Source organism: Ictalurus punctatus, chromosome 13 (genome assembly GCF_001660625.3).
Source record: "Ictalurus punctatus breed USDA103 chromosome 13, Coco_2.0, whole genome shotgun sequence".
Taxonomy (NCBI): domain Eukaryota; kingdom Metazoa; phylum Chordata; class Actinopteri; order Siluriformes; family Ictaluridae; genus Ictalurus; species Ictalurus punctatus.
In genome coordinates, this window is record NC_030428.2 from 3,903,713 (window position 1) to 4,047,891 (window position 144,179).

General features: G+C 39.6%; 3 protein-coding genes and 2 long non-coding RNA genes across 6 annotated transcripts; all 5 read left to right on the plus strand.

Moving 5' to 3' along the window:
- Positions 1 to 2,715: 2,715 nt before the first annotated feature.
- On the plus strand, positions 2,716 to 39,835 carry LOC128634608 (NACHT, LRR and PYD domains-containing protein 3). Of its 2 annotated transcripts, none has more exons than XM_053685301.1 (12): positions 2,716 to 2,785; positions 2,945 to 3,066; positions 3,527 to 3,637; positions 4,048 to 4,102; positions 4,340 to 4,544; positions 28,546 to 30,319; positions 31,445 to 31,618; positions 32,834 to 33,007; positions 34,812 to 34,985; positions 36,783 to 36,956; positions 37,191 to 37,364; positions 37,487 to 39,835. In XM_053685301.1, the coding sequence occupies exons 2-12, from the start codon at positions 3,014 to 3,016 to the stop codon at positions 37,521 to 37,523; spliced, it is 3,105 nt and encodes a 1,034-aa protein (XP_053541276.1). In that variant the 5' UTR covers positions 2,716 to 2,785; positions 2,945 to 3,013; the 3' UTR covers positions 37,524 to 39,835. The 2 variants fall into 2 exon arrangements, with proteins under 2 accessions (XP_053541276.1, XP_053541275.1); XM_053685300.1 differs by lacking the exons at positions 2,716 to 2,785; positions 2,945 to 3,066; positions 3,527 to 3,637; positions 4,048 to 4,102; positions 4,340 to 4,544 and adding exons at positions 26,393 to 26,498; positions 26,652 to 26,773; positions 27,234 to 27,350; positions 27,760 to 27,814; positions 28,053 to 28,257.
- Positions 39,836 to 50,015: 10,180 nt separating this feature from the next.
- On the plus strand, positions 50,016 to 61,834 carry LOC108261167 (NACHT, LRR and PYD domains-containing protein 3-like). Its single transcript, XM_053685307.1, has 10 exons — positions 50,016 to 50,085; positions 50,245 to 50,366; positions 50,827 to 50,937; positions 51,348 to 51,402; positions 51,639 to 51,843; positions 52,132 to 53,905; positions 54,891 to 55,064; positions 58,932 to 59,105; positions 59,363 to 59,539; positions 59,671 to 61,834. The coding sequence occupies exons 2-10, from the start codon at positions 50,314 to 50,316 to the stop codon at positions 59,705 to 59,707; spliced, it is 2,760 nt and encodes a 919-aa protein (XP_053541282.1). The 5' UTR covers positions 50,016 to 50,085; positions 50,245 to 50,313; the 3' UTR covers positions 59,708 to 61,834.
- An 11,700-nt stretch (positions 61,835 to 73,534) lies between these two features.
- Positions 73,535 to 106,225, plus strand: LOC108273695 (uncharacterized). The gene is made up of 16 exons (XM_053685170.1): positions 73,535 to 73,797; positions 75,465 to 75,581; positions 75,990 to 76,044; positions 76,194 to 76,398; positions 76,687 to 78,466; positions 83,814 to 83,987; positions 84,190 to 84,363; positions 84,620 to 84,788; positions 96,948 to 97,078; positions 97,489 to 97,543; positions 97,777 to 97,981; positions 98,270 to 100,043; positions 101,114 to 101,287; positions 103,165 to 103,338; positions 103,566 to 103,742; positions 103,879 to 106,225. Exons 1-16 carry the CDS (start codon positions 73,745 to 73,747, stop codon positions 103,913 to 103,915), a joined length of 5,454 nt encoding a protein of 1,817 aa, XP_053541145.1. The 5' UTR covers positions 73,535 to 73,744; the 3' UTR covers positions 103,916 to 106,225.
- A 9,116-nt stretch (positions 106,226 to 115,341) lies between these two features.
- On the plus strand, positions 115,342 to 116,466 carry LOC128634620 (uncharacterized). The gene is made up of 3 exons (XR_008397780.1): positions 115,342 to 115,427; positions 115,885 to 116,001; positions 116,411 to 116,466. It is a non-coding gene; the product is annotated as an uncharacterized LOC128634620 (long non-coding RNA).
- A 13,545-nt stretch (positions 116,467 to 130,011) lies between these two features.
- On the plus strand, positions 130,012 to 131,892 carry LOC128634619 (uncharacterized). Its single transcript, XR_008397779.1, has 3 exons — positions 130,012 to 130,249; positions 130,470 to 130,646; positions 130,803 to 131,892. It is a non-coding gene; the product is annotated as an uncharacterized LOC128634619 (long non-coding RNA).
- Positions 131,893 to 144,179: the final 12,287 nt, after the last annotated feature.

Below are 144,179 nucleotides of genomic sequence, written 5' to 3' on the forward strand. Positions count from 1 at the left end.
GCTGATATGATTGGATAATTGGTTGATGTGATTGGATAAATGGCTGATGTGATTGGATATTCAGCGCATGTGGCCGAAGTACACAGCGCAATGGCAATGCTCACACATTTTTTGTTAGGGATTAACATTATAAACTGCACATATCCCTTGATCTGCACAGAGGGATTATTATTATGTTTTTGCCAACTGGATATTTGTCCTCGAGGACAATCCTCTTTCATTCTCATGTAAACTAATCCCACACTGCTGATTTTACTTTCTTTATCAGTGGAGGATGGAGACCATCAGATGATGATATCAGCCTCACCTCTCTCTAACATTTACCCCACTGTCTGTGTGTGTGTGTGTGTGTGTGTGTGTGTGTGTGTGTGTGTGTGTGTGTGTGCGTGTGTGTGTGTGTGTGTGTGTGTGTGTGGAGCAAGTTGATCAGGTGAGATTCTCCGTCCAGTTACTTTTTTTCAATGCAGTAGATGAATAAATGTACACCGTATTATAGCCGTCAATTTTCATACCGCGATCATCACCAGTATATGGCTGTAACCCTACAGATCCAATCTAAAGAGGAAGTTTGATCAGTACAAACCAAACAAGCTAGGTGTGACAGTGTCCTTATTTTCTCTCACGTGTGTCCTTCAGTGCAGAGAGGGCTGTGTCATATGGTGATACATATCATAGGACCAGAAAATAGAATAATGAATCATGTCTATTGCCAGATATTTTCCTATATCCTCTATATCGCCAATGTCACATGTTGTATTCATATTGTTCCCATGGTGACAGTGTTCTGTATTTCTTCTTATTATTTGTGAAGTTCTGTTCAATGTCACTTTCAAATAAAAGGAGAAAAGAAAAAGTGCCTTTCACTGGTGAGGGGTCACTGAGGAAGCAGCACCCTTCGAGCAAAGGAGTCATTCGGTTGTGACTCGGACATATGAATTATCATCGTTGATTCAATATTATTTAGCTCTGAATATTCACCCTCAACCAAAATGATGATTCTGATGGAATTTGAACATTGAATCAATGTCACCATGCTATCTGGGAGGTTTCTGTGCAAGGCATCAGAAATGCAAATGCAAAGGGAATTAGAATTTTGGCAGGCTCCTTAGACGAGCCAGAGGAAGTGAAATAGCAAACGGGGGTAATTGCTATTGCTATTGCTATTTAAATATGGCAGGATCATAACTCATAAGACATGGGAAATGCAATTACAAATGGACTTTGTGTTTCCATGTGAAATTTGGTAGACACTGTACATTTGTGTAAACGGTAATACACAATTTGTATTTTCAATTGAATTGTCACAATTTATGCGTCCACAAATAGGTAACACAACTGCAAATACAGTTTGAAATTGCTTTTGAGAATTGAAAAGTGGATAGCGGAAGTGGAAAGAAGCATATTTCTGTCAATTAGAAAAAATAAGGCAGATAGAACACCAATTAAAGCCTTTTGATTCATAACCAAGTAATCACAGATCCAGCTTTCATTGGCCAGAAAATAGTCTCTTTTTTATAATAAATTATATTCCTCAGCCTTTTCTATGGATGACACTGACTCCTCCTTTAACCATATCACAGATCTTATTCCCTGTATAGATGAAGAGTTCACAGGGTTGTGAGATTCTCTTGATGAAAATTCAAATACTTCAATCTCCTTAGCAGAAGGGACATCACCCCGATTTATCATCAGATGTGGGGTTAAACAGGGCTGCCAAATTTCTCAATTTCTCTTTGTAATGTTTACAGAAATGCTTTCTATTTTTATTACAAATTCAAACATAGCTACACTAAAGGTACTTGGGCAACCAGTAATCACCAGCCAGTTAGCAGATGATACAACCATCTTCATGAAGCAGCTAACGGAAGTTCCCAAGATATTATACACAATTCATATTTTCTCAAAAGCCTCCGTTCTAAAGCTAAATTTGAATAAGTGTGAGCTAAAGCCAGTTCAGCAAAGATACTAAACAGAGGCTTACAGCATCCCTATAAAATCACAGATAAATACTCGGGCATGTAAATATCCAAAGATTCAATTGAAAGTGAAAATATGAATGTGTGGAAAGTAGTAGATGAATAAAGTAAACATTGCTCATGGTTATTAAGAGATATTAGCTTATTGGGTAGAATATTTTATCTATCCTGCATACTCACAGTAGAGCTATTAATAAAGATAAATCAGGTTGATTTTGATTATATCTGGATCAGAAAAATTCATTACATTAAAAGAGCAGAGATGACCAAAGAATTTAAAGATGGAGGCCTACAAGCCATCGATTTTAACTGTATAAATGGGACCTTGAAAATTAAATGGTTAAAACCTTTCCTAAACAACAACATCAACTTCTGGTTCCATATTCCCAGAGAAATATTTAAGAAATTGGGAGGGATCAAATTTTTACTTGGATAAGATTTCAATATTCAAAGTTTCCTGTTTAAATTATCCCACTTTCACCAGCAGGTCATGTTATATTGGAAACAGCTGCACCTCCAGGATTATTTTCTATGCTGTAATTACAAGACTAAAAGATTGGAGATGCCCACTTTGAAGATAAAACCTTTCATAGCATGTGAAAATGCACTGTTATATTTTTACTGTTTTACTGCAGAATCACATAAAATCCACCATTAAATATTGTTCAATTACACACACACACACCAAGGCCCTTCCTGCTCTGCAGAATAAACAAGATAAACCAGTTAGACGGTGTCAGTAAAAGTAAAACTAGACAGCTCCATTTTTTGTCGATGGGAAAATAAACCATTTCAGGAGTAAAAACACAGTGAGTATCTAAATCTAAAGCTATAATATATAAACACACTGAATGTACACCAGATGCAGAAGAGTGTTGTGGGTTTGTACTGAAGTTTGAATGTACACAGGTTGTTTTATGACTTGATACAGTGACTATTTTCTGTAAGTGAACTCTCTGCTGATACAGGGTTTGATTTAACACACCGATGTTGGAGTGAAGTAAACGTGTGTCCTGCTGTAATCTGAAGAAGGAGACATGACCTCCAACATGAGTGTGTCTGGAGAACAGGACTTAAAGAAAGACAAGAGGTGAGTTACTTTTCCATTCACCAGCAATAAATACACACCGTCTCATGGGAACAGATCTGTATCTCTAAACACTCACTAGTTTATAGAGGAACTAAACTTTGGTTTAAGGTGTTTAATAGCAGTGAATATATCACTGATCTGATCTAAGAACAGTTTAGAGAAATCATTCACTGAGAGAAGAGTAAAAAGGACTGTGTAATGTGGAGGAGAAGAGCAGTGTAGCTTTGAGTCAGTGAACTCTACAGGCTTTAAGACCCAGCTGAGTCAGTTATCTGTGATTGGGACTCCTGACATCAGTGTAATTCCTGAGGTATGAGGCGTGTCTCCTGTTTGAATAAGTGTGCAGACTGTAGCTGAATTAAAAAGATGGAATTATTGGTGTTTAATGAGGTACACATTGTGTAACAGTGCTGAGACAGCAGAGTATTAATTATTGCTGATATCTCTGTTGTAATTACAGAATGATTGAGGGAAAGAGATCAGACTCACCAGAACCCAGCTGTGTGTCCTTGAAGAGTGACCGGTCAATGGGACATCCATATAACTTCAGAGACAGTTCTCCTGATGTGAGGTCAGTACAGTGAGGTGTTTTACAGCAGTGTTCCACCTGATCAAACTCACTGGTCTCATTATGAAGCCCTTCATGATCTTTATCAGGTGTTGAAGCAGTAAAACACTAAAGTGTGCAGTGCTGCAGCTCTCGGACTGTCAGGGAGGGAAAACTGCTTTAGGAGTTCAGTTCAGCCTGCAGTCCCTGAGCTGGAGGGTCTGTGGTGCTACACAACAACATTTACACCTGGGACATTAATGACTAGATCACTATTTTATTCATAAACATGTTAGTGTCAGTGAGGAAACCCTGAAATCAGTGTATTGTGTTAAGAGGATAGTGTTAAATATCTGTCTCTGTATGTATTAGTGTGTTGTGCAGCTATGAATACAAATAGTCTATATTACATCATGTGTTTAATTTGTTCACAGACCACAAAAGAAGAAATCAAACATCAGCAGAAATCAGCTGGACTCCATATTCAAGGTGTGTGTGTCTTTTTAATGTGTGTAACTTGTGTGTGAGTAGGTTGAAGGTTTTTTTATTTAAGATAATGACAGTTCACAGGTTTATCGATGTGCAGCAGCATTATGGGTAATCAAACAGAATTTTAGTTGTAACTGTGGCAATAGAAAGAGACCTTTCTTCTTTTCATAAAATAAATGCATCTCTCAGTGTGTAACATTATAATATTTAGATGTGTTCCTGTGTGTTTCTAACCAGGAGCTGGAACACAAAGTCATCACTCTGATAAAGAATGAGCTGAAGAGGTTTAGGAAGCTCCTGAGTCCAGATTACCCAGCATGCACTGAGAGGGAGATGGAGGATGAGGAAGATCTGCACAGTGTCAGAGAGGGAGCGCTGAAGATCACACTGCACGTCCTGAAGAACATGAACCACACAGATCTCGCTAACACACTGCACAACAGTAAGAGCTCTGAGTTATGGCGTTATTCCATCAGGTTCACTTTAAAGAGAGAAAATAGTTTTAGATATGAACACCTTTAGTTTGAAGTTTGAGTTTAATATCATGTACATCTGGTGCTTTTCTGTTCTGTTCGTGGTCCAGTTTGTGATTACTCTGTAAAGTGGTCCTGTTCCTTCAATAATATTTAGTCCATGAATCAGGAATGAACAGCAGCATTTGAAAGAACTTTACATTTTATATTGTGCTCAGTGATTTTGCATTAAAACATGTTATTGCTTTGTTTATTAGAGTCTGTGGCCCCTGTGTGTCAGACAGAGCTGAAATCCAACCTGAGAGAGAAGTTTAAAAGAATTAATGAAGGAATATCAGAGCATGGAAGCTCAGCACTTCTGAATGAGATCTATACAGAGCTCTACATCACAGAGGGTTGGAGTGGAGACGTCAATAACGAACATGAGGTAAGACAGATTGAGGCAGCGTCCAGGAGACCAGCAACACAGGAGACACCCATCAAATGTAACGAGCTCTTTAAAGACAAGTCCATCAGAAGAGTGCTGACTAAAGGAGTTGCTGGAATTGGAAAAACAGTCTCTGTGCAGAAGTTCATTCTGGACTGGGCTGAAGGAAAAGCAAATCAGGACGTCACCTTCATGTTTCCACTTCCCTTTCGAGAGCTGAATCTGATGAAGCAGAGAAATCTCAGTCTGATGGAGCTTCTTTACTACTTTTTCCCAGAAATGAGAAAACTAGAATTACTAGACTCCTACACAGTGGTGTTGATCTTTGATGGTCTGGATGAGTGTCGACTTCCTCTAAATTTCCAGAAGAATGAGAGATTGTGTGATGTGACAGGGTCAGCCTCGGTGGATGTGCTGCTGACAAACCTCATTAAGGGGAATCTGCTTCCCTCTGCTCTCCTCTGGATAACCTCTCGACCAGGAGCAGCCAATCAGATCCCTCCTGAGTGTGTAGACCAGGTAACAGAGGTACGAGGCTTCAGTGATCCTCAGAAAGAGGAGTACTTCAGGAAGAGGATCAGTGATCAGAGTCTGGCCGATAATATCATCACACGCATGAAGTCTTCAAGAAGCCTCTACATCATGTGCCACATCCCAGTCTTCTGCTGGATCTCAGCCACTGTTCTAGAGAGAATGTTGGGTGAAGCAGAGAGTGGAGAGGTCCCCAAGACTCTGACTCAAATGTTCACACACTTCCTGATCTTTCAGATCAAACACAAGGACCAAAAGTACCATCAGAAATGTGACCCTGATCCTCAGCAGACCAGAGAGAGTATCCTGGCACTGGGGAAACTGGCTTTCCAACAGCTGGAGAAAGGAAACCTGATCTTTTATGAGGAAGACCTGAGAGATTGTGGCATTGATGTTGGAGAAGTGGCAGTGTACTCAGGAGTGTGTACCCAAATCTTCAAAGAGGAGTTTGGGCTTCACCTGGGGAAGGTGTTCAGCTTTGTACATCTGAGTGTTCAGGAGTTTCTGGCTGCTTTATACACATTTCTCTGCTTTATTTTTAGAAAGACAAATGTGTTAGTGGAGCAACACACTGGCCGTTTCCATTTCTTCAGCAAGTCAACCATGTCTGATTTCCTCAGGAGTGCAGTGGACAAGGCCTTACAGAGTGAGAATGGACACCTGGACCTGTTCCTCCGCTTCCTTCTGGGTCTCTCACTGGAGTCCAATCAGGCTCTCTTACGAGGCTTAATGCCCCAGACAGGAAGCAGCTCTCACAGCAAACAGGAAACAGTCAGGTACATCAAGAAGAAGATCAGGGAGAATCCATCTCCAGAGAAATCCATCAATCTGTTCCACTGTCTGAATGAACTGAATGATCATTCTCTAGTGCAGGAAGTACAGACTTACCTGAACAGAGAAGAGAACTTTTGTCTCTGGGGTACCAGACTCTCTCCTGCTCAGTGGTCAGCTCTGGTGTTTGTCTTACTGAACTCAGATCAGGAGCTGGATGAGTTTGAGTTGATGAAATATGACCCATCAGAGGAATGTCTTCTGAAGCTGCTGCCAGTGGTCAAAGCCTCCAGAAAGGCTGAGTGAGTATTTTTATTTATAAATGTATTACTGCATGGTTTGTTATTTTAATGTAACACTGAACTGCACTGTTTGGATTAATGCTTGTTAATAGTTACTCTAATCATCTTTAAACAAACCTCTGGTACTGTTACAGAAGATTGTTTCACTTTTTACACTAACACATTACGTCTGCACTGAGATCTGGGCCATATGGACAAAACCTTATATCACCATTTATTACCTTTTCTCTAAAACTGATGAAAATGATCTGTACAAAATAACAGCATGTATTCATGACTGCTTTTTGATCATTTTGTGAACTAAACACCAGTGAAAGGCACTTTTTCTTTTCCCCTTTTACTTGAAAGACACATTGAACAGAACTTCACAATTGAGAACAAGAAAAACAACACTGTCACCATGGGAACAATATGAATACAACATGTGACATAGTGTGTGTGTGTGTGAGAGTTAAAGATAAAGAAAGAATAAGTTAATATTACCTGTCTTACATTTTATTGTCTGTTTCTGTTCTGTTTCACCAACGAAATATTTCCAAACAAAGCCACAGCACGTCCTGCTCCTTTTTGTTCAAACGGGAGATTTCTTATTTATTTTATTTATTTTTTAGTTGGAGACCTTTTAAAATGTACTTTCATTAAAAAATGGTTTCAAGTTTCAATTATAATAAAGCATTTGTTCAAACAAAAAAACCTTCTGTTTTCAGTCCTTTAAAGACCATTGTAACTGATAATAATTTATTATTATCAGTTACAACGATCCTTAAATGAATGAAAACAGAAGGGATTTTTGTTTGAACAAATGCTTTATTATAATAAAGCATTTTTTCATAATAATAATAATAATACTGATGTGGTGTCCTGATTTCTGTGTTAGAGAGAAACACACTTACATTTCTGTTACATGGTAAACTTTAGCTGGATTATGGCTGTGTTTGAGGTCAGAGTTCTGATATTTCATCATTTCTTTTCCAGGCTCTGGGGGTGTAATCTGACAGAGGAAAGCTGTAGAGTTCTGTCCTCAGTTCTCAGCTCAAACTCCTCCAGACTGAGAGAACTGAACCTGAGTAACAATAACCTGCAGGATTCAGGAGTGAAGCTGCTCTCTGCTGGACTGGAGAATCCACACTGTACACTGGAGACACTGAGGTACACACACACCAAAACAGTAATAATAATAATAATTACCAAATGTTAATATGTAAGTGAGTGATTTTCTCTGTGTGTTTTGTTGTTTGATGAATATTAATGACACAGACAGCAGCAGGTTTATTAGACTGCGGTCACTTTAAGACCTAATGCACAGACCTAATGTACTGTATTGACACACCTCAGATTTTTCCTCAACTGTTTACGTTCACTTAAATCATCACTGACTTTGTTTGCATGAATACTCGGCCATTCCTGCGTTTTGACATGATGTGTGTGTATTTATTTCACCATCCAAGCATAATAAGCCTCTAAAGAGAACTCAGTTCAGTACTCGCATGATGAGGCGGCTGTCTGTGTGTGCGTTTCAGGTGTGGCCGGGAGACATCGATTCATTTCTTATCTTAATTTTATGCTGACATCCCACCGTGTAAAAACATATGCAGAAATATATAAATATATAAAAGACAAATATATGCAGCTCACTATAATTTTGATCAGCTTCTTCAAAGAGGTAATTAAGTGAATACATTCATCATTTGAGAATATTTGAGAGGTATTTGAGAATTCCCTTCACATACTCATTTATACAAATAGTAGTTACGGTTCTAATGTAATCTCCTTTTCCATCTTTCCAGTCATTATTCTGCTGGCAGATGATCAGAGATGAGTGGATAGTGCCTCTCCTCCCTATAAGCTTTGTTGCCATTTATGATTTTATTAAATATATTGTTTTTGTGTTTTAAATAGCGCTGCAACAACTAATCGATAAAATCGATAATAATCGATTATGGAAATCGTTGTCAATGAATCGTTTCGATTAGTTGGTCTGCGCGCGGTACATTTACTCATTATGTTACTTCTGTTCCGAAAACACGGTTCGGAGAGTAAATACTAAAGTTGTGTCCCAAATGACGTACTATACACTTACACTATGCAGTATGTACTCTACCGTCGAGTGCAGTGTTTCCGCGGACCCCTAGTGGTCAGTGGTGTAATTGCAGGAGGTCGGTAGGAAAGTTTTAAAAATGTTTTAATAATATTATATAATTTTTTGTTCAGTGTATCAAAATATATTCAAATGAGATGTTTTTAAAATTAATCAATTTGCTTATTCGTGTGCATTCACAGATATCACGTTAGCTGAGCTGACTGAGTTCATTGATGGATTTATTTTAAATTTATTTACAAATGAAATGATAATTTGCAAAAACCTGTGAGTGGTAGACAAGTTCAAGTGTCGCAGTGATGGATAAAATAAACAAAAGATAATTCAGAGAGTCAAATTAAATGTCACACCAACAATAATATGTAATTGAACCTGGTGTTTGTACCAATCCCTGGGGAATGACAGGTTCAACCAATTAACCAGGGATTGCTAGGACTGTAGAATTCAGTGCTTTTTGTACATTCATAACATGTAACTCACTTTTTTTTCCAGCGGTTAGACATTAATGGCTGTGTGGTGAGTTATTTTGAGGGGACAGCAAATTTACACTGTTACACAAGCTGTACACTCACTACTTTACATTGTAGCAAAGTGTCATTTCTTCAGTGTTGTCACATGAAAAGATATAATCAAATATTTACAAAAATGTGAGGGGTGTATTCACTTTTGTGAGATACTGTATATATGTGTATGTATGTACATGTATAAAATATTAGGGCTGCCACTAACAATTATCTTCATAATCCATTATATGGCTGAATATTTTTCCAATTAATCGGATGGGGGGCAAACTTTCAGGTTAGTAAAAAACTAATGTTTTCCATTTGAGACGATTTTACCTTTCTAAAATTCATACACTATACCAGTGGTTCTCAGCCTGTTGTGCATTTTGGACCCCTAGCATATTTCAAACAATCCACAAGGACCCCCTCACTCCACAAGAATTATAGGATATATATTAAACAGTCATTTCTATATATGTTACTTTATTTTATTCATATTTAATATTAATAATAACTTAATTTAATTTGAATGAATAATATATATTTTGGTGTGTGTCTGTGTGTATTTGGTTCTTTTCAGTCTTATGTTTGGACAAACAGTTGTGTAAACTTTTAGTCTTAAGTTTTTATTTGTAATACTCAGTTTGTGGATTTTATTTTAAATAAATGAAAAAATGGCACTGAAAGTTTGCCCCCATACGATTAATCGATTAGTAACAATATGTAAATAAATAAATAATCGGCCAACAAATAGATTATGAAAATAATCGTTAGTTTCAGTCCTAGTTTTAAACTGCGACTGGTTTCAGTTTAATATGTTGTTGTAGGCTCATTTATTGAGTCTGTTTACATTGAACCTGTAACAGGATATAATAATATTGGGCTTGTTTTTGAAGCTGCAGTTGCTTATTTGTCTCGTGAGACTTGGCAACACTGAGGTATTCGTGTGCTGTATATTAGCTCCAATACTCGACAGCGGAGCTGGAGGTGGATACGGTTTTCTTGAAGAAGAGGAGAGTTGCTCTCTCTCATAGCTAGCAGAAAATAAGTGCAGTTTACCACACTGACCATAGCAAAACAAACAAACAGCTGATTCAAGTTAGCTAGCTACCTATTGAGCTACTGAAATGTCTGACCTGTTTAACAGGAAAAAAGCATCTCTGTCTTCAATCCCTTCAAGATCTCTGAGTTTTCGCCACCTCTCAAAAGCCACGCCCATATTTATTCTCGTTTTAGCACGGGCTCTGTCGCTTTCCCTTTTTGACTGCAGGCTCTCCACAGTTCCAGGTTTCTTGGCTTTGACAACAGTTGGTTCCCCAGATGTCAGTGTAACCATGCCAAAACTCATTTGAAGGAGGTGACTTCACCGGCTACCTCCCACCTCACGGAGAGAGAGAGAGGTCGACTGTAAAGCCCGCCTAACGAGAAAAGTGATAGATTAGTTAGCACAAAGAGAGACCAATCGGAATGCGCGCTGTGTCACTCTTATCACATCTGCCACTTGCTTTCTCGGTTTACTGTCGTGGAAATTTAGACAAACACCAGTAGACTCGTCCTCTCAGATGAAATAGTTTTATTACAGAGAGATGAATACCGGAAGAAGAATGAGCGCACTGGTCCAGTGTTGATGCTATTTCCACAAGCTCCAGCTCAGTCCAGAATTCCTCCGTAAGTGCCTGATGAATGTGAAAGTGGAGGACAGTGAGGTGTTGGTGGAGAAACACTGGGTTGAGGGTCAGAATAAAGAGCAGATAAAGCAGCTATGCACATACATAAAGAGCTAGCTCTTGTGCTGAGTGGCCACGCCCATTTAACTCTGATCCAACACCTCATCAACCTTTTCTCTCAACATCCTGTAAATGTTGCATAACATTACATTTTAATTTGCACATTAAAGAGTTCTTGTGTAAATGCTCCTACACACTGTTTATGAAGAAATTAATTCGTATCCAGTGTGATAAATGAGGCCCAGTGTTTTATATGAGTAAAACATTCAAGTGTGTATTTTATATGGTGTGGATTAGCATTGTTTCTGCTGTTGAGCTTTGTTTTTCTCTCTCTCTGTGTGTGTGTGTGTGTGTGTGTGTGTGTGTGTGTGTGTGTGTGTGTGTGTGTGTGTGTGTGTGTGTGATGTGGTTTGTATGTGTGTGAAAGTTAGATTAAGCTCCAAAGAACCATGAACTCCAACAGTTTTAGCGTCTCTGTGAAACTCAGCTTTGTGTTAATGCTGAAATATCTAAATCACTTCTCACATCAGAACAAAGTACATTTATTTCTACAGCATGTAGATCAGTGTACATTACACACACATTTACTTTAATAACATGCCAATACTAGTTTATTGTTTATACACAGGCTGTTCTTTTTATATTTTTATCCTGACATTAGAACCTTGTATTCAGGTAAACACTTTATTTCCCACCTGATGGTAACACCTCATTTCACAATCAGATAAATAAATCTAACACTTCATCATTTCTCTTCCAGTCTGTGGGAGTGTAATCTGACAGAGGAAAGCTGTAGAGTTCTGTCCTCAGTTCTCAGCTCAAACTCCTCCAGACTGAGAAAACTGGACCTGAGTGACAATAACCTGCAGGATTCAGGAGTGAAGCTGCTCTCTGCTGGACTGGAGAATCCACACTGTACACTGGAGACACTGAGGTACACACACAGACGTACACGCACAGACACACGCACAGACACACACAGAGCAGAGTTTTAATAAACACAGCTACATCCAGTTTCCATCTGTGGTGATTGTAATTGTAGTGATGTGATATATTGTCATTGTTGTGTGTGTGAGATGGAGAGTAAATGTTCTGTATATAAAGATTTTGTGCAGTTGATGTTTTCAGAGCTAAAACTGAGTGTGTTAAGTATGAGAAGGTTTTCTTTCTTGCAGGATGATTAAATGCAGTATTACAGATGAAGGTTGTGCTGCTCTGGCTTCAGCTCTGAGGTCAAACTCCTCATCACACCTGAGAGAACTGAATCTGAAGGGTAATAATCCAGGAGAATCAGGAGTGAAGCTGCTCTCTGATCTACTGAAGGATCCACACTGTAAACTGGAGACATTATAGTGAGTTACTGACTTACTGTCTCTTTACTCTACTCTACTGTATTATACTGAATAGTGTGTGTGTGTGTGTGTGTGTGTGTTGGTGGTCATGCTGATGTGTGTTTTATACTGATGCTCTTCTGTCTTTCAGCATTAAGAAGCATAAACTCACCAGGACTGGTGTATGACAGTAGTCTCACCTCAAACTCTTCTCCAGGATAAAGCAGTTTTGGTGAAGAGTTAGAACCCGTCCCACATTTCCAGCAGTTTGGGAGCTGAATCATTAAACGTAAAGGGACAGAGCAGATACAAAGTCAAGAACAGGCAGAAGGTCATACACAGGAGAAATCAACACACATAACGCAATATCTGCTGTAACAAAAAAGTACTTAACCTCCATTTATACCAGTTCCCGAAGGCACTCGGAGACTGTGGTCATTCACCGTAGGACCAATTGCCCTGACTTGGTAGCAATACTACCCCCGGCACTTTAGTGTATTGTAAGAATCATTTTCATGGTTGTCGTAAGATTCTGGATGACTGGTCCTCCACTGTGTTTGAGATTGTGGCCTACATTGATGAAGTGGGAACGCTGTATAAGATCAGACCACATGGAGAAGATGGCCCCATTAAAACTGTCCATTGCTCAGAACTTAAGCCTGTTCTTACTTGGCAATAATATGCCAGGTAAACCAATGGGTCAGGTTTACTGGCTCCTTCCAGCCCCAGGAGTGAGTAGATCCAGAAGGACCTAGAATTGGAGATTATTCACAAGTGGCCATAGTCCATACGAGAACGGGTGTAAGGAACTCTGAGGGTCAAGTCCACGTTGAATATATATATATATATATATATATATATATATATATATATATATATATATATATATATATATATATATATATATATATATATATATATAACACACACACACTTTCTCACCAAGCTGCTTGGCAATGGTCCAAGCCCATTCCAGACTTGTGTAGGTCTACAATCTTGTCCCTGACATACTTGGAGAGCTCTTTGGTCTTGGCCATGGTGGAGAGTTTGGAATCTGACTGATTGATTGCTTCTGTGGACAGGTGTCTTTTATACAGGTAACAAACTGAGATTAGGAGCACTCCCTTTAAGAGTGTGCTCCTAATCTCAGCTCGTTACCTGTATAAAAGACACCTGGGAGCCAGAAATCTTTCAGATTGAGAGGGGCCAAATACTTATTTCCCTCATTAAAATGCAAATCAATTCATAACATTTTTGACATGCGTTTTTCTGGATTTTCTTGTTGTTATTCTGTATCTTACTGTTCAAATATACCTACCATTAAAATTATAGACTGATCATTTCTTTGTCAGTGGGCAAACGTACAAAATCAGCAGGGGATCAAATACTTTTTTCCCCTCACTGTATATACAGAAAGGAGGAAGAGTTAGATCATTGCTTGACTTAACTAGGAACAGAGAGCTTATTGTGTACTCAGATATGATGTACACGCTATTACACAGAGAGAGAGAGAGAGAGAGAGGAAAAGAGGAAACAGGACAGGTGTAAGTGATGGAGATAATGACGAATGAATTAAGGATAATTAAAGAAAAACAAACCCAAAACTATTTGTCCAATTTCAGATTTATTTCACCTTATTATAAAATTTATTTGTTTATGTAACATGTTATGTTTTCCCATAATGACGTTGGCTTCATCTATCATACCTACATATTTTATTCAGGCAGTAGACAGGAGTCAAAGTGGGGGCTGTTAGGGGGGGAAGGGACACAGTTTTGAGAACATGCTCAGCAATTGTAGTGTAGCCCCTTCTTTATTCTTTACAATTATTTTCAGTAAAGAAACTAAGTCTTCGTAATATGCATCTACTGCGATTCCTCCACGGAAGTAAAGGATCACAACAATATCTCCAGGTAACATGAAGACATAACAACATAAATCTGTCAGAAGGGCCCCACATAATCTAGGTTCACCTCTGGGCACATCTGATCCCAATTACACTTACACACACACACCTGTATGTAGAGACTTTCTACCGCCTGCTCTTTGTGAAGTATATGCTCAATTCCATCCTGCCTTTGACGTTACCAAACAGTGCCTGTTTTCTACTAGTTCTGACATTGACTTCGTTTATTGATCAACTGACCTGTGCCTGTTTCATGTTTTTGCCGCTGCCTTGCATTTTGGATTTGTTGCAAACTTTTATTAAAGCCTTACCTGCATTTGCATCAGTCTCGGCTCTCATTACCTGACATCATGTTTGTCAGAAGTAAATTAAATGATTAGCCTAATATCTGTGACACTCTTGCAAGCAACCGTTCCAGATGGTTCACATGTAAATGTATAAAAAAAAAAAATTAAAATTAGAAAAAATGTATTACCCATAACTCCTTATGCATCAGAAGATCGGTTTTTTGTTTGTTTGTTTGTTTTTACAGGAAATTGTGCTTCCTGTAAAAGAAGTAATGAGCTATACACTGGAGACACCAAGAGATGACTGGCCAGTGGTTTCCCATGCACATACATAACATCAGAATGAAGAATTTTTTCTTTACAGTGGAAAGACACTTCAACAGTGCTGGATATAACTATAATGACATCTGTATGTGCATCACCAGATGTTGTCATGGGGCAACTAAGTAAGAACATTTAATGAGAAAGAGCTCATCTACAACCTCGGACTTTACAGTGGTGCTTGACAGTGTGTGAACCATGTAGGTTTTCACCCAAGTCCTTAAAGTAGATAAAGAGAGCCAAATTAAACAAATGAGACAAAAATATAATACTTGGCAATTTATTGAGCAAAATGATCCAATATTACATATCTGTGAGTAGCAAAAGTATGTGAAACTTTGTTTTTAGTATCTGGTGTGACCCTTGTGCAGCAATAACTGCAACTAAATGTTTATGTTAAGTGTTGAGTCCTGTACATCGGCTTGGAGGAATTTTTGTTCATCCCATGATGCACTTCCACAAGCATGTGTTAAGATAAGACTTCGATAGAACCTTGTTCTTTAAATACAATCGGGTGCTCACTCACCTGTCATCCCATTTATTAAAAACACCTGACTCTAATTTCACCTTCAAATTAAACTGCTAATCCTAGAGGTTCACATACTTTTGCCACTCACAAATATGTAATATTGGATCATTTTCCTCAATAAATAAATTACAAAGTAAACTAAACAATGTAAATTAAACCCTATCTTTTGCTGTACTGAATACCCTGCAGTGTTCTGCAGAGACTTGGCTATTGGTTCTAGATCAGTACACAACATTTGTGCATGTATAAAATGGGCCAGACAGATTGCAAAACACAGATTCTTAGATATATTGTCGGTGCAAAACAGATTCATTCTTTTTCTGGCAATTACTTCGTTATGGGCTAGATCACGTATCTTTCAATAAGCACCACCGTGTTTACCACGAGCTATAGACACATTTAGATCCAGACAGTCATCAGCTCGCATGTTAGAATTGCTTTGCATATAGGCCTGGACAATAATTCAATATCAATATATCTCGCAATATAAATTTTTTCAATAATGGTGATATGGTTTTTAAACACATTTCCGACATACATTAAAACATTAGTTACTGACTGACGTTCATGGCACAGGCGTCAGTTCGTTGTATTCAAGCCAAGCAGAAAGAGCAGAACACAATTGGCTACGTGCGTGATGACGTACACCACAGGCATGCAGCCAATGCTCGGCACTGTTAGGCTAAGCTCCAACGCGGCAAGTTTTAGCTACAAAATGAGTACCCCCGATCACAATACAAATGCGACTGAGTGAGCTTCCACAAGTGAAGAGAAAGCAGACGAAATAGTTGATAAGAGAGGAAAGACTAATTCAGTGGTATGGAAGTGGTTTGGCTATCTAAGCTCTGATACCCTTCAGGTTTCAGTGCGCTGCAAAATGTGCCGGAGAGTGGTGCCAACTAACAGCGGGAACACATCAAATCTGTTCCCCCATCTGAAGCAGTTCCACCCGATAGAATATTCTGAGAGTCAGAAGATGTGGCAGCATAAAGGTTTAAGCCAACCTGTCTCTGAAATATCACCGCCACCCCCATCCCCATCACCAGCTGTGTCAAAAGAGAAACCGATGCAGCAAACACGGATCGCTGTATTCATGCCTTATGACAAGCCGTCTAAACGATATAAAGACATTACTAAGGCTGTCACAAACTTTTTGGCTAAGGACATGATGCCGTTTAGTATGGTAGAAAATGTGGGCTTCAGGAAATGATGTCAGTCATCGACCCCAGATACGAGCTCCCTGGCCGGAAATATTTTTCCCGCACAGCTATACCTACACTTTCCGGTGAAGTTAGGGAAAGGGTGGAGGAGCAACTGCAGTCAGTGTCACATTTTGCGACCACAGCTGACCTGTGGTCAAGCCGAACCTCGGAACCATACTTGAGCCCGACGGTCCACTTTATTGACCAAGATTGGAAGCTTGTCAGCTTATGCCTCCAGACGGTTTACTTTCCCGAGGATCACACGGGCAGAGCAATTGCAGCCGGACTTACGGACGCGCTTGCCTCCTGGGGGCTCAGCGAGGACCACCAGGTCTGCATCACCATAGATAGCAGGACCAATATCATCTGTTCAACTCAGGGGCTTTGATGGAGAAGGCTACAATGCTTCGGGGGCCGACTGAACTCCGCTATTGGTAAGTTATACACAGTTAATATACATTTGAGTAATGTGTTAAGTTATTTTGCTTATGGTATCAGGATATATTATTACAATCATTGCAGTAACAAATAGGCAATATGCTTAACACAAAATAGGCCTAACCTAAATGTAGCTTATCAGTGCTTGTATGTTTTTGATAGCTATTTTTATATTCTTTATATTTGTTTATAGTATGTTTATATTCACACAATTTTATGCTTGCTATGTGGTTGTTGCATGCCTTGTCATAAGAAGTTCATTGAGCATGTGTTATAATGTGCATTTGATTTGATAAATAAAACACGTGTTGAGGTGCTCTGTGTTGTGTAGGCTATGACTATGGATACCAAACCCAGACACTAGATATTACTTAGTACTTAGTTGGCTTATAATTTTGATTAGGTGATTTCATTCCCCCAATTTAAGTGACTGAATAGGCTATTCATTTATTCTTTAGTCAAGACATACATATTTGTATGGATTTATACATAAAGCAGTTCTATCAATTAAATTCAAAGGTGTTTTACTGGCATGGAAACAGATGTTTACTTTGCCAAATCAGGTGTGAAATAAAAACAACAAAATGTACGTAAGCAGAAGAATTGTGATTTTGATCTAATAACATAAATAAATCAAATTTTGTAGTTAAAATACAAATGAGAACTATATATTGCAATATTTTTTTTCTCTCTCTGTCTACAGAGAAAGTTCACCAAGACAAGCGAGTGGACAGAGCAGTTGGGGTCTGTAAAAAGGTGGTGGTTGCCTTCTCCTACTCCTGAAAGAAGAAACAGGACCTTGCAGCTGCTCAGGAAGAGTATCACTTGCCACAGCACAAGCTCATCAGTGAAACCCCAACAAGATGGGGCTCCCGTCAACAAATGGTAAGGCGGGTTCTGGAGCAGAAAAGGGCCATTACAGAGGTCCTCTCAAAAGACAAGAAGACCAGGTCGCTGGTTCCTACTTGGCAAGATGTGGATGTTTTAGAGTCTATAGATGCAGCTCTAAGCCCGCTCTTCGAATTCACGGATGCCTTGTCCGGTGAATCCTATGTCTGTGTGTCATTCCTAAAACCAGTGATGCATCTCTTCAACACCTCCATCTTGAAGGAAGCAGAGGATGACACAGACCTCACCAGGACCATAAAGACAACAGTGATGGGATACCTGAATGAAAAGTATGATGACCCTGCCATGGATGATCTACTTGACATGGCATGCCTCGTTGACCCAAGATTCAAGCTTCAGTACACTCAGGAGGAGAAGAGAGAATACATCAAAGAGAAAGCTGTGTTGGAGATGCTGAAGGGAGAGAGAGCTGTTGTGGTAAGGGAAGAGGAGTCCAGAGAAGAAGCCATGGGAGATGCTTCTGCAGCAGTGACACTAGCCAAGAAAACAAAGCAGTTGCTGGCTAGCTTTTTTTCAAACAGGTCCACCAGTACCAACACAGAAGACTTGAATGTACAGCAGGCAGTTGAGAGGGAGCTCAGCAACTACCTTCTGTCTCCAGATGCTGACAATGACTCAAATCCTCTGGATTGGTGGAAAGTCTCTCATAAGAACTTCCCCAGAGTAGGACAACTGGCAAAACATTACTTGTGTATTCAAGCCACAAGCTCCCCCTCTGAGAGGGTTTTTAGTACAGGTGGCAACATTGTCACATGTAAAAGGGCATCTTTGAAGCCAGATAATGTAGACCAGCTTGTATTTCTTGCCAGAAACCTCTAGAGCCTGTCATAGGGCGTCATCAACCCCAAACAATGTCCCTGCCCCAGCGACATGTGTTCTTGTTATTGCTCACACTTTTTCTGTTTTCTTCAGCAACTCTGAGCATTTTTCATATTTTTTATCCTGGCTGAAGCACTTTTATTTCAATCTATAAGAATAAAATAATCAGCCTATGTTGTTTAAAGTTAAAGATATTAATATTGACAAAGGTGAGAGTTTTATGTTTATTTGACGGTGATTTCACATTTCTTGTTTGTATGACGGTTAAATACAAATAAAAGGTGAACATTAATTTATTTGTGCCGTTTTTATTTCTAAATTATTATATAGTTTTATCAGAGGAGGTTTCATAGACTTGGCAAATTCATTTTACAGAAGTTTGAAGGTACAGACATCCATTGTGGGCGTCCTTGGCAGTTTTTCTGAGGATTTATATTGTTCATATCGATATCGGAGTTATATCGTATCAACTGAAATTAAGAAATATATCGTGATATACATTTTGGTCATATCGTTCAGCCATATTTGCATAATGTTTTCAATCTGGTTTGCGAACACGTACACATCGTCATCGTTGTCAGGTGACAAGACAGTGTTAACATCAGAGGGTAGACTAGGGCCTCTCAAGGTAATGTTGATTAAACCCCCATCACCGGCCAGCAGTCTGGAAAACGACACTATTTCAGACATGATATCATGCAGAAATATAGTGTACGCAGCCAGGTCTGGAGCAGTTATTACACACATATTTATACAACACCGTATCTATTCAATCTGAGTCTTGGTACCACCATATAACCGCCGACATCTCCACCCTCTCTTACAATAGATTCAGTAGACGATTCGGATAACCCAAAATTTTGCTCTGAAGGATTAAATGATCGATACGATTCGCTGTCCGACCCCCACCCCACCTGTTGTGAATTTGAATCATGGTCTAACGACGAAGTTGGAACTGATTCTGCTTGATCGTCAGCCATTGATCTAGCCATGTTTAATAATTCCAACAAAGTATCAGTGGTAGACTCAGATCTATTCTGATTCTCCATTGTCCGAATTAAATAGCGTAATGTCTCTGTGTTACCGTGCTGTTCAAAGGAACAAAAACCGTCGTGGTCGCGTTTTCTAGATTTAATTACTGCTCCCTGATTACAAACTGTTTCACCACAACGCTTTGACATTTTTAAAAGATTTTTTATTTATTTAAACAAAACTAGTAAAAAAAAATCACACACAGTAAATGTAATAAGTTAAATAGTCAAATGTTTTTTTTAAAAAAAAAAAAAGAGTTAAAAGAGTGTTTATTTTTCGCTGTTGTTCCATTTTAATGTGTTAATACATTGATGATTCAAGTGAGTATAACGCTGATCAGTCATCTATTAGGATGGTCTGAATCCTGCACTCTGGGATCGATTGCTTTAGTCTCCGCCCACATGCCTGGAGGAAAAGCGGTAATTTTCCACTCGAGTAAAGCTCTCGTGGAAGTAACATCGACCGTCATGTTTGTGACTTATTTCTCCTCTATATAGGTATGGTGTGCATGTTTTACCCATCTGTTTTATCTGTGTTAACTTGCTGACATTTTGAGACGTACTTATATTTTGTTTCTGATAGTTTTTGAGTAGAGATAAGTAAGTTTTGTCGTGTGTGTGCGCGCACGTGCGCGTCCTCGCCTTGAACGGAAAACCAGAAAAGCGCTAGCTTGTGTTTAGCCGTAATTTGGACATGAAAGTCGTATTTTTATGTGTACTTTTATTTAAATAATGTTTAATGCACTTTAGGTTCACTGTTTGTTTGTGTGTATTGTTGTATTTTTGACAATTGATTCGAGCAAAGCTCTCGTGGAAGTAACCCGACCGTCATGTTTGTGACTTATTTCTCCTCTATATAGATAGGGGGACAACATAAACAGATAGGAATCAGTAATTATTACAAGTAAACACACAGATGTATAAAAAACGTATTGTACAACTCACCCGAGTTTTGTGTTTTTAACTAATGGTACAATCTGCTGTAACAACTCCGTCGTCAGATATTGGTCACGGCCAACGCGGGGAATCTCCCCAGCAAGGAGCATCTGGGTAGCTATAATATGTTTATGCATGATGGGGTGTTGTTGTAAAGTATCCGTTACAGATTGATTATAAAAACGCTGTTTCTTCTCAAGGCTGTCCAGACGCTCTCTGAATACAGCAAAACTCTTCAACCCCCGCAACATGCCCCTCGATGGTCTTGAACCCGGATCGTATCAGTTATAAGGCTAGATAAGGCTCTGTTGTTGTCTATAATAGCCGGCGACTCGCGACCGTAAGCTTCTTGATTTGAAGGTAGAGCCTCAGAGTCGTCCTCTCCCGCAGTCAGACATTCGCTGGCAAGCGTTTCTCAGGAGCCGGGGAAAATGCACTATCGTCCCACGATTCCAACAATTCACGATCCCAGCTCAAAACGGAGTCTATAGCGTGCGGATCAGCGGCAGCACGTTCACTCTCAACTGACTCTGGAAAAAGAAAAACATGAATTAGGAAATCAGTACGAATTAGGATGATAAAACACTTTCCTTTTTTTTTTTTTTTTTTTAAACACATGCTATATACCGTCTGTCGACCCTGGGGAAGATCTTGATGGCTTAGGCGTTGTAGATGTCACTAAACCTCTGTCTCTCAAATATTTGTCAGTCGGAGCATGGACCTGAGCGACCGTAACTGTTTTACGCTTGTTCTTTCTAGGCTTTGTTGACACAAGCTGTTCAGTAGAACCCACAGCACGATTTTTGAACACGGGTGTGTCGATCTTGTTTACAAGATTTGATAATCCATGAGCAGTAAACAAACAAACACAAAAAAACATAAAACCACATTTAAATATAACCGTCAAATATCTAATTATTACAAGGCTTACTGAGCACGGGGTTATCCGACCTGACTCGCGGAGCTGCACCGCCTGAGTTCGATCCTTTGTGTAAAATAAAAAGTATAGGCTAATCATTCTACACATACACAACACATCATACATAGGCACAAATACTTATAAAATACGATGTCCGGAATAGACACAATGTCAGCATCACCTGTAGCGTTAGATATCTGTTTAACCATTACAGCAGACCCATAAATTTGTTTATAAATAAACATTCTTAATAATGCATAATAATAATAATACACTTACTGTTACGATACACAGCCATCTTCTCTTTGAAGTATTGCTCAAAATAAAAACAAAACTTTAGCGGTGAGCTAAAATGAGAACCCACCAGTTCATCTAAATTACTCAGAGCAAACACTGGTACACAGCCGACATCTTAGAAACTTCTGCGTAACTGACTCCGCTTTTAAACACAGTGCTTACCTATTTGTGGGGATTTCGTAAAGCCATTAACACCCCAACACGCTAACTCATTATCATAAACAAACTGATAGGATTACACCATGACCCCTGGTCATAAAATAAGTGTCTCCCCCACAAAACTCCTGGTCAGGAAAAACGCAGAGTCATAAATTAGATGCACATACAAAACAGAATTGTAGAGTCATAAATTAGATGCACATAGCCTACAGAAACTGTCTGCAGGTGAAACACGTGTATGGGCATAGGTTTAGAGAGTGAGAGAGAGGTGTGTCTGAAACACGTGTGTATGGGCGGGGTTTAGAGAGAGAGGTGATTCGGTTTTAATATCATTACTGTGTTACCCCAGCGCATGGAAGACATCTCGCGAAAAGTTATCTTGTAGTTTAAACGATACGGCGATTCTTTTAGCCAACACTTTGACATTTTTACCTCATAAGGATCTTTGTTTAGAAGTCATGTAATATGCGCGATTCTTTTTAAACAGCTCTTTTAATAACTTTTACCTCCTAAAGTTTTATGTTTGAAAGACACGTAATACACACGATTCTTTTAAACAGATTCTTAAAAAAAAGCTTTTTATTCAAAGGCAAACCGGGTCCCCTGAAAACGTAATCAACATTTGTTTTCATTTATTTTTCAAACAAATTTTCTACTCATATATGTACACATTCAAACATCATGCTTTTTCTAACAGTGTTTACACAAATGAAATACCCCCACACAGCAACACAAACGCATACCCAATATTAACCATTGACAGGCTTTTTCAGATGTATTTTGACCCCCCCCCCAAAACCGGACTCCTTAACATAAATACCTTTGTTGCGGACAACCCCCCACCGCCCCCTCCACACACCTCCACCACAGCCCAGACACACAGGGGCCAGATTGACCCACTGATGCCGTCGATACCCCCACCACTGGTCATAAATTAGGTTACCTACCAAAATGGCAGTCATGGAAGCACAAAGGGCCATAAATCAGCACAGACTACTTTGATTGACAATTTGACAGAAAGTGTATGATATAACAACTTCCACTGAAGTTGACAGCTGGAGAAGGCAACTTGCAATATACAGTGGTCATATTGACTAGAATGCAATCGTGTAGAAAGGACCATTGGCTAGCGAGCACAAGGTCTCCTATGTAGGTAGTCACCATAGTCTGAAAGTAGGTTTACTTCCCAGACTCAGGTCTCCATCAGCCTCCTGCTGAGGTGTTGGAAATGTGGAAAGGAACACCCACCAGCCTAGTGCAAACAGACTTCCTGTCTGTGGAGCAATGGCAGCGCTTGAATTGTTTGCCTCAATGTGGTTGTTAGTCACTGGATGAACAACTTCATCAACTTGGTGCATCAACTTCAGGCAGAGAATGCTAAACTTAGATGAATGGTAACAGGGTTTTTCGTCAAGATCCTACCTTGAGTTTCCTAGAACACTCTGGGGTGCAGCAGCCTTGTGCACAGTCTTGTAGTATTAATATTAAGAGTTTTCTGTTGATTCTAATACTGTCTCTGTCAAGCCTGCTGATGAGTTAGCTGAGGTTAAAGAAAGCCTCCGTACGAAGCAAGCTCATTTAGAGCTTGGAGTTTCCTGTCCCCCAAACTATAATAGGATCACCTGTGCCCCCAAGTGTTGAGACTTGTAGCTCATGGTACCATTTCCAGCCAGACAAAGACGAATATGTTTACATATTCGAGTATAATGAGTCTTTATTTTATTAATCACATATACATTACAGCACAGTGACATTATTTTCTTCGCAAAACCCAGCATGTCAGGAAGCTGGGGTCAGAGCATAGGGTCAGCCATGATGCAGTTCCCCTGGAGCAGAGAGGATTAAGGGTCTGGAGCAGTGCTGCGGCTTGAACCCACGACCTTCCGATCAGTAACCCAGAGCCTTAACCACCAAGATATGATGTTATAACGATTTAATTTGGCTTGTGAAATCGACAGAAAAAAGAGACAATATACAGACAGGGGAATAGGTGTTATTCTGCAGGTTTATAGGTAAAAATTCCCAAAGCTGAATATCAAAACTTTAGCTAGCACTTTAGTAGAGGTCTAAAACCAAGCCCAGGGCCACAACACAAAACTCAATAGCAGATAAAAATCTAAAATCATTTTAAAAGATAAAATAATCAAACATACTTACAGGTTCTGATTCAGAAGCACAAGATTGTCAGAGCAAAGTGGGAATCGTCCCACTTTTCAGGAGTAGCCTTGGTGTGTAGCCTGCTGTGTACTCGCCCAGGGTCAGGAAGCTGTCCTCAGTAAAATGGGCCATGCACAAGCAAACGTTTAGGTTTTACTGCTCAGGAACAGAGTGATAAATAATCAGTAACCACCGATTCCTAATTTAGTCCAAATACTTTATATTTGTTTGAATGCAAACCAAAGTTTTTTCTATATTTTTACATTTGGACTTTTTGTAGCAGAAAACAATACACTGTATGTCATTTGTTATTTATCTTTATATTCTTGTTGAAACATGTCAGTAACATGGACGTAGGAGCCATTATACATTGGGGGACATGTCCCCCACATTTCAAAATCTAGGTTTTGTCCCCCACTTTTTCCTCATATCAAGTTTTTTTTACATTGCCTGCATTCTCTGAGCATTTCTGAGTTGGAGTCTCCAAATTAAACAATTCCACAGCTTTTAGAAACACAGTTCAATAAATAAAATGAACTTTCTCTATAATAAGCACAGGTTCAGACTCCAGTAGCTAGGGGTCACTGAACTGTTTGCCTCTTGCCAAGCTTGACGAGAGCAAAGTGTCTGTCACTGCAAGGCAACAAACAAAACCTGGTATGGATTTTCAGAGAGAGATTTCCCTCTTCAAATATTGAAGAATTCTCATCTCTGTGTGAACATTTTGACTAACCATACTATTAAATCATTTATGCACACGTAGCAATGGCACATACACACAATTTTGGTGTGCTAGCTAACTTGCAAATGTATGCATTTTTGACAGTTTCATAGCTAAATAATTATTTTGACAATAAAATTGTCGATCAAAACCAGCAAAAAATTTCATGGGCTGAAATAGCTACGATATTCAAATTCCTACCTCAAATACAAATTGGTGAATCTTACATCTATACGTTTGTGTGCTCGAGCGTCCGAATGCTGTGTTGTAACCGCCCTCACCTCAGGATGTAAGGTGTTTTTCCACTGAGGGTCATGGAATATCTCGCTCTCAATTTCTATATACACTTTTGGGTCGTTTTAAAGATCCATTTTTTTCTTATGTTAAAAGAACCAACAGATAATGACATCCTTCAATTTGGAAACATTATAGAATCTCGTTATGAAAATTCAAATAGTTCAATCTCCTTAGCAGGAGGTACCTCACCCCGATTTATCATCACACGTGGGGTTAAACAAGGCCCTATTTCTCCAATTCCCTTTGTAATGAAAGAAATTATTTACAGAAATGCTTTCTATTTTTATTACAAATTCAAACATGGCTCCATTAAAGGTACTTGGGCAACCAGTAATCACCAGCCAGTTAGCAGATGATACAACCATCTCTATGAAGCAGCTAACGGAAGTTCCCAAGATATTACATACAGTTCACATTTTCTCCAAAGCCTCTGTTCTAAAGCTAAATTTGAATAAGTGTGAGCTAATGCCAGTTCAGCAAAGACGCTTAACAGAGGCTTACAGCATCCCTATAAAATCCACAGTTAAATACTCGGGCATGTATATATCCAAAGATTCAATTGAAAGCGTAAATATGATTGTGTGGAAAGTAGTAGATGAATGCCAAAGTATACTTCGCTCATGGTTATTAATGAGATATTAGCTTACTGGGTAGAATATTTTTACTAAAATGGAAAGCATACTGCATACTCAAACTAGAGCTATTAAAAAGATCAATCAGATTGATTTTGATTATATATGAATCAGGAAAATTAATTTTTTTTCTGATCAGGTTTTGATTTTATAAATGGGACCTTGAAAATTAATTGGGTAAAATCTAAATCTAAACAACAAACATATTCCCATGTTCCATATGTTCCCATGTTCCATATTCCCAGAGAAATGTTCAAGAAATTGGGAGGGTTAAAATGTATACTTGGATATGATTTCAGTATTCAATGTTTCCTGTTTAAATTATCCCACTTTCACCAGCATGTCATGTTATATTGGAAACAGTTGCACCTCCAGGATTATTTTCTATGCTGTAATTACAAAACTAAAAGATTGGAAATGCCCACTTTGAAGATAAAACCGGAGTATTTATGTTTTGTAACATGTGAAAATACGCTGTTATATTTTTAATGTTTTACTGCAGAATCACTAAAAATTCACCATTAAATATTGTTCATTTACACACACAGACACACACACACACCACTGCCCCTCCCCCTCCACCTCTGCCGGAACTGGAAGAAGGTGAAAGTGAAAGTCAGCAGCTCCATTTTGTGTCGAGGGGAAAATAAACCATTTCAGGAGTAAAAACACAGTGAGTATCTAAAGCTATAATATATAAACACACTGAATGTACACCAGATGCAGAAGAGTTTTGTGGGTTTGTACTGAAGTTTGAATGTACACAGGTTGTTTTATGACTTGATACCGTGACTATTTCCTGTAAGTGAACGCTGTGCTGATACAGGGTTTGATTTAACACACCGATGTTGGAGTGAAGTAAACGTGTGTCCTGCTGTAATCTGGAGAAGGAGACATGACCTCCAACATGAGTGTGTCTGGAGAACAGGACTTAAAGAAAGACGAGAGGTGAGTTACTTTTCCATTCACCAGCAATAAATACACACCGTCTCATGGGAACAGATCTGTATCTCTAAACACTCACTAGTTAACAGAGGAACTAAACTTTGGTTTAAGGTGTTTAATAGCAGTGAATATATCACTGATCTGATCTAAGAACAGTTTAGAGAAATCATTCACTGAGAGAAGAGTAAAAAGGACTGTGTAATGTGGAGGAGAAGAGCAGTGTAGCTTTGAGTCAGTGAACTCTACAGGCTTTAAGACCCAGCTGAGTCAGTTATCTGTGATTGGGACTCCTGACATCAGTGTAATTCCTGAGGTATGAGGCGTGTCTCCTGTTTGAATAAGTGTGCAGACTGTAGCTGAATTAAAAAGATGGAATTATTGGTGTTTAATGATGAACACATTGTGTAACAGTGCTGAGACAGCAGAGTATTAATTATTGCTGATATTTCTGTTGTAATTACAGAATGATTGAGGGAAAGAGATCAGACTTACCAGAACCCAGCTGCGTCTCCATGAAGAGTGACCGGTCAATGAAACTTCCAAATAACTTCAGAGACGGAGCCAGTTCTCCTGATGTGAGGTCAGTACAGTGAGGTGTTTTACAGCAGTGTTCCACCTGATCAAACTCACTGGTCTCATTATGAAGTCATTCATGAGCTTGATCAGGTGTTGAAGCAGTAAAACACTAAAGTGTGCAGTGCTGCAGCTCTCGGACTGGCAGTGAGGAAAACTGCTTTAAAAGTTCAGTTCAGCCTGCAGTCCCTGAGCTGGAGGGTCTGTGGTGCTACACAACAACATTTACACCTGGGACATTAATGACTAGATCACTATTTTATTCATAAACATGTTAGTGTCAGTGAGGAAACCCTGAAATCAGTGTATTGTGTTAAGAGGATAGTGTTAAATATCTGTCTCCGTATGTATTAGTGTGTTGTGCAGCTATGAATACATATAGTCTATATTACATCATGTGTTTTATTTGTTCACAGACCACAAAAGAAGAAATCAAACATCAGCAGAAATCAGCTGGACTCCATATTCAAGGTGTGTGTGCCTTTTTAATGTGTGTAACTTGTGTGTGAATAGATTGCAGGTTTTTTATTTAAGATAATGAGAGTTCACAGGTTTATCGATGTGCAGCAGCATTATGGGTAATCAGACCGAATTTCAGTTGTAGCTTTGTGGTAATAGAAAGAGACCTTTCTTCTTTTCATAAAATAAAAGCATCTCTCAGTGTGTAACATTATAATATTTAGATGTGTTCCTGTGTGTTTCTAACCAGGAGCTGGAACACAAAGTCATCACTCTGATAAAGAATGAGCTGAAGAGGTTTAGGAAGCTCCTGAGACCAGATTACCCAGCATGCACTGAGAGGGAGGTGGACAATGAGGAGGATCTGCACAGTGTCAGAGAGGGAGCGCTGAAGATCATACTGCATATCCTGAAGAACATGCACCACACAGATCTCGCTAACACACTGCTCAACAGTAAGAGCTCTGAGTCATGGCTTTATTCTATCAGGTTCACTTTAGAGAGAGGAAATAGTTTTAGATATGAACACCTTTAGTTTGAAGTTTAAGTTTAGTATCATGTACATCTGGTGCTTTTCTGTTCTGTTCGTGGTCCAGTTTGTGATTACTCTGTAAAGTGGTCCTGTTCCTTCAATAATATTTAGTCCATGAGTCAGGAATGAACAGCAGCATTTGAAAGAATTTTACATTTTATATTGTGCTCATTGATTTCACATTAAAACATGTTATTACTTTGTTTATTAGAGTTTGTGGCCTCTGTGTATCAGACAGAGCTGAAATCCAACCTGAGAGAGAAGTTTATAAGAATTAATGAAGGAATCTCACAGCATGGAAGCTCAGCACTTCTGAATGAGATCTATACAGATCTCTACATCACAGAGGGTTGGAGTGGAGACGTCAATAATGAACATGAGGTGAGACAGATTGAGACAGCGTCCAGGAGACCAGCAACACAGGAGACACCCATCAAATGTAACGAGCTCTTTAAAGACAAGTCCATCAGAAGAGTGCTGACTAAAGGAGTTGCTGGAATTGGAAAAACAGTCTCTGTGCAGAAGTTCATTCTGGACTGGGCTGAAGGAAAAGCAAATCAGGACGTCACCTTCATGTTTCCATTTCCCTTTCGAGAGCTGAATCTGATGAAGCAGAGAAATCTCAGTCTGATGGAGCTTCTTCATCACTTTTTCCCAGAGATGAGAGAACTAGAATTACTACACTCCTACACAGTGGTGTTGATCTTTGATGGTCTGGATGAGTGTCGACTTCCTCTAAATTTCCAGAAGAATGAGAGATTGTGTGATGTGACAGAGCCAGCCTCGGTGGATGTGCTGCTGACAAACCTCATCAAGGGGAATCTGCTTCCCTCTGCTCTCCTCTGGATAACCTCTCGACCAGGAGCAGCCAATCAGATCCCTCCTGAGTGTGTAGACCAGGTGACAGAGGTACGAGGCTTCAGTGATCCTCAGAAAGAGGAGTACTTCAGGAAGAGGATCAGTGATCAGAGCCTGGCCAATAAAATCATCACACGCATGAAGTCTTCAAGAAGCCTCTACATCATGTGCCACATCCCAGTCTTCTGCTGGATCTCAGCCACTGTTCTAGAGAGAATGTTGGGTGAAGCAGAGAGTGGAGAGGTCCCCAAGACTCTGACTCAAATGTTCACACACTTCCTGATCTTTCAGATCAAACACAAGGACCAAAAGTACCATCAGAAATGTGACCCTGATCCTCAGCAGACCAGAGAGAGTATCCTGGCACTGGGGAAACTGGCTTTCCAACAGCTGGAGAAAGGAAACCTGATCTTCTATGAGGAAGACCTGAGAGAGTGTGGCATTGATGTTGGAGAAGTGGCAGTGTACTCGGGAGTGTGTACCCAAATCTTCAGAGAGGAGTTTGGGCTTCACCTGGGGAAGGTGTTCAGCTTTGTACATCTGAGTGTTCAGGAGTTTCTGGCTGCTTTATACACATTTCTCCGCTTTATTTTTAGAAAGACAAATGTGTTAGTGGAGCAACGCATTGGACTTTTCCATTTCTTCAGCAAGTCAACCATGTCTGATCTCCTCAGGAGTGCAGTGGACAAGGCCTTACAGAGTGAGAATGGACACCTGGACCTGTTCCTCCGCTTCCTTCTGGGTCTCTCACTGGAGTCCAATCAGGCTCTCTTACGAGGCTTAATGCCACAGACAGGAAGCTGCTCTCACAGCAAACAGGAAACAGTCGAGTACATCAAGGAGAAGATCAGGTACAATGCATCTCCAGAGAAATCCATCAATCTGTTCCACTGTCTGAATGAACTGAATGATCATTCTCTAGTGCAGGAAGTACAGACTTACCTGAACAGAGAAGGTAACAGTCGTCTCAGTGGAACCAGACTCTCTCCTGCTCAGTGGTCAGCTCTGGTGTTTGTGTTACTGAACTCAGATCAGGAGCTGGATGAGTTTGATTTGAGGAAATATGACCCATCAGAGGAATGTCTTCTGAAGCTGCTGCCAGTGGTCAAAGCCTCCAGAAAAGCTGAGTGAGTATTTTTATTTATAAATGTATTACTGCATGGTTTGTTATTTTAATGTAACACTGAACTGCACTGTTTGGATTAATGCTTGTTAATAGTTACTCTAATCATCTTTAAACAAACCTCTGGTACTGTTACAGAAGATTCTTTCACTTTTTACACTAACACGTTACGTCTGCACTGAGATCTGGGCCATATGGACAAAACCTTATATCACCATTTATTACCTTTTCTCTAAAACTGATGAAAATGATCTCTACAAAATAACTGCATGTATTCATGACTGCTTTTTGATCATTTTGTGAACTAAACACCAGTGAAAGGAACTTTTTGTTTTCTTCTTTTACTTGAAAGAGACATTGAACAGAACTTCACAATTGAGAACAAGAAAAACATAACACTGTCACCATGGGAACAGTATGAATACAACATGTGACATATTGTGTGTGTGTGTGTGAGCAGTCTGGCTGTGCAGCTACAGTAAATATTAATTTATTTTAGACATTTTAAAGCTCACACATCTGATGTTATTTTTGTTTATGCTATGCTAACAGAAAGAATAAGTTAATATTACCTGTCTTACATTTTGTCTATTTCTGTTCTGTTTCAGCAACAAAATATTTCCAAACAAAGCCAATGCACGTCCTGCTCCTTTTTGTTCAAACGGGAGATTTCTTATTTATTTTATTTATTTTGTAGTTGGAGACCTTTTAACACATACTTTCATTAAAAAATGGTTTCAAATTTCAGTTATAATAAAGCATTTGTTCAAACAAAAAAACATCTGTTTTCAGTCCTTTAAGTACCCCTGTGACTGATGATTTATTATTATTATTATTATTATTATTATTATTATTATTATCACTTACAACGATCCTTAAAGGAATGAAAACAGAATGGTCTTTTGTTTGAACAAATGCTTTATTATAATAAAGCATTTGTTTATAATAATAATAATAATAATAATAATAATAATAATAATAATAGTACTGATGTGGTGTCCTGTCCTCTGATTTCTGTGTGTAAGAGAAACACACTCACATTTCTGTTACATGGTAAACTTTAGCTGGATTATGGCTGTGTTTGTGTGTTTGAGGTCAGAGTTCTGATATTTCACCATTTTTCTTCCAGGCTGTGGGAGTGTAATCTGACAGAGGAAAGTTGTAGAGTTCTGTCCTCAGTTCTCAGCTCAAACTCCTCCAGACTGAGAGAACTGAACCTGAGACACAATAACCTGCAGGATTCAGGAGTGAAGCTGCTCTCTGCTGGACTGGAGAATCCACAATGTATAATGGAGACACTGAGGTACGCACACACCCAACAACAGTAATAATAATAATAATTATAATTCAAATAAATAAAAAAATGGCACCAATTGTAGATACTTGTAGCTTTCAAACAAGCCCAAACTCGACATGATTGACCAGTCAGAGGCTGAGAAAATCAAACGCGTAATCAGCACAACCAAACCTTTTACGCGTGCATCCGTTGGTCTTGAGTTGTGTGTCAGCGGGTACAGGGCAATCAGCACAGCGCTACAGGGCCGTGCAGAGAAACTATCAGGAAATGGCCGCTCCGCTCTAGCGGTCTTCCTGCAAAACTTTATACAGTAGGTTTTTGCATGTTTTTCAGTTTTTTTTCTGATCGCTAGTTTTCTACTGGTCACTTGTGTGTCTGTCATTTGAGCCATTAGGAGAACAAGTGTTTCTTCACCTGGGGCTCTGGCACCATTTTTAATAAACATCATATTTTATAAGTATGTTTCAGACTTGTGTGTGTGAAATTACACATTGTGTAACAGAGTTCATGCTACTGCCATTTGTTTTCATTTTGTGCCATTTGGAGAGGTTATTTTGTGCCCTTAAAAAAATTGTTTGCTATTTCTATAAGTCTGCCATTTTTAAAGGCTTTGTGTCATTTAGAGATGTTTGGTGCCATTTAGAGAGAATTTTTACCTGTCTTTGGATAACCTTACACACAATTTTAGTGGTTAGAGATAACTTCCTCATATTTTGGTTTTCATGGACAAGTACTTGGGGGCATCTTTGAGACCAGTAATGAGGTTGATATCAACATTTGCTGTGAAGATATAACAATTGTGTTCAAAGTAAATATTTTTTTTATAATTAAAAAAAAAAAAGAAAATTCTGAATATATTGCCCCAGGTAGGCTAGGTAAAAGAAGAAATAGTTGAAATAACTGCTAATTCATAAAGTCTTAAGTGTCTACTTTCATATGAGCCATTAACCACTACTGTGTTGTGTGAGACCATAAAACAAATCAATGCTGAACTCAGGTATGTGTTCATACCTGCCGGTGGAATGAACGCATGTTTCGGGGCTTAAGGGGTTAATAAGATGCCAATACTAGTTTATTGTTTATACACACGCTGTTCATTTTATATTTTTATCCTGACATTAGAACCTTGTATTCAGGTAAACACTTTATTTCCCACCTGATGGAAACACCTCATTTCACAATCAGATAAATAAATCTAACACTTCATCATTTCTCTTCCAGTCTGTGGAGGTGTAATCTGACAAAGGAAAGCTGTAGAGTTCTGTCCTCAGTTCTCAGCTCAAACTCCTCCAGACTGAGAATATTGAACCTGAGTGACAATGAACTACAGGATTCAGGAGTGAAGCTGCTCTCTGCTGGACTGAAGAATCCACAATGTACACTGGAGACACTGAGGTACACACAGACACACACCCACAACAGTAATAATAATAATAATTATAATTCAAATAAATGAAAAAATGGCACTGAAAGTTCACGCCCATACGATTAATCAATTATAAATAAATAAATAAATAATCGACCAACAAATCGATTGTGAAAATAATCGTTAGTTGCAGCTGTGTGCTTAACTGCTGGTGAGCAGGGGGATGGGAAAGGGGCGGAGTTTGAGCTCCCTGCTGGGCAAACAATTCACACCTCTCCACGAAAACATTGAGACAGAGATAAATCAGAGCAGGACTAAAGCTTTTTTGATAGTGAAACACTTTATACAACTGCCACAATAAAATTATAACATTTAACCCAAGATCGGACTCGTATAAACGTTTACTACCTTACATTACCTACATAGACGGAAATCCAGTTCGCTCGCGGTTTTATAAATCATGCACATTTCCATCGGTATAAAGTCCATCAGCTTTATTGAAGAAAACAAATGCAAAGTTCCATATTTAATCACAAATGTCCTCTTCAAAATGCATTAAGTGTTTTGATATCCCACTCCTCTGGAATTTAGTAATTAACCATAAACTGAACTGAGACACATTCTAAAAAAGCTCATCTTCTGAGGCTATGCTAAACAACCCGCCTCCTAAATTTTAACCGGGCAATCTAACTTGATTGACACCCACAGGGACCAATTGTAGATACTTCTAGCTTTCAAACAAGCCCAAACTCGACATGATTGGCCAGTCAGAGGCAGAGAAAATCAAACGCGTAATCAGCACAACCAAACCTTTTATGCGTGCATCCGTTGGTCTTGAGTTGTGTGTCAGCGGGTACAGGGCAATCAGCACAGCGCTACAGGGCCGTGCAGAGAAACTATCAGGAAATGGCCGCTCCGCTCTAGCGGTCTTCCTGCAAAACTTTATACAGCAGGTATACTGGTCACTACTGGTCACTTGTGTGTCTATCATTTGAGCCATTAGGAGAACAAGTGTTCCTTCACCTGGGGCTCTGGAACTATTTTTAATAAACATTATATTTTATAAGTATGTTTCAGACTTTTGTGTGTGTGTGAAATTACACACTGTGTAACAGAGTTCATGCTACTGCCATTTGTTTTCATTTGTGCCATTTAGAGAGGTTATTTTGTGCCTTTAAAAAAAAAGTTTGCTATTTCTAGAAGTCTGCTATTTTTAAAGGCTTTGTGCCATTTAGAGAGGTTTTATGTCATTTAGAGAGAATTTTTACCTGTGTTTGGATAACCTTACACACAATTTTAGTGGTTAGAGATAACTTCCTCATATTTTGGTGTTCATGGACAAGTACTTGGGGCATCTTTGAGACCAGAAATGGGGTTGATAGCAACCTTTGCTGTGAAGGTATAACAGTTGTGTTCAAAGTAAATATTTTTTTTATAATTAAAAAAAAAAAAAAAAAATTCTGAATATATTGCCCCAGGTAGGCTAGGTAAAAGAAGAAATACTTGAAATAACTGATAATTCTTAAAGTCTTAAGTGTCTACTTTCATATGAGCCATTAACCACTACTGTGTTGTGTGAGATCATAAAACAAATCAATGCTGAACACAGGTATGTGTTCATACCTGCCGGTGGAATGAACGTAAGTGTTGTTGCTTAAGGGGTTAATAACATTACAATATTAGTTTATTGTTTATACACAGGCTGTTCATTTTATATTTTTATCCTGACATTAGAACCTTGTATTCAGGTAAACACTTTATTTCCCACCTGATGGAAACACCACATTTCACAATCAGATAAATAAATCTAACACTTCATCATTTCTCTTCCAGTCTGTGGGGGTGTAATATGACAAAGGAAAGCTGTAGAGTTCTGTCCTCAGTTCTCAGCTCAAACTCCTCCAGACTGAGAGAACTGAACCTGAGTCACAATAACCTACAGGATTCGGGAGTGAAGCTGCTCTCTGCTGGACTGAAGAATCCACAATGTACACTGGAGACACTGAGGTACACACACACACACACACACCAACCAACAACAGTAATAATAATAATAACTTTATTTATATAGCACATTTCAAACATAAAATGCAGCTCAGTGCTTCACAATGGAAAATAAAATAAAATAATAAATATAGTATTAAAGGAGACCTATTTTAAGCCTTTTTACAAGATGTAATATAAGTCTCAGGTGTCCCCAGAATGTGTCTGTGAAGTTTCAGCCCAAAATACCCCACAGATCTTATACCCTGCTGTAAAGGCCCCTTTTTGGGTGGAAGCAAAAACAGGCTGTTTTGGTGTGTGTCTCTTTAAATGCAAATGAGCTGCTGCGCCCTGCCCCCTTTCCGGAAGAGACCAGCTCCTGCTTCTGATACTACATTAGCTGTGGAATCTGCTAACAACCTTATTCACAAAACAGCCTGGTGTAAAATGATTCACAGAAAACCTGCACAATATTCAAAAAGACAATCACCTTACTGTATTGTGCATAATTAAGGTGTGTTTTCTGGTTGAATATAAAAATGAGGACATAACTCTGGCACTTTAGCCACATTAGCCATGGAATCGGCTAACAAGCTCATTTGGAAAATCGATTTGCAAACATTCCCAAAATATAAAGTGCAATATTTACGTCTTCTGGATATGAAGCTGGATCACGAACAGTGGGTACTGATCCATGCTTGAGAATCAAGTTTTTATCAAATCCTGCTTTGTATTGACCCTCGTTCACAAAGCAGTCTGGTGTGAAATGATTTTAGGTATTTTTGGGGCACATTTCCTTCAAAAATAAAACTTCACTGTGTCTTCAGTGTGTCTGGTGCCGGGAGTACATGAAGACTCTCGTGTTCATTCTTAGCGTGGAGAACATGGCCGAATGTGTGCAGCTCACTCAGGGGAGGAGCTATGCGAATAGGGCAGAGTCCCTGGGCGGGGCTTGTTCTAACGTGATGTCACGTTAGGGCGAAAACAAAAACGGCTCATTTTGCGACTGCTTATGATTTATTGGGAATATAAAAAAGGAGTGGGTGGATTTTTACCATCGTAGGATGGTTGTGTACACATTCTGCCAACACACATTTATGTTCAAACACCATTTAAAAGAGAGAGAGATCGACTGTAAAGCCTGCCTGACAAGAAAAGTGATAGGTTAGTTAGCACAAAGAGAGACCAATCAACAACCATTTAACGCTGATCCAACACCTCATCAACCTTTTCTCTCAACATCCTGTAAATGTTCCATAACATTACATTTTAATTTGCACATTAAAGAGTTCTTGTGTAAATGCTCCTACACACTGTTTATGAAGAAATTAATTCGTATCCAGTGTGATAAATGAGGCCCAGTGTTTTATATGAGTAAAACATTCAAGTGTGTATTTTATATGGTGTGGATTAGCATTGTTTCTGCTGTTGAGCTTTGTATTTCTGTGTGTGTGTGTGTGTGTTATGTGATTTGTATGTGTGTGAAAGTTAGATTAAGCTCCAAAGAACAATGAACTCCAACAGTTTTAGTGTCTCTGTGAAACTCAGCTTTGTGTTAATGCTGAAATATCTACATCACTTCTCACATCAGAACAAAGTACATTTATTTCTACAGCGTGTAGATCAGTGTGCATTACACACACATTTACTTTAATAACATGCCAATACTAGTTTATTGTTTATACACAGGCTGTTCATTTTATATTTTTATCCTGACATTAGAACCTTGTATTCAGGTAAACACTTTATTTCCCACCTGATGGAAACACCTCATTTCACAATCAGATAAATAAATCTAACACTTCATCATTTCTCTTCCAGCCTGTGTGTGTGTAATCTGACAAAAGAAAGCTGTAGAGTTCTGTCCTCAGTTCTCAGCTCAAACTCCTCCAGACTGAGAGAACTGGACCTGAGTAACAATAACCTGCAGGATTCAGGAGTGAAGCTGCTCTCTGCTGAACTGGAGAATCCACACTGTACACTGGAGATACTGAGGTACACACACACACACACACACACACACACACACACACACAGAACAGAGTTTTAATAAACACAGCTACATCCAGTTTCCATCTGTGGTGATTGTAATTGTAGTGATGTGATATATTGTCATTGTTGTGTGTGTGAGATGAGAGTAAATGTTCTGTATATAAAGATTTTGTGTAGTTGATGTTTTCAGAGCTAAAACTGAGTGTGTTAAGTGTGAGGAGGTTTTCTTTCTTGCAGGATGTATAACTGCAGTATTACAGATGAAGGTTGTGCTGCTCTGGGTTCAGCTCTAAGGTCAAACTCATCACACCTGAGAGAACTGGATCTGAACAGTAATAATCCAGGAGAATCAGGAGTGAAGCTGATCTCTGATCTACTGAAGGATCCACACTGTAAACTGGAGACATTATAGTGAGTTAGTGACTTACTGTCTCTTTACTCTACTCTACTGTATCATACTGAATAATGTGTGTGTGTGTGTTGGTGTTTATGCTGCTGATGTGTGTTTACACTGATGCTCTTCTGTCTTTCAGCATTAACTATAATAAATTCACCAGGACAGGCGTATGACAGGAGTCTCACCTCAAACCTCTTCTCCAGGATAAAGCAGTTTTGGTGAAGAGTTAGAACCCGTCCCACATTTCCAGCAGTTTGGGAGCTGAATCATTAAACGTAAAGGGACAGAGCAGATACAAAGTCAAGAACAGGCAGAAGGTCATACACAGGAGAAATCAACACACGTAACAAAATATCTGCTGTACAAAACAATGGCAACGATCTGCCCCAGGGATGGAGACTGATGAGGCTTAAGTACACGTCTGGAAATGTACAGTCGACTGATCCCAAAGCACGAGGCAGGAGCAGGCATGGTAATGGTAAATGGTCTGCACTTATATAGCGCTTTTTTAACGGTAGTGGTTCCAAAGCGCTTTACACTATTTCACATTCATGAGGTTTGTGCCAAAGAATAGATGTGAAAATACAGTGGAAAATTTCCCTTGCAACCTGCCAACCGTTGCTGTGACATGAATATAGTGTCTTGGTCAACCCAGGAGATGATTTAGAAAATTGCCTATGCAACAGTGTGTGTTCAGCATGCATGGAGGCACTGGTTCTGTACACAGTGTTGCATGAAATAAGACCAGAAAAACACAAATCAATACGCGCATCTCTCTAATGGCCTGATGAGGTCCATGTCAGTTGTTTTCAGCTGGGACCTTGAATAAAGGTAATGGGCACAATGGTGCTATTGGGGTGGCCAGTGGATTTGCAGCTGAAATTAGTAGCCTGGTAAGAATTGCTTCTACAGCTCCTCTTTGATGCACCAGTCGACTTAAGACTACCCCTATGAGTTGATGTTTGGCCAAAAACCTAAGCTACCAGTGGATAGTTTGCTTGATGGTAGTAAAGAAGATGGTGCCCATTCAGATTGTGTGGACCAACAGCAAAAGTTTTTGACCTCCATTTATACCAGTTCCCGAAGGCACTTGGAGACTGGTCATTCACCATAGGACCAATTGCCCTGACTCAGTAGCAATACTACCCCCTGGCACTTTAGTGTATTGTAAGAATCATTTTCATGCTTGCCGTAAGACTCAGGATGTCTGGCGCTCCATTGTGTTTGAGATTGTGGCCTACATTGATGAAGTGGGAACGCTGTATAAGATCAGACCACATGGAGAAGATGGACCCATTAAAACTGTCCATTGCTTAGAACTTAAACCTGTTCTTACCTGGCAACAATATACCAGGTTAACCAATGGGTCAGGTCTACTGGCCCTTTCCATCCCCAGGAGTGAGTCAAGCCAGAAGGACCTAGAATTGGAGATTATTCACAAGTGGCCATAGTCCACACGAGAACGGGTGTAAGGAACTCTGAGGGTCAAGTCCATGTTGATTCTAGTTCTCAGCCCTCAGTGCTTCAGTCTAGTCCAACAGGGGTACAAAATGATTATAGTTTCATCTTTAGCGTCTCAACCCCAGGTGACCACACGAGCGCAAGAGTTGAATTTAGAAACTTCTCTAGATCTTCATATAGCTCAGTCAGTTGATCAGTCAGGAATGGGTTTAGTTTCGAGGACATCCTTTAGGTGTTCTACTCATGGGACTCTCATTGTTCACCGGGATGGTAACCATTAAAGGTTATGGTGAATTTGGCAAAGTTGGTTGGAGGCGCTGTTGCGCATGCCCACTAGAGGGTGCACTGATTCGTTATACACATCACTTCCTGTCTATAGAACTATGTCCAGTGCTTGAATCCTTTGCTACACTGTGATTGTTGGTTGCTGGAAGAACAAGTTCTGTTGACAGCAAATGTGTGTTATAAATGTGCCAACGCCATTTATACCTACCTGGACAGGCTATTATTTCAGGGGCTTGTAGCGTGTGGTCATAATTTGTCTGCATTGCAGTGATTATGTGTTGGTGTGAAGATGGAAACAAAACCCAACAATACCATCAAACCCATATGTGCTTGTTGAATATCCCATTACAGATTTAGTCCCCCTTTGCTGTTATTATAACCTCCACATTCTAGGTAATCTTTCCACTTTATTTTGGGATTTGTGTATTTGAGAATGCATTTCACCTCCTGCAGAAGAGACTAAAGGGGGAAACCCCTCAAAACAAACAACAATTGAAAGAAGCTGTGGTAAAAGCCTGGAAAAGCACCACAAAAGAAGAGTGTAACAATTTGGGATGTCAGTGGATTGGTGCTTGATTATTTAGTGCAAGGAAGGGATATGCAACCTTATTTACTAGTCTTATTTACTTTGATTTCCTTGAAGACTATCTGTTCCAATATTTTTGCTCACTACAAAAATGTTCTAAGCTGCTTAACACATCTAGATGTGTATGTCAGGAAATTAAAGCTTCAATTTTGATCTATTGTCTCATATTCATCTTTTGAACTCAAACCCAAATGTCTTCAGAGTATAGCAAAAGCAAACGAATTCCAATACTTTTGAAGAGGACTGCATGTATGGCAAGGTTGACTGAAGACAGATGGGGCTGATGACCCCTGATTATGATTAAGACAGTGCTCTCTGCCTCCCTCTAGTGATGCAACAAGTCAGTTGTCTACTTACACCACAATCCATTACAAAACTACAGACTCTCATTCCTATTTGGTGTTCAAATCTTCACAAGGAAATGTGCAATGACTTTTTACAAGTATGGATTCACCACAAGAACATCATAGATCTCCCAACATGCTTCACGGCCTACAGACATGGCCGCCATGAGCTACAGTTCCCAGAACGCACACACACACACTCTGCCTCTTTCTCAATCACCGGACTTCTGATCAGGCACACCCAGAGGCGTATCTACAGGGCAGGCAAGGTAGGCAATTTCCTGGGGCCCCACATACTGAGAGGGCCCCTGAGGGTTGATCATATAAATTAGAAATCAGAAATTTTCATCTTAAAATAATGTGCAGCAACATCCCAGCATCCCCCTTAAATGGGGCCTCTTTGTGGGGTGCTGTCACATTTGAGGACTCGCTTATGCTCCGCCACTCGTTCACACTCGAGTTGCACGAGCTTAATTCCTGAAAATGAATCTAAAAAATGAACCTGTTAAGATTTTGCTGATACTGGAATCAGAATTAAATTCTTGGACCAATACTACTGTTACCTTCTCAGTACAGAGCTTGGGAAGAAATCACACAGACACAGAATTCAGTGAAAGCTTCTTAGTTTAATGCTGAAATTATCAGAATAAATATATACAGAAAGGTGGAAGAGCTAGATCATTGCTTGATTTAACTAGGAACAGAGAGCTTATTGTGTCAGATCAGGGACAGGGACTTCTGTGTACTCAAAAGGTGAACCCAATTGCTGGAGGGATCCTCTAGGAAGGCACCTTAGGGAGGAGATTCTTGTTGGTACGATTAATTCTTTTCACGATCCCTGAACTTTGTGGATGATGTTGGATGTGGAAGTGCCAATCAGTCTTTAGATATTTGCAATGTTTCTGTGTTACCTTAGAAACAAAGGGTCATCATTATCACAATCAATAATCTGAGGAATACCATAGTGCAGGATTATTTATTTGGCTAGAATTTTAACAACGGTGTTGGCATTTTCTTTTGATTATGGGAAAGCGTCTACCCATTTGGAGAATTTGTCCACAGTAACTAAAAAGTATTTGAGACCTCTGACAGTTGTCTGTGAAGTCAATTTGCAATGCCTGAAAGGGGCCACTAGGTGGTGGCAATGCATCGTGTTTGGTGTTTTTTCTTGTATATTTGCTCTAGCACAGGTCAGACGATGGTATAGCCAAGCTCACCACTCTTCGTGCAGCATGAGAAACAAAATGAAAACGACGCAAAATAATTTTGCTTACAATAAATGGGCTGAGTAGTCTTCAGATTTGCAGTATATGGGGATAACTGTATGTGACCCTCTTTATTAGAATACTGAGCCCACAATGTTTTAGGGACTGAGGCAAGTGCATCAAGCAGTGGACACTCGGTGCAGTCAGGCTCATGCTCATCATCAGCAACATGACAAACAGAAGAGAGACAGAAGTTAGATGGAGTGAGCAGTGTAAACTGTCTGTATTGTGAGTGAACATGTCAGTTTAAACATTAAATCCTGACCTAGTAAGTTGAAAGGAGATGAAGGGATGACAACAAACCTGTGAAAAAAACTAAATGTCAGGGTCGTCAGGGGAAGTAACATGTAGTAACATGTAGACAGTGCGGTACACTGTCACTTACTGTGCCTATTGTCCTGTTTTAGTAGTATTGTACTGTCCTGTGTTGTTAGCACACGTCTGCACGTGCACTTTGTGTAGAATGTGTAGATCATATTTAGATCTGTGTCGTCTCATGTGGTTAGTGTCTTGTTTTATGTAGCACCATGGTCCTGGAGGAGAATGTTTCATTTCACTGTGTGCTGTACTAGCTATATATGGTTGGAACGACAATAAAAAGACTTGAACTTGAACTAGGGAGTGTATTTTTGGACCCCTATCTATTCCCAAAGAGTTAATGCTAGAGAATACAATGAAAATCAGGACAGGTTAACTGAGCGTATCTGGTGTGATGTTTAAGTGAGTTAATAAAATGACCAGGTTTATCAGTCAAAGGCAGAGCATCATAAATGACTTATTTCCATAACACTAGGTGGTTTCAGGGTATAACATTTACCAACTTGTATGAAGCCAAGCTTGCATGTCTGGCTCTGTTCCAGGGCTCACAGTGGCACCCTCGAACTTTTCTACTTGGGGAATCAGAGGAGGGACAGCTACGTGGTACACGGTTCATGGTTAGTTTTTGTGAAGTCTTTTGAATTGCCCTTTTCTTGGTCGGATATTCTGCGTCCGATTGAGGTTTAATATCTTCTCATGCACTTAATGCCCGCTTCATGTATTCATAATCCCATCTAGGGTCCCCCGAAGTGTCTCGAATGCATAATGCCACCATTAATAAATGAGCTTAATTGAAAGTACTTTCAGTGAAAGTCTCTACGATGACTGCGTTTGCAGTAAACATCACAGATTAAAACGATGTGATATTTTCAACCCACACTTCAAGAATACAAGGATATCTACACAGAGGCAGAAAATAAAAGATCACTTACCTCCATCCATATGTCCCACTTCTGACACCATTAAACTGTTAAGATTTTGCTGATACCAGCCTCAGAATTCAATTCTTGGACCCACGCTACTATTACCTTCTCAGTACCGAGCTTGGGAAGAAATCACACAGACACAGAATTCAGGGAAAGTTGTGTGACTATACGGACTGACCTCATCTTCATGTGTTCAGCAACTGTGACCGTGTTCCCAAGCTCCGGTCCTGCTAGGCTCAGTAGGTCTCCCAGAGTGATGACTCCAGCCCTGCGGAACCCCTCTGTAAGCGCAGGAAACGGCTTTCTCTGTGACGCATCGAAAATGGAACCATTTATGATTGGCTCCTACATCAACCAGTGGACAGAACTTGTGCATTGGACTATCTGAACTGTTAAAATCCCCACACTTTAAAAACATTGCAGTAAAAAACAGGAAGTTTTCTGAGGTCCACCTTCTTCGGGTCCTTCCAAAAAAAGAGGTTTATGTAAATCCAGCCCCTCAAATGCCTGTAAAATAACACTTGCTACAGCCTTTCAATTTGCATTGACAGTTCCATTTAGTAGACTCTGCACAAACTGTAAATGAAAGGCTGCTGTCCTGCTCTGCAAGTGTACCAGTCCATGTCCCCCTTCATCCTCGGGCAGAAACAGAACACTCTGTGGAACCCAGTGTAGACTGTCCCCAAAAAAATTAACCAATAGCGAATGAATTTTAGATAAAACATGTATTGGGGGATCTATGCATGCAAGCCTATGCCAGAGGGACGATACTACCAGGTTGTTGATTATAAGCACAAGCCCCCTAAAGGACTAAAAAATTCCATTTCTCCAGACCTTTCCAACAGTCCCTTCAAAGTTTTTCCCCATAAACACCTCATCCCCCAGAAACCCGCCCAAATACTTAAAACCATCTCTAGACCACACTAAATGGCCATCTAACCATCTTCCAATTAAAAACACCACGCTTTTTTCCCAGTTAACCTTAGTGGAAGAGACAATTCTAAAATCTTCAGAGATCTTCTACACAATATCAACATCCCTCTGGCTACCAACAAGTATCGCCACATCATATGCATATGCTGATAGTTTAAAAACACTCTCACATTTCGGAATTGTTATGCCTTGCAATTCAATTCTCAATTTTGATAAGAGGTTCAACTGCCAGGGAATATAACATGCCTGACAGTGGGCATCCTTGTCTTATTCCCCTATGAACTTTAAAAGGAGCACACAAGTCACCATTAATCTTCAGTATGCTTTCATTGTCACGATACAGAACTCTTATTTTATCAATAAAATCTAAATTAAAACCAAAAGCAGTCAAGACGTTCCATAGGTAGGTATGCTCAACCCTATCGAAAGCCTTTTCCTGATCAATTAAAACCAAACTGAAATCCAAATTAAAAATCTTTCCGACTTCTACAACATCCCTAATGAAAGAAATGTTGTCGTGAATAACTCGCCCCGGCACACAGTAGGTCTGGTCCGGATGGATCACCTCTTCCATGACTTTACTAATTCGGTTTGCCAATACCTTAGAGAGCAGTCGATATTCCACAAAGAGAACTGAAACAGGTCTCCATGATTTTATGTCATTTAGATCTCCTTTCTTAGGCAGCAGAGTCAAGACCGCTCTGCGACAACTGAGCGGCAGCCGCCCCATGACAAAACTGTCACCCAGGACCTCCAGCAGGTCTGCACCAATTTCCGGCTAAAAAGACTTATAAAAGTCAGCTGGTAGACCATCAGTCCCTGGTGCCTTGCCACTCTCCATACCCTGGAGGGCTCTTAGCATTTCCTCTAGGGTCAACGCCCCTCCGAGGTCTGCATGTGCTTTTTTTGACACCTGGGGGAGATCCTTCAAAAAGACGTTATCATGGGCCTGCTCATCGGAGATTTCACACTTGTACAGCTCCTAGTAGAAACTGACTGCTCTCTTACGAATTTCTCTATGGTCAGATAAAAGTGTCCCATCGTCAGAAAACAGGCCAAGTATCATCCTTTTTTGACCATTCTTTTTTTCCAAATTAAAAAAGAAATTTGACGGTGCAGCCACATCCTGAAACCGTGACCTGACCAGAGCTCCTTGTGCGGTAATGTCTAGCAATTTAGTCAATAAACTCTTTTTTATTCTTAAATTTTCCATGCATACTTGCCTTCCTGTGTTTTTCATTAACCCTTGAAGCTCCATTATTTCCTTCTCCAAGGATTTCATGCGGTGAGTTGTGTCTCTCGTGACATTGGAGGTATACCGTTGACAACTGTTTAATTTGTGTTTTGGCAAAATCACACCACTGTTGCACCAATTTAAAAGAAACCCTTGTGGTCCTAAAATCACTCCAAAAATATTTAAACACATCTCAAAAATGAATGTCATACAATAAACTGGTGTTGAAATGCCAATACGCACTCTTATGCTTGACTTTAATTATATACACAGTAGAGAGAACCATACAATAGTCTGAAAAACCTACTGGTATAATTACACAACTTCTAAAAGCACTTAACTGGTGTTTAAAACCATAAAATTGAAACCAATCTGGCCATAGAGAGCATATTATTATAGGACTGCACCCAGGTATACTGTTTTTGCATGTGGTGAAACTAGCCTTCTACGTGATGGCATATGGGGCTCTACATGATTCCTGTCTATACCCAGCTCCCAGCTCCGTACAATTAAAATCCACAGAATTAAAAAATCTTTAAAAAGCCACTCAAGGGTCCGTTTTAAGCACAGGTTCAAGTGATATGTATACTGCAGACAAAATTCTCTAATATGCACTTTACCAATTTCCCACCAGAGAGTAATATTTTCATATCTACCTTTTTCCCTTTTCCAAGTTTCCCAAAAAGACAAAGGTTTTACAAAAGTTTTTATCTTGCAGTAACTTTACATTAAAATGCCAATAAGAACTTTTATGCTTTCTGGATGTCAAGGTGCAATCCACAGTGATAAGTTTATGATCAGAATATGGAGTAGGGATAATAGCTGTATTTACTACTCTATTTCTCAAATTATCCGATGAATACATTCTATCTAGCCGTGCTGCTGAAATCCTCCCCTCGTTCCCCTTTACCCAGGTATATTGTTTTACTGAAGGATTTTTTTTCTCTCCATATGTCCGTTAGTTTAAAAGTTTTAGTGACATTGATTAAAACTGCAGATGATTGTATATGTGGTTCTTCGCCCATTTCTATCAAGAGACGAATCCTGTGTACAATTCCAATCTCCCCCCAAAATCATAGAATCACCATTCTGTTGTTGTCTTAAAAACACTTTTAATTTATTAAAGATATTTGTCCTATCATCCCCTGTGTTAGGTGCATAGATATTGACAAAAACAAAAGAAAACCCATTAGCCTCAGCTCTAACTGCGAGTAGTCTCCCTGGTTCAATTTCCTTTTTGGACAGAATTTTTACTTTAGAAGATGAGGGGAAAAGGATTGCAACTCCTGCACTCAGGTTAGTCCCATGACTGAGAACACACTCACTCCCCCACCACCGTCGCCAGTCAACCTCATTCTTAACATCACTGTGGGTTTCTTACAAAAAAAAACACATCTAGATGTTTTACCCTGAAACATTCTAAAATTGTGTGAGCCTTCCTCTTAACCCTCATCCCATTAACATTGAGGGAACCCACCCATAAGGTTTCCATAAGAAGAGAAATTAGAGAGAAACAAGTCAGGAAGAAGGACAGCATGTTACTCAGTGTTTAGTTAGCTTTTCCCGTTTTGGCCTCTCTTTCTAGTTTTTTTCTCTGCCGAATTTCAGTTATGTGCTTCTTTAATCGATACCGTTTCTGCTGCGATAGCTCTTCAAAGCTGCTAATGTTACTCGCCTGTATTACAGATGCAACGAACTTATCCAAGTCTGAAAAGAACTCACTCACTTCAACACTTTTGCCCTTTGTTTCATCCAGAAATGTATTAATTTGGTCCACAGTATAAAAGTTGGTTACTTTTAACACCTCTGACCCTTCTGACCATTGTTCATCATCTCTCATGCTGTCATCAGTACACTGAGACAGTCCAACCAGCTCATCTCCTGAATCCTCCTCTGTGCATTCATCCGAATGTCTGTCTCACTATTATCCCCATTCTGAATTTAACAGGAACAACAGCAGAGCTGCCCAGAGGAAAATTTTATTGCTCAGTGGTTACTCTTCTACAGCTCAGGAGACAAAATTGTGATTCTCATTTCAGCCTCATTTTAGTTTCAATGTCGTCTGACCTCTTTCTCATATGATGCTCCTAAAATCACTAGGAGGAATAGGTGAGACAAGCAATTAGCAGCAGGAGTCATAGTTGAGACTTGAGGGAGATACCTTGCTCAGTCTCATTGATGGCTCATTTCTTGATCTTAGGAAAAGAAAATGAGCAGTACTAGAGCTACTATGGAGTAATATATGAGGCATTGACACACACACACACACACACACACACAAAAACACAAACACTTCTCCTGTTACTATATATACACTTCTCCATGCAAGGACACTTTCACAAATGCTGAAACAAATGAACTCTTTATTAAAATGGCCAAGTTTACCCTACACAACAACACAGAGAAATACTGAGAATTATTTGAGAGCTTGATGAGATCTATTTCGAAACTTAAAAGGAGGCTACTTTGAGATTTTTTGATGCTTTTTCTCCAGGAGAAAAAATTGAGAAACAGGAGAAATAAGCCTTAATCTCGTTTTGGTTTCACACAGACCTCATTGTTGTCTAGGAGAAATACATGAGATGTTTTTGAGAGCTCTTTTCTAATTTTCTTTTCCTCTGGATTTGGCTGATGTGATTGGATAAATGGCTGATGTGATTGGATATTCAGCGCATGTGGCCGAAGTACACAGCGCAATGGCAATGCTCACACATTTTTTGTTAGGGATTAACATTATAAACTGCACATATCCCTTGATCTGCACAGAGGGATTATTATTATGTTTTTGCCAACTGGATATTTGTCCTCGAGGACAATCCTCTTTCATTCTCATGTAAACTAATCCCACACTGCTGATTTTACTTTCTTTATCAGTGGAGGATGGAGACCATCAGATGGTGATATCAGCCTCACCTCTCTCTAACATTTACCCCACTGTCTGTGTGTGTGTGTGTGTGTGTGTGTGTGTGTGTGTGTGTGTGTGTGTGTGTGTGTGTGTGTGTGTGTGTGTGTGGAGCAAGTTGATCAGGTGAGATTCTCCGTCCAGTTACTTTTTTTCAATGCAGTAGATGAATAAATGTACACTGTATTATAGCCGTCAATTTTCATACCGCGATCATCACCAGTATATGGCTGTAACCCTACAGATCCAATCTAAAGAGGAAGTTTGATCAGTACAAACCAAACAAGCTAGGTGTGACAGTGTCCTTATTTTCTCTCACGTGTGTCCTTCAGTGCAGAGAGGGCTGTGTCATATGGTGATACATATCATAGGACCAGAAAATAGAATAATGAATCATGTCTATTGCCAGATATTTTCCTATATCCTCTATATCGCCAATGTCACATGTTGTATTCATATTGTTCCCATGGTGACAGTGTTCTGTATTTCTTCTTATTATTTGTGAAGTTCTGTTCAATGTCACTTTCAAATAAAAGGAGAAAAGAAAAAGTGCCTTTCACTGGTGAGGGTCACTGAGGAAGCAGCACCCTTCGAGCAAAGGAGTCATTCGGTTGTGACTCGGACATATGAATTATCATCGTTGATTCAATATTATTTAGCTCTGAATATTCAACCTCAACCAAAATGATGATTCTGATGGAATTTGAACATTGAATCAATGTCACCATGCTATCTGGGAGGTTTCTGTGCAAGGCATCAGAAATGCAAATGCAAAGGGAATTAGAATTTTGGCAGGCTCCTTAGACGACCCAGAGGAAGTGAAATAGCAAACGGGGGTAATTGCTATTGCTATTACTATTTAAATATGGCAGGATCATAACTCATAAGACATGGGAAATGCAATTACAAATGGACTTTGTGTTTCCATGTGAAATTTGGTAGACACTGTACGGTCGTGTAAACGGTAATACACAATTTGTATTTTCAATTGAGTTGTCACAATTTATGCATCCACAAATAGGTAACACAACTGCAAATACAGTTTGAAATTGCTTTTGAGAATTGAAAAGTGGATAGCGGAAGTGGAAAGAAGCATATTTCTGTCAATTAGAAAAAATAAGGCAGATAGAACACCAATTAAAGCCTTTTGATTCATAACCAAGTAATCACAGATCCAGCTTTCATTGGCCAGAAAATAGTCTCTTTTTTATAATAAATTATATTCCTCAGCCTTTTCTATGGATGAAACTGACTCCTCCTTTAACCATATCACAGATCTTATTCCCTGTATAGATGAAGAGTTCACAGGGTTGTGAGATTCTCTTGATGAAAATTCAAATAGTTCAATCTCCTTAGCAGAAGGGACATCACCCCGATTTATCATCAAATGTGGGGTTAAACAGGGCTGCCAAATTTCTCAATTTCTCTTTGTAATGTTTACAGAAATGCTTTCTATTTTTATTACAAATTCAAACATAGCTACACTAAAGGTACTTGGGCAACCAGTAATCACCAGCCAGTTAGCAGATGATACAACCATCTTCATGAAGCAGCTAACGGAAGTTCCCAAGATATTATACACAATTCATATTTTCTCAAAAGCCTCCGTTCTAAAGCTAAATTTGAATAAGTGTGAGCTAAAGCCAGTTCAGCAAAGATGCTAAACAGAGGCTCACAGCATCCCTATAAAATCACAGATAAATACTCAGGCATGTAAATATCCAAAGATTCAATTGAAAGTGAAAATATGAATGTGTGGAAAGTAGTAGATGAATAAAGTAAACATTGCTCATGGTTATTAAGAGATATTAGCTTATTGGGTAGAATATTTTATCTATCCTGCATACTCACAGTAGAGCTATTAATAAAGATAAATCAGGTTGATTTTGATTATATCTGGATCAGAAAAATTCATTACATTAAAAGAGCAGAGATGACCAAAGAATTTAAAGATGGAGGCCTACAAGCCATCGATTTTAACTGTATAAATGGGACCTTGAAAATTAAATGGTTAAAACCTTTCCTAAACAACAACATCAACTTCTGGTTCCATATTCCCAGAGAAATATTTAAGAAATTGGGAGGGATCAAATTTTTACTTGGATAAGATTTCAATATTCAAAGTTTCCTGTTTAAATTATCCCACTTTCACCAGCAGGTCATGTTATATTGGAAACAGCTGCACCTCCAGGATTATTTTCTATGCTGTAAATTACAAGACTAAAAGATTGGAGATGCCCACTTTGAAGATAAAACCTTTCATAGCATGTGAAAATGCACTGTTATATTTTTACTGTTTTACTGCAGAATCACATAAAATCCACCTTTAAATATTGTTCAATTACACACACACACACCAAGGCCCTTCCTGCTCTGCAGAATAAACCAGATAAACCAGTTTGACAGTGTCAGTAAAAGTAAAACTAGACAGCTCCATTTTTTGTCGATGGGAAAATAAACCATTTCAGGAGTAAAAACACAGTGAGTATCTAAATCTAAAGCTATAATATATAAACACACTGAATGTACACCAGATGCAGAAGAGTGTTGTGGGTTTGTACTGAAGTTTGAATGTACACAGGTTGTTTTATGACTTGATACAGTGACTATTTTCTGTAAGTGAACTCTCTGCTGATACAGGGTTTGATTTAACACACCGATGTTGGAGTGGACTAAATGTGCGATCTGCTGTAATCTGGAGAAGGAGACATGACCTGCAGCATGAGTGTGTCTGGAGAACAGGACTTAAAGAAAGATGAGAGGTGAGTTACTTTTCCATTCACCAGCAATAAATACACACCGTCTCATGGGAACAGATCTGTATCTCTAAACACTCACTAGTTTATAGAGGAACTAAACTTTGGTTTAAGGTGTTTAATAGCAGTGAATATATCACTGATCTGATCTAAGAACAGTTTAGAGAAATCATTCACTGAGAGAAGAGTAAAAAGGATTGTGTAATGTGGAGCAGAAGAGCAGTTTAGCTTTGAGTCAGTGAACTCTACAGGCTTTAAGACCCAGCTGAGTCAGTTATCTGTGATTGGGACTCCTGACATCAGTGTAATTCCTGAGGTATGAGGCGTGTCTCCTGTTTGAATAAGTGTGCAGACTGTAGCTGAATTAAAAAGATGGAATTATTGGTGTTTAATGAGGTACACATTGTGTAACAGTGCTGAGACAGCAGAGTATTAATTATTGCTGATATTTCTGTTGTAATTACAGAATGATTGAGGGAAAGAGATCAGACTCACCAGAACCCAGCTGTGTGTCCTTGAAGAGTGACCGGTCAATGGGACATCCATATAACTTCAGAGACAGTTCTCCTGATGTGAGGTCAGTACAGTGAGGTGTTTTACAACAGTGTTCCACCTGATCAAACTCATTGGTCTCATTATGAAGCCCTTCATGATCTTTATCAGGTGTTGAAGCAGTAAAACACTAAAGTGTGCAGTGCTGCAGCTCTCGGACTGTCAGGGAGGGAAAACTGCTTTAGGAGTTCAGTTCAGCCTGCAGTCCCTGAGCTGGAGGGTCTGTGGTGCTACACAACAACATTTACACCTGGGACATTAATGACTAGATCACTATTTTATTCATAAACATGTTAGTGTCAGTGAGGAAACCCTGAAATCAGTGTATTGTGTTAAGAGGATAGTGTTAAATATCTGTCTCTGTATGTATTAGTGTGTTGTGCAGCTATGAATACAAATAGTCTATATTACATCATGTGTTTAATTTGTTCACAGACCACAAAAGAAGAAATCAAACATCAGCAGAAATCAGCTGGACTCCATATTCAAGGTGTGTGTGTCTTTTTAATGTGTGTAACTTGTGTGTGAGTAGGTTGCAGGTTTTTTATTTAAGATAATGACAGTTCACAGGTTTATCGATGTGCAGCAGCATTATGGGTAATCAAACAGAATTTTAGTTGTAACTGTGGCAATAGAAAGAGACCTTTCTTCTTTTCATAAAATAAAAGCATCTCTCAGTGTGTAACATTATAATATTTAGATGTGTTCCTGTGTGTTTCTAACCAGGAGCTGGAACACAAAGTCATCTCTCTGATAAAGAATGAGCTGAAGAGGTTTAGGAAGCTCCTGAGTCCAGATTACCCAGCATGCACTGAGAGGGAGATGGAGGATGAGGAAGATCTGCACAGTGTCAGAGAGGGAGCGCTGAAGATCACACTGCACGTCCTGAAGAACATGAACCACACAGATCTCGCTAACACACTGCACAACAGTAAGAGCTCTGAGTCATGGCTTTATTCCATCAGGTTCACTTTAGAGAGAGAAAATAGTTTTAGATATGAACACCTTTAATTTGAAGTTTGAGTTTAATATCATGTACATCTGGTGCTTTTCTGTTCTGTTCGTGGTCCAGTTTGTGATTACTCTGTAAAGTGGTCCTGTTCCTTCAATAATATTTAGTCCATGAATCAGGAATGAACAGCAGCATTTGAAAGAACTTTACATTTTATATTGTGCTCAGTGATTTTGCGTTAAAACATGTTATTGCTTTGTTTATTAGAGTCTGTGGCCCCTGTGTGTCAGACAGAGCTGAAATCCAGCCTGAGAGAGAAGTTTAAAAGAATTAATGAAGGAATATCAGAGCATGGAAGCTCAGCACTTCTGAATGAGATCTATACAGATCTCTACATCACAGAGGGTTGGAGTGGAGACGTCAATAATGAACATGAGGTGAGACAGATTGAGGCAGCGTCCAGGAGACCAGCAACACAGGAGACACCCATCAAATGTAACGAGCTCTTTAAAGACAAGTCCATCAGAAGAGTGCTGACTAAAGGAGTTGCTGGAATTGGAAAAACAGTCTCTGTGCAGAAGTTCATTCTGGACTGGGCTGAAGGAAAAGCAAATCAGGACGTCACCTTCATGTTTCCACTTCCCTTTCGAGAGCTGAATCTGATGAAGCAGAGAAATATCAGTCTGATGGAGCTTCTTTACTACTTTTTCCCAGAAATGAGAAAACTAGAATTACTAGACTCCTACACTGTGGTGTTGATCTTTGATGGTCTGGATGAGTGTCGACTTCCTCTAAATTTCCAGAAGAATGAGAGATTGTGTGATGTGACAGAGTCAGACTCGGTGGATGTGCTGCTGACAAACCTCATTAAGGGGAATCTGCTTCCCTCTGCTCTCCTCTGGATAACCTCTCGACCAGGAGCAGCCAATCAGATCCCTCCTGAGTGTGTAGACCAGGTAACAGAGGTACGAGGCTTCAGTGATCCTCAGAAAGAGGAGTACTTCAGGAAGAGGATCAGTGATCAGAGTCTGGCCGATAATATCATCACACGCATGAAGTCTTCAAGAAGCCTCTACATCATGTGCCACATCCCAGTCTTCTGCTGGATCTCAGCCACTGTTCTAGAGAGAATGTTGGGTGAAGCAGAGAGTGGAGAGGTCCCCAAGACTCTGACTCAAATGTTCACACACTTCCTGATCTTTCAGATCAAACACAAGGACCAAAAGTACCATCAGAAATGTGACCCTGATCCTCAGCAGAGCAGAGAGAGTATCCTGGCACTGGGGAAACTGGCTTTCCAACAGCTGGAGAAAGGAAACCTGATCTTTTATGAGGAAGACCTGAGAGATTGTGGCATTGATGTTGGAGAAGTGGCAGTGTACTCAGGAGTGTGTACCCAAATCTTCAAAGAGGAGTTTGGGCTTCACCTGGGGAAGGTGTTCAGCTTTGTACATCTGAGTGTTCAGGAGTTTCTGGCTGCTTTATACACATTTCTCTGCTTTATTTTTAGAAAGACAAATGTGTTAGTGGAGCAACACACTGGCCGTTTCCATTTCTTCAGCAAGTCAACCATGTCTGATTTCCTCAGGAGTGCAGTGGACAAGGCCTTACAGAGTGAGAATGGACACCTGGACCTGTTCCTCCGCTTCCTTCTGGGTCTCTCACTGGAGTCCAATATGGCTCTCTTACGAGGCTTAATGCCCCAGACAGGAAGCAGCTCTCACAGCAAACAGGAAACAGTCAGGTACATCAAGAAGAAGATCAGGGAGAATCCATCTCCAGAGAAATCCATCAATCTGTTCCACTGTCTGAATGAACTGAATGAACATTCTCTAGTGCAGGAAGTACAGACTTACCTGAACAGAGAAGAGAACTTTTGTCTCTGGGGTACCAGACTCTCTCCTGCTCAGTGGTCAGCTCTGGTGTTTGTCTTACTGAACTCAGATCAGGAGCTGGATGAGTTTGAGTTGATGAAATATGACCCATCAGAGGAATGTCTTCTGAAGCTGCTGCCAGTGGTCAAAGCCTCCAGAAAGGCTGAGTGAGTATTTTTATTTATAAATGTATTACTGCATGGTTTGTTATTTTAATGTAACACTGAACTGCACTGTTTGGATTAATGCTTGTTAATAGTTACTCTAATCATCTTTAAACAAACCTCTAGTACTGTTACAGAAGATTGTTTCACTTTTTACACTAACACGTTACGTCTGCACTGAGATCTGGGCCATATGGACAAAACCTTATATCACCATTTATTACCTTTTCTCTAAAACTGATGAAAATGATCTGTACAAAATAACAGCATGTATTCATGACTGCTTTTTGATCATTTTGTGAACTAAACACCAGTGAAAGGCACTTTTTCTTTTCCCCTTTTACTTGAAAGACACATTGAACAGAACTTCACAATTGAGAACAAGAAAAACAACACTGTCACCATGGGAACAATATGAATACAACATGTGACATAGTGTGTGTGTGTGTGTGAGAGTTAAAGATAAAGAAAGAATAAGTTAATATTACCTGTCTTACATTTTATTGTCTGTTTCTGTTCTGTTTCACCAACGAAATATTTCCAAACAAAGCCACAGCACGCCCTGCTCCTTTTTGTTCAAACGGGAGATTTCTTATTTATTTTATTTATTTTTTAGTTGGAGACCTTTTAACATGTACTTTCATTAAAAAATGGTTTCAAGTTTCAATTATAATAAAGCATTTGTTCAAACAAAAAACCTTCTGTTTTCAGTCCTTTAAAGACCATTGTAACTGATAATAATTTATTATTATTATTATTATCAGTTACAACGATCCTTAAATGAATGAAAACAGAAGGGATTTTTGTTTGAACAAATGCTTTATTATAATAAAGCATTTTTTCATAATAATAATAATAATACTGATGTGGTGTCCTGATTTCTGTGTTAGAGAGAAACACACTTACATTTCTGTTACATGGTAAACTTTAGCTGGATTATGGCTGTGTTTGAGGTCAGAGTTCTGATATTTCATCATTTCTTTTCCAGGCTCTGGGGGTGTAATCTGACAGAGGAAAGCTGTAGAGTTCTGTCCTCAGTTCTCAGCTCAAACTCCTCCAGACTGAGAGAACTGAACCTGAGTAACAATAACGTGCAGGATTCAGGAGTGAAGCTGCTCTCTGCTGGACTGGAGAATCCACACTGTACACTGGAGACACTGAGGTACACACACACCAAAACAGTAATAATAATAATAATTACCAAATGTTAATATGTAAGTGAGTGATTTTCTCTGTGTGTTTTGTTGTTTGATGAATATTAATGACACAGACAGCAGCAGGTTTATTAGACTGCGGTCACTTTAAGACCTAATGCACAGACCTAATGTACTGTATTGACACACCTCAGATTTTTCCTCAACTGTTTACGTTCACTTAAATCATCACTGACTGTGTTTGCATGAATACTCGGCCAGGCCTGCGTTTTGACATGATGTGTGTGTATTTATTTCACCATCCAAGCATAATAAGCCTCTAAAGAGAACTCAGTTCAGTACTCGCATGATGAGGCGGCTGTCTGTGTGTGCGTTTCAGGTGTGGCCGGGAGACATCGATTCATTTCTTATCTTAATTTTATGCTGACATCCCACCGTGCAAAAACATATGCAGAAATATATAAATATATAAAAGACAAATATATGCAGCTCACTATAATTTTGATCAGCTTCTTCAAAGAGGTAATTAAGTGAATACATTCATCATTTGAGAATATTTGAGAGGTATTTGAGAATTCCCTTCACATACTCATTTATACAAATAGTAGTTACGGTTCTAATGTAATCTCCTTTTCCATCTTTCCAGTCATTATTCTGCTGGCAGATGATCAGAGATGAGTGGATAGTGCCTCTCCTCCCTATAAGCTTTGTTGCCATTTATGATTTTATTAAATATATTGTTTTTGTGTTTTAAATAGCGCTGCAACAACTAATCGATAAAATCGATAATAATCGATTATGGAAATCGTTGTCAATGAATCGTTTCGATTAGTTGGTCTGCACGCGGTACATTTACTCATTATGTTACTTCTGTTCCGAAAACACGGTTCGGAGAGTAAATACTAAAGTTGTGTCCCAAATGACGTACTATACACTTACACTATGCAGTATGTACTCTACCGTCGAGTGCAGTGTTTCCGCGGACCCCTAGTGGTCAGTGGTGTAATTGCAGGAGGTCGGTAGGAAAGTTTTAAAAATGTTTTAATAATATTATATAATTTTTTGTTCAGTGTATCAAAATATATTCAAATGAGATGTTTTTAAAATTAATCAATTTGCTTATTCGTGTGCATTCACAGATATCACGTTAGCTGAGCTGACTGAGTTCATTGATGGATTTATTTTAAATTTATTTACAAATGAAATGATAATTTGCAAAAACCTGTGAGTGGTAGACAAGTTCAAGTGTCGCAGTGATGGATAAAATAAACAAAAGATAATTCAGAGAGTCAAATTAAATGTCACACCAACAATAATATGTAATTGAACCTGGTGTTTGTACCAATCCCTGGGGAATGACAGGTTCAACCAATTAACCAGGGATTGCTAGGACTGTAGAATTCAGTGCTTTTTGTACATTCATAACATGTAACTCACTTTTGTTTCCAGCGGTTAGACATTAATGGCTGTGTGGTGAGTTATTTTGAGGGGACAGCAAATTTACACTGTTACACAAGCTGTACACTCACTACTTTACATTGTAGCAAAGTGTCATTTCTTCAGTGTTGTCACATGAAAAGATATAATCAAATATTTACAAAAATGTGAGGGGTGTATTCACTTTTGTGAGATACTGTATATATGTGTATGTATGTACATGTATAAAATATTAGGGCTGCCACTAACAATTATCTTCATAATCCATTAGATGGCCGAATATTTTTCCAATTAATCGGATGGGGGGCAAACTTTCAGGTTAGTAAAAAACTAATGTTTTCCATTTGAGACGATTTTACCTTTCTAAAATTCATACACTATACCAGTGGTTCTCAGCCTGTTGTGCATTTTGGACCCCTAGCATATTTCAAACAATCCACAAGGACCCCCTCACTCCACAAGAATTATAGGATATATATTAAACAGTCATTTCTATATATGTTACTTTATTTTATTCATATTTAATATTAATAATAACTTAATTTAATTTGAATGAATAATATATATTTTGGTGTGTGTCTGTGTGTATTTGGTTCTTTTCAGTCTTATGTTTGGACAAACAGTTGTGTAAACTTTTAGTCTTAAGTTTTTATTTGTAATACTCAGTTTGTGGATTTTATTTTAAATAAATGAAAAAATGGCACTGAAAGTTTGCCCCCATACGATTAATCGATTAGTAACAATATGTAAATAAATAAATAATCGGCCAACAAATAGATTATGAAAATAATCGTTAGTTTCAGTCCTAGTTTTAAACTGCGACTGGTTTCAGTTTAATATGTTGTTGTAGGCTCATTTATTGAGTCTGTTTACATTGAACCTGTAACAGGATATAATAATATTGGGCTTGTTTTTGAAGCTGCAGTTGCTTATTTGTCTCGTGAGACTTGGCAACACTGAGGTATTCGTGTGCTGTATATTAGCTCCAATACTCGACAGCGGAGCTGGAGGTGGATACGGTTTTCTTGAAGAAGAGGAGAGTTGCTCTCTCTCATAGCTAGCAGAAAATAAGTGCAGTTTACCACACTGACCATAGCAAAACAAACAAACAGCTGAATCAAGTTAGCTAGCTACCTATTGAGCTACTGAAATGTCTGACCTGTTTAACAGGAAAAAAGCATCTCTGTCTTCAATCCCTTCAAGATCTCTGAGTTTTCGCCACCTCTCAAAAGCCACGCCCATATTTATTCTCGTTTTAGCACGGGCTCTGTCGCTTTCCCTTTTTGACTGCAGGCTCTCCACAGTTCCAGGTTTCTTGGCTTTGACAACAGTTGGTTCCCCAGATGTCAGTGTAACCATGCCAAAACTCATTTGAAGGAGGTGACTTCACCGGCTACCTCCCACCTCACGGAGAGAGAGAGAGGTCGACTGTAAAGCCCGCCTAACGAGAAAAGTGATAGATTAGTTAGCACAAAGAGAGACCAATCGGAATGCGCGCTGTGTCACTCTTACCACATCTGCCACTTGCTTTCTCGGTTTACTGTCGTGGAAATTTAGACAAACACCAGTAGACTCGTCCTCTCAGATGAAATAGTTTTATTACAGAGAGATGAATACAGGAAGAAGAATGAGCGCACTGGTCCAGTGTTGATGCTATTTCCACAAGCTCCAGCTCAGTCCAGAATTCCTCCGTAAGTGCCTGATGAATGTGAAAGTGGAGGACAGTGAGGTGTTGGTGGAGAAACACTGGGTTGAGGGTCAGAATAAAGAGCAGATAAAGCAGCTATGCACATACATAAAGAGCTAGCTCTTGTGCTGAGTGGCCACGCCCATTTAACTCTGATCCAACACCTCATCAACCTTTTCTCTCAACATCCTGTAAATGTTGCATAACATTACATTTTAATTTGCACATTAAAGAGTTCTTGTGTAAATGCTCCTATACACTGTTTATGAAGAAATTAATTCGTATCCAGTGTGATAAATGAGGCCCAGTGTTTTATATGAGTAAAACATTCAAGTGTGTATTTTATATGGTGTGGATTAGCATTGTTTCTGCTGTTGAGCTTTGTTTTTCTCTGTGTGTGTGTGTAAGTGTGTGTGTGTTAGATTAAGCTCCAAAGAACAATGAACTCCAATAGTTTAAGTGTCTCTGTGAAACTCAGCTTTGTGTTAATGCTGAAATATCTACATCACTTCTCACATCAGAACAAAGTACATTTATTTCTACAGCGTGTAGATCAGTGTACATTACACACACATTTACTTTAATAACATGCCAATACTAGTTTATTGTTTATACACAGGCTGTTCTTTTTATATTTTTATCCTGACATTAGAACCTTGTATTCAGGTAAACACTTTATTTCCCACCTGATGGTAACACCTCATTTCACAATCAGATAAATAAATCTAACACTTCATCATTTCTCTTCCAGTCTGTGGGAGTGTAATCTGACAGAGGAAAGCTGTAGAGTTCTGTCCTCAGTTCTCAGCTCAAAATCCTCCAGACTGAGAGAACTGGACCTGAGTGACAATAACCTGCAGGATTCAGGAGTGAAGCTGCTCTCTGCTGGACTGGAGAATCCACACTGTACACTGGAGACACTGAGGTACACACACAGACGTACACACACAGACGTACACGCACAGACACACGCACAGACACACACACAGAGCAGAGTTTTAATAAACACAGCTACATCCAGTTTCCATCTGTGGTGATTGTAATTGTAGTGATGTGATATATTGTCATTGTTGTGTGTGTGAGATGGAGAGTAAATGTTCTGTATATAAAGATTTTGTGCAGTTGATGTTTTCAGAGCTAAAACTGAGTGTGTTAAGTATGAGAAGGTTTTCTTTCTTGCAGGATGATTAAATGCAGTATTACAGATGAAGGTTGTGCTGCTCTGGCTTCAGCTCTGAGGTCAAACTCCTCATCACACCTGAGAGAACTGAATCTGAAAGGTAATAATCCAGGAGAATCAGGAGTGAAGCTGCTCTCTGATCTACTGAAGGATCCACACTGTAAACTGGAGACATTATAGTGAGTTACTGACTTACTGTCTCTTTACTCTACTCTACTGTATTATACTGAATAGTGTGTGTGTGTGTGTGTGTGTGTTGGTGGTCATGCTGATGTTGTGTGTTTTATACTGATGCTCTTCTGTCTTTCAGCATTAAGAAGCATAAACTCACCAGGACTGGCGTATGACAGGAGTCTCACCTCAAACCTCTTCTCCAGGATAAAGCAGTTTTGGTGGAGTTAGAACCCGTCCCACATTTCCAGCAGTTTGGGAGCTGAATCATTAAACGTAAAGGGACAGAGCAGATACAAAGTCAAGAACAGGCAGAAGGTCATACACAGGAGAAATCAACACACATAACGCAATATCTGCTGTAACAAAAAAGTACTTAACCTCCATTTATACCAGTTCCCGAAGGCACTCGGAGACTGTGGTCATTCACCGTAGGACCAATTGCCCTGACTTGGTAGCAATACTACCCCCGGCACTTTAGTGTATTGTAAGAATCATTTTCATGGTTGTCGTAAGATTCTGGATGACTGGTCCTCCACTGTGTTTGAGATTGTGGCCTACATTGATGAAGTGGGAACGCTGTATAAGATCAGACCACATGGAGAAGATGGCCCCATTAAAACTGTCCATTGCTCAGAACTTAAGCCTGTTCTTACTTGGCAATAATATGCCAGGTAAACCAATGGGTCAGGTTTACTGGCTCCTTCCAGCCCCAGGAGTGAGTAGATCCAGAAGGACCTAGAATTGGAGATTATTCACAAGTGGCCATAGTCCATACGAGAACGGGTGTAAGGAACTCTGAGGGTCAAGTCCACGTTGAATATATATATATATATATATAACACACACACACTTTCTCACCAAGCTGCTTGGCAATGGTCCAAGCCCATTCCAGACTTGTGTAGGTCTACAATCTTGTCCCTGACATACTTGGAGAGCTCTTTGGTCTTGGCCATGGTGGAGAGTTTGGAATCTGACTGATTGATTGCTTCTGTGGACAGGTGTCTTTTATACAGGTAACAAACTGAGATTAGGAGCACTCCCTTTAAGAGTGTGCTCCTAATCTCAGCTCGTTACCTGTATAAAAGACACCTGGGAGCCAGAAATCTTTCAGATTGAGAGGGGCCAAATACTTATTTCCCTCATTAAAATGCAAATCAATTCATAACATTTTTGACATGCGTTTTTCTGGATTTTCTTGTTGTTATTCTGTATCTTACTGTTCAAATATACCTACCATTAAAATTATAGACTGATCATTTCTTTGTCAGTGGGCAAACGTACAAAATCAGCAGGGGATCAAATACTTTTTTCCCCTCACTGTATATACAGAAAGGAGGAAGAGTTAGATCATTGCTTGACTTAACTAGGAACAGAGAGCTTATTGTGTACTCAGATATGATGTACACGCTATTACACAGAGAGAGAGAGAGAGAGAGAGAGAGAGGAAAAGAGGAAACAGGACAGGTGTAAGTGATGGAGATAATGACGAATGAATTAAGGATAATTAAAGAAAAACAAACCCAAAACTATTTGTCCAATTTCAGATTTATTTCACCTTATTATAAAATTTATTTGTTTATGTAACATGTTATGTTTTCCCATAATGACGTTGGCTTCATCTATCATACCTACATATTTTATTCAGGCAGTAGACAGGAGTCGAAGTGGGGGCTGTTAGGGGGGGAAGGGACACAGTTTTGAGACCACGCTCAGCAATTGTAGTGTAGCCCCTTCTTTATTCTTTACAATTATTTTCAGTAAAGAAACTAAGTCTTTGTAATAGGCATCTACTGCGATTCCTCCACGGAAGTAAAAGGTCACAACAATATCTCCAGGTAACATGAAGACATAACAACATAAATCTGTCAGAAGGGCCCCACATGATCTAGGTTCGCCTCTGGGCACATCTGATCCCAATTACACGTACACACACACACACACACACACACACACACACACACACACACACACACCTGTATGTAGAGACTTTCTACCGCCTGCTCTTTGCGAAGTATATGCTCAATTCCATCCTGTCTTTGACGTTACCAAACAGTTGTATTTGCTGCCTGTTTTCTACTAGTTCTGACATTGACTTTGTTTATTGATCGCTTGACCTGTGCCTGTTTCATGTTTTTCCCGCTGCCTTGCATTTTGGATTTGTTGCAAGCTTTTATTAAAGCCTTACCTGCATTTGCATCAGTCTCAGCTCTCATTACCTGACATCATGTTTGTCAGAAGTGAATTAAATGATTAGCCTAATATCTGTGACACTCTTGCAAGCAACCGTTCTAGATGGTTCACATGTAAATGTATAAAAAAAAAAATTTGAAAATTAGAAAAAATGTATTACCCATAACTCCTTATGCATCAGCAGAGGGTTTGTTTGTTTGTTTGTTTGTTTGTTTTTACAGGAAATCATGTTTCCTGTAAAAGAAGTAATGAGGTATACACTGGAGACACCAAGAGATGACTGGCCAGTGGTTTGCCATGCACATACATAACATCAGAATGAAGAATTTTTTCTTGACAGTGGCAAGACACTTTAACAGTGCTGGATATAACTATAATGACATCTGTATGTGCATCACCAGATGTTGTCATGGGGCAACTAAGTAAGAACATTTAAGGAGAAAGAGCTCATCTACAGCCTCTGACTTTACAGTGGTGCTTGACAGTGTGTGAACCATGTAGATTTTCACCCAAGTCCTTAAAGTAGATAAAGAGAGCCAAATTAAACAAACGAGACAAAAATATAATACTTGGCAATTTATTGAGCAAAATGATCCAATATTACATATCTGTGAGAAGCAAAAGCATGTGAAACTTTGTTTTTAGTATCTGGTGTGACTCTTGCGCAGCAATAACTGCAACTAAATGTTTCTGTTAACTGTTGATCAGTCCTGTACATCAGTTTGGAGGAATTTTTGTTCATCCAATGATACACTTCCACAAGCATGTGTTAAGATAAGACTGTGATAGATCCCTGTTCTTTAAATACAATCGGGTGCTCAGTCACCTGTCATCACATTTATTAAAAACACCTGACTCTAATTTCACCTTCAAATTAAACTGCTAATCCTAGAGGTTCACATACTTTTGCCACTCACAGATATGTAATATTGGATAATTTTCCTCAATAAATAAATGACAAATTAAACTAAACAACGTAAATTAAACCCTATCGTTTGCTGTACTGAATACCCCGCAGTGTTCGGCAGAGACTCGGCTATCGCTTCTAGATCAGTACACAACGTGGATGTATACAATGGGCCAGACAGATTGCAAAACATAGATTCTTAGATATATTGTTGGGGCAAAACAGATTTATTCTTTTTCTGGCAATTACTTCGTTATGGGCTAGATCACGTATCTTTTGATAAGCACCACCGTGTTTACCACGAGCTATAGACACATTTCGATCCAGACAGTCATCAGCCCGCATGTTAGAATTGCTTTGCATATAGGCCTGGACAATAGTTCAATATCAATATATATCGCGATATAATTTTTTTCTATTACGGTGATATGGTTTTTAAACACATTTCCGATATTTCGACATACATTAAAACATTAGTCACTGACTGACGTTCATGATACAGGCGTCAGTTCGTTGTATTCAAGCTGAGCAGAAAGAGCAGAACACAATTAGCTACGTGCGTGATGACGTACACCACAGGCATGCAGCCAGTGCTCGGCAGTGTTAGGCTAAGCTCCAACGCGGCATGTTTTAGCTACAAAATGAGTACCCCCGATCACAATACAAATGCGACTGAGCGAGCTTCCACAAGTGAAGAGAAAGCAGACGAAATAGTTGATAATAGAGGAAAGACTAATTCAGTGGTATGGAATTGGTTTGGCTATCTAAGCTCTGATACCCTTCAGGTTTCAGTGCGCTGCAAAATGTGCCGGAGAGTGGTGCCGACTAGCAGCGGGAACACATCAAATCTGTTCCCCCATCTGAAGCAGTTCCACCCGATAGAATATTCTGAGAGTCAGAAGATGTGGCAGCATAAAGGTTTAAGCCAACCTGTCTCTGAAATATCACCGCCACCCCCATCCCCATCACCAGCTGTGTCAAAAGAGAAACCGATGCAGCAAACCCGGATCACTGTATTCATGCCTTATGACAAGCCGTCTAAACGTTATAAAGACATTACTAAGGCTGTCACCAACATTTTGGCTAAGGACATGATGCCGTTTAGTACGGTAGAAAATGTGGGCTTCAGGAAAATGATGTCAGTCATCGACCCCAGATACGAGCTCCCTGGCCGGAAATATTTTTCCCGCACAGCTATACCTACACTTTCCAGAGAAGTTAGGGAAAGGGTGGAGGAGCAACTGCAGTCAGTGTCACATTTTGCGACCACAGCTGACCTGTGGTCAAGCCGAACCTCGGAACCATACTTGAGCCTGACAGTCCACTTTATTGACCAAGATTGGAAGCTTGTCAGCTTATGCCTCCCGAGGATCACACGGGCGGAGCAATTGCAGCCGGACTTACGGACGCGCTTGCCTCCTGGGGGCTCAGCGAGGACCACCAGGTCTGCATCACCATAGATAGCAGGATACATAGGCACAAATACTTTGTATGGATTTATACATACAGCAGTTCTATCAATTAAATTCAAAGATGTTTTACTGGCATGGAAACAGATGTTTACTTTGCCAAATCAGGTGTGAAATAAAAACAACAAAATGTACGTAAGCAGAAGAATTGTGATTTTGAGTTAATAACATAAATAAATCAAATTTTGTAGTTAAAATACAAATGAGAACTATATATTGCAATATTTTTTTTCTCTCTCTGTCTACAGAGAAAGTTCACCAAGACAAGCGAGTGGACAGAGCAGTTGGGGTCTGTAAAAAGGTGGTGGTTGCCTTCTCCTACTCCTGGAAGAAGAAACAGGACCTTGCAGCTGCTCAGGAGGAGTATCACTTGCCACAGCACAAGCTCATCAGTGAAACCCCAACAAGATGGGGCTCCCGTCATCAAATGGTGAAGCGGGTTCTGGAGCAGAAAAGGGCCATCACAGAGGTCCTCTCAAAAGACAAGAAGACCAGGTCGCTGGTTCCTACTTGGCAAGATGTGGATGTTTTAGAGTCTATAGATGCAGCTCTAAGCCCGCTACTCGAATTCACGGATGCCTTGTCCGGTGAGTCCTATGTCTGTGTGTCATTCCTAAAACCAGTGATGCATCTCTTCAACACCTCCATCTTGAAGGAAGCAGAGGATGACACAGACCTCACCAGGACCATAAAGACAACAGTGATGGGATACCTGAATGAAAAGTATGATGACCCTGCCATGGATGATCTACTTGACATGGCATGCCTCGTTGACCCAAGATTCAAGCTTCAGTACACTCAGGAGGAGAAGAGAGAATACATCAAAGAGAAAGCTGTGTTGGAGATGCTGAAGGGAGAGAGAGCTGTTGTGGTAAGGGAAGAGGAGTCCAGAGAAGAAGCCATGGGGGATGCTTCTGCAGCAGTGACACTAGCCAAGAAAACAAAGCGGTTGTTGGCTAGCTTTTTTTCAAACAGGTCCACCAGTACCAACACAGAAGACTTGAGTGTACAGCAGGCAGTTGAGAGGGAGCTCAGCAACTACCTTCTGTCTCCAGATGCTGACAATGACTCAAATCCTCTGGATTGGTGGAAAGTCCCTCATAAGAACTTCCCCAGAGTAGGACAACTGGCAAAACATTACTTGTGTATTCAAGCCACAAGCTACCCCTCTGAGAGGGTTTTTAGTACAGGTGGCAACATTGTCACATGTAAAAGGGCATCTTTGAGGCCAGATAATGTAGACCAGCTTGTATTTCTTGCCAGAAACCTCTAGAGCCTGTCATAGGGTGTCATCAACGCCAAACAATGTCCCTGCCCCAGCGACATGTGTTCTTGTTATTGCTCACACTTTTTCTGTTTTCTTCAGCAACTCTGAGCATTTTTCATATTTTTTATCCTGGCTGAAGCACTTTTATTTCAATCTATAAGAATAAAATAATCAGCCTATGTTGTTTAAAGTTAAAGATATTAATATTGACAAAGGTGAGAGTTTTATGTTTATTTGACGGTGATTTCACATTTCTTGTTTGTATGACGGTTAAATACAAATAAAAGGTGAACATTAATTTATTTGTGCCGTTTTTATTTCTAAATTATTATATAATTTTAGAAGAGGAGGTTTCATAGACTTGGCAAATTCATTTTACAGAAGTTTGAAGGTACAGACATCCGTTGTGGGCGTCCTTGGCAGTTTTTCTGAGGATTTATATTGTTCATATCGATATCGGAGTTATATCGTATCAACTGAAATTAAGAAGTATATCATGATATACATTTTGGTCATATCGTTCAGCCATATTTGCATAATGTTTTCAATCTGGTTTGCGAACACGTACACATCGTAATCGTTGTCAGGTGACAAGACAGCGTTAACATCAGAGGGTAGACTAGGGCCTCTCAAGGTAACGTTGATTTAACCCCCATCACCGGCCAGCAGTCTGGAAAACGACACTATTTCAGACATGATATCATGCAGAAATATAGTGTACGCAGCCAGGTCTGGAGCAGTTATTACACACATATTTATACAACACCGTATCTCCAAACTATTCAATCTGAGTCTTGGTATCACCATATAACCACCGACATCTCCACCCTCTCTTACAATAGATTCAGTAGACGATTCGGATAACCCAAAATTTTGCTCTGAAGGATTAAATGATCGATACGATTCGCTGTCCGACCCCCACCCCACCTGTTGTGAATTTGAATCATGGTCTAACGACGAAGTTGGAACTGATTCTGCTTGATCGTCAGCCATTGATCTAGCCATGTTTAATAATTCCAACAAAGTATCAGTGGTAGACTCAGATCTATTCTGATTCTCCATTGTCCGAATTAAATAGTGTAATGTCTCTGTGTTACTGTGCTGTTCAAAGGAACAAAAACCGTCGTGGTCGCGTTTTCTAGATTTAATTACTGCTCCCTGATTACAAACTGTTTCACCACAACGCTTTGACATTTTTAAAAGATTTTTTATTTATTTAAACAAAACTAGTAAAAAAAATCACACACAGTAAATGTAATAAGTTAAATAGTCAAATGTTTTTTAAAAAAAAAAAAGAGTTAAAAGAGTGTTTATTTTTCGCTGTTGTTCCATTTTAATGTGTCAATACATTGATGATTCAAGTGAGTATAACGCTGATCAGTCATCGATTGCTTTAGTCTCCGCCCACATACCTGGAGGAAAAGCGGTAATTTTCCACTAGAGTAAAGCTCTCGTGGAAGTAACATCGACCGTCATGTTTGTGACTTATTTCTCCTCTATATAGGTATGTTGTGCATGTTTTACACACCTGTTTTATCTGTGTTAACTTGCTGACATTTTGAGACGTACTTATATTTTGTTTCTGATAGTTTTTGAGTAGAGATAAATAAGTTTTGTCGTGTGTTTGCGCGCACGTGCTCGTCCTCGCCTTGTACGGAAAACCAGAAAAGCGCTAGCTTGTGTTTAGCCGTAATTTGGACATGAAAGTCGTATTTTTATGTGTACTTTTATTTAAATAATGTTTAATGCACTTTAGGTTCACTATTTGTGTGTGTGTATTGTTGTATTTTTGACAATTGATTCGAGCAAAGCTCTCGTGGAAGTAACCCGACCGTCATGTTTGTGACTTATTTCTCCTCTATATAGATAGGGGGACAATATAAACAGATAGGAATCAGTAATTATTACAAGTAAACACACAGATGTATAAAAAAACGTATTGTACAACTCACCCGAGTTTGGTGTTTTTAACTAATTGTACAATCTGCTGTAACAACTCTGTCGTCAGATATTGGTCATGGCCAACGCGGGGAATCTCCCCAGCAAGGAGCCTCTGGGTAGCTATAATATGTTTATGCATGATGGGGTGTTGTTGTAAAGTATCCGTTACAGATTGATTATAAAAACGCTGTTTCTTCTCAAGGCTGTCCAGTCGCTCTCTGAATACAGCAAAACTCTTCAACCCCCGCAACATGCCCCTCAATGGTCTTGAACCCGGATCGTATCAGTTATAAGGCTAGATAAGGCTCTGTTGTTGTCTATAATAGCCGGCGACTCGCGACCGTAAGCTTCTTGATTTGAAGGTAGAGCCTCAGAGTCGTCCTCTCCCGCAGTCAGACATTCGCTGGCAAGCGTTTCTCAGGAGCCGGGGAAAATGCACAATCGTCCCACGATTCCAACAATTCACGATCCCAGCTCAAAACGGAGTCTATAGCGTGCGGATCAGCGGCAGCACGTTCACTCTCAACTGACTCTGGAAAAAGAAAAACATGAATTAGGAAATCAGTACGAATTAGGATGATAAAACACCTTCCTTTTTTTTTTTTTTTTTTTTTTTTTTTATAAACACATGCTATATACCGTCTGTCGACCCTGGGGAAGATCTTGATGGCTTAGGCGTTGTAGATGTCACTAAACCTCTGTCTCTCAAATATTTGTCAGTCGGAGCATGGACCTGAGCGACCGTAACTGTTTTACGTTTGTTCTTTCTAGGCTTTGTTGACACAAGCTGTTCAGTAGAACCCACAGCACGATTTTTGAACACGGGTGTGTCGATCTTGTTTACAAGATTTGATAATCCATGAGCAGTAAACAAACAAACACAAAAAAACATAAAACCACATTTAAATATAACCGTCAAATATCTAATTATTACAACACTTACTGAGCACGGGGTTATCCGACCTGACTCGCGGAGCTGCACCGCCTGAGTTCGATCCTTTGTGTAAAATAAAAAGTATAGGCTAATCATTCTACACGTACACAACACATCATACATAGGCACAAATACTTATAAAATACGATGTCCGGAATAGACACAATGTCAGCATCACCTGTAGCGTTAGATATCTGTTTAACCATTACAGCAGACCCATAAATTTGTTTATAAATAAACATTCTTAATAATGCATAATAATAATACACTTACTGTTACGATACACAGCCATCTTCTCTTTGAAGTATTGCTCAAAATAAAAACAAAACTTTAGCGGTGAGCTAAAATGAGAACCCACCAGTTCATCTAAATTACTCAGCGCAAACACTGGTACACAGCCGACATCTTAGAAACTTCTGCGTAACTGACTCCGCTTTTAAACACAGTGCTTACCTATTTGTGGGGATTTCGTAAAGCCATTAACACCCCAAGACGCTAACTCATTATCATAAACAAACTGATAGGATTACACCATGACCCCTGGTCATAAAATAAGTGTCTCCCCCACAAAACTCCTGGTCAGGAAAAACACAGAGTAATAAATTAGATGCACATACAAAACAGAATTGTAGAGTCATAAATTAGATGCACATAGCCTACGGAAACTGTCTGCCGGTGAAACACGTGTATGGGCGTGGGTTTAGAGAGTGAGAGAGAGGTGTGTCTGAAACACGTGTGTATGGGCGGGGTTTAGAGAGAGAGGTGATTCGGTTTTAATATCATTACTGTGTTACCCCAGCGCATGGAAGACATCTCGCGAAAAGTTATCTTCTAGTTTAAACGATACGGCGATTCTTTTAGCCAACACTTTGACATTTTTACCTCATAAGGATCTTTGTTTAGAAGTCATGTAATATGCGCGATTCTTTTTAAACGGCTCTTTTAATAACTTTTACCTCCTAAAGGTTTATGTTTGAAAGACATGTAATACACAGGATTCTTTTAAACAGATTCTTAAAAAAAAGCTTTTTTATTCAAAGGTAAACCGGGTCCCCTGAAAACGTAATCAACATTTGTTTTCATTTATTTTTCAAACAAATTTTCTACTCATATATGTACACATTCAAACATCATGCTTTTTCAAACACTGTGTTTACACAAATGAAATACCCCCACACAGCAACACAAACACATACCCAATATTAACCATTGACAGGCTTTTTCAGATGTATTTTGCCCCCCCCCAAACCAGACTCCTTAACATAAATACCTTTGTTGCTGTCACCCCCGCCGCCCCTCCACACACCTCCACCACAGCCCAGACACACAGGGGTCAGATTGACCCACTGATGCCGTCGATACCACCACCACTGGTCATAAATTAGGTTACCTACCAAAATGGCAGTCATGGAAGCACAAAGGGCCATAAATCAGCACAGACTACTTTGATTGACAATTTGACAGAAAGTGTATGATATAACAACTGCCACTGAAGTTGACAGCTGGAGAAGGCAGCTTGCAATATATAGTGGTCATATTGACTAGAATGCGATCATATAGAAAGGACCATTGGCTAGCCAGTACAAGGTCTTCTATGTAGGTAGTCACCATAGTCTGAAAGTAGGTTTACTTCCCAGACTCAGGTCTCCATCAGCCTCCTGCTGAGGTGTTGGAAATGTGGAAAGGAACACCCACCAGCCTAGTGCAAACAGACTTCCTGTCTGTGGAACAATGGCAGCGCTTGAATTGTTTGCCTCAGTTTGGTTGTTAGTCACTGGATGAACAACTTCATCAACTTGGTGCATCAACTTCAGGCAGAGAATGCCAAACTTAGATGAATGGTAACAGGGTTTTTCCTCAAGATCCTACCTTGAGTTTCCTAGAACACTCTGGAGTGCAGCAGCCTTGTGCACAGTCTTGTAGTATTAATATTAAGAGTTTTCTGTTGATTCTAATACTGTCTCTGTCAAGCCTGCTGATGAGTTAGCTGAGGTTAAAGAAAGCCTCCGTAAGAAGCAAGCTCATTTAGAGCTTGGAGTTTCCTGTCCCCCAAACTATAATAGGATCACCTGTGCCCCCAAGTGTTGAGACTTGTAGCTCATGGTACCATTTCCAGCCAGACAAAGACGAATATGTTTACATATTTGAATATAATGAGTCTTTATTTTATTAATCACATATACATTACAGCACAGTGACATTATTTTCTTCGCATAACCCAGCATGTCAGGAAGCTGGGGTCAGAGCATAGGGTCAGCCATGATGCAGTTCCCCTGGAGCAGAGAGGGTTAAGGGTCTGGAGCAGTGCTGCGGCTTGAACCCACGACCTTCCGATCAGTAACCCAGAGCCTTAACCACCAAGATATGATGTTATAACGATTTAATTTGGCTTGTGAAATCGACAGAAAAAAGAGACAATATACAGACAGGGGAATAGGTGTTATTCTGCAGGTTTATAGGTAAAAATTCCCAAAGCTGAATATCAAAACTTTAGCTAGCACTTTAGTAGAGGTCTAAAACCAAGCCCAGGGCCACAACACAAAACTCAATAGCAGATAAAAATCTAAAATCATTTTAAAAGATAAAATAATCAAACATACTTACAGGTTCTGATTCAGAAGCACAAGATTGTCAGAGCAAAGTGGGAATCGTCCCACTTTTCAGGAGTAGCCTTGGTGTGTAGCCTGCTGTGTACTCGCCCAGGTTCAGGAAGCTGTCCTCAGTAACATGGGCCATGCACAAGCAAACGTTTAGGTTTTACTGCTCAGGAACAGAGTAATAAATAATCAGTAACCACCGATTCCTAATTTAGTCCAAATACTTTATATTTGTTTGAATGCAAACCAAAGTTTTTTCTATATTTTTACATTTGGACTTTTTGTAGCAGAAAACAATACACTGTATGTCATTTGTTATTTATCTTTATATTCATGTTGAAACATGTCAGTAACATGGACGTAGGAGCCATTATACATTGGGGGACATGTCCCCCACATTTCAAAATCTAGGTTTTGTCCCCCACTTTTTCCTCATACATTGCCTGCATTCTCTCAGGATTTCTGAGTTGGAGTCTCCAAATTAAACAATTCCACAGCTTTTAGAAACACAGTTCAATAAATAAAATTTCTCTATAATAAGCACAGGGTTCAGACTCCAGTAGCTAGGGGTCACTGAACTGTTTGCCTCTTGCCAAGCTTGACGAGAGCAAAGTGTCTGTCACTGCAGGGCAACAAACAAAACCTGGTATGGAATTTCAGAGAGAGTTTTCCCTCTTCAAATATTGAAGAATTCTCATCTCTGTGTGAACATTTTGACTAACCATACCATTAAATCATTTATGCACACGTAGCAATGGCACATACACACAATTTTGGTGTGCTAGCTAACTTGCAAATGTATGCATTTTTGACAGTTTCATAGCTAAATAATTATTTTGACAATAAAATTGTCGATCAAAACCAGCAAAAAAATTTCATGGGCTGAAATAGCTACGATATTTAAATTCCTACCTCAAATACAAATTGGTAAATCTTACATCTATACAGTGAGGGGGAAAAAAGTATTTGATCCCCTGCTGATTTTGTACGTTTGCCCACTGACAAAGAAATGATCAGTCTATAATTTTAATGGTAGATTTATTTGAACAGTGAGAGACAGAATAACAACAAAAAAATCCAGAAAAACGCACGTCAAAAATGTTTTAAATTGATTTGCATTTTAATGACGGAAATAAGTATTTGACCCCCTCTCAATCAGAAAGATTTCTGGCTCCCAGGTGTCTTTTATACAGGTAACAAGCTGAGATTAGGAGCACACTCTTAAAGGGAGTGCTCCTAATATCACTTGTCAGTGGGCAAACGTACAAAATCAGCAGGGGATCAAATACTTTTTTCCCTCACTGTACGTTTGTGTGCTCGAGCGTCCGAATGCTGTGTCGTAACCGCCCTCACCTCAGGATGCAAGGTGTTCTTTGACTGAGGGTCATGGAATATCTCACTCTCAATTTCTATATACACTTTTGGGTCGTTTTAAAGATCCATTTTTTTCTTATGTTAAAAGAACCAACAGATAATATGACATCCTTCAATTTGGAAACATTATAGAATCTCGTTATGAAAATTCAAATAGTTCAATCTCCTTACCAGGAGGTACCTCACCCCGATTTATCATCACACGTGGGGTTAAACAAGGCCCTATTTCTCCAATTCCCTTTGTAATGAAAGAAATTATTTACAGAAATGCTTTCAATTTTTATTACAAATTCAGACATAGCTCCGTTAAAGGTACTTGGGCAACCAGTAATCACCAGCCAGTTAGCAGATGATACAAGCATCTCTATGAAGCAGCTAACGGAAGTTCCCAAGATATTACATACAATTCACATTTTCTCCAAAGCCTCCGTTCTAAAGCTAAATTTGAATAAGTGTGAGCTAATGCCGGTTCAGCAAAGACGCTTAGCAGAGGCTTACAGCGTCCCCATAAAATCCACAGTTAAATACTCGGGCAAGTAAATATCCAAAGATTCAATTGAAAGTGAAAATATGAATGTGTGGAAAGTAGTAGATGAATAAAGTAAACATTGCTCATGGTTATTAAGAGATATTAGCTTATTGGGTTGAATATTTTATCTATCCTGCATACTCAAAGTAGAGCTATTAATAAAGATAAATCAGGTTGATTTTGATTATATCTGGATCAGGAAAATTCATTACATTAACAGAGCAGAGATGACCAAAGAATTTAAAGATGGAGGCCTACAAGCCATCGGTTTTAATTGTATAAATGGGACCTTGAAAATTAAATTGTTAAAACCTTTCCTCAACAACAACAACTTCTGGTTCCATATTCCCAGAGAAATATTTAAGAAATAAAGAGGGATCAGATTTTTACTTAGATATGATTTCAATATTCAATGTTTACTGATTAAATTATCCCACTTTCACCAGCAGGTCATGTTATATTGGAAACAGTTGCACCTCCAGGATTATTTTCTATGCTGTAATTACAAAACTAAAAGATCGGAGACCCCCACTTTGAAGATAAAACCTTTCGTAGCATGTGAAAATATGCTGTTATATTTTTACTCTTTAATGTTTTACTGCAGAATCACATAAAATCCACCATTAAATATTGTTCATTTACACACACACACACACACACCAAGGCCCTACCTGCTTTGCAGAATAAACCAGATAAACCAGTTAGACGGTGTCAGTAAAACTAGACGGCTCTATTTTGTGTCGAGGGGAAAATAAACCATTTCAGGAGTAAAAACACAGTGAGTATCAAATCTAAAGCTATAATATATAAACACACTGAATGTACACCAGATGCAGAAGAGTTTTGTGGGTTTGTACTGAAGTTTGAATGTACACAGGTTGTTTTATGACTTGATACCGTGACTATTTCCTGTAAGTGAACTCTGTGCTGATACAGGGTTTGATTTAACACACCGATGTTGGAGTGAAGTAAACGTGTGTCCTGCTGTAATCTGGAGGAGACATGACCTCCAACATGAGTGTGTCTGGAGACCAGGACTTAAAGAAAGACGAGAGGTGAGTTACTTTTCCATTCACCAGCAATAAATACACACCGTCCCATGGGAACAGATCTGTATCTCTAAACACTCACTAGTTTACAGAGGAACTAAACTTTGGTTTAAGGTGTTTAATAGCAGTGAATATATCACTGATCTGATCTAAGAACAGTTTAGAGAAATCATTCACTGAGAGAAGAGTGAAAAGGACTGTGTAATGTGGAGGAGAAGTGCAGTGTAGCTTTGGGTCAGTGAACTCTACAGGCTTTAAGACCCAGCTGAGTCAGTTATCTGTGATTGGGACTCCTGACATCAGGTTAATTCCTGAGGTATGAGGCGTGTCTCCTGTTTGAATAAGTGTGCAGACTGTAGCTGAATTAAAAAGATGGAATTATTGGTGTTTAATGGTGAACACATTGTGTAACAGTGCTGAGACAGCAGAGTACAGTCAAACCTTGGATTGCGAGCATGATTCGTCCCGGAAGCGTGCTCGTAATCCAAAGCACTCGTATATCAAAGCGATTTCCCCATAAGAAATAATGGAAACTCAGATGATTCGTTCCAAAACCCAAAAATATTCTTATACATAATAATGATTAACACAAAATACCATTTTATATTTTTATTATTTAAATTTAATATAAAGTAATCCAATTTATTAATTATTGTGTAGGACGACATTCACTGTTACTAATGGAATCACTGCTGTCTGTTGGCTCGCCGGAATCTTTTTCTTTTTGTACGACATTAACAAGGAACCTATCCAGTGACACTCGCTTTTGCCTCCTTTTAAGGATTCCTCCTACGCGGAAATGTGACATTGCATTGCCGTTAAACAGATTCATCGCTCGCACTGCTACAGTCTTACTCGGGTGGTGCTTTTCTACAAAATTTTGCGCTGTTTCCAACATTTTACACGCCTCCCTAATCTCATTTGAAGTGAGGGATTTCTCTGTCTTTTTCTCCTCCCTGATCAATGGGCTGGAGTAATGGAGTGGTGTTGGGAGGAAGGAACTTGACCTTAATGAACTCAAATTCCTCCAGTATGTCATCCTCAAGGTCTGGAGGATGAGCAGGGGCATTATCCATAACCAGCAAGACTTTGAGTGGAAAAAGGGAAAAAGTTCTAAAAGGTATTTCTTCACTGCATGACCGAAGACCTCGTTGATCCACTCACCGAACAAGATACGAGTGACCCAAGCCTTGCTGTTGGAGCTCCACATAACGTTTAACTGGCTCTTCTGCACCCTTGCATTTCTTGAAGGCTTGTGGATTCACGGAATGATACACGGGCAGGGGCTTGACTTTGAAAGCGCCACTTGCATTAGCACAAAACAAGAGGGTGAGACGGTCTTTCATGGGCTTCTGACCAGGAATTGCATTCTCTTCTGCTGTAATGTAGGTCCTCTTTGGCATCTTTTTCCAAAAAAGCCCCGTGTCATTGCAGTTGAAAACTTGTTGCGGCAGGTAACACTCGTAAACCATGAGCTTCTGGAAATCGGCAACGAAAAGAAAAAAAGAAAAGCAGCGTATACGTACCACTCGTATTGCAAGACCTCGCTCGTATATCATGTTAAAATTTATTACAACTTTTTGCTCGTCTTGCGGAACACTCGCAAACCAAGTTACTCGCAATCCAAGGTTTGACTGTATTAATTATTGCTGATATTTCTGTTCTAATTACAGAATGATGGAGGGAAAGAGATCAGACTCACCAGAATCCAGCTGTGTGTCCATGAAGAGTGACCGGTCAGTGGGTGTTCCACTTAACTTCAGAGACGGAGCCAGTTCTCCTGATATGAGGTCAGTACAGTGAGGTGTTTTACAGCAGTGTTCCACCTGATCAAACTCACTGGTCTCATTATGAAGCCCTTCATGAGCTTTATCAGGTGTTGAAGCAGTAAAACACTAAAGTGTGCAGTGCTGCAGCTCTCGGACTGGCAGTGAGGAAAACTGCTTTAAGAGTTCAGTTCAGCCTGCAGTCCCTGAGCTGGAGGGTCTGTGGTGCTACACAACAACATTTACATCTGGGACATTAATGACTAGACCACTATTTTTTCATAAACATGTTAGTGTCAGTGAGGAAACCCTGAAATCAGTGTATTGTGTTAAGAGGATAGTGTTAAATATCTGTCTCTGTATGTATTAGTGTGTTGTGCAGCTATGAATACATATAGTCTATATTACATCATGTGTTTTATTTGTTCACAGACCACAAAAGAAGAAATCAAACATCTGCAGAAATCAGCTGGACTCCATATTCAAGGTGTGTGTGTCTTTTTAATGTGTGTAACTTGTGTGTGAGTAGGTTGCTGTGGTAATAGAAAGAGACCTTTCTTCTTTTCATAAAATAAAAGCATCTCTCAATGTGTAACATTCTAATATTTAGATGTGTTCCTGTGTGTTTCTAAACAGGAGCTGGAACACAAAGTCATCACTCTGATAAAGAATGAATTGAAGAGGTTTAGGAAGCTCCTGAGTCCAGATTACCCAGCATGCTCTGAGAGGGAGGTGGAGGATGAGGAGGATCTGCACAGTGTCAGAGAGGGAGCGCTGAAGATCACACTGCACGTCCTGAAGAACATGAACCACACAGATCTCGCTAACACACTGCACAACAGTAAGAGTTCTGAGTCATGGCTTTATTCCATCAGGTTCACTTTAGAGAGAGGAAATAGTTTTAGATATGAACACCTTTATTTTGAAGTTTGAGTTTAGTATCATGTACATCTGGTGCTTTTCTGTTCTGTTCGTGGTCCAGTTTGTGATTACTCTGTAAACTGGTCCTGTTCCTTCAATAATATTTAGTCCATGAATCAGGAATGAACAGCAGCATTTGAAAGAATTTTACGTTTTATATTGTGCTCAGTGATTTTGCATTAAAACATGTTATTACTTTGTTTATTAGAGTCTGTGGCTTCTGTGTATCAGACAGAGCTGAAATCCAGCCTGAGAGAGAAGTTTAAAAGAATTAATGAAGGAATCTCACAGCATGGAAGCTCAGCACTTCTGAATGAGATCTATACAGATCTCTACATCACAGAGGGTTGGAGTGGAGACGTCAATAACGAACATGAGGTGAGACAGATTGAGACAGCGTCCAGGAGACCAGCAACACAGGAGACGCCCATCAAATGTAACGAGCTCTTTAAAGACAAGTCCATCAGAAGAGTGCTGACTAAAGGAGTTGCTGGAATTGGAAAAACAGTCTCTGTGCAGAAGTTCATTCTGGACTGGGCTGAAGGAAAAGCAAATCAGGACGTCACCTTCATGTTTCCACTTCCCTTTCGAGAGCTGAATCTGATGAAGCAGAGAAATCTCAGTCTGATGGAGCTTCTTCATCACTTTTTCCCAGAAATGAGAGAACTAGAATTACCAGACTGTGACTCCTACACAGTGGTGTTGATCTTTGATGGTCTGGATGAGTGTCGACTTCCTCTAAATTTCCAGAAGAATGAGAGATTGTGTGATGTGACAGAGTCAGCCTCGGTGGATGTGCTGCTGACAAACCTCATCAAGGGGAACCTGCTTCCCTCTGCTTTCCTCTGGATAACCTCTCGACCAGGAGCAGCCAATCAGATCCCTCCTGAGTGTGTAGACCAGGTAACTGAGGTACGAGGCTTCAGTGATCCTCAGAAAGAGGAGTACTTCAGGAAGAGGATCAGTGATCAGAGCCTGGCCAATAAAATCATCACACGCATGAAGTCTTCAAGAAGCCTCTACATCATGTGCCACATCCCAGTCTTCTGCTGGATCTCAGCCACTGTTCTAGAGAGAATGTTGGGTGAAGCAGAGAGTGGAGAGGTCCCCAAGACTCTGACTCAAATGTTCACACACTTCCTGATCTTTCAGATCAAACACAAGGACCAAAAGTACCATCAGAAATGTGACCCTGATCCTCAGCAGACCAGAGAGAGTATCCTGGCACTGGGGAAACTGGCTTTCCAACAGCTGGAGAAAGGAAACCTGATCTTTTATGAGGAAGACCTGAGAGAGTGTGGCATTGATGTTGGAGAAGTGGCAGTGTACTCAGGAGTGTGTACCCAGATCTTCAGAGAGGAGTTTGGGCTTCACCTGGGGAATGTGTTCAGCTTTGTACATCTAAGTGTTCAGGAGTTTCTGGCTGCTTTATACACATTTCTCCACTTTATTTTTAGAAAGACAAATGTGTTAGTGGAGCAACGCACTGGACTTTTCCATTTCTTCAGCAAGTCAACCATGTCCGATTTCCTCAGGACTGCAGTGGACAAGGCCTTACAGAGTGAGAATGGACACCTGGACCTGTTCCTCCGCTTCCTTCTGGGTCTCTCACTGGAGTCCAATCAGGCTCTCTTACGAGGCTTAATGCCTCAGACAGGAAGTAGCTCTCACAGCAAACAGGAAACAGTCGAGTACATCAAGGAGAAGATCAGGGAGAATCCATCTCCAGAGAAATCCATCAATCTGTTCCACTGTCTGAATGAACTGAATGATCATTCTCTAGTGCAGGAAGTACAGACTTACCTGAACAGAGAAGGTAGCAGTCGTCTCAGTGGAACCAGACTCTCTCCTGCTCAGTGGTCAGCTCTGGTGTTTGTGTTACTGAACTCGGATCAGGAGCTGGATGAGTTTGATTTGAGGAAATATGACCCATCAGAGGAATGTCTTCTGAAGCTGCTGCCAGTGGTCAAAGCCTCCAGAAAAGCTTTGTGAGTATTTTTATTTATAAATGTATTACTGCATGGTTTGTTATTTTAATGTAACACTGAACTGCACTGTTTGGATTAATGCTTGTTAATAGTTACTCTAATTAGCGTTAAACAAACCTCTGGTACTGTTACATGTCAGGATTTCCCCTTGAAGCAGCGTGCTCTTAGCACAAATGCGCTAGCACCTGCTTTTATGTTGTTGACAGTAGTGACATTTGAACACATGTGTTTATGTTTCTGTCATGTCTCCTCCCTGTTCTGTCATTGGCTGGGATTTCACATGTGTCTGAATCGCCCTCAGCTTTGAGCATTTACGACACCGATCATGTCTACACACATATACCGTGCACCTCCCAGCACACAACGCGGAATATTATAGTAGAATAGAAAAGAAACTACGATAGATAACCATAGTCATAGTTCAGGTCATGTTTCATGGTTCATGTTTAGATTCATAGTCATAGTTCATGTCATGTTTCATGTTTAGGTTCGTTAGTTTAGTTCACGCTGGTTTCTCCGCTGCCAGTCCCTCGCTGTAGCTTATGTTTCATGTTTTGTATCTCGACCCTGTTTTCCGTGTCCACGACCTTGATTCCTGCCTAGCCCTGTGTATGCCTGTTTGCCGATCGTCGGACCTTTTGCCTGTTTTTGGATTACGTTTTGGACCACGTTTTGGATTTGTCTGCCTGTCTGTCTCCTAAATAAAACTGTTATCCTGCGCTTGCATCCGTCTGAACTTCCTCACGTCACGATACGTGACAGAATATTCTGCCTATCATGGATGCAGCAGGAGAACGGAGAGGATGCAGAACCCGGAAGTCCATGCCAATCATCCCCGCCTTGGACTCGATACAGTTTCCACAAGAGACTTTCGTGGTCCTTCCCGATCGGTATGATGGGTTCTTTGGCTACCCGGACTATTTTTTGGTAGATTGTCAGTTCTATTTCTCCAGCCTGTTTGACCCGAAGCCAGAGAAGAAGCAATGGATAAGGTTCATGGTGTCCCGGTTTTTTGGCCCAGCTCGCAATTGGGTGCAGCGATTAGCAGCTATGAGATCCCGGGAACTGGAGAACAGTAGGCAATTCATGGACCTGTTTTTGAAGGAGTTTGGAGAACCAGGGCAGAGCTACAACCTGGATAAGCTGTTGAAGGGAGTCAATGTGGCGAACAAGGCTGACCTACCGTTCCACATGCATCATGAGTGGATGAACCACCAAGTGTATGTTAACACGGACAACCGAGCTCTGCTCATGTCCAAGCCTGCTGACCCAGTTGACCAAGTTCCGCTCATGTCCAAGCCTGCTGACCCGGCCAACCAAGTTCCATTCACGTCCAAGCCTGCTGACCCAGTTGACCAAGTACCGCTCATGTCCAAGCCTGTTGACCCGGCCGACCAAGTTCCGTTCATGTACGAGCCTGCCGACCAAGTTCCATTCACGTCCAAGCCTGCCGACCCGGCCAACCAAGTTCTGCCCATGCCCAAGTCTGCCGACACGGCCGACCAAGTTCTGCCCATGCCCAAGTCTACTGACCCAGCTGCCCAAGCTCCGCTCAAGCCCAAGTCTACCGACATGGCTGACCAAGATCCGCTCAATCCTGAGGTTAACCTGGTGACCTCAGTGCCCCCGTATGAGGTAATCTCCCACCCTCCCTCCCCTGTAATGGATCTTGTTCGGTCTGCCCGCTCTGCTGAGGACACTGCTCGGCACCCCTGTTCAGCCAAGAGCGTCACTCAGCACTCCTGCACCACTGGGTACGGCACTCTGTTTCCCTGCTCAGCTGAGGTCGTCGCTCTGCCTTCGTGCTCGGCTGAGGTCGTCGCTCTGCCTTCCTGCTCGGCTGAGGTTTTCTCTATGCCATCCTGCTTCGCAGAGGACGTCGCTCTGCCCATATGTTCCGCTGAAGACGTCGTTCCTCTTAGTTGCGGCGCGCCATGTGTCACTCCCCCTTCCTGCTCCACGGAGGACTTCGTTTCCCCCTCCTGCGTTGCGGAGAGCTTCGTTCATCCCTTTGGACTCACAGAGACCCACGCTCTTCTCCCTGGCCTCGCAGGGGACCTTGCTTCGATTTCCTGCACTGCTGAGTACAGCGCTCTGTTTCCATGCTCCGCTGAGGACTTCGCTCGGCCTGCCTGCTTGGCTGTGGTCATCACTCTGCCTTCCTGTTTCGTCGGGGACGTCGCTCCGCTTCCCTGTTCCGCCATGGATGTCACTATGCTTTCCTGCTCTGCTGTGAATGTCGCTCTGCTTTCATGCTCCGCTGAGGACGTCGCTCTGCTTTCATGCTCTGACGAGGACGTTGCTCTGCTTCCCTGCTCTGCCGTGTACGTCGCTCTGCTTTTTTGTTTTGTCAAGGATGCTGTGCGGTCTCCTGGCTCTGCTTGGGACATTCTGCCCAGGGGACCGGGGCCGCCAATGGAGATGAATGTTTCAGGGCACTCTGTGAGGAGTGTCCTTGGGGGGGGTTCTATCACGATTTCCCCTTGAAGCAGCGTGCTCTTACAGTGAGGTGAAAAAAGTATTTGATCCCCTGGTGATTTTGTACGTTTGCCCACTGACAAAGAAATGATCATTCTATAATTTTAATGGTAGATTTATTTGAACAGTGAGAGACAGAATAACAACAAAAAAATCCAGAAAAACGCATGTCAAAAATGTTATAAATTGATTTGCATTTTAATGAGGGAAATATGTATTTGACCCCTCTGCAAAACATGACTTAGTACTTGGTGTTAAAACCCTTGTTGGCAATCACAGAGGTCAGACGTTTCTTGTAGTTGGCCACCAGGTTTGCACACATCTCAGGAGGGATTTTGTCCCACTCCTCTTTGCAGATCTTCTCCAAGTCATTAAGGTTTCGAGGCTGACGTTTGGCAACTTGAACCTTCGGCTCCCTCCACAGATTTTCTATGGGATTAAGGTCTGGAGACTGGCTAGGCCACTCCAGGACCTTAATGTGCTTCTTCTTGAGCCACTCCTTTGTTGCCTTGCCCGTGTGTTTTGGGTCATTGTCATGCTGGAATACCCATCCACGACCCATTTTCAATGCCCTGGCTGAGGGAAGGAGGTTCTCACCCAAGATTTGACGGTACATGGCCCCGTCCATCGTCCCTTTGATGCGGTGAAGTTGTCCTGTCCCCTTAGCAGAAAAACACCCCCAAAGCATAATGTTTCCACCTCCATGTTCAATGGTGCGATGGTGTTTTTGGGGGGTCATAGGCAGCATTCCTCCTCCTCCAAACACCGCGAGTTGAGTTGATGCCAAAGAGCTCCATTTTGGTCTCATCTGACCACAACACTTTCACCCAGTTGTCCTCTGAATCATTCAGATCAATGCAACTCCACGAGGTGAGATCTTGCATGGAGCCCCAGGCCGAGGGAGATTGACAGTTCTTTTGTGTTTCTTCCATTTGCGAATAATCGCACCAACTGTTGTCACCTTCTCACCAAGCTGCTTGGCCATGGTCTTGTAGCCCATTCCAGACTTGTGTAGGTCTACAGTCTTGTCCCTGACGTCCTTGGAGAGCTCTTTGGTCTTGGTCATGGTGGAGAGTTTGGAATCTGATTGATTGCTTCTGTGGACAGATGTCTTTTATGCAGGTAACAAACTGAGATTAGGAGCACCCCCTTTAAGAGTGTGCTCCTAATCTCAGCTCGTTACCTGTATAAAAGACACCTGGGAGCCGGAAATCTTTCTGATTGAGAGGGGGTCAAATACTTATTTCCCTCATTAAAATGCAAATCAATTTATAACATTTTTGACATGCCTTTTTCTGGATTTTCTTGTTGTTATTCTGTCTCTCACTGTTCAAATAAATCTACCATTAAAATTATAGACTGATCATTTCTTTGTCAGTGGGCAAACGTACAAAATCAGCAGGGGATCAAATACTTTTTTCTCTCACTGTTGCACAAATGCGCGAGCACCTGTTTTTCCGTTGTTGACAGTAGTGACATTTGAACACGTGTGTGTGTGTTTGTTTCCGTCATTAGCTGGGATTTCACATGTGTCTGAATCGCCCTCAGCTGTGAGCATTTACGACACTGATCATGTCCACATATATACCGCGCGCCTCCCAGCACACAATGTGGAATATTATAGTAGAATAGAAAAGAAACTACGATAGATAACCATAGTCATAGTTCATGTCATGTTTCATGTTTAGGTTCGTTAGTTTAGTTCACGCTGGTTTCTCCGCTGCCAGTCCCTCGCTGTAGCTTATGTTTCATGTTTTGTATCTCGACCCTGCTTCCGTGACCACGACTTTGATTCCTACCTAGCCCTGTGTATGCCTGTTTGCCGATCGTCTGACCTTTTGCCTGTTTTTGGATTATGTTTTGGATCACGTTTTGGATTTGTCTGCCTGTCTGTCTCCTAAATAAAACTGTTATCCTGCGTTTGCATCCGTCTGAACTTCCTCATGTCACGATACGTAACATTACAGAAGATTGTTTCACTTTTTACACTAACACGTTACGTCTGCACTGAGATCTGGGCCATATGGACAAAACCTTATATCACCATTTATTACCTTTTCTCTAAAACTGATGAAAATGATCTCTACAAAATAACTGCATGTATTCATGACTGCTTTTTGATCATTTTGTGAATTAAACACCAGTGAAAGGCACATTTTCTTTTCTCCTTTTACTTGAAAGTGACATTGAACAGAACTTCACTATGGAGAGCAAGAAAAACATAACACTGTCACCATGGGAACAGTATGAATACAACGTGTGTGTGTGTGTGTGAGTTAAAGGTACAGGAGCAGTGTAACTGTGTAACTACAGTGCATATTAAATTGTTTTAGACATTTTAAAGCTCACACATCTGATGTTATTTTTTTATTTATGCTATGCTAACAGAAAGAATAAGTTAATATTACCTTTCTTACATTTTATTGCCTGTTTCTGTTCTGTTTCACCAACGAAATATTTCCAAACAAAGCCACAGCACGTCCTGCTCCTTTTTGTTCAAACAAAAAACCATCTGTTTTCAGTCCTGTAAGGATCATAGTTACTATAATAATTTATTATTATTATTATTATTATTATTATTATTATTATTATCAGTTACAACGATCCTTCAATGAAAACAGATGGGTTTTTTGTTTGATCAAATGCTTTATTATGATAAAGCATTTGTTTATAATAATTGTAGTAGTAGTAATAATAATAATAATAATAATAATAATAATAATAGTAGTAGTAGTACTGATGTGGTGTCCTGTCCTCTGATTTCTGTGTGTAAGAGAACACACTCACATTTCTGTTACATGGTACACTTTAGCTGGATTATGGCTGTGTTTGTGGTCAGAGTTCTGATATTTCATCATTTCTCTTCCAGGCTGTGGGGGTATAATCTGACAGAGGAAAGCTGTAGAGTTCTGTCCTCAGTTCTCAGCTCAAACTCCTCCAGTCTGAGAGAACTGGACCTGAGTCACAATAACTTGCAGGATTCGGGAGTGAAGCTGCTCTCTGCTGGACTGGAGAATCCACACTGTACACTGGAGACACTGAGGTACACACACACACACCCCAACAATAGTAATAATAATAGTAGTAGTAATAATAATAATTGTACTGATGTGGTGTCCTGTCCTCTGATTTCTGTGTGTAAGATAAACACACACATTTCTGTTACATGGTAAACTTTAGCTGGATTATGGCTGTGTTTGTGTGTTTGAGGTCAATGTTCTGATATTTCATCATTTCTCTTCCAGGCTGTGGGAGTGTAATCTGACAGAGGAAAGCTGTAGAGTTCTGTCCTCAGTTCTCAGCTCAAACTCCTCCAGACTGAGAGAACTGAACCTGAGTAACAATAACCTGCAGGATTCAGGAGTGAAGTTGCTTTCTGCTGGACTGGAGAATCCACACTGTACACTGGAGACACTGAGGTACACACACACACACACACACACACACACACACACACACACACACACACACACACACACACAGAGCAGAGTTTTAATAAACACAGCTACATCCAGTTTCCATCTGTGTTGAGTGTAATTGTAGTGATGTGATATATTGTCATTCTTGTGTGTGTGAGATGGAAAGTAAATGTTCTGTATATAAAGATTTTGTGTAGTTGATGTTTTCAGAGCTAAAACTGAGTGTGTTAAGTGTGAGAATGTTTTTGTTTTGCAGCATGTATAAATGCAGTATTACAGATGAAGGTTTTGCTGCTCTGGCTTCAGCTCTGAGGTCAAACTCCTCATCACTCCTGAGAGAACTGAATCTGAAGGGTAATAATCCAGGAGAATCAGGAGTGAAGCTGCTCTCTGATCTACTGAAGGATCCACACTGTAAACTGGAGACATTATAGTGAGTTACTGACTTACTATCTCTTTACTCTACTCTACTGTATCATACTGAATAATGTGTGTGTGTTGGTGTTTATGCTGATGTTGTGAGTTTACACTGATGCTCTTCTGTCTTTCAGCATTAAGAAGCACAAACTCACCAGGACTGTTGTATGACAGGAGTCTCATCTCAAACCTCTTCTCCAGGATAAAGCAGTTTTGGTGAAGAGTTAGAAGCCGTCCCACATTTCCAGCAGTTTGGGAGCTAAATCATTAAACTTAAAGGGACAGAGCAGATACAAAGCCAAGAACAGGCAGAAGGTAATACACAGGAGAAATCAACACACGTATTGAAATATCTGCTGTACCAAGCAACAGCAAGGATCTGCCCCGGGGATGGAGACTGACGAGGCTTAAGTACACGTCCGGAAATGTACAGCTGACTGATCTCAAAGCACGAGGCAGGAGCAGGCATGTAAATGGTAAATGGTCTGCACTTATATAGCGCTTTTTTAACCTTAGTGGTTCCAAAGCACTTTACACTGTCTCACATTCATGAGGTTTGTGCCAATGAGTAGATGTGAAAATACAGTGGAAAATTTCCCTTGCAACCTGCCAACCTTTGCTGTGTCATGAACACAGTGGTCAACCCAGGAGAAAAGTGCCTATGCAACAGTGTGTGTTCAGCATGCATGGAGGCACTGGTTCTGTACATAGTGTTACATGAAATAAAACCAGAAATAACACAAATCAATACCCTTGTGCGCATCTCTCTAATGGCCTGATGAGGTCCATGTCAATTCTTTCAACTCAGACCTTGAATAAAGGTAATGGGCACAATGGTGCTATTGGGGTGGCCAGTGGATTTGCAGCTGAAATTAGTAGCCTGGTAACAATTGCTTCCACAGCTCCTTTTTGATGCACCAGTCGACTTAACACTACCCATATGAGTTGATGTTTGGCCAAAAACCTAAGCTACCAGTGGATAGTTTGCTTGATGGTAGTGAGGAAAGGGAAGGAGATAGTGCCCATTCAGATTGGGTGGCCCAACACCAAAAGTATTTGACCTCCATTTATACCAGTTCCCGAAGGCACTTTGAGACTGTGGTCATTCACCGTAGGACCAATTGCCCTGACTCAATAACAATACTACCCCCTCGCACTTTAGTGTATTGTAAGAATCCTTTTCATGGTTGCCGTAAGATTCAGGTTGTCTGGCACTCCACTGTGTTTGAGATTGTAGCCTACATTGATGAAGTGGGAATGCTGTATTAGATCAGACCACATGGAGAAGATGGCCCCATTAAAACTGTCCATTGCTCAGAACTTAAGCCTGTTCTTACCTGGCAAAAATATGCCAGGTAAACCAGTGGGTCAGGTTTACTGGCCCTTTCCAGCCCCAGGAGAGAGTAGAGCCAGAAGGACCTAGAATTGGAGATTATTCACAAGTGGCCATAGTCCACACGAGAATGGGTGTAAGGAACTGTTGGGTCAAGTGTATGTTGATTCTAGTTCTCAGCCCTCAGCGCTTCAGTCTAGTCCAACAGGGGTACAAAATGATTACTTTCTTATGAGTATAGGTTTATCTTTTGTGTCTCAACCCCAGGTGACCACACGAGAGCAAGAGTTGAAATTAGAAACTTCTCTAGATCTTCATGTAGCTCAGTCACTTGTTACGGCCCAGTCTAGGTTGAGTAACCAGCTCAGGATTCAATTGGATTGATCTTTAAATAAGGGGAAACCAGGAATTACAATGCAAACAAGGTTTTGTGAAAAAGGTTGTGGTATATTGTAACAGACAATATATACATATAATGGTACAAATGAACCAATCCAGGTGTATCTTCAGGGTGCGCCAAGGCCAAAATAATAAGCAAAAGTATTCTGTTGTTTAGTTAGCTAGCTTACCTAAAAGGAATATAAAGAAAATACATGTATACTTCCCTAACTACCTAAGCAAAGAAACAGAGAAAAAAGGACCCTCTCCCAAAAGAAATGGCAGCCACACCCCTACTGCCAGTGAACCAATTGAACATGTATACAAAGGTGAAGAGAATGTACAATAATTGGGTGAGACATGAGGACTGCAGATGTGTCCAGAGCAATAAACTGCAATGTCTGTAATGTAAGACACCTAAGAAAGTGCTGCGGGGAGACAGGAGGACAGCTGATTGTCCTTGCATTGGAAAATTACACGTAACCATCTGTCCTCCCCAGATGTGATCTAGAACTTGCAAATGCCTTGATGGAAGAGTGGAGTAACATCTCACAGAAAGAATGGACAAATCTGGTGCAGTCCATGAGGATGAGATGCACTGTAGTACTTAAAGCAGCTGGAGGCCACCAAATACTGACTGTTACTTTTAATATTGACCCCCCCCCATGACATTTCTGTTCATCAAATGTCTGTTAAACATGTTCAGTTTATGCATCAGTTGTTGAAATTGGAAATAAATTTGCTGTAAATAAAAATATTTTAATTTGAGAGGATGTTTCTTTTATTGCTGAGTATATGTATTTCCATATCCTTCCTGACGGCTATATATATATAGGCTCTATTTCACACTCTGATAACTTACACATTTGAACGTCACTATTTAATTTAAAAAGAGAGAGAGATTACAACTAGGTTTGTCATTTTAGCTGTTATTTATCTATTATCTATATCAGAACCAATGGCACCAAAATAGACAATTTCCTAAAATAGGGCTTACAGTAATATTGTTGTCATAATTACCAGTATGCAGAATAACGGCATAAATGATGAAGAAATGCCAGTATAGAGTGTTAGATGCTCGGGATTACAATTATATTTAGCTGCGTTTTGGGTACAGTGTTGCATATAAAAATAAATAAAGGTCAACTCAAAGATTTTTAGACTTGCATAAGGTCTTGCATAGGTGTTGCTTTGCTGGAACTCTTTAGCGTTGTCTCTCTTAGTCCAGTCCCGAATCGTGTGGGTAGATTCGGTTTAGCTCAGGTTAATGCCGCGCGACGTGCGCAGCAACACGAGAGGTTTAAATAACTAGTCACCACTCTCTTAATTGCTGACAGCAGGCAACACTTGACTCAATGGTAGTGTCCATGCGCATCTCAAGCTCGTGTTCGTGCACGCTGTCGCCTCAGCGCCCTCTGCTGGCGCTATCGTGACAGTTTGTTTTAAATTGTTTTTAAACTGTGTAAATTTTGTATGCTCAGAAAGGATATTTTCTAAAAATGTTGTCTTCAACCTGAATGTATTTTTTTCCAACATTCATACATCATACAGAATTCATACAAGAGGAAAATATGTGAAAATATAAAACAGTCTGGATATATTTACATTTATTCATTTAGCAGACGCTTTTATTCAAAGCGACTTACAAATGAGAAAATGTGACTGAATGTGGCAGATGTGTTAGAATTGTAGACATTTTATGTATGTGTACATATGTGCATGATTAATGTGTAATCCTTCTGTCGAGAAATGAGCAGACTGTTGTCTGTGAAATAATCGATACATTTATTGCATATATGGTTGAGAAAAACACTGTGATGTGTATAAAATTTCTACACTCCCTCGACAATGCATGATAACGTTTGTGTTCTTTTACTGAAATAAATATTATGACATTTAAGACCATCTGAGTTATTCTTTTGTGGAGGCTAAAGTGTCGATGAAGAAAGTGTATTACACACCTTCAAATGCGGGGTCTTTTGGTGGTAAAAACGTTTAAAAGACGCTTTACACGCTTTACACGCTTATGGTATTGATATGCAGTTTCAGGCCGATCTGGTCGATATGTCTGCATACGCCAAGGAAAACGACAACGTTCATTTTCTGTTGACGCGCATAGACATGTTTAGTAAATATGCGAGGACTCAGGTTTTAAAAAAAACAAATCCGGTGTCGAGGTGTCTAAAGCGTTCCAATCTATACTGGATGAGGGCAGGGTGCCCCGTAAACTACAGACAGATAATGGGAAATAATTTTTTAATGAACATTTTCAAAACATGACAAAAAAGTACACCATTCACACATTTTGCAACAGCCACCGATTTAAAAGCGTTCATCGTCGAACTGTTTAACAGAACCTTAAAAGGGCGGATGTGGAGATATTTAACTGCTACAAACTCCAAACGCTATATCGATATTCTACAAGACATCACGGATGGATACAACGCCAGCTATCACAGGAGCATTAAGATGAGACCTATTGATGTGAACAAAGAAAATGAATCTGCCGTGTATAAAAACCTATATGGACCTAAAGACGGGTCCACCGTAACCCCCAAATTTAAATATAAAGTCGACGACATGGTTAGAATTTCTAAAGTAAGATGTCCGTTCAGAAAAGGTTATAAAGAAAACTATACACACGAGTTTTTCACTATAACAGAATGCACATCACGCGAACGTCCCGTCTATAGGTTGTGTGATTATGACGGCGATGTCATCGATGGTGTTTTTTATGAAGAGTAATTACAAAAAAAAAAAATTGTGAATGTTTTGAAAACAAAACATTTAAAGTGGAAAACGTTTTAGACAAGAAGAAACAAGGCAGAAAAACATTGGTTTTGTCACAATGTAGCTGCGGCGACGACGTGCACGTAGAGCTGGAGAGCACTCGTGTGCACGAACCAGAGCGAGCACATGCTCGCGCGTTACATAGAGACTTTGTTTACAAAGAACATGCACGTTTATTTCGGTTTGGTTTCCACCCTGTTCAGTCATTGGTTGATTTTCGAGGGAGTGTAATGATTGGTACCAGCTGTCAGCACTCGAGGAAATCACAGCTGTTTTTTAAACCCCTCGCGTTGCTGTGCACTTGGTGCAGTATTATATATTGATTGGGGGTAATAATGCCTCGTGGTAATGTTTCCATGTTCTGCTCTGGTTTTGTGTTTCCTGTCATAGTCCTAGTTAAATGATTTCCATGTCTATTTTCTTGTTTCCTGCCATAGTTAAGTGGCAGATGAGTATTTGTTGAAGTGGGTAATTGTGATAAGCAGTAGTGGTTCCAAGTCTTGTTCTAAGTTTCAAGTTTCATGCTTCAGTTCGAGTTCTTGTTTAGACCTTGGTTCCTGTTTGCTTGTACACTGACTGTAGTTAGAAGACTTTGATCCTGCACTTACTTCCAGTCCCAGTCTCGTTGCGTAACAGGTTTTGGTTAGATAGCTCGGATGTGTGACTACCTACCAAAAGCTTCCTTAAGAAAATTACCGTCAATGGTGATGATCAACACGCATAATTCAAGACTCCCGGGTGAACACTGGTTCTCCATCTACATAAACGAGATCGGCATGGGTTGTTTTTTTGACAGCTTTGGTAATAAACCGATGACTATCGTTTTCTGCAGAATATCAAAAGCTCTCTAAACTGCAATTCTAGAGTGGTTCAGCAGTACAAGTCCCAAGATTTTTCATTTTTCATAATTGTGTGTTTTTTCTCAATCACATGGTAAAGGGGTATGATTATGACCATGTGATTTTTTTATACTGGTGATCTTATTAAAAATGACCAGATATCTGTTTTTATGAAAACTAAAAGTTCATTGTAATAAATGTTTTCAAATGTATTCATTGTGTTCAGACAGGTGAAATGTTTGTCTAATACTAGATTTTTTTTTTTTTCAATAAAAAACATTTCTTATTCTTTTGACTTTTTATTATACATGTGTCACATCCAGCAATACAGATAATATCATAAACATTAGATAACTCATGGATTTAAAAACTTAGCCACTGACTCACATCAAGAGCGGGTTATTTGAATACTGGGCCATCTGAATAATTTGATTGTGTGCTCTGCAGTATTTTCTGTTTTTTATGCTTCTTAGACGAGATGGTTATAGGGAAGTCAATTTGGTTTTGAAAGAGATAACATAACGTATCTGACATAATGGTTTGGAACCGTTGAGTATGGTATGTTTAAAGTAGCAAAAGCCTCCAGAAATTCGAGCCAGCTGACAGGTCTTCGGGCATCAGAAATCTTTTGCGGTGCCATGATGACTTTAACTAAATCGAGCATGTGTGAACCAGGGGTTGTTTTGCCTTTAAACACAAACTCCCCTGAATCATCCCAATATGTGACCTCTTTCGTTTTAGATATTTTATCTAAAATGTAGTGAGTGTTTTTTTTTTTTACACACCTGTGGAACATTCTTCAAAACACCGTCCACCATGTTATCTAAAGCGTCGTGGGGGTTTACGCTGGGCGGTGCAGATGGCTTTTCTTTTTCAGTGTGATCAGTCTGCGGAAGTGTTAATGTGCTGTTTTCACGGTCCCCTTGTCTGGCAAGTGTTAAAAAGCGCTGTAAAACACTTGTGTACAGCTTCGTGTTTTTCATAATTGTCCAAGTCAGATTGGTGCAAAGTATTTCTTATAGCTATGTCCAAATCATTCTCCACAACCTGCTGAATAGAATCACGGGGGTTTCCAGTCTTTAGTTTATCCAACTGATGCTGCGGGACTAAAAACATCTATGAATACTCCATTCCTGTTATCTAGAAGCAATCAGGTTGGAGATGAAAGGAATAGCGATGCTTAAGAGCGGTAGAAGAAAGCCCCCCTGTTGGTTTAATACATATCTCTTTCTTTTAACACCAATCTTCTTATCTGCAACAAATTTGATCACGCTTTTCCTTTTTCTGAGTTTCTGGTATTGTTGTGATGTGAGAGGTATATTACCATAGAGAACATTAAGAGCTACTTCACACAATGTCGCAATGAGTTTGTCTGTGACAGTTTGTAAAATAATCCGTCTTTGTTTAGGTGTTGCTTTTAATATTTTTAAAAGCGGCAGGTTTCTACAAAGTCTGGCCGACATTTTCGCCATCTTCTTTTCTGGAGATATACCCAGGGGGTGGCGCAAGTAAATCTGTTCTGAGCCAATAGTGTTTGGGTGTTTTTGTTTTATAATCAATCAGCAGATACCCAAAAGTTTTGCTGGTTGCATTTTGGTAACACTCCATAAAAAATTTTGTGTTGCTGGGATACATTTGTCTTCCTAGAACACTGACCTGATTGGCATCTCTGGGGTTTTTAAACAACATCAGATCATTTGTGTTTAAGCTGATGGTCCTGGTGGATTTCCCTTGGCAAAATAAATTCTGCACAATATAAATAAAAGATTATTGTGATGTACATACTGGGTGAACACTTTTTCCACCTCGTTGCTCCCGCTGGCCTCTTTCATCAGACCATCAAGGATCAACAAATTAGTTGTGTTGGCGGGAAACAGAGCATCATCATTCAGAGTCTGTGGTAATCCTTCAACAAATTTTATTTTGTACATTTTCAAGAATTCATCATACAACGGTTGCCAACAATTATAAATATACACAATATTTTACATTTTTTTAGAAATCAACTGTACAGCATTTTGCAACAACATTTTTACAAAATATGACTTTGCATCTGTGTCTCAAACACCCCTATTTCCAAAAAGACTATCCAAAGCCATATGGGGGCGTTGTAACATCAGGGAGCAGCAGGCATTTGTTGTACAACATCTAAAATTTTTTAATGACTGACCTATTGTGCAGTGTGAAATGTTTTTTATTATGTACAATGGTGTCTGTGTATGCCAGTATATGATGACTATTGTCCGCCACACGACGTAGTGATCTGCAAGTCCAATCAGGGTGTCTAATCTAATGGCTTTTGAATTTACTGCGTTGAGTGTGATACCTTTGGCTTTCATACAAACCTTGCCCTTGGCAGTGCAGTAGCTGTATGTTTTTGGCCCGTCTGAGCAAAATTCGATAATGTGATCACCATCCCCAACCTCATCAGTTGAATTGCCGAGATAGGGCCCCAGCGGAGGTTCCCAATCGTCCTCTATTGATGTACAGTTCATGCTGTCTAAGTCACTGTACAACAAACTTTCGCCCAATTTGTGCATCAACTTATACAGCTCTAGATGTGAATGAGGTGTTGTAAAAGCCCCAAGTAAGATGTTGATGTCACGAGTCTGACCCCCTGTCCCATCCGCATAACACCACCGAATTAGTACTACACTGTCTGACACGAACGAAAAGTGTTTACTATCGTAACCATCGCCGAATATATGTTGTGTAAACTGGTCCGGATCCGAAATTAGTTCTGTACACGGCAAGTTTTCACGCATGGAGAAACGACCCCAAAGTGAGTTCAGCAGAAGTTTGTTAATAGAACGCTGTGCTGGGTTATCTTATCAACATCCATCTTAATCCCCTCTTTCTCAAAGTAATCTGAGATGTAGGATTCCTTGTCTGCATCTGTCACAATGTGTGCGGGGAACTCACTGGCCTCTTGTTTGTATTGTAAAAATGTTTTAACATAATCACAAAACAAAGTTTCTGACCATTGTGGAAAATGCCACACCTCGTCCACTTTTGTTACAACATAACCCTTTTCCACACCTTTCAACAGCTCAATGCTGACCCAACAGCCTGAAATCGCTCTTTCCTCATCAGTATGGCCACATGGGTCTGTCTGATTCTGATGTTCGGCACATGTACGACAGAGTGGAAATATAAGCTTACCACCAGTCCTATAGGGAAGGACAGGGTGAAGCAGTTTTCGTGGTGGCAGCACTGTAGCTTTGACAAACCCATAATAATTTTCAAGAGGTTCAAAATCCTTGAAAATTATTTGTAGATGTCCTATGGGGTAACATTTTTTGGCCTGGCAAAAGGGATACAAGCTTGTAAAGTCGACATATCTTATTTTTTTTTTTTACCAATGTCGGCTTTGTGATACAATTTGTATTCGTTAGTATGACCACCAAATAGAGCGTTGCACGGATTCAATCTTTCAGGATGTGTGTAAGTCGACATAAAGGCCATTACAGCGACATCGGTCAGTTTAACGTTATTCCAATCACACTCCCACATTACCTCAACATCCAGACCATACGCTTTTTCCAGTATTTCGACTTTGTAATCAAATTGTCTTCTGAGCAAGCCATAGGGCACTTTTGATAATGGATGTAAATGTTTGGGGTTATAACGACAATCATGCCCCTGAAAAATACAACTGTTCAATTTGAAAGCGTATTTGACCCCATCCTTTTCAAAATAACCATCGAGATGGTATTTTCCAATCACCAGCTCACCGTGGTTTAATGCGTGCTGAATGTTTATGCCACGTGTTGTTTTGACATATTCAAACCATTCAATGGAAACGGTTGAGTATGTCTTATTCTTTTTTTTGTGTATGCGTTGTTATGGGTCAGAGCTAGGGTGTCTTTTGATAGGAAGCGGGTTTTATACATGGCCATGCAACACACTGCAAAAGTGGTGAGAGAGAGGAATAGTTTGTATATATTGTAACCTTATTTTTGACAGATGGTTTAGTGGTTAGCACGTTCGCCTCACACCTCCAGGGTCCGGGGTTCGAGTCCTGCCGGGGCCACGTGTGTGCGGAGTTTGCATGTTCTCCCCGTGCTGTGGGGTTTTCTCCTCCAGTCCAAAGACATGCATGATTGGCATGTCTAAAGTGTGCATAGTGTATGAATGGGTTTGTGTGTGATTGTGCCTTGTGATGGACATTCCTTGTGCCTGACGCTCCCTGGGATGGCTCCAGGTTCCCCATGAAGTGGTAGAAGATGAATGGATATTTATGTTGGCATCATAAAAAATAGTTATGTTAAATCCGGTTCCCATGCATTCCAGATACACACAGACACACGTTCTCATGTATAGTATGGTCATGTCTATTCCACACACATACACATCGAACCAAAAATATGACACACAGACACAGAGACACACGCATGCATATGACCCTGTCTATACAAGCACACACACATCCAACAAAAATATGACACACACATGAGTTCTTTCCTTTCACATAGATTGTGAAACACTCCTGAGTTAGGCCTAGGTCAATGGTTCAATTCCACACACAAACAAACACACACGCATGCACAGACACCACATACATTGCACACATGCATACGTTCCAGTCTACAAAAGTTGAGCACTCTGAGAGTCAGGCCTAGGTCAAAGGTCAACCCCATAAAACCCCGTTCCGATGTATCACACACACACACACACACACAAACACAGACACACACACAGACACACGCACGTATACCACCCTGTCTATAAAAGCACACACACATCCAACTAAAAATATGACACACACACACACACACACACACACATATAAGACTGGTGAAAAAAAATAAGCAAATGATTAATAATGAATTTCCGTACACATCCAACCAAAAAATATGACACACACACACACAAACACACTTTCTTTTCATATTATTTAAAAGGAATTTAAGTGTTATGTACTTAATTACCATAATTATGAACACAAGTTGTTAAGTTGACAATCATTTTTAAAATTACGTTGCTCCATTTAGATTTTCTCCAGTAGAATACAGCCTTTTAAACCAGGAAAAATGACTAACTTTAAGTTATAGTAACTAATTAACAATAGTAACTAAAATCCAGTGTGATTTATAATACAAATATCATACCTAACATCTCCGCAGGTTTTATAGACATAAAAGCACTGAATGAAATGAGCAATATAGACAAAAATTAAACACTCTGTGTCTACTACTTATCTCTCTCACAGAGCTATCCACAGTCCAAAGGCTGCTAATTCTGCTCAAAGAGCAAACTGACTACAATGGAGCTAGAAGGCTATATGTTTTAATGACAAAAGATTAAAAAATAAAAAAATTGATCAATACATGAAATTAGATTACACAGTGTAGTTGACGTTTACACGAAAAAGTAGAAATGCAATATTGCTTTTCTTTCCTATAAAACAAATGAAAAGCACTCTGTAGATGAGCAGATTTGTCAAATGAAACTTTTTCATTCTTTTCCACTGCTACGGTAAACTAAAGAGTAGATTTTCAAATTACACTGCTAAATATGACTAGCATTAGCTATGTGTAGTAGTGCAAAATGGTCCATCAACTGTATTAGCAGGTCTAGTGTATACACAAGTCCACTATTGGTCATATCACAATTGAGAACATTCCCAAATTCATTGCTTTAGTAAAATTAATTTGAAAGTGAAATGATACTCATGCTGAAACGTCCTTTGTATAGTATTTGTTCAGTCTACAAGTCCTCTAACACAGTCTTAACTGTCTGAATTTGTCCAGACATGTTAAATAGGTACGGACTTGACATTACTGACTTGAAGTTATCAAGCCTTAATTTCGTTAAGCTACTACTTTCTTCTAGAACTCAATTAATAGATCTTGTATGGTAGTACTACTTGTATTGTTCTCTGCTTGATAGATTGCTTTGCTTAACAATGTTTACAACTTTAAATATTTAATCAAATCAATGAATTTGAATTTTTATCTTGCAATCACAAATTTAATTAAATTGTGGTAATAGGTCCCTGAATGACTTTTTAGACAAAAGCATTGTGATTATTTCTGACTATGAGTTACCTGAGACTCTGTGTTCTCTGTGTTCTCTCTCTCTCTCTCTCTCTCTCTCTCTCTCTCTCACGCTCACACACACACACACACACACACACACACACACACACACACACACACACATATACATGCATATCCCTCTCTAACACTCCTGAGCCAGGTCAAAGATCATCACCAACCGTCATTGTCTTAACTGGTGTAGATCAAAGATTAATTTTGGTGGACAAATGTACAAACCCTCCCCCTCTGCCAGAACCGGAAGAAGGTGAAGGTGAAAGTCAGCAGCTCCATTTTGTGTTGAGGAGAAAATAAACCATTTCAGGAGTAAAAACACAGTGAGTATCTAAATCTAAAGCTATAATATATAAACACACTGAATCTGATCTGTACGTATATCTGTATCTCTAAACACTCACTAGTTTACAGAGGAACTAAACTTTGGTGTAAGGTGTTTAATAGCAGTGAATATATCACTGATCTGATCTAAGAACAGTTTAGAGAAATCATTCACTGAGAGAAGAGTGAAAAGGACTGTGTAATGTGGAGGAGAAGAGCAGTGTAGCTTTGAGTCAGTGAACTCCACAGGCTTTAAGGCCCAGCTGAGTCAGTTATCTGTGATTGGGACTCCTGACATCAGTGTAATTCCTGAGGTATGAGGCGTGTCTCCTGTTTGAATAAGTGTGCAGACTGTAGCTGAATTAAAAAGATGGAATTATTGGTGTTTAATGATGAACACATTGTGTAACAGTGCTGAGACAGCAGAGTATTAATTATTGCTGATATTTCTGTTCTAATTACAGAATGATGGAGGGAAAGAGATCAGACTCACCAGAACCCAGCTGTGTGTCCATGAAGAGTGACCGGTCAATGAGACTTCCATTTCACTTCAGAGACAGAGACAGTTCTCCTGATGTGAGGTCAGTACAGTGAGGTGTTTTACAGCAGTGCTCCACCTGATCAAAACTCACTGGTCTCATTATGAAGCCCTTCATGATCTTTATCAGATGTTGAAGCAGTAAAACACTAAAGTGTGCAGTGCTGCAGCTCTCGGACTAGCAGTGAGGAAAACTGCTTTAAGAGTTCAGTTCAGCCTGCAGTCCCTGAGCTGGAGGGTCTGTGGTGCTACACAACAACATTTACACCTGGGACATTAATGACTAGATCACTATTTTATTCATAAACATGTTAGTGTCAGTGAGGAAACCCTGAAATCAGTGTATTGTGTTAAGAGGATAGTGTTAAATATCTGTCTCTGTATGTATTAGTGTGTTGTGCAGCTATGAATACATATAGTCTATATTACATCATGTGTTTTATTTGTTCACAGACCACAAAAGAAGAAATCAAACATCAGCAGAAATCAGCTGGACTCCATATTCAAGGTGTGTGTCTTTTTAATGTGTGTAACTTGTGTGTGAGTAGGTTGCAGGCTTTTATTTAAGATAATAATGGTTCACAGGTTTATCGATGTGCAGCAGCATTATGGGTAATCAGACAGAATTTCAGTTGTAACTGTGGTAATAGAAAGAGACCTTTCTTCTTTTCATAAAATAAAAGCATCTCTCAGTGTGTAACATTATAATATTTAGATGTGTTCCTGTGTGTTTCTAACCAGGAGCTGGAACACAAAGTCATCACTCTGATAAAGAATGAATTGAAGAGGTTTAGGAAGCTCCTGAGTCCAGATTACCCAGCATGCACTGAGAGGGAGGTGGAGGATGAGGAGGATCAGCACAGTGTCAGAGAGGGAGCGCTGAAGATCACACTGCACGTCCTGAAGAACATGAACCACACAGATCTCGCTAACACACTGCACAACAGTAAGAGCTCTGAGTCATGGCTTTATTCCATCAGGTTCACTTTAGAGAGAGGAAATAGTTTTAGATATGAACACCTTTAGTTTGAAGTTTGAGTTCAGTATCATGTACATCTGGTGCTTTTCTGTTCTGTTCGTGGTCCAGTTTGTGATTACTCTGTAAAGTGGTCCTGTTCCTTCAATAATATTTAGTCCATGAATCAGGAATGAACAGCAGCATTTGAAAGAATTTTACGTTTTATATTGTGCTCAGTGATTTTGCATTAAAACATGTTATTAATTTGTTTATTAGAGTCTGTGGCCTCTGTGTATCAGACAGAGCTGAAATCCAGCCTGAGAGAGAAGTTTAAAAGAATTAATGAAGGAATCTCACAGCATGGAAGCTCAGCACTTCTGAATGAGATCTATACAGAGCTCTACATCACAGAGGGTTGGAGTGGAGACGTCAATAATGAACATGAGGTGAGACAGATTGAGACAGCGTCCAGGAGACCAGCAACACAGGAGAAACCCATCAAATGTAACGAGCTCTTTAAAGACAAGTCCATCAGAAGAGTGCTGACTAAAGGAGTTGCTGGAATTGGAAAAACAGTCTCTGTGCAGAAGTTCATTCTGGACTGGGCTGAAGGAAAAGCAAATCAGGACGTCACCTTCATGTTTCCACTTCCCTTTAGAGAGCTGAATCTGATGAAGCAGAGAAATCTCAGTCTGATGGAGCTTCTTCATCACTTTTTCCCAGAAATGAGAAAACTAGAATTACTAGACTCCTACACAGTGGTGTTGATCTTTGATGGTCTGGATGAGTGTCGACTTCCTCTAAATTTCCAGAAGAATGAGAGATTGTGTGATGTGACAGGGTCAGCCTCGGTGGATGTGCTGCTGACAAACCTCATCAAGGGGAATCTGCTTCCCTCTGCTCTCCTCTGGATAACCTCTCGACCAGGAGCAGCCAATCAGATCCCTCCTGAGTGTGTAGACCAGGTAACAGAGGTACGAGGCTTTAGTGATCCTCAGAAAGAGGAGTACTTCATGAAGAGGATCAGTGATCAGAGCCTGGCCAATAAAATCATCACACGCATGAAGTCTTCAAGAAGCCTCTACATCATGTGCCACATCCCAGTCTTCTGCTGGGTCTCAGCCACTGTTCTAGAGAGAATGTTGGGTGAAGCAGAGAGTGGAGAGGTCCCCAAGACTCTGACTCAAATGTTCACACACTTCCTGATCTTTCAGATCAAACACAAGGACCAAAAGTACCATCAGAAATGTGACCCAGATCCTCAGCAGACCAGAGAGAGTATCCTGGCACTGGGGAAACTGGCTTTCCAACATCTGGAGAAAGGAAACCTAATCTTCTATGAGGAAGACCTGAGAGAGTGTGGCATTGATGTTGGAGAAGTGGCAGTGTACTCAGGAGTGTGTACCCAAATTTTCAGAGAAGAGTTTGGGCTTCACCTGGGGAAGGTGTTCAGCTTTGTACATCTGAGCGTTCAGGAGTTTCTGGCTGCTTTATACACATTTCTCCGCTTTATTTTTAGAAAGACAAATGTGTTAGTGGAGCAACGCACTGGACTTTTCCATTTCTTCAGCAAGTCAACCATGTCTGATTTCCTCAGGACTGCAGTGGACAAGGCCTTACAGAGTGAGAATGGACACCTGGACCTGTTCCTCCGCTTCCTTCTGGGTCTCTCACTGGAGTCCAATCAAGCTCTCTTACGAGGCTTAATGCCCCAGACAGGAAGCAGTTCTCACAGCAAACAGGAAACAGTTGAGTACATCAAGGAGAAGATCAGGGAGAATCCGTCTCCAGAGAAATCCATCAATCTGTTCCACTGTCTGAATGAACTGAATGATCATTCTCTAGTGCAGGAAGTACAGACTTACCTGAACAGAGGAGGTGACCGTCGTCTCAGGGGAACCAGACTCTCTCCTGCTCAGTGGTCAGCTCTGGTGTTTGTGTTACTGAACTCAGATCAGGAGCTGGATGAGTTTGATTTGATGAAATATGACCCATCAGAGGAATGTTTTCTGAAGCTGCTGCCAGTGGTCAAAGCCTCCAGAAAAGCTGAGTGAGTATTTTTATTTATAAATGTATTACTGCATGGTTTGTTATTTTAATGTAACACTGAACTGCACTGTTTGGATTAATGCTTGTTAATAGTTACTCTAATCATCTTTAAACAAACCTCTGGTACTGTTACAGAAGATTGTTTCACTTTTTACACTAACACGTTACGTCTGCACTGAGATCTGGGCCATATGGACAAAACCTTATATCACCATTTATTACCTTTTCTCTAAAACAGATGAAAATGATCTCTACAAAATAACTGCATGTATTCATGACTGCTTTTGATCATTTTGTGAACTAAACACCAGTGAAAGGCACTTTTTCTTTTCTCCTTTTACTTGAAAGAGACATTAAACAGAACTTCACAATTGAGAACAAGAAAACATTAACACTGTCACCATGGGTACAGTATGAATACAGCATGTGACATTGTGTGTATGTGTGTGGGTGTTTGTGTGTGTGTGTTTGTGTGTGTGTGTGACAGAGAGAGTTAAAGGTACAGGAGCAGTCTGGCTGTGCAGCTACAGTACATATTAATTTATTTGAGACATTTTAAAGCTCACACATCTGATGTTATTTTTATTTATGCTACGCTAACAGAAAGAATAAGTTAATATTACCTGTCTTACATTTTATTGTCTGTTTCTGTTCTGTTTCACCAACAAAATATTTCCAAACAAAGCCACAGCATGTCCTGTTCCTTTTTGTTCAAACAGGAGATTTCTTATTTATTTTATTTATTTTTTAGTTGGAGGCCTTTTAACACGTACTTTCATTAAAAAATGGTTTCAAGTTTCAATTATAATAAAGCATTTGTTCAAACCAAAAAACATCTGTTTTCAGTCCTTTAAAGACCATTGTAACTGATAATTTATTATTATTATTATTATTATTATTATTATTAGTAGTAGTAGTAGTAGTAGTAGTAGTAGTACTGATGTGGTGTCCTGTCCTCTGATTTCTGTGTGTGAGAGAAACACACTCACATTTCTGTTACATGGTAAACTTTAGCTGGATTATGGCTGTGTTTGACGTCAGAGTTCTGATATTTCATCATTTCTCTTCCAGGCTGTGGAGGTGTAATCTGACAGAGGAAAGCTGTAGAGTTCTGTCCTCAGTTCTCAGCTCAAACTCCTCCAGTCTGAGAGAACTGGACCTGAGTGACAATAAACTGCAGGATTCAGGAGTGAAGCTGCTCTCTGCTGGACTGGAGAATCCACACTGTACACTGGAGATACTGAAGTACACACACACACACACACACACACACACACACACACACACACACACACACACACACACACCACAATCACAGTAATAATAATAATTATTATTATTATTTAACTGAAAAAATGGCACTGAAAGTTTGCCCCCATATGATTGTTAACAATAAATAAATAAAATAATAATCGGCCTACAAATAGATTAGGAAAATATTCGTTAGTTGCAGCCCTAGTTTTAAACTGCGAGTGGTTTCAGTTTAATAAGTTTTAGGCTCATTTATTGAGTCTGTTTACATTGAGCCTGTAACAGGATATAACAATATTGGGTTTGTTTTTGAAGCTGCAGTTGCTTATTTGTCTCGTGAGACTTGGCAACACTGAGGTATTCGTGTGTTGTATATTAGCTCCAATACTCGACAGTGGAGGTGGAGGTGGATACGGTTTTCTTGAAGTAGAGGAGAGTTGCTCTCTCTCATAGCTAGCCGAAAATAAGTGCAGTTTACCACACTGACCATAGCAAAACAAACAAACAGCTGAATCAAGTTAGTTAGCTACCTATTGAGCTACTGAAATGTCTGACCTGTTTAACAGGAAAAAAGCATCTCAGTCTTCAATTCCTTCAGATCTCTGAGTTTTCGCCACCTATCAAAAGCCACGCCCATATTTATTCTCGTTTTAGCACGGGCTCCGTCGCTTTCCCTTTTTGACTGCAGGCTCTCCACAGTTCCAGGTTTCTTGGCGTTGACAACAGTTGGTTCCCCAGATGTCAACGTAACCATGCCAAAACTCATTTCAAGGAGGTGACTTCACCGGCTACCTCCCACCTCCCCACCTCACGGAGAGAGAGAGGTCGCCTGTAAAGCCTGCCTAACGAGAAAAGTGATAGGTTAGTTAGCACAAAGAGCGACCAATCAGAATGCATGCTGTGTCACCCTTACCACATCTGCCACTTGCTTTCTCGGTTTCTTGTCGTGGAAATTTAGACAAACACCAGTAGACTCGTCCTCTCAGATGAAGTAGTTTTATTACAGAGAGATGAATACAGGAAGAAGAATGAGCGCACTCGTCCAGTGTTGATGCTATTTCCCCAAGCTCCAGCTCAGTCCAGAACTCCTCCATAAGTGCCTGATGAATGTGAAAGTAGAGGACAGTGAGGTGTTGGTGGAGAAACACTGGGTTGAGGGTCAGAATAAAGAGCAGATAAAGCAGCTATGCACATACATAAAGCGCTAGCTCTTGTGCTGAGTGGCCACGCCCATTTAACTCTGATCCAACACCTCATCAACCTTTTCTCTCAACATCCTTTAAATGTTCCATAACATTACATTTTAATCTGCACATTAAAGAGTTCTTGTGTAAATGCTCGTACACACTGTTTATGAAGAAATTAATTGGTATCCAGTGTGATAAATGAGGCCCAGTGTTTTATATGAGTAAAACATTCAAGTGTGTATTTTATATGGTGTGGATTAGCATTGTTTCTGCTGTTGAGCTTTGTTTTTCTGTGTGTGTGTGTGTGTGTGTGTGTGTGTGTGTGTTATGTGATTTGTATGTGTGTGAAAGTTAGATTAAGCTCCGAAGAACAATGAACTCCAACAGTTTTAGCGTCTCTGTGAAACTCAGCTTTGTGTCAATGCTGAAATATCTACATCACTTCTCACATCAGAACAAAGTACATTTATTTCTACAGCGTGTAGATCAGTGTACATTACACACACATTTACTTTAATAACATGCCAATACTAGTTTATTGTTTATACACAGACTGTTCATTTTATATTTTTATCCTGACATTAGAACCTTGTATTCAAGTAAACACTTTATTTCTCACCTGATGGAAACACCTCATTTCACAATCAGATAAATAAATCTAACACTTCATCATTTCTCTTCCAGGCTGTGTAGGTGTAATCTGACAGAGGAAAGCTGTAGAGTTCTGTCCTCAGTTCTCAGCTCAAAATCCTCCAGACTGAGAGAACTGGACCTGGGTTACAATAACCTGCAGGATTCAGGAGTGAAGCTGCTCTCTGCTGGACTGGAGAATCCACACTGTACACTGGAGATACTGAGGCACACACACACACACACAAACACACACACACAGAGCAGAGTTTTAATAAACACAACTACATATAGTTTCCATCTGTGGTGAGTGTAATTGTAGTGATGTGATATATTGTCATTGTTGTGTGTGTGAGACGGAGAGTAAAAGTTCTTTATATAAAGATTTTGTGTAGTTGATGTTTTCAGAGCTAAAACTGAGTGTGTTAAGTGTGAGAAGGATTTTTGTGTTGCAGGATGATTAAATGCAGTATTACAGATGAAGGTTTCGCTGCTCTGGCTTCAGCTCTGAGGTCAAACTCCTCATCACACCTGAGAGAACTGAATCTGAACGGTAATAATCCAGGAGAATCAGGGGTGAAGCTGCTCTCTGATCTACTGAAGGATCCACACTGTAAACTGGAGACATTATAGTGAGTTACCGACTTACTGACTTACTTACTCTACTGTATCATACTGAATAATGTGTGTGTGTGTGTGTGTGTGTGTGTGTGTGTTGGTGTTTATGCTGATGTTGTGTGTTTACACTGATGCTCTTCTGTCTTTCAGCATTAAGGATAATAAACTCACCAGGACCGGCGTTTGACAGGAGTCTCACCTCAAACCTCTTCTCCAGGATAAGGCAGTTTTGGTGAAGAGTTAGAACCCGTCCCACATTTCCAGCAGTTTGGGAGCTGAATCATTAAACTTAAAGGGACAGAGCAGATATAAAGTCAAGAACAGGCAGAAGGTCATACACAGGAGAAATCAACACACGTAACGAAATATCTGCTGTACAAAGCAACGGCAACGATCTACCCTGGGGATGGAGACTGACGATGCTCAAGTACATGTCTGGTCACAGACTGATCCCAAAGCACGAGGCAGGAGCAGGCATGTTAATGGTAAATGGTCTGCAGTTATATAGCACTTTTTTAACCTTAGTGGTTCCAAAGCACTTTACACTGTTTCACATTCATGAGGCTTGTGCCAAAGAGTAGATGTGAAAATACAGTGGAAAATTTCCCTTGCAACCTGCCAACCTTTGCTGTGTCATGAACACAGTGTCTTGGTCAACCCAGGAGATGATTTAGAAAAGTGCCTATGCAACAGTGTGTTCACCATGCATGGAGGCACTGTATTTATACACAGTGTTGCATGAAATAACAACAGAAATAACACAAATCAATACCCTCATGCACATCTCTCTAATGGCCTGATTAGGTCCATATCAATTATTTCAACTGCAAACTTGAATAAAGGTAATGGGCACAATGGTGCTATTGGGGTGGCCATTGGATTTTGCAGCTGAAATTAGTAGCCTGGTAACAATTGCTTCCACAGCTCCTTTTTGATGTACCAGTCAACTTAACACTACCCATATGAGTTGATGTTTGGCCAAAAACCTAATTTACCAGTGGATAGTTTGCTTGTTGGTAGTGAAGAAGGGGAAGGAGATGGTGCCCATTCAGATGGGGTCGCCCAACACCAAAAGTATTTGACCTCCATTTATACCAGTTCCTGAAGGTACTTGGAGACTGTGGTCATTCACCGTAGGACCAATTGCCCTGACTCAGTAGCAATACTACCCCCTGGCACTTTAGTGTATTGTAAGGATCATTTCATGGTTGCCATAAGATTCAGGATGTCTGGCACTCCACTGTGTTTGAGATTGTGGCCTACATTGATGAAGTGGGAACGCTGTATAAGATCAGACCACATGGAGAAGATGGCCCCATTAAAACTGTCCATTGCTCAGAACTTAAGCCTGTTCTTACCTGGCAAAAATATGCCAGGTAAACCAATGGGTCAGGTCTACTGGCCCTTTCCAGCCCCAGGAGTGAGTAGAGCCAGAAGGACCTAGAATTGGAGATTATTCACAAGTGGCCATAGTCCACACAAGAATGGGTGTAAGGAACTGTTGGGTCAAGTGTATGTTGATTCTAGTTCTCAGCCCTCAGTGCTTCAGTCTAGTCCAACAGGGGTACAAAATGATTACTCTCTTATGAGTATAGGTTCATCTTTTGTGTCTCAACCCCAGGTGACCACACGAGAGCAAGAGTTGAAATTAGAAACTTCTCTAGATCTTCATATAGCTCAGTCACTTGTTACGGCCCAGTCTAGGTTGAGTAACCAGCTCAGGATTCAATTGGATTGATCTTTAAATAAGGGGAAACCAGGAATTACAACGCAAACAAGGTTTTGTGAAAAAGGTTGTGGTATATTGTAACAGACAATATATACATATAATGGTACAAATGAACCAATCCACTTGTATCTTCAGGGTGCGCCAAGGCCAAAATAATAAGCAAAAGAAGTCTGTTGTTTAGGTAGCTAGCTTACCTAAAAGGAATATAAAGAAAATACATGTATACTTCCCTAACTACCTAAGCAAAGAAACAGAGAAAAAAGGACCCTCTCCCAAATGAAATGGCAGCCACACCCCTACTGCCAGTGAACCAATTGAACATGTATACAAAGGTGAAGAGAATGTACAATAATTGGGTGAGACATGAGGACTGCAGATGTGTTCAGAGCAATAAACTGCAATGTCTGTAATGTAAGACACCTAAGAAAGTGCTGCGGGGAGACAGGAGGACAGCTGATTGTCCTTGCATTGGAAAATTACACGTAACCATCTGTCCTCCCCAGACGTGATCTAGAACTTGCAAATGCCTTGATGGAAGAGTGGAGTAACATCTCACAGAAAGAATGGACAAATCTGGTGCAGTCCATGAGGATGAGATGCACTGTAGTACTTAAAGCAGCTGGAGGCCACCAGATTCTGACTGTTACTTTTAATATTGACCCCCCCGTGACATTTCTGTTCATCAAATGTCTATTAAACATGTTCAGTTATGTATCAGTTGTTGAAATTGGAAATAAATTTGCTGTAAATAAAAATATTTTAATTTGAGAGGATGTTTCTTTTATTACTGAGTATATGTATTTCTATATCCTTCCTGACAGATATATATATAGGCTCTATTTCACACTCTGATAACTTACACATTTGAACGTCACTAATTAATTTAAAGAGAGAGAGAGAGATTACAACTAGGTTTGTCATTTTAGCTGTTATTTATTTATTATCTATTATATATATCAGAACCAATGCCACCAAAATTGACAATTTCCTAAAATAGGGCTTACAGTAATATTGTTGTCATAATTACCAGTATGCAGAATAACGGCATAAATGATGAAGAAATGCCAGTATAGAGTGTTAGATGCTCAGGATTACAATTATATTTAGCTGCATTTTTGGTACAATGTTGCATATAAAAATAAATAAATAAATGGTCAACTCAAAGATTTTTAGACTTGAGTAATTACATGGCTATTACAACTTGCAGTCTAAAACTATATAAATAAATCAATAAATAAATTGTTTCCACACTTAGTCAATTTTTTAAGTTTTAGGAAAATATAAGATGTAAATCAACTCCAGATGACTTGAGTGCATCACTGTAAATTAACATGAACTTCTATTTGTCCCTCTCAATCTTTATTAACATTTTACATTAAAATAAGATGAATTTAAAAATAAAGTGAAAATGTTTTGTGCCAGACTCCACTGATCACCTTAGATTAAAACAAATAAACAGGTATGTTTGTGTTACCGAACAAGACTTGAACAGGAAGTAATAGCAAGAGGGAAGTCTTTATTTGATACTTAAGCAGAGAACATGGAACGGAAACAGTAATTGAACTAAGGCTTGAACACTCCTTAAACTAAGACATGAATGTTCTTTAATCCAAGACATGAACCATCTTTAAACTAAGACATAAACACTCCTTAAACTATGGTAGGAAACACTCATCTAACTTAGGCATGGCATGAACACTCTTAACTAAGGCATGGCATGAACCCTCAACTATGGCCCGACAGGAACACTCAACTTGCTTGGCTTGGTGTTGCTTTGCTGGAACTCTTTAGCGTTGTCTCTCTTAGTCCAGTCACGAAACGTGTGGGTAGCTCAGGTTAATGCCGCGCGACGTGCGCAGCAAAACGAGAGGTTTAAATAACTAGTCACCACTCTCTTAATTGCTGACAGCCGGCAACACTTGACTCAATGGTAGTGTCCATGCGCATCTCAAGCTCGTGTTCGTGCACGCTGTCGCCTCAGCGCCCTCTGCTGGCGCTATCGTGACAGTTTGTTTTAAATTGTTTTTGTTGTTGTTTTCTGCATCATTCGCCAGTCCTAAACTGTGTAAATTTTGTATGCTCAGAAACGATATTTTCTAAAAATGTTGTCTTCAACCTGAATGTATTTTTTTCCAACATCCATACATCATACAGAATTCATACAAGAGGAAAATATGTGAAAATATAAAACAGTCTGGATATATTTACATTTACATTTATTCATTTAGCAGACGCTTTTATCCAAAGCGACTTACAAATGAGAAAATGTGACTGAATGTGGCAGATGTGTTAGAATTGTAGACATTTTATGTATGTGTACATATGTGCATGATTAATGTGTAATCCTTCTGTCGAGAAATGAGCAGACTGTTGTCTGTGAAATAATCGATACATTTATTGCATATATGGTTGAGAAAAACACTGTGATGTGTATAAAATTTCTACACTCCCTCGATAATGCATGATAACGTTTGTGTTCTTTTACTGAAATAAATATTTTGACATTTAAGACCATCTGAGTTATTCTTTTGTGGAGGCTAAAGTGTCGATGAAGAAAGTGTATTACACACCTTCAAATGCGGGGTCTTTTGGTGGTAAAAACGTTTAAAAGACAGCGTTTTAAAAGAAACAGTGGTTCGTTTAACAGATATACAAGTTTCGGATTGGCTCGCCGGCGAGGATGCGTACACTCTACACAGAACTGCACCGTTAAAATACAAAAGAAATCGTGTTTTTGTTTATGGTACTGATATGCAGTTTCAGGCCGATCTGGTCGATATGTCTGCATACGCTAAGGAAAACGACAACGTTCATTTTCTGTTGACGCGCATAGACATGTTTAGTAAATATGCGAGGACTCAGGTTTTAAAAAAACAAATCCGGCGTCGAGGTGTCTAAAGCGTTCCAATCTATACTGGATGAGGGCAGGGTGCCCCGTAAACTACAGACAGATAATCAGAAAGAATTTTTTAATAAACATTTTCAAAACATGATTTAAAAGCGTGCATCGTCGAACTGTTTAACAGAACCTTAAAAGGGCGGATGTGGAGATATTTAACTGCTACAAACTCCAAACGCTATATCGATATTCTACAAGACATCACGGATGGATACAACGCCAGCTATCACAGGAGCATTAAGATGAGACCTATTGATGTGAACAAAGAAAATGAATCTGCCGTGTATAAAAACCTATATGGACCTAAAGACGGGTCCACCGTAACCCCCAAATTTAAATATAAAGCGACGACATGGTTACAATTACTAAAGTAAGAGCTCCGTTCAGAAAAGGTTATAAAGAAAACTATACACACGAGTTTTTCATTATAACAGAATGCAAATCACGCGAACGTCCCGTCTATAGGTTGTGTGATTATGACGGTGATGTCATCGATGGTGTTTTTTATGAAGAGGAATTACAAAAAAATATTTGTGAATGTTTTGAAAACAAAACATTTAAAGTGGAAAACATTTTAGACAAGAAGAAACAAGGCAGAAAAACATTGGTTTTGTCACAATATAGCCGGCAGATGGCGCTGCGGCGACGACGTGCACGTAGAGCTGGAGCGCACTCGGGTTTGTTTCGGTTTGGTTTCCACCCTGTTCAGTCATTGGTTGATTTTCGAGGGAGTGTAATGATTGGTACCAGCTGTCAGCACTCGAGGAAATCACAGTTGTTTTTTAAACCCCTCGCGTTGCTGTGCACTTGGTGCAGTATTACATACTGATTTGGGGGAATAGTGCCACGTGGTAATGTTTCCATGGTCTGCTCTGGTTTGTGTTTCCTGCCATAGTTCAAGTTAAATGATTTCCATGTCTATTTTCTTGTTTCAGGCCATAATCCTAGTTAAATGATTTTCCATGTCTAGTTTCGTGTTTCCTGCCATAGTTAAGTGACAGATGAGTATTTGTTGACGTGGGTAATTGTGATAAGCAGTAGTGGTTTCAAGTCTTGTTCCAAGTTTCATGCTTCAGTTCGAGTTCTTGTTTAGACCTTGGTTCCTGTTTGCTTGTACACTGACTGTAGTTAGGAGACTTTGATCCTGCACTTACTTCCAGTCCCAGTCTCGTTGCATAAGTTTTGGTTAGATGGCTCGGATGTGTGACTACCTACCCAAAGCTCCCTTAAGAAAATTACTGTCAATGGTGATGATCAACACGCATCATTCAAGACTCCCGGGTGAACACTGGTTAGCCATCTACATAAACGAGGTCAGCGTGGGGTTTTTTTTTTTTTTTTTTTGGACAGCTTTGGTAATAAACCGATGACTATCATTTTCTGCAGAATATCAAAAGCTCTCTAAACTGCGATTCTAGAGTGGTTCAGCAGTACAAGTTCAAGATTTTATATCATTGTGTTTTTTCTCAAGCACATGGTAAAGGGGTATGATTATGACCATGTGATTTCTTTCTTTATACTGGTGATATTATTAAAAATGATCAGATGACCTGTGTTTTTATGAAACTACAATGAACTTTTAGTTAAGTGTTTTCTAATGTATTCATTGTGTTCAGACAGGTGAAATGTTTGTCTAATACTAGATTTTTTTTCAATAAAAACAAAACGGGTTTGTTATTCTTTTGACTTTTTATTATACATGTGTCACATCCAGCAATACAGATAATATAAACATTAGAAAACTCATGGATTTAAAAACTTAGCCACTGACTCGTGTCAAGAGTGGGTGATTTGAATACTGGGCCATCTGAATAATTTGCTTGTGCTGATGGTGTGCTCTGCAGTGTTTCCTGTGTGTATTTTTTTTTTTTTTTTTTTTTTTTTAATACGCATGTTAGACGCGATGGTTATAGGCGAAGTCGATTTGGTTTTGAAAGAGTTAATTGCGTGTCTGACATAATGGTTTGGAACCGTTGAGTATGGTATGTTTAAAGTAGCAAAAGCCTCCAGAAATTCGAGCCAGCTGACAGGTCTTAGGGCATCAGAAATGTTTCGCGGCGCCGTGATGCCTTTAACTAAATCGAGTATGTGAGCCGGGAATAGTTCTACCGTTAAACACAAACTCCCCCGAATCGTCCCAATATGTGACCTCTTTCATTTTAGACATTTTATCTAAAATGTAGTGAGCGTTTTTTTTTTTTTTACACACCTGCGGAACATTCTTCAAAACAGCGTCCACTATGTTATCTAAATCGTCGTGGGGGTTTACGCTGGGCGGTGCAGATGGCTTTTCTTTTTCAGTTTGATCAGTCTGCGGGAGTGTTAATGTGCTGTTTTCACGGTCCCCTTTTCTGGCGACTATTAAAAAACGCTTGTGTACAGCTTCGTGTTTTTCATAATTGTCCAAGTCAGATCGTTCCAAAGTATTTCTTATAGCTATGTCCAAATCATTCTCCACAATATGCTGAATAGAATCCCGGGGGTTTCCAGTCTTTAGTTTATCCAACTGATGCTGCGGGACTAAAAACATCTATGAATACTCCATTCCTGTTATCTAGAAGCAATCAGGTTGGAGATGAAAGGAATAGCGATGCTTAAGAGCGGTAGAAGAAAGCCCCTCTGTTGGTTTATTACTCGTCTCTTTCTTTTAACACCAATCTTCTTATCTGTAACAAATTTGATCACGCTTTTCCTTTTTCTGAGTTTCTGGTATTGTTGTGATGTGAGAGGTATATTACCATAGAGAACATTAAGAAGTACTTCACACAATGTCGCAATGAGTTTGTCTGTGACAGTTTGTAAAATAATCCGTCTTTGTTTGGGTGTTGCTTTTAAAATTTTTTAAAAGCGGCAGGTTTCTACAAAGTCTGGCCGACATTTTCGCCATCTTCTTTTCTGGAGATATACCACAGGGTGTGGCGCAAGTACATCTGTTCCGAGCCAGTAGTGTTCAGGTGTTTTTCTTTTATAATCAATCAGCAGATAGCCAAAAGTTTTGCTGGTTGCATCTTGGTAACACTCCATAAAAAATTTTGTGTTGCCAGGATACATTTGTCTTCCTAGAACACTGACAGCTAACAGCTAACACTAACAGCTTGATGCTGACCCAACAGCCTGAAATCGCTCTTTCCTCATCAGTATGTCCACACGGGTCTGTCTGATTCTGCTGTTCTGCACATGTACGACAGAGTGGAAACGTAAGCTTACCACCAGTCCTATAGGGAAGGACGGGGTGAAGCAGTTTTCGTGGTGGCAGCACTGTAGCTTTGACGAACCCATAATAATTTTCAAGAGGTACAAAATCCTTGAAAATTTTTTGTGAATGTCCTATGGGGTAACATTTTTTGGCCTGGCAAAAGGGATACAAGCTTGTAAAGTCGACATATCTTTTTTTTTTTTTTTTTTTTTTTTACTAATGTCGGCTTTGTGATACAATTTGTATTCGTTAGTATGACCACGAAATGTAGCATTGCGCGGTTTCAATCTTTCAGGATGCGTGTAAGTGGACATAAAGGCCATTACAGCGACATCGGTCCGTTTAAGATTATTCCAATCACACTCCCACATTACCTCAACATCCAGACCATACGCTTTTTCCAATATTTTGACTTTGTCATCAAATTGTCTTCTGAGCAAGTCATAGGGCACTTTTGATAATGGATATAAATGTTTGGGGTTATAATGACAATCGTGCCCCTGAAAAATACAACCGTTCAATTTGAAAGCATATTTGACGCCATGCTTTTCATAATAACCACCGAGATGGTATTTTCCAATCACCATCTCACCGTGGTTTAATGCGTGCTGAATGTTTATGCCACGTGTTGTTTTGACATATTCAAGCCATTCAATGGAAACGGTTGAATATGTCTTATTCTGATTTGTGTATGCATTGTTATGGCTCAGAGCTAGAGTGTCTTTTCATAGGATGCGGGTTTTATACACGGCCATGCAGCACCCTGCTAAAGTGGTGAGAGAGGAATAGTTTGTATATATTGTAACCTTATTTTTGACAGATATAGGTCAAAGGTCAAGATCATAAAATTTAATGACCCTGACAGGTCAAAGGGGTCAGGACGCACGTTGTTTTATTGGTTAGCACGTTCGCCTCAGACCTCCAGGGTCCAAGTCCTGCCGGGGCCGTGTGTGTGGAGTTTGCACGTTCTCCCTGTGCTGTGGGGTTTCCTCCCCCAGTCCAAAGACATGCATGATAGGCTGATTGGCATGTCTAAAGTGTCCGTAGTGTATGAATGGGTTTATGTGTGATTGTGCCCTGTGATGGACTGGCACCCTGTCCAGGGTGTACCCTGCCTTGTGCCTGATGCTCCCTGGGATAGGCTCCAGGTTCCCCATGACCCTGAAAAGGAGTAAGTGGTAAAAGATGGATGGATATTTACATTGGCATCATAAAAAATAGTTATGTTAAATCCGGTTCCCATGCACTCCAGATACACACACATATTCTCATATGTAGTGTGGTCATGTGTCTCACACACACACACACACACACACACACACACACACACACACACACACACACACACACACACACACACACACACACACACACACACACACACACACACACACACACACACACACACACACACACACACACACACACACAGTGGCTCAGTTGGTAGAGTGGGTTGTCCACTTAGGGTTGGCGGTTCGATTCCCGGCTTGGGTGACTCCACATGTTGAAGTGTCCTTGAGCAAGACACTGTACCCCAAGTTGCTCCCAATGGTAAGCTAGCGCCTTGCATGGCAGCTCCTGCTACCATTGGGGTGTGTGTGAATGGGTGAATGAGACACAGTGTAAAGCGCTTTGGATAAAAGCGCTATATAAATGCGCCATTTACCATTTACATCCAACCAAAAATATGACACAGAGACACACGCATGCATATGACCCTGTCTATACAAGCACACACACATCCAACACACACAAGTTCTTTCCTTTCACATAGATTGTGAAACACTCCTGAGTTAGGCCTATGTCAATGGTTCAATTCCACACACAAACAAACATGCACAGACAACACATACATTGCACACATGCATACATTCTAGTATACAAAAGTCGAGCACTCTGAGAGTCAGGCCTAGGTCAAAGGTCAACCCCGTTCCGATGTATTACACACAGAGACACACGCATGCATACGACCATGTCTATAAAAGCACACACACATCCAACTAAAAATATGACACACACACACAAGGCTGGTGAAAAAATAAGCGAATGATTAATAATGAATCTCCATACACATCCAACCAAAAATATGACACAAACACACTTTCTTTTCATATTATTTAAAAAGAATTTGTGTTATGTACTTAATTACCATAATTATGAACACAAGTTGTTAAGTTGACAATCATTTTTAAAATTACGTTGCTCCATTTAGATTTTCTCCAGTAGAATGCAGTCTTTTAAACCAGGAAAAATGACTAACTTTAAGTTACGGCAACTAATTAACAATAGTAACTAAAATCCAGTGTGATTTATAATACAAATATCATACCTAACATCTCTGCAGGTTTTATAGACATAAAAGCACTGAATGAAATGAGCAATATAGACAAAAATGAAACACTCTGCGTCTACTACTTATCTCTCTCACAGAGCTATCCACAGTCCAAAGGCTGCTAATTCTGCTCAAAGAGCAAACTGACTACAATGGAGCTAGAAGGCTATATGTTTGAATGACAAATAATAAAAAATAATAAAAAATAAATAAATAATTGATCAATACATGAAATTAGATTACACAATGTAGGTGACGTTTACATGAATGAGTAGAAATGTAATAATGCTTTTCTTTCCTATAACACAAATGAAAAGCCCTCTGTAGATGAGCAGATTTGTCAAATGAAACTTTTTCATTCTTATCCACTGCTACAGTAAACTAAAGAGTAGATTTTCAAATTACACTGCAAAATATGACTAGCATTAGCTATGGGTAGTAGTGCAAAATTGTCCATCAACTGTATTAGCAGGTGTAGCCTATACACGAGCCCACTATTGGTCATATCACAATTGAGAATATTCCCAAATTCATTGCTTTAGTAGAATTTATTTGTAAGTGAAATGATACTCACACTGAAACATCCTTTGTATAGTATTTGTTCAGTCTACAGGTCCTCTAACACAGTCTTAACTGTCTGAATTTGTCCAGACATGTTAAATGGGTACGGACTTGACATTAGTGACTTGAAGTTATCAAGCCTTAATTTCGTTAAGCTACTACTTTCTTCTAGAACTCAATTAATAGATCTCGTATGGTAGCACTACTTGTATTGTTCTCTGCTTGATAGATTGCTTTGCTTGTATTCTTTCATTTGTAAGTCACTTTGGATAAGAGTGTCTGTTAAATGAATAAATGTAAATGTAAATGTACTACAACTTCAATTTTGTTTTAAATCAATTAATGCAGAGATTTCAGTTTAAATTACACACAATGATGTAATTATCAACATTATTATGTCAACACATGTCATCAAAACAATGTTTACAACTTTAAATATTTAATCAAATCAATAAATTAGAATTTTTATCTTGCAATCACAAATTTAATTAAATTGTGGTAATAGGTCCCTGAATGACTTTTTAGACAAAAGCATTGCGATTATTTCTGACTGTGAGTTTCCTGAGACCCTGTGTTCTCTCTCTCTCTCTCTCTCTCTCTCTCTCTCTCTCTCTCTCTCTCTCTCTCTCTCTCTCACACACACACACACACACACACACACACGCCATGCATTCCAGATACACACACACGTATTCTCATATATAGTGTGGTCATGTGTATTACTTACACACACACACACACACACACACACACACACACACACACCTCTAACATTCCTGAGCCAGGTCAAAGATCATCATCAACCGTCATTATCTTAACAGGTGTAGGTCAAAGATTAATTTCAGTGGTCCCCACCCTTAGTGTACTGTGACAAATGTACAAACCCACCCCCTCTGCCAGAACCAGAAGAAGGTGAAGTTGAAAGTCAGCAACTCCATTTTGTGTCGAGGGGAAGATAAACCATTTCAGGAGTAAAAACACAGTGAGTATCTAAATCTAAAGCTATAATATATAAACACACTGAATCTGATCTGTATGTAGATCTGTATCTCTAAACACTCACTAGTTTACAGAGGAACTAAACTTTGGTGTAAGGTGTTTAATAGCAGTGAATATATCACTGATCTGATCTAAGAACAGTTTAGAGAAATCATTCACTGAGAGAAGAGTGAAAATGACCATGTAATGTGGAGGAGAAGAGCAGTGTAGCTTTGAGTCAGTGAACTCTACAGGCTTTACGACCCAGCTGAGTCAGTTAGCTGATGAATTACATCAGTGTAATTCCTGAGGTATGAGGTGTGTCTCCTGTTTGAATAAGTGTGCAGACTGTAGCTGAATTAAAAAGATGGAATTATTGGTGTTTAATGATGAACACATTCTGTAACAGTGCTGAGACAGCAGAGTATTAATTATTGCTGATATTTCTGTTCTAATTACAGAATGATGAAGAGAAAGAGATCAGACTCACCAGAACCCAGCTGTGTGTCCATGAAGAGTGACGCGTCAATGGATATTCCAATTTACTTCAGAGACGGAGCCAGTTCTCCTGATGTGAGGTCAGTACAGTGAGGTGTTTTACAGCAGTGTTCCACCTGATCAAACTCACTGGTCTCATTATGAAGCCCTTCATGAGCTTTATCAGGTGTTGAAGCAGTAAAACACTAAAGTGTGCAGTGCTGCAGCTCTCGGACTGGCAGTGAGGAAAACTGCTTTAAGAGTTCAGTTCAGCCTGCAGTCCCTGAGCTGGAGGGTCTGTGGTGCTACACAACAACATTTACACCTGGGACATTAATGACTAGACCACTATTTTATTCATAAACATGTTAGTGTCAGTGAGGAAACCCTGAAATCAGTGTATTGTGTTAAGAGGATAGTGTTAAATATCTGTCTCTGTATGTATTAGTGTGTTGTGCAGCTATGAATACATATAGTCTATATTACATCGCGTTTTTTATCTGTTCACAGACCACAAATGAAGAAATCAAACATCAGCAGAAATCAGCTGGACTCCATATTCAAGGTGTGTGTGTCTTTTTAATGTGTGTAACTTGTGTGTGAGTAGGTTGCAGGTTTTTATTTAAGATAATTATGGTTCACAGGTTTATCAATGTGCAGCAGCATTATGGGTAATCAGGCAGAATTTCAGTTGTAACTGTGGTAATAGAAAGAGACCTTTCTTCTTTTCATAAAATAAAAGCATCTCTTGGTGTGTACCATTATGATATTTATGTATTTCTGTGTATCAGACAGAGCTGAAATCCAGCCTGAGAGAGAAGTTTAAAAGAATTAATGAAGGAATCTCACAGCATGGAAGCTCAGCAATTCTGAATGAGATCTATACAGAGCTCTACATCACAGAGGGTTGGAGTGGAGACGTCAATAATGAACATGAGGTGAGACAGATTGAGACAGCGTCCAGGAGACCAGCAACACAGGAGACACCCATCAAATGTAACGAGCTCTTTAAAGACAAGTCCATCAGAAGAGTGCTGACTAAAGGAGTTGCTGGAATTGGAAAAACAGTCTCTGTGCAGAAGTTCATTCTGGACTGGGCTGAAGGAAAAGCAAATCAAGACGTCACCTTCATGTTTCCACTTCCCTTTAGAGAGCTGAATCTGATGAAGCAGAGAAATCTCAATCTGATGGAGCTTCTTCATCACTTTTTCCCAGAGATGAGAAAACTAGAATTACTAGACTCCTACACAGTGGTGTTGATCTTTGATGGTCTGGATGAGTGTCGACTTCCTCTAAATTTCCAGAAGAATGAGAGATTGTGTGATGTGACAGAGCCAGCCTCGGTGGATGTGCTGCTGACAAACCTCATCAAGGGGAATCTGCTTCCCTCTGCTCTCCTCTGGATAACCTCTCGACCAGGAGCAGCCAATCAGATCCCTCCTGAGTGTGTAGACCAGGTAACAGAGGTACGAGGCTTCAGTGATCCTCAGAAAGAGGAGTACTTCAGGAAGAGGATCAGTGATCAGAGCCTGGCCAATAAAATCATCACACGCATGAAGTCTTCAAGAAGCCTCTACATCATGTGCCACATCCCAGTCTTCTGCTGGATCTCAGCCACTGTTCTAGAGAGAATGTTGGGTGAAGCAGAGAGTGGAGAGGTCCCCAAGACTCTGACTCAAATGTTCACACACTTCCTGATCTTTCAGATCAAACACAAGGACCAAAAGTACCATCAGAAATGTGACCCTGATCCTCAGCAGACCAGAGAGAGTATAATGGCACTGGGGAAACTGGCTTTCCAACAGCTGGAGAAAGGAAACCTGATCTTCTATGAGGAAGACCTGAGAGAGTGTGGCATTGATGTTGGAGAAGTTGCAGTGTACTCAGGAGTGTGTACCCAAATCTTCAGAGAGGAGTTTGGGCTTCACCTGGGGAAGGTGTTCAGCTTTGTACATCTGAGTGTTCAGGAGTTTCTGGCTGCTTTATATGCATTTCTCTCCTTCATCAGCAGAAATATAACAGAACAACAAACCACTGATATGTCTGATCTGTTCAGAAAGTCAAACATGTCTGATTTCCTCAGGAGTGCAGTGGACAAGGCCTTACAGAGTGAGAATGGACACCTGGACCTGTTCCTCCGCTTCCTTCTGGGTCTCTCACTGGAGTCCAATCAGGCTCTCTTACGAAGCTTAATGCCCCAGACAAGAAGCAGCTCTCACAGCAAACAGGAAACAGTCGAGTACATCAAGGAGAAGATCAGGGAGAATCCATCTCCAGAGAAATCCATCAATCTGTTCCACTGTCTGAATGAACTGAATGATCATTCTCTAGTGCAGGAAGTACAGACTTACCTGAACAGAGGAGGTTACAGTCGTCTCAGTGAAACCAGACTCTCTCCTGCTCAGTGGTCAGCTCTGGTGTTTGTGTTACTGAACTCAGATCAGGAGCTGGATGAGTTTGATTTGAGGAAATATGACCGATCAGAGGAATGTTTTCTGAAGCTGCTGCCAGTGGTCAAAGCCTCCAGAAAAGCTGTGTGAGTATCTTTATTTATAAATGTATTACTGCATGGTTTGTTATTTTAATGTAACACTGAACTGCACTGTTTGGATTAATGCTTGTTAATAGTTACTCTAATCATCTTTAAACAAACCTCTGGTACTGTTACAGAAGATTGTTTCACTTTTTACACTAACACGTTACGTCTGCACTGAGATCTGGGCCATATGGACAAAACGTTATATCACCATTTATTACCTTTTCTCTAAAACTGATGAAAATGATCTCTACAAAATAACTGCATGTATTCATGACTGCTTTTTGATCATTTTGTGAACTAAACACCAGTGAAAGGCACTTTTTCTTTTCTCCTTTTACTTGAAAGAGACATTGAACAGAGCTTCACAATTGAGAACAAGAAAAACGTAACACTGTCACCATGGGAACAATATGAATACAACATGTGACATTGTGTGTGTGTGTGTGTGTGTGTGTGTGTGTGTGTGTGTGAGAGAGAGAGAGAGAGAGAGAGAGAGAGAGAGAGAGAGAGAGAGAGAGAGAGAGAGAGAGAGTGTGAGTGAGTGAGTGTTAAAGGTACAGGAGCAGTCTGGCTGTGTACATCTGGCTGTGTCTGGCTGACAGTACATATTAAATTATTTTAGACATTTTAAAGCTCACACATCTGATGTTATTTTTATTTATGCTATGCTAACAGAAAGAATAAGTTAATGTTACCTGTCTTACATTTTATTGTCTGTTTCTGTTCTGTTTCTCCAACGAAATATTTCCAAACAAAGCCACAACACATCCTGCTCCTTTTTGTTCAAATGGGAGATTTCTTATTTATTTTATTTATTTTTTAGTTGGAGACCTTTTAACACGTACTTTCATTAAAAAATGGTTTCAAGTTTCAATTATAATAAAGCATTTGTTCAAACAAAAAACATCTGTTTTCAGTCCTTTAAGGACCATTGTAACTGATAATAATTTATTATTATTATTATTATTATTATTATTATTATTATTATTATTATTATCAGTTAGAATGATCCTTAAAGGAATGAAAACAGAAGGGTTTTTGTTTGAACAAATGCCTTATTATAATTGTTGGCTCAAATTTAGCCTATTACCCAAAAACTTTTAAAATTCAACTTAGAAGCCAATACTCACATCTACCTCTGAGCCCAGTTGGAGATAGAAAAAAACTCCAGCCGTGAGTGAGAAGAAGCAAGGGTCCAGCTTTATTGGTTCCGTTCCTCCACACGAGATCCACACCGATGAGAATTCTCAGAAGTGATCTGATACCCTGAACTTAAGCTCCAGTATTTATACTGTACTTACACAGTAAGTAACCCATATGTTTCAAGAAGACCATGATCTCACTACTAATAGGGTTAAAAAGAGCTCATCTACCTTACTCTTATGTTCCAGAAAAGGGCTATTCCACTTACACATAGAATCAAAACCAGGGGTTTCAAATTACACATAAAATCAGAACCAAGGGATTTGATCCCTTATAAGAGTATATATTATTATTATTATAAGATATTACCCTTATAATATCTTAATATTCCTTTTTATTATTCTTATAAAGTTATTGTAGTATGTGTGAGAGAGAGAGAGAAAGAGAGAGTGTGTGTGTGTGTGTGTGTGTGTGTGTGTGTGTGTGTGTGTGTGTGTGTGTGTGTGTGTGTGTGTTATGTCTACTTGCCCGCCCTTGACTGTAAGAGAGTGTGTGTGTGTGTGTGTGGTGTGTTAGCACTCCTCAGCTCATATACTTCTTTTTGACTTTTTGACTAATAAACCATAGTGTATTACTCTTAAAGATCTAAGATCTTTAAAGTGTGAATCCAATTCAATATTCAATATCAGTCAATATCCGCCTCACACTGCTTCTGTGTGTCTTGGTGCCCGTCTTTTCTTCTTCTCCCCTTTACTGGATTCTAGGTCTCCCTCATGTTTATTTTATGACATTTTTTATCCACAACATAATACAGCATTTTAGTATAATAATAATAATAATAATAATAATAATAATAATAATAATAGTACTGATGTGGAGTCCTGTCCTCTGATTTATGTGTGTAAGAGAAACACACTCACATTTCTGTTACATGGTAAACTTTCGCTGGATTATGGCTGTGTTTGTGTGTTTGAGATCAGAGTTCTGATATTTCATCATTTCTCTTCCAGACTGTGGAGGTGTAATCTGACAGAGGAAAGCTGTAGAGTTCTGTCCTCAGTTCTCAGCTCAAACTCCTCCAGACTGAGAGAACTGGACCTGAGTAACAACAGCCTGCAGGATTCAGGAGTGAAGCTGCTCTCTGCTGGACTGGAGAATCCACACTGTACACTGGAGACACTGAGGTACACACACACACACACACACACACACACACACCAACAACAGTAATAATAATAATAATAATAATAATAATAATAATAATAACAACAACAACAACAACAACAACAATAATAATAATAATAATAATAATAATAATAATAATAATAATAATTTAAATAAATGAAAAAATAGCACTGAAAGTCCACCCCCATACGATTAATCGATTATTTGTTTGTCGATTATTTGATGTTTGGCCGTTTTTTTTCTGATCGCTAGTTTTCTACTGGTCACTCGTGTGTCTATCATTTGAGCCATTAGGAGAGCTCAGGAGAGCTTAGGAGTGTTCCTTTACCTGGGGCTCTGGCACTATTTTTAATAAACATTATATTTTATAAGTATGTTTCAGACTTTTTTTGTGTGTGTTTTTTGTGAAATTACACATTGTGTAACAGAGTTCATGCTACTGCCATTTGTTTTCATTTTGTGCCATTTGGAGATGTTATTTTGTGCCTTAAAAAAAAAAGTTTGCTATATCTAGAAGTCTGCAATTTTTAAATACTTTGTGCCATTTTTATAAGCTTTATGTCATTTGGAGAGGTTTTTACCTGTGTTTGAATAATCTTACACACAATTTTAGTGGTTAGAGATAACTTCCTCATATTTTGGTGTTCATGGACAAGTACTTGGGGCATCTTGGAGACCAGGAATGGGGTTGATATCAACATTTGCTGTGAAGATATAACAATTGTGTTAAAAGTAAATATTTTTTTTATAATTAAAAAAAAATCTGAATATATTGCCCCAGGTAGGCTAAGTAAAAGAAGAAATACTTGAAATAACTGCTAATTCTTAAAGTCTTACGTATCTACTTTCATATGAGCCATTAACCACTACTGTGGTGTGTGAGATCACAAAACAAATCAATGCTGAACACAGGTGTGTTCATACCTGCCGGTGGAATGAACGCAAGTGTCGTTGCTTAAGGGTTAATAACATTCCAATACTAGTTTATTGTTTATACACAGCCTGTTCATTTTATATTTTTATCCTGACATTAGAACCTTGTATTCAGGTAAACACTTTATTTCCCACCTGATGGAAACACCTCATTTCACAATCAGATAAATAAATCTAACACTTCATTTCTCTTCCAGTCTGCAAGAGTGTAATCTGACAGAGGAAAGCTGTAGAGTTCTGTCCTCAGTTCTCAGCTCAAACTCCTCCAGTCTGAGAGAACTGGACCTGAGTGACAATAACCTGCAGGATTCAGGAGTGAAGCTGCTCTCTGCTGGACTGGAGAATCCACACTGTACACTGGAGACACTGAGGTACACAAACACACACCAACAACAGTAGTAATAATAATAATAATAATAATAATAATAATAATAATAATAATAATAATAACTTTATTTATATAGCACATTTCATACATAAAATGCAGCTCAAAGTATTTCACAATGGAAAATAAAATAAAATGACAAATATAATATTAAAGGAGGCCTATTTTAAGCCTTTTTACAAGATGTAATATAAGTCTCAGGTGTCCCCAGAATGTGTCTGTGAAGTTTCAGCCCAAAATACCCCACAGATCTTATACCCTGCTGCAAATGCCCCTTTTTGGGTGGAAGCAAAAACAAGCTGTTTTGGTGTGTGTCTCTTTAAACACAAATGAGCTGCTGCGGCCCGCCCCCTTTCCCCCTTTCCCCTCTTTACACCTACTGGTCTCTCGATCGCTCTAAAAAAATCGATTTCCGGGATATTGTATATGATTTGTGGCAGTCAGGGAGCCGCTATCAGTATACAGGAGACTTCCGGAACTTCCGGGAGAGGTGGATGTCTGTTTATGATGTTATTTATTTTTTATCTTTCTTTCCATGTTACACATGATGCAGACTCGAATGTACTCAGAAAAACTAGAGTCCAAAATGTCCGAGTCCGTGTCAAGTTTGAGTACAAATTTACTTGAGTGTGTGAGGAGTCCAAATTCGTTCATAATTCGACTCGAGCACCCCAACTCCAATATAATTCACCCTCCCACAATTACTGCAGGTCATAACACAAAAACAAGCATAACATACTGTTAGATTTACGGGAAATCTCAGATTAGGTCTGCCAGTCCCCTGCCATGCCTTCTTCAGCCTTTATCTTCTACGTTTAACTCTTAATTCTGGGCTATGTGTGGTTTTCCGCCGAGCGTTCGGGTACCCGGAGAGTCCCAATGAACATACACTGACACATATGCTGTTCACAGAGAGTTCTCAGTTTGTTGCCTCAGCAGAGGAAAAACTATCATTAAGGACAGTTCTCACCCTGGCTTTGATCTGTTCAATCTGTTGCCCTCAGGGAGACGTTACAGGTGCATCAAAACAAGGACTAGTAGATTTAAGAATAGTTTCTTCCCAAAAGCTATTACCATGATAAACAAACACATGTACTGAGTCCACAGCATATGTATATATTGTCTCAAACTGTGCATTTCATAGTACCTCCGCCATCCACCCTAATATCTATCTATCGTGCATATATCTTGCATATATTGTATATCTTGTTTATTTATTTTGTTTATTTATCTTATTTATTTATCTGTGTATTATCTGTTTATTCTTCTTGTGTATTGAATGTATATGTTTGCACGGAACAAAAAGGAGTGGCTCTTAATTTCATTGTACATGTGTATAGTGACAATAAAAGGCATTCATTCATTCATTATTGCAAAACAGGAGTTATTTATACACAGAAATGAGAAGCAGTGCGTGGACGTTTTCTACTAGTGCAGGTACCAGACAGATTTAGACAAAACACACAGCACATAGTGATAATACAAAATAAGTCATGTATCATGCTGACACAAAAATACATGTGTCAGCTATAATACAGGATAGCAGTTTGATCAGCTTATTTAAAGAGGTAATTAAGTAAATACATTCATCATAGGTATTTGAGAATTCCCTTCACATACTCATATATATACTAATAGTAGTTACGGTTCAAATGTAATCTCCTTTTCCATCTTTCCAGTCATTATTCTGCTGGCAGGTGTTCAGAGATGAGTGGATAGTGTCTGTCCTCCCTATAAGCTTTGTTGCCATTTATTCAATTCAGTTCAACTCAATTTTATTTGTATAGCGCTTTTTACAATAGACATTGTCTCAAAGCAGCTTTACAGAAATATGAACATGGTATACAGATATTAAAGGTGCGAATTTATCCCAACTGAGCAAGACACTGAGTGGTGACGGTGGCAAGGAAAAACTCCCTAAGGTGTTTTAAGAGGAAGAAACCTTGAGAGGAACCCGACTCAGAAGGGAACCCATCCTCATCTGGGTAACAACAGATAATGTGAAAAAGTTCATTGTTGACTTATATGAAGTCTGTATGGCCTTAGGAGCAGCCGTAGTCCCAGCAGTCTGGAATTGGAGAAGATTTGAGCTCCATCCAGAGGCAGAAAGGATCTGGATCTCTAGTATCTCCATAAATTCATGTGTGGCTCGGCAGATGGAGAGAGGGAGAGAAAAGATAATTAGGACTGGGAATTAGTATAATAGAAAGTCTAGTCAGGGTAGGCTTGAGTAAACAAATACGTTTTAAGCCTAGACTTAAACACTGAGACTGTGTCTGGGTCCCGAACATTAATTGGAAGACTGTTCCATAACTGTGGGGCTTTATAAGAGAAAGCTCTTCCCCCTGCTGTAGCCTTCACTATTCGAGATACCGTCAAATAGCCTGCATATTTTGATCAAAGTAGGCGTGGCGGATCATAGAAAACCAAATGGTCGCTTAGATATTGTGGCGCGAGACCATTTAGTACTTTATAGGCTAATAAAAGTATTTTATAGTTAATGTGGGATTCCACTGGGAGCCAATGCAGTATTGATAATATCGGTGTGATATGGTCGTATCTTCTAGTTCTAGTTAGGACTCTAGCAGCTGCATTCTGGACTAACTGGAGTTTGTTCATATTCCTACTGGAACACCCAGACAGTAAGGCATTACGGTAATCTAGTCTAGAGGTGACGAATGCATGAACTAGTATTTCTGCATCATGTAGTGACAATATATTTCTTATCTTAGAAATATTCCTGAGATGAAAGAAGGCTATCCTAGTAATATTATCTACATGAGCATCAAATGATAGGCTGGAGTCAATAATCACTCTGAGGTCTTTAACTGCTGTATAAGTTGAAACAGAAAGTCCATCCAGAGTAACCATGTGATCAGAGAGATTATTTCTAGCTACACGTGATTCTAATAATAGTATTTCTGTTTTATCAGAATTAAGTAAAAGGAAGTTAGTTAACATCCAAGGTCTAATGTCCTTTGCACAATCCTCAACCTTACTAAGCTTCTGTCTGTCCTCTGGCTTCGCTGAAACATACAACTGTGTATCATCATCATAACAATGGAAGCTAATTTCATGCTTACGAATAATTTGACCTAGGGGTAGCATATATAAAGTAAAGAGCAGTGGACCTAAAACAGAACCCTGTGGAACTCCAAAAGTAACCTCAGTACGCATGGAGAATTCACCATTTACATCTATGAACTGATAACGATCGGTCAGATAAGACCTGAGCCAGGAGAGGACTGTTCCCTTAATGCCAACAACATTTTCTAATCTATCAAGGAGAATAGTATGATCTATAGTATCAAAAGCTGCACTAAGGTTGAGTAACAAAAGCAGCGAGACACAACCCTGATCAGAAGCCAGTAGTAGGTCATTTACTACTTTAACTAACGCTGTCTCTGTGCTATGATGAGGTCTAAATCCTGACTGATACATTTCATGAATGATATTCCTATCTAAGTACGAGCATAACTGCTGTGCTACAACCTTTTCTAAGATCTTGGAGGTGAAGGGGAGATTTGATATTGGTCTATAGCTGGACAGTTGACAGTGGTCAAGGTCAGGTTTTTTTAATCAGGGGTTTAATAACTGCTAATTTAAGTGATTTAGGTACATAGCCAGTGCTAAGGGAAGAATTTATTATATTTAAAAGCGGTTCAATTACTCCTGGACAAATCTGTTTAAAGGAACATGTAGGTACAGGATCTAGTATACAAGTTGATGAATTGGCTGAAGAGATTAATGTAGCTAGTTCGGTCTCTCTAAGCGGAGCAAAACACTCTAAACATTGATCTGATATTGCTACATTATCATCTAATGGGTTTGTTACAGTACCGTCCGGTTTTAATTTAACAGCCTGAATTTCACGTCTAATATTTTCAACCTTATCAATGAAAAATTTCATGAAATCTTCACTGCTATGTAATGATTGTGATTGAGTGTTTCTCTCTGTAGTGGTTTTATTCCTAGTTAATTTTGCTACCTTGTTGAATAGGAATCTAGAATTGTTTTTGTTATCTCCTATTAAGGTGGAGAAATAGATTTTTCTAGCATCGCCAAGAGATTGTCTATAGTTCAGTAGGCTCTCCTTCCATGCTGTTTGGAATTTCACCAGTTTGGTTTGACGCCATTTACGTTCTAATTGTCGAGTGGTCTGTTTTAAGGTACACATTTGATCGTTATACCAGGGTGCTAATTTTTTCTCTCTAATTATTTTCCTTTTGAGTGGAGCCACTCTATCTAGTATTTAGCGGAGTATTGACTCCAAGCTTTCAGTCGCCTGATCGAGTTCTATCGGATCTGCCGGTGATCCAAATCTAATTAATGTTTTTGCAAGGTTATTTATGAAGCTCGATGCAGCAGCTGATGTGTAGGTACGTTTTACGCGAGGCGAGGTGGAAATACTATGATCAATATGTATTATGAACGAGATAAGATAATGGTCTGAGACAACTTCAGACTGCGGAAAAATTACAATATTTTCTATACTTAATCTGTATGTTAGTATTAGATCAAATTAAATGTCACACCAACAATATGTAATTGAACCTGGTATTTGAACCAATCCCTGGGGAATGATAGGTTCTACCAATCAACCAGGGATTGCTAGGACTGTAGAATTCACTGCTTTTTGTGCATCCATAACATGTATTTTATATATATAGTGGCAAGAAAAAGTATGTGAACCTTTTGGAATTTCATGGCTTTCTGAATAAATTTGTCATAAAATGTGATCTGATCTTCATCTATGTCAAGGGCATTGACAAATATAATGTGTCTAAAATAATAACACAAAAAACTTCTTTCATGTCTTTATTGAGAACAACCAAAAAAACCTCATAGTGCTTGTGGAAAAAGTATGTGAACCCTTCAGTTAATGACCTCGAAAATGCTAATTGGAGTCAGGTTTTAGCACATCTTGAGTCTCGTTAAGAAAATGAGTTTGTCGGTGTGGACTACAGCTACTTTGACTGATAAAAACCCATCAGACTTTTGGAGTTTGCTCTGCACAAGAAGCACACGCTTATGTGAGCCATGCCATGCCAAAACAAGCTTTCAGAGGATCTACAATCAAGAATTGTTGATTTACATAAAGCTGGCAAGGGTTACAAAGTGATTTCAAAGACTTTAGAAATTCACCACTGTTGCTACTCTACCAAGAAGTGGGCACCCAGTCAAAATGACACCAAGAGCTCAATGAAGACTCATCAATGAGGTAAAGAAACAACCCCGAATGACAGCCAAAGATTTGAATGCACCATTGGAACTAACTAACATCTCTGTTCATGAGTCTACAATACGTAAAACACTGAAGAAGCAGGGTGTCTATGGCAGGACACCACGAAGGAAGCCACTGCTTACTAAAAAGAACATTGCTGCACGCCTGAAGTTTGCAAAAGAGCACATTGACACTCCACAGGTAAAATGTTTTGTGGACTGATGAGGCTAAGATAGAACTATTTGGAAAAATGACACAGCGCTACATCTGGCATAGAAAAGGCACGGCATATCATCATGAAAACATCATCCCAACCGTAAAGTATGGTGCAGGAGACCTCATGATTTGGGCCTGCTTTGTTGCATCAGGGCCTGGCCAGCTTGCAATCACTGAGGGGAAGATGAATTTCCAAGTATATCAGACAATTCTCCATGTTTTGGTTTGAGTATGTATGCTTTTTAAACCCCTCATGTGACTGCGCACTTTGCGCAATATTATAGTCGGTATAGTTTGTGCCAAACGTCTGACGTGTTACCCGTTTATGTTTGATTACGATAGTGAATGCGTTAGCATGTTAAGCGGTCTGGTTTCATGCCCTGCTCTAGTTTCGAGCCATGATACCAGTTTCTTGTTTTCCTGGTGAAGACCGCGTTTCCTGTGTTTGTTTGTCTACTGTTACTAAAGACTTTGACCTGCACCTGCATCCGCCTCCAGTCTACGCTACGTAACACATACACATGAGACGTCCAAAGAATATGACCGAGCTAATGCAGTTCTGCCAGGAAGAATGGGCTAAAATTCCTCCTGAACGATATGCAGGTCTTATCCACAGCTACAGGAAGCGCCTGGTTGAGGTTATTGCTGCCAGGGGGCGGGGGTCAACCAGTTATTAATTCTAAGGGTTCACTTACTTTTTCCACTGCCATTTTGAATGTTGAATGAGTGTGTTCAATAAAGACATGAAAGATCAGAATGTATTTTGGGTTATTTTTTTAGACACATTATATTTGTTAATACCCCTGACTTAGATGAAGATCAGATCACATTTCATGACAGATTTATTCAGAAAACCATGAAATTCCAAAAGGTTCACCTACTTTTTCTTGCCACTATATGTATGTATGTATGTGTATAAAATATTAGGGCTGCCACTAACGATTATTTTCATAGTTGTGTAAAATTTTAGTTTTTATTTGTAACACTCAGGTTGTGGATTTTATTTCAAGTAAAAGAAAAAATGGCACTGAAAGTTCGCCCCCATAAGATTAAACGATTATCAGTAATAAATAAACAAATAATAGCCAACTAATCGATTGTGAAAATAATCGTTAGTTGCAGCCCTAGTTTTAAACTGCGAGTGGTTTCAGTTTAATATTTTGTAGGCTCATTTATTGAGTCTGTTTACATTGAGCCTGTAACAGAATATAATAATACTGGGCTTGTTTTTGAAGCTGCAGTTGCTTATTTGTGTCGTGAGACTTGGCAACACTCCAATACTCGACAGCGGAGGTGGATACGGTGTTCTTGAAGTAGAGTAGAGTTGCTTTCTCATAACTAGCAGAAAATAAGTGCAGTCTACCACACTGACCATAGCAAAACAAACAAACAGCTGAATCAAGTTAGCTAGCTACCTATTGAGCTACTGAAATGTCTGATCTGTTTAACAGGAAAAAAGCATCTCTGTCTTCAATCCCTTCAGATCTCGTAGTTTTCGCCACCTCTCAAAAGCTATGCCCATATTTATTCTAGTTTTAGCACGGGCTCTGTCGCTTTCCCTTTTTGACTGCAGGCTCTCCACAGTTCCAGGTTTCTTGGCTTTGACAACAGTTGGTTCCCCAGATGTCAACGTAACCATGCCAAAAGTCATTTCAAGGAGGTGACTTCACCGGCTACCTCCCACCTCCCCACCTCACGGAGAGAGAGAGAGGTCGACTGTAAAGCCCGCCTAACGAGAAAAGTGATCGATTAGTTAGCACAAAGAGAGACCAATCAGAATGCGCGCTGTGTCACTCTTACCACATCTGCCACTTGCTTTCTCGGTTTACTGTCGTGGAAATTTAGACAAACACCAGTAGACCCGTCCTCTCAGATGAAGTAGTTTTATTACAGAGAGATGAATACAGGAAGAAGAATGAGCGCACTCGTCCAGTGTTGATGCTATTTCCCCAAGATCCAGTTCAGTCCAGTCCAGTTCACAATTTGCACATTAAAGAGTTCTTGTGTAAATGCTCCTACACACTGTTTATGAAGAAATTAATTCGTATCCAGTGTGATAAATGAGGTGTTTTATATTAGTAAAACATTATAGTGTGTATTTTATATGGTGTGGATTAGCATTGTTTCTGCTGTTGAGCTTTGTTTTTCTGTGTGTGTGTGTGTGTGTGTGTGTGTGTGTGTGTGTGTGTGTGTGCACGTTATGTGATTTGTATGTGTGTGAAAGTTAGATTAAGCTCCAAAGAATTCCAACAGTTTTAGCATCTCTGTGAAACTCAGCTTTGTGTTATTGCTTAAATATCTACATCACTTCTCACATCAGAACAAAGTACATTTATTTCTACAGCGTGTAGATCAGTGTACATTACACACACATTTACTTTAATCACATGCCAATACTAGTTTATTGTTTATACACAGGCTGTTCATTTTATATTTTTATCCTGACATTAGAACCTTGTATTCAGGTAAACAATTTATTTCCCACCTGATGGAAACACCTCATTTCACAATCAGATAAATAAATCTAACACTTCATCATTTCTCTTCCAGGCTGTGGGGGTGTAATCTGACAGAGGAAAGCTGTGGAGTTCTGTCCTCAGTTCTCAGCTCAAACTGCTCCAGACTGAGAGAACTGGACCTGAGTAAGAATAACCTGCAGGATTCAGGAGTGAAGCTGCTCGCTGCTGGACTGGAGAATCCACACTGTCCACTGGAGACACTGAGGTACACACACACACACACACACAGACACACAGCAGAATTTTAATAAACACAGCTACATCCAGTTTCCATCTGTGGTGAGTGTAATTGTAGTGATGTGATATTGTCATTGTTGTGTATGTGATATGGAGAGTAAATGTTCTGTATATAAAGATTTTGCATAGTTGATGTTTTCAGAGCTAAAACTGAGTGTGTTAAGTGTGAGAAGGTTTTTGTTTTGCAGCATGTATAAATGCAGTATTACAGATGAAGGTTGTGTTGCTCTGGCTTCAGCTCTGAGTTCAAACTCCTCATCACACCTGAGAGAACTGAATCTGAACTGGAATAATCCAGGAAAATCAGGAGTGAAGCTGCTCTCTGATCTACTGAAGGATCCACACTGTAAACTGGAGACATTATAGTGAGTTACTGACTTATTGTCTCTTTACTCTACTCTACTGTATCATACTGAATAATGTGTGTGTGTGTGTGTGTGTGTGTGTGTGTGTGTGTGTGTGGGGGGGGGGGTGTTTATGCTGATGTTGTGTGTTTACACTGATGCTCTTCTGTCTTTCAGTTTTAATAATAATAAACTCACCAGGACTGGCATATGACAGGAGTCTCACCTCAAACCTCTTCTCCAGGATAAAACAGTTTTGGTGAAGAGTTAGAACCCGTCCCACATTTCCAGCAGTTTGGGAGCTGAAATCATTAAACTTAAAGGGACAGAGAAGATACAAAGTCAAGAATAGGCAGAAGGTAATACACAGGAGAAATCAACACACGTAATGAAATACCTGCTGTACAAAGCAATGGCAATAATCTGCCCTGGGGATGGAGACTGACGAGGCTTAAGTACACGTCCGGAAATGTGCAGGTGACTGATCTCAAAGCACGAGGCAGGAGCAGGCATGTTAATGGTAAATGGTGTGCACTTATATAGAGCTTTTTTAACCTTAGTGGTTCCAAAGCGCTGTACACTGTTTCACATTCATGAGGCTTGTGCCAAAGAGTAGATGTGAAAATACAGTGGAAAATTTCCCTTGCAACCTGCCAACCTTTGCTGTGTCATGAACACAGTGTCTTGGTCAACCCAGGAGATGATTTAGAAAAGTGCCTATGCAACAGTGTGTGCTCAGCATGCATGGAGGCACTGGTTCTGTACATAGTGTTACATGAAATAAAACCAGAAATAACACAAATCAATACCCTCGTGCGCATCTCTCTAATGGCCTGATGAGGTCCATGTCAATTCTTTCAACTCAGACCTTGAATAAAGGTAATGGGCACAATGGTGCTATTGGGGTGGCCAGTGGATTTGCAGCTGAAATTAGTAGCCTGGTAACAATTGCTTCCACAGCTCCTTTTTGATGCACCAGTCGACTTAACACTACCCATATGGGTTGATGTTTGGCCGAAAACCTAAGCTACTAGTGGATAGTTTGCTTGATGGTAGTGAAGAAGGGGAAGGAGATGGTGCCCATTCAGATTGGGTGGCCCAACACCAAAAGAATTTGACCTCCAGTTATACCAGTTCCCGAAGGCACTTGGAGACTGTGGTCATTCACCGTAGGACCAATTGCCCTGACTCAATAACAATACTACCCCCTCGCACTTTAGTGTATTGTAAGAATCCTTTTCATGGTTGCCGTAAGATTCAGGTTGTCTGGCACTCCACTGTGTTTGAGACTGTAGCCTACATTGATGAAGTGGGAATGCTGCATAAGATCAGACCACATGGAGAAGATGGACCCATTAAAACTGTCCATTGCTCAGAACTTAAGCCTGTTCTTACCTGGCAAAAATATTCCAGGTAAACCAGTGGGTCAGGTTTACTAGCCCTTTCCAGCCCCAGGAGAGAGTAGAGCCAGAAGGACCTAGAATTGGAGATTATTCACAAGTGGCCATAGTCCACACGAGAATGGGTGTAAGGAACTGTTGGGTCAAGTGTATGTTGATTCTAGTTCTCAGCCCTCAGCACTTCAGTCTAGTCCAACAGGGGTACAAAATGATTACTCTCTTATGAGTATAGGTTTATCTTTTGTGTCTCAACCCCAGGTGACCACACGAGAGCAAGAGTTGAATTTAGAAACTTCTCTAGATCTTCATATAGCTCAGTCACTTGTTACGGCCCAGTCTAGGTTGAGTAACCAGCTCAGGATTCAATTGGATTGATCTTTAAATAAGGGGAAACCAGGAATTACAATGCAAACAAGGTTTTGTGAAAAAGGTTGTGGTATATTGTAACAGACAATATATACATATAATGGTACAAATCAACCAATCCAGGTGTATCTTCAGGGTGCGCCAAGGCCAAAATAATAAGCAAAAGAAGTCTGTTGTTTAGGTAGCTAGCTTACCTAAAAGGAATATAAAGAAAATACATGTATACTTCCCTAACTACCTAAGCAAATAAACAGAGAAAAAAGGACCCTCTCCCAAAAGAAATGGCAGCCACACCCCTACTGCCAGTGAACCAATTGAACATGTATACAAAGGTGAAGAGAATGTACAATAATTGGGTGAGACATGAGGACTGCAGATGTGTCCAGAGCAATAAACTGCAATGTCTGTAATGTAAGACACCTAAGAAAGTGCTGCGGGGAGACAGGAGGACAGCTGATTGTCCTTGCATTGGAAAATTACACGTAACCATCTGTCCTCCCCAGATGTGATCTAGAACTTGCAAATGCCTTGATGGAAGAGTGGAGTAACATCTCACAGAAAGAATGGACAAATCTGGTGCAGTCCATGAGATGAGATGCACTGTAGTACTTAAAGCAGCTGGAGGCCACCAAATACTGACTGTTAACTTACACATTTGAACGTCACTAATTAATTTAAAGAGAGAGAGAGATTACAACTAGGTTTGTCATTTTAGCTGTTATTTATCTATTATCTATATCAGAACCAATGCCACCAAAATAGACAATTTCCTAAAATAGGGCTTACAGTAATATTGTCATAATTACCAGTATGCAGAATAACGGCATAAATGATGAAGAAATGCCAGTATAGAGTGTTAGATGCTCGGGATTACAATTATATTTAGCTGCGTTTTGGGTACAGTGTTGCATATAAAAATAAATAAAGGTCAACTCAAAGATTTTTAGACTTGCATAATTACATGGCTATTACAACTTGCTGTCTAAAACGATCTATAAATAAATCAATAAATAGTCCACACTTAGTCAGTCAATTTTTTTAAGTTTTAGGAAAATATAAGATGTAAATCAACTCCAGATGACTTGAGTGCATCACTGTAAATTAACATGAACTTCTATTTGTCCCTCTCAATCTTTATTAACATTTTACATTAAAATAAGATGAATTTAAAAATAAAGTGAAAATTTTTTGTGCCAGACTCCACTGATCACCTTAGATTAAAACAAACAAACAAACAAACAGGTATGTTTGTGTTACCGAGCAAGACTTGAACAGGAAGTAATAGCAAGAGGGAAGTCTTTATTTGATACTTAAGCAGAGAACATGGAACGGAAACAGTAATTGAACTAAGGCTTGAACACTCCTTAAACTAAGACATGAATGTTCTTTAATCCAAGACATGAACCATCTTTAAACTAAGACATAAACACTCCTTAAACTATGGTAGGAAACACTCATCTAACTTAGGCATGGCATGAACACTCTTAACTAAGGCATGGCATGAACCCTCAACTATGGCCCGACATGAACACTCAACTTGCTTGGCTTGGTGTTGCTTTGCTGGAACTCTTTAGCGTTGTCTCTCTTAGTCCAGTCACGAATCGTGTGGGTAGATTCGGTTTAACTCAGGTTAATGCCGCGCGACGTGCGCAGCAAAACGAGAGGTTTAAATAACTAGTCACCACTCTCTTAATTGCTGACAGCCGGCAACACTTGACTCAATGGTAGTGTCCATGCGCATCTCAAGCTCGTGTTCGTGCACGCTGTCGCCTCAGCGCCCTCTGCTGGCGCTATCGTGACAGTTTGTTTTAAATTGTTTTTGTTGTTGTTTTCTGCATCATTCGCCATCCTAAACTGTGTAAATTTTGTATGCTCAGAAACGATATTTTCTAAAAATGTTGTCTTCAACCTGAATGTATTTTTTTCCAACATTCATACATCATACAGAATTCATACAAGAGGAAAATATGTGAAAATATAAAACAGTCTGGATATATTTACATTTACATTTATTCATTTAGCAGACGCTTTTATCCAAAGCGACTTACAAATGAGAAAATGTGACTGAATGTGGCAGATGTGTTAGAATTGTAGACATTTTATGTATGTGTACATATGTGCATGATTAATGTGTAATCCTTCTGTCGAGAAATGAGCAGACTGTTGTCTGTGAAATAATCGATACATTTATTGCATATATGGTTGAGAAAAACACTGTGATGTGTATAAAATTTCTACACTCCCTCGATAATGCATGATAACGTTTGTGTTCTTTTACTGAAATAAATATTTTGACATTTAAGACCATCTGAGTTATTCTTTTGTGGAGGCTAAAGTGTCGATGAAGAAAGTGTATTACACACCTTCAAATGCGGAGTCTTTTGGTGGTAAAAACGTTTAAAAGACAGCGTTTTAAAAGAAACAGTGGTTCGTTTAACAGATAAACAAGTTTTGGATTGGCTCGCCGGCGAGGATGCTTACACGCTACACAGAACTGCACCGTTAAAATACAAAAGAAATCGTGTTTTTGTTTATGGTATTGATATGCAGTTTCAGGCCGATCTGGTCGATATGTCTGCATACGCTAAGGAAAACGACAACGTTCATTTTCTGTTGACGCGCATAGACATGTTTAGTAAATATGCGAGGACTCAGGTTTTAAAAAAATTAATCCGGCGTCGAGGTGTCTAAAGCTTTCGAATCTATACTGGATGAGGGCAGGGTGCCCCGTAAACTACAGACAGATAATGGGAAATAATTTTTTGATAAACATTTTCAAAGCATGACAAAAAAGTACAACACACAACATTTTGCAACAGCCACTGATTTAAAAGCGTGCATCGTCGAACTGTTTAACAGAACCTTAAAAGGGCGGATGTGGAGATATTTAACTGCTACAAACTCCAAACGCTATATCGATATTCTACAAGACATCATGGATGGATACAACGCCAGCTATCACAGGAGCATTAAGATGAGACCTATTGATGTGTCCAAAGAAAATGAATCTGCCGTGTATAAAAACCTATATGGATCTAAAGACGGGACCACCGTAACCCCCAAATTTAAATATAAAGTCGACGACATGGTTAGAATTTCTCAAAGAGGTCAGTTTAAGAGGTCAGTTCAGAAAAGGTTATGAAGAAAACTATACACACGACTTTTTCACTATAACAGAATGCAAATCACGCGAACGTCCCGTCTATAGGTTGTGTGATTATGACGGTGATGTCATCGATGGTGTTTTTTATGAAGACGAATTACAAAAAATATTTGTGAATGTTTTGAAAACAAAACATTTAAAGTGGAAAACGTTTTAGACAAGAAGAAACAAGGCAGAAAAACATTGGTTTTGTCACAATATAGCCGGCAGATGGCGCTGTGGCGACGACGTGCACGTAGAGCTGGAGAGCATGATGCCTTTAACTAAATCGTGCCGTGATGCCTTTAACTAAATCGAGCATGTGTGAGCCAGGAATAGTTCTACCATTAAACACAAACTCCCCCGAATCATCCCAATATGTGACCTCTTTCATTTTAGACATTTTATCTAAAATGTAGTGAGTGTTTTTTTTTACACACCTGCGGAACATTCTTCAAAACACTGTCCACTATGTTATCTAAATCGTCGTAGGGGTTTACGCTGGGCGGTGCAGATGGCTTTTCTTTTTCAGTGTGATCAGTCAGCGGGAGTGTTAATGTGCTGTTTTCACGGTCCCCTTGTCTGGCGAGTGTTAAAAAGCGCTGTAAAACGCTTGTGTACAGCTTCGTGTTTTTCATAATTGTCCAAGTCAGATCGTTGCAAAGTATTTCTTATAGCTATGTCCAAATCATTCTCCACAACCTGCTGAATAGAATCACGGGGGTTTCCAGTCTTTAGTTTATCCAACTGATACTGCGGGACTGAAAACATCTATGAATACTCCATTCCTGTTATCTAGAAGCAATCAGACTGGAGATGAAATGAATAGCTATGCTTAAGAGTGGTAGAAGAAAGCCCCTCTGTTGGTTTATTACACGTCTCTTTCTTTTAACACCAATCTTCTTATCTGCAACACATTTGATCATGCTTTTCCTTTTTCTCAGTTTCTGGTATTATTGTGATGTGAGCAGTATATTACCATAGAGAACATTAAGAGCTACTTCACACAATGTCGCAATGAGTTCGTCTGTGACAGTTTGTAAAATAATCCGTTTTTGTTTAGGTGTTGCTTTTAATATTTTTAAAAGCGGCAGGTTTCTACAAAGTCTGGCCGACATTTTCGCCATCTTCTTTTCTGGAGATATACCACAGGGTGTGGCGCAAGTAAATCTGTTCTGAGACAATAGTGTTTGGGTGTTTTTGTTTTATAATCAATCAGCAGATACCCCAAAGTTTTGCTGGTTGCATCTTGGTAACACTCCATAAAAAATTTTGTGTTGCCGGGATACATTTGTCTTCCTAGAACACTGACTTGATTAGCATCTCTGGGGTTTTTAAACAACATCAGATAATTTGTGTTTAAGCTGATGGTCCTGCTGGATTTCCCTTGGCAAAATAAATTCTGCACAATATAAATAAAAGATTATTGTGATGTACATACTGGGTGAACACTTTTTCCACCTCGTTGCTCCCGCTGGCCTCTTTCATCAGACCATCAAGGATCAACAAATTAGTTGTGTTGGCGGGAAACAGAGCATCATCATTCAGAGTCTGTGGTAATCCTTCAAGAAATTTTATTTTGTACATTTTCAATAATTCATCATACAACGGTTGCCAACAATCATAAATATACACAATATTTTACATTTTTTTAGAAATCAACTGTACAGCATTTTGCAACAACTTTTTTACAAAATATGACTTTGCATCTGTGTCTCAAACACCCCTATTTCCAAAAAGACTATCCAAAGCCATATGGGAGCAGCACGCATTTGTTGTACAACACCTTAAATTTTTTAATGACTGACCTGTTGTGTAGTGTGAAATGTTTTTTATTATGTACAATGGTATCTATGTATGCCAGTATATGACGACTATTATCCGCCCCCACGACGTAGTGGTCTACAAGTCCAATCAGTGTGTCTAATCTAATGGCTTTTGAATTGATGGCATTTAGTGTGATACCTTTGGCTTTCATACAAACCTTGCCCTTGGCAGTGCAGTAGCTGTTTGTTTTTGGCCCGTCTGAACAAAATTCGATAATGTGATCACCATCCCCAACCTCATCAGTTAAATTGCCGAGATAGGGCCCCAACGGAGGTTGCCAGTCATCCTCTCTAGATGTACAGATCATGCTGTCTAAGTCACTGTACAACAAACTTTCGCCCAATTTGTCCATCAACTCATGTAGATCTAGATGTGAATGAGGTGTTGTAAAGCCCCAAGAAAGATGTTGATGTCACGAGTCTGACCCCCTTTGCCATCCGCATAACACCACCGAATTAGTACTACGCTGTCTGACACGAACGAAAAGTGTTTACTATCGTAACCGTCACCGAATATATGTTGTGTAAACTGGTCCGGGTCCTTTTTCATGCATGGAGAAACGACCCCAAAGTGAGTTCAGCAGAAGTTTGTTAATAGAACGCTGTGCTGGGTTATGACTTATCTTATCAACATCCATCTTAATCCCCTCTTTCTCAACGTAATCTGAGATGTAGGATTCCTTGTCTGCATCTGTCACAATGTGTGCGGGGAACTCACTGGCCTCTTGTTTGTATTGTAAAAATGTTTTAACATAGTCACAAAACAAAGTTTCTGACCATTGTGGAAAATGCCACACCTCGTCCACTTTATGTTTACAACATAACCCTTTTACACACCTTTCAACAGCTCGATGCTGACCCAACAGCCTGAAATCGCTCTTTCCTCATCAGTATGGCCACACGGGTCTGTCTGATTCTGCTGTTCTGCGCATGTACGACAGAGTGGAAACATAAGCTTACCACCAGTCCTATAGGGAAGGACGGGGTGAAGCAGTTTTCGTGGTGGCAGCACTGTAGCCTTGACAAACCCATAATAATTTTCAAGAGGTACAAAATCCTTGAAAATTATTTGTGGATGTCCTATGGGGTAACATTTTTTGGCCTGGCAAAAGGGATACAAGCTTGTAAAGTCTTGTAAAATATCTTTTTTTTTTTTTACCAATGTCGGCTTTGTGATACAATTTGTATTCATTAGTATGACCACCAAATAGAGCGTTGCACGGTTTCAATCTTTCTGGATGTGTGTAAGTGGACATAAAGGCCATTATAGCGACATCGGTCTGTTTAAGATTATTCCAATCACACTCCCACATTACCTCAACATCCTGACCATACGCTTTTTCCAATATTTTGATTTTGTCATCAAATTGTCTTCTGAGCAAGCCATAGGGCACTTTTGATAATGGATGTAAATGTTTGGGGTTATAATGACAATCATGCCCCTGAAAAATACAACTGTTCAATTTGAAAGCATATTTGATGCCATCCTTTTCATAATAACCATCGAGATGGTATTTTCCAATCACCATCTCACCGTGGTTTATTGCGTGCTGAATGTTTATGCCACGTGTTGTTTTGACATATTCAAGCCATTCAATGGAAACGGTTGAATATGTCTTATTCTTTTTTTGTGTATGCGTTGTTATGGGTCAGAGCTAGGGTGTCTTTTGATAGGAAACGGGTTTTATACATGGCCATGCAGCACACTGCTAAAGTGGTGAGAGAGAGGAATAGTTTGTATATATTGTAACCTTATTTTTGACAGATCTAGGTGACAGATCTAGACCCTGATAGGTCAAAGGGGTCAGGATGCACGTTGGTTTAGTGGTTAGCACGTTAGCCTCACACGTCCGGGGTTCGAGTCCTGCCGGGGCCATGTGTGTGCGGAGTTTGCATGTTCTCCCCGTGCTGTGGGGTTTCCTCCCCCAGTCCAAAGACATGCATGGTAGGCTGATTGGTATGTCTAAAGTGTCCATAGTGTATGAATGGGTTTGTGTGTGATTGTGCCTTGTGATGGACAGGATACACCCTGTCCAATGTGTATCCTTCCTTGTGCTTGATGCTCCCTGGGATGGCTCCAGGTTCCCCATGAAGTGGTAGAAGATGGATGGATGGATGAATGGATATTTATGCTGGCATCATAAAAAATAGTTATGTTAAATCCGGTTCCCATGCATTCCAGATACACACAGACACACATGTTCTCATGTATAGTATGGTCATGTCTATTCCACACACATACACATCCAACCAAAAATATGACACACACACACACAGACACAGAGACACATGCATGCATATGACCCTGTCTATACAAGCACACACACATCCAACAAAAATATGACACACACAAGTTCTTTCCTTTCACATAGATTGTGAAACACTCCTGAGTTAGGCCTAGGTCAATGGTTCAATTCCACACACAAACAAACACACACGCATGCACAGACACCACATACATTGCACACATGCATACGTTCCAGTCTACAAAAGTCGAGCACTCTGAGAGTCAGGCCTAGGTCAAAGGTCAACCCCGTGAAACCCCGTTCCGATGTATTACACACAGAGACACACGCATGCATACGACCATGTCTATAAAAGCACACACACATCCAACTAAAAATATGACACACAGACACAGACACACACACACACACACATAAGGCTGGTGAAAAAATAAGCAAATGATTAATAATGAATTTCCATACACATCCAGCCAAAAAAATATGACACACACACAAACACACTTTCTTTTCATATTATTTAAAAGGAATTTAAGTGATATGTACTTAATTACCATAATTATGAACACAAGTTGTTAAGTTGACAATCATTTTTAAAATTACGTTGCTCCATTTAGATTTTCTCCAGTAGAATACAGCCTTTTAATCCAGGAGAAATGACTAACTAACAATAGTAACTAAAATCCAGTGTGATTTACAATACAAATCTCATACCTAACATCTCTGCAGGTTTTATAGACATAAAAGCACCTAATGAAATGAGCAATATAGATAAAAATGAAACACTCTGTGTCTACTACTTATCTCTCTCATAGAACTATCCACAGTCCAAAGGCTGCTAATTCTGCTCAAAGAGCAAACTGACTACAATGGAGCTAGAAGGCTATATGTTTGAATGACAAAAGATTAAAAAATAAATAAATAATTGATCAATACATGAAATTAGATTACACAATGTAGTTGACGTTTACATGAATGAGTAGAAATGTAATAATGCTTTTCTTTCCTATAACACAAATGAAAAGCCCTCAGTAGACGAGCAGATTTGTCAAATGAAACTTTTTCATTCTTATCCACTGCTACAGTACACTAAAGAGTAGATTTTCAAATTACACTGCTAAATATGACTAGCATTAGCTATGTGTAGTAGTGCAAAATGGTCCATCAACTGTATTAGCAGGTGTAGCCTATACACGAGCCCACTACTGGTCATATCACAATTGAGAATATTCCCAAATTCACTGCTTTAGTAGAATTTATTTGTAAATGAAATGATACTCACACTGAAACGTCCTTTGTATAGTATTTGTTCAGTCTACAGGTCCGCTAACACAGTCTTAACTGTCTGAATTTGTCCAGACATGTTAAATAGGTACGGACTTGACATTAGTGACTTGAAGTTATCAAGCCTTAATTTTGTTAAGCTACTACTTTCTTCTAGAACTCAATTAATAGACCGTGTATGGTAGCACTACTTGTATTGTTCTCTGTTGGATAGATTGCTTTCCTTGTATTCTTTCATTTGTAAGTCACTTTGGATAAAAGTCTCTGTTAAATGAATAAATGTAAATGTACAACAACTTCAAGTTTTCAGTTTAAATTACACACAATATTAAGTTGATATAATTATCAACATTATTATATCAACACATCTCATCAGAACGATGTTTACAACTTTAAATATTTAATCAAATCAATGTTAGATTTTTTATCTTGCAATCACAAATTTAATTAAATTGTAGTAATAGGTCCCTGAATGACTTTTTAGACAAAAGCATTGTGATTATTTCTGACTATGCGTTTCTAAGACCCTGTGTTCTCTGTTTTCTCTCTCTCTCTCTCTCTCTCTCTCTCTCTCTCTCTCTCTCTCTCTCTCTCTCTCTCTCTCTCTCTCTCTCTCTCTGACTCACACACACACACACACACACACACACACACACACACACACACACACACACACACGCATATCCCTGTCTAACACTCCTGAGCCAGGTCAAAGATCATCACCAACCGTCATTATCTTAACAGGTGTAGATCAAAGATTAATATCGGTGGTCCCCACCCTTAATGTAGTGTGACAAATGTACATACCCTCCGTGACTACATTACGTAAGGTTTAAACATTTTTATTTTGTGATGGCAGCAAGACAAAACTGTTGTACATTGGGTATCTGGTGATTTTAGAATTAGGCCTAAACTGTCAAATATGTTTTGTGAATGGCTTTGTCAGGCAAAGAGCACATTGGCATGGAAAGAGAAAAGTAGTAATATAGATTTCAGCAGGACTGACCTGCTTGAGCTGAGTGAATGAAAATCAGTAAACTAAAACACTTTATTAGTAGTATTTACGTTTTTGTAACGTGAAAATACGCTGTTATATTTTTACTGTTTAATGTTTTACTGCAGAATCACTAAAAATCCACCATTAAATATTGTTCATTTACACACACACACACACACACACACACACACACACACACACACACACACACAAACACACACATACATACATGCATATCCCTCTCTAACACTCCTGAGCCAGGTCAAAGATCATCACCAACCATCATTATCTTAACAGGTGTAGGTCAAAGATTAATTTCGGTGGTCCCCACCCTTAATGTACTGTGACAAATGTACAAACCCTCCCCCTCTGCCAGAACTGGAAGAAGGTGAAGGTGAAAGTCAGCAGCTCCATTTTGTGTCGAGGGGAAAATAAACCATTTCAGGAGTAAAAACACAGTGAGTATCTAAATCTAAAGCTATAATATATAAACACACTGAATCTGATCTGTATGTAGATCTGTATCTCTAAACACTCACTAGTTTACAGAAGAACTAAACTTTGGTTTAAGGTGTTTAATAGCAGTGAATATATCACTGATCTGATCTAAGAACAGTTTAGAGAAATCATTCACTGAGAGAAGAGTAAAAAGGACTGTGTAATGTGGAGGAGAAGAGCAGCGTAGCTTTGAGTCAGTGAATTCTACAGGCTTTAAGACCCAGCTGAGTCAGTTATCTGTGATTGGGACTGCTGACATCAGTGTAATTCCTGAGGTATGGGGCGTGTCTCCTGTTTGAATAAGTGTGCAGACTGTAGCTGAATTAAAAAGATGGAATTATTGGTGTTTAATGAGGAACACATTGTGTAACAGTGCTGAGACAGCAGAGTATTAATTATTGCTGATATTTCTGTTGTAATTACAGAATGATGGAGGGAAAGAGAACAGACTCACCAGAACCCAGCTGTGTGTCCATGAAGAGTGAGGAGTCAATGGGACTTCCATTTAACTTCAGAGACAGAGCCAGTTCTCCTGATGTGAGGTCAGAACAGTGAGGTGTTTTACAGCAGTGTTCCACCTGATCAAACTCACTGGTCTCGTTATGAAGCTCTTCATGAGCTTTATCAGGTGTTGAAGCAGTAAAACACTAAAGTGTGCAGTGCTGCAGCTCTCGGACTGGTAGTGAGGAAAACTGCTTTAAGAGTTCAGTTCAGCCTGCAGTCCCTGAGCTGGAGGGTCTGTGGTGCTACACAACAACATTTACACCTGGGACATTAATGACTAGATCACTATGTTATTCATAAACATGTTAGTGTCAGTGAGGAAACCCTGAAATCAGTGTATTGTGTTAAGAGGATAGTGTTAAATATCTGTCTCTGTATGTATTAGTGTGTTGTGCAGCTATGAATACATATAGTCTATATTACATCATGTGTTTTATTTGTTCACAGAGCACAAAAGAAGAAATCAAACATCAGCAGAAATCAGCTGGTCTCCATATTCAAGGTGTGTGTGTCTTTTTAATGTGTGTAACTTGTGTGTGAGTAGGTTGCAGGTTTTTTATTTAAGATAATGACAGTTCACAGGTTTATCGATGTGCAGCAGCATTATGGGTAATCAGACAGAATTTCAGTTGTAACTGTGGTAATAGAAAGAGACCTTTCTTCTTTTCATAAAATAAAAGCATCTCTCAGTGTGTAACATTATAATATTTAGATGTGTTCCTGTGTGTTTCTAACCAGGAGCTGGAACACAAAGTCATCACTCTGATAAAGAATGAGCTGAAGAGGTTTAGGAAGCTCCTGAGTCCAGATTACCCAGCATGCACTGAGAGGGAGGTGGAGGATGAGGAGGATCTGCACAGTGTCAGAGAGGGAGTGCTGAAGATCACACTGCGCGTCCTGAAGAACATGAACCACACAGATCTCGCTAACACACTGCACAACAGTAAGAGCTCTGAGTCATGGATTTATTCCATAAGGTTCAATTTGGAGAGAGGAAATAGTTTTAGATATGAACACCTTTAGTTTGAAGTTTGAGTTTAGTATCATGTACATCTGGTGCTTTTCTGTTCTGTTCGTGGTCCAGTTTGTGATTACTCTGTAAAGTGGTCCTGTTCCTTTAATAATATTTAGTCCATGAATCAGGAATGAACAGCAGCATTTGAAAGTATTTTACATGTTATATTGTGCTCAGTGATTTTGCATTAAAACATGTTATTACTTTCTTTATTAGAACTCACCTCTGTGTATCAGCAAAAGTTGAAATCCAGCCTGAGAGAGAAGTTTAAAAGAATTA

Coding starts and splice junctions, on each gene's coding strand:
- LOC128634608 (XM_053685300.1), top strand. CDS start 26,721: ATGACCTCCAACATGAGTGTGTCTGGAGAACAGGACTTAAAGAAAGAC. Junction 27,815..28,052: donor AGCTGGACTCCATATTCAAG/GTGTGTGTGCCT, acceptor GTTTCTAACCAG/GAGCTGGAACACAAAGTCAT. Junction 37,365..37,486: donor TGTAAACTGGAGACATTATA/GTGAGTTAGTGA, acceptor TCTGTCTTTCAG/CATTAACTATAATAAATTCA.
- LOC108261167 (XM_053685307.1), top strand. CDS start 50,314: ATGACCTGCAGCATGAGTGTGTCTGGAGAACAGGACTTAAAGAAAGAT. Junction 55,065..58,931: donor TGTACACTGGAGACACTGAG/GTACACACACAC, acceptor TTTCTCTTCCAG/TCTGTGGGAGTGTAATCTGA. Junction 59,540..59,670: donor TGTAAACTGGAGACATTATA/GTGAGTTACTGA, acceptor TCTGTCTTTCAG/CATTAAGAAGCATAAACTCA.
- LOC108273695 (XM_053685170.1), top strand. CDS start 73,745: ATGACCTCCAACATGAGTGTGTCTGGAGACCAGGACTTAAAGAAAGAC. Junction 76,045..76,193: donor AGCTGGACTCCATATTCAAG/GTGTGTGTGTCT, acceptor GTTTCTAAACAG/GAGCTGGAACACAAAGTCAT. Junction 97,544..97,776: donor AGCTGGACTCCATATTCAAG/GTGTGTGTCTTT, acceptor GTTTCTAACCAG/GAGCTGGAACACAAAGTCAT.